Below are 144,179 nucleotides of genomic sequence, written 5' to 3'. Positions count from 1 at the left end.
CACCCTCACAAAAATAGAGATCATCCCATTCAACATCGGAACATCACCATGGAACTCACAAATGAGCTTACTTGGCTGGTGCTGTATGGCTCAAATGAACAATATTGGTAGCCAAGTACCCTATGTAATATATGTGCATTGTGAACTGAGCATGTGGAAAGCCATCTTTACCCAATGACCCAGTTAAATTCTATAGTGGGCCTAGATTGAAGGGAATGATTAATCTCACATCCCAAATATATATGACTGATCATATCAGTATATATGCTTCAATTTTACAAGAATTGTAATGCTAGTGTGAGTAGGAAGCCCGCTGTGCATTATGTACAAGCATAGATCCCCTTTATCACAGAAATATTTGTCACATATAACGATTAGTGGTCATTCATTTGTACCCAAAATACTCTTTATTTTTGTACAAAACAGGCTGGAAGGAGACCGCCAGGGGGCGCCGAGATGTGCTGACGCACCCCAGCCTTCCTCTCCTTGGGGCGCGGTTAATTGGGAGTTGAGCACCCCCAAATTCCCAATCGAGGAAGCTGTCCCCCCCTCCCCCCGAGACATTGTGTGAACCCCCCCGTAGACCTTTGGGGCGAAATCCCGACCTCTGGAGGCGGCGTGGAGGGGGGAAACCGCCCTGGGGGCTCCTGGCGGGGCTGAGTGAGCAGCGGATCCCATTGGCTGCTCCACGGCAGTGCGGCCTCTTCGGCGGTGGGGGAGGGGCAAGGAGGCTGCCCGTGGAGTGTGAGCTCTGCCTCCTAGCGGAGCTCTCAACCAGAGTGCGGCGGAATACATTGCCCATCACCAGGCTGGAGCTGTGGAACCCCCGGGATAGAGCGGGAGGAATCGTGTACCTGGCGGAGTTGAGTACCTGGCGATCCCAGGGGTCCTGCCTGCGGACGCGAGTCTCTCTGGAGCAGGTGTGGGTCTCCCTGGCCGGCTCCTCAGTGAAGTGCGTGCTCTCTGGGTTACTCAGGCCGGATCTGGAAGAATCCGCACAGGAGCCGCGTGTCCACTGCGGCAGCGACTTCTGGATCTGACTACCCTACCCTACGGTGAGAAGGCACGCTGACATCAGGGCTGCACTTCGGCGTCCCCAGCTCGGGCGGAAGGGCTTCCTGTTTACGCTTGGCGCCCGCACTCGATTTCTGTCCTGCTGCCCGGGGGTCTGCTGGAGGGAGCACGCTGTGAGGCTTGGCAGCGCTAGTCCCTGGGTTCTGGGGCACCCGCTGTGGTTGGTGTTGTGGAGCTGTGACTCTGCTCAATTGTTGATGGACTGTTGCCGCCTCTGCAAATATACACTCCCAGTGACATAAAAATGTCTCGCCTTGGCTAAGGCAGATCTACTTTGGCAGTAGAGCTGGAACGAGGGCTGGGCAACCGGGGTGTGACTCTGCTACTGGCTGGACGAGAGCAGTTGGGTGAAGGGGTTGGGGGATAGCCCTGGGGCCGGACTGTAGCAGGGGTGCTGCTGAATAGCCCCACAATATTGTCTCAGCCCTTCTGCAGTAGGGGGGTGAACTGGGCTTTGAGGGGCTTGCCCCAGACCCCATGAATGTGTGGTGAGGGTCCCTGGGCTGTCATCATAGCCCTCACCTGGCGGCTCCCTTTGAGGCCTCTGCGTCTGGGCTGACCCTCTTCGTGTTGGTACAGATTTCCTATTGAGTGACATATTAGAGGGTCCAGCCTGAGATCAGGAGAGTGGTGTAAGTCCATGAGCTGGTCAGAAACCTTGGAGAAGTTTCACCTTTTACCCCCCGACCCGCCACCCCACTCTGCAATGGCATCCTCTGCTCACCCGGAAGTGGCGGACGCTAATTCTGTCACCAAGGACATGACCGCCCTCCTGCAGGAAATTCGGGGCTTCAGAGCGGATATTGCAATGCGGCTGGACATGCTTGATAAAAAGGTTGTCACTATTGATGACAGGGTCCAAGCATTGGAAGCTAACACGACCTCGATGGACATCCTGGAGGCTCAGTTCGACTCGCGTCTGGCGGAGCTAGAGAGAAGAGGAGAAGTGTGCCCTGAAAATTGACGATTTGGAGAATAGGGAGCGCTGATGCAACCTACGATTTCTGGGCCTTCCGGAACATGAGGGGGAATCGCAGTTGGACATTGCCAGGGCTGTTAAGGCAGATTTGAGGTTGCTCTTTGATGACTCCAACACGAATGAACCAACTATCGATAGGGCGCACAGGGCTGGCACGTCTAGCAAAGGCCCTAGGTCGATTCTTGTGCGGGTCCACTATTTTTCAGAGAAAAGTAAAAGTCTTGAGTTGGCACGCAGAAAGGGCCCAGTGGAGTGGGAGGGGGCAAGGGTCTCTGTGTACCAGGACCTTTCCGCCTTCACTTTTGCAAGACATCAGCTGTGCTCTTCACTAACAAAAATGTTGCAAGCTAAAGGTGTGCGGTATCGGTGGGGGTACCCTTTCTCACTTTCTTTTGAGCTGGAGGGCTACAAGTGTGCAGTGGTTACTGAGGAGGATATCCGCAGGATGTCTGGCGAGCTTCTGGGTGACCCGACCATGGAAATTTCAGACCAGAATCGAGAGCGAGCCCCGTCCAGCCCTGCGGGATCCGGGGCTTCCAAGGAGAAATGGAAAGTCATAGGAAGTTCAGGAGGGTAGCCCCGGCTTCGCCAGGCTCCACTAATGTTTGAAGTTCATGTCTGACTCTTGTACTTGAGTTCATAAATGCCTTTAGAGGGGTGTGGGATCTTTTTTCAACTGTTTCTGACTGGTTGTCTTTGGGGTGCCCATGGAGGCTCCCATGGGGGATGCTGTCGATGGCTTCTTGACTGAATAGACCCCTTGGTCTGACGTTGGTTTCGGGAGGGGGTCTTGCTGATGCTTCTGAAGAATCTAAGTGCCCGGAGGGGGGAGACACTGGTGGCCTTGCCAAGTGGCAAGACGGAGTCGCTTGGTACTCAGGCATTCTGGGGATGGGATGGGGTGTTGGGGGTTTTTCATAATAGTTCGGTTTTAGCTATTCCAAGAGTTCTGGGATCAGTTGGAGTCTTGAGGGGCTCCGCGGGCTGGTATGAGGCTTTGAAACCACGTGGGAACAACGTCACTGAGAGCTCCCTGTTGGGGATTGTGAGCTTTAATACTCTCTTTGATGGATGATACACTTCAGTATTTGACGGTGGGGTCTCTAAATGTGCGAGGTCTGAACTCCCCCACTAAAAGGTTGTTAGTGGTGAAGGAATTCTCGAGGCTTCAGCTTCATTTCTTATTCTTACAAGAAACTCACTGTGCAGGGGCAAAGAACCAAAATGTAGGGTTAATTCTGTACAGCATGTATGTTCCTCTCCCTTCGCAACCAGAAAACGTGGGGTCGCCCTCTTGGTCTCTCCCAAAGCTCACTTTAAGCTGAAGGCCCAAAAGACCGACCCGGAGGGTCGATGTATTATGGTCAAAGGGGAGGTGAGGGGCAGGCTGTTCACCTCGGTGGTCACCTCGGTTGGTATATACACCCCAAACGAGGGGCAAGATAGCTTTTGGGAGGGGATGAAGGGGAAAATGATGGCGTTCACAGAAGGCATTCTTTTGGTGGGAGGGGACTTCAATATGGTCCTTTGCCCTGAAAGGGACCGGAAATCGTCCATAGCCTGCCCTAACTGGCGGTCTCAGAAAAAACTGGCAATCGCCTTCCAAGAGATTAATGGGGAACTAGGCCTGTGGGATACAGGTGCTCCAGAACAGGGATCCGTATTTTACTTATTATTCTAAACAGCATGCAGCATTCTCCCGCATTGATTACATCTTATTAGATACTTCCCTTACGGATGAGGTCTCAGAATCTGGGGTAGAAGTCATTCCGTGGTCGGACCATGATTTGGTTAAGATTAAAATTGGTATCCCCCCTCCTCTGGCTGGGTCCCAGTAGCGGTGTAACAACTTCCTGTTGCAGGATAAAGAAGTGAGACAAACGCTTTTAACCGCCATCAAAGATTATTTCCCAAATAATGACAATGGGGAGGTGGGTGTCATGGGGGTTTGGGACGCATTCAAGGCCACTATTAGGGGCACCCTCATTTAGGTGGGATCGAGGAAGAAGAGGGAAAGGGAACGGGAGGAGAAGCTCCTGAGAGAAAAGATTGCCGCTATTCAACCGGGGGAAAAATTGAAGACGCAGATGTTTCCGGGTAAATGGGAAGAGCTGCAGCAGCTGCGATCTAGACTGGCAGCTCTACTTGTAGGACAGACGGAAAGAAAGCTATCCTTTTTGAAACAGAAATATATGGAAAGAGGGGAAAAAGCAGATATGATACCGGCTTGGAAGCTTTGGGAACTTAGGAACAGTAGGAGAGTTAACTCAATACGCACTCCCGAGGGAGGGATGATCCTAAGGGACGGAGAGATAATTGAGCAATTTAGGCTATATTATGAGCACCTATACTCTTCGGAATATACAGGGGATGGGGCTGATGTTGACTGCTTCTTGGAGTCCCTACCCATTCCTGGTCTCCTTCCCGACAAATCAGACCTGCTTGAAGTATCTATCACTCCTCAAGAAATAATAGACACCATTTCCTCCCATTCGTCCCTAGTGGGGATCAGGTTGGTTTTATCCCTAGTCGTCAGGGGTCGGATAATGTGCAGAAGACCCTGGATCTCATGCATGAGGTTTCGAGGCAAGACGTGGAGGGTTACCTTATCTCGTTGGACTCAGAAAAGGCCTTTGACTGAGTCTAATGGCCTTATATGGGTAAGGTTCTCTGCAAAATGGGTTTGGGAGACAACTTTTTGGCACTGTACAACGGCCCTTTGACGCAGATATTGGTCAATGGGTGCACCTCATCATATATGACTTTATCCAGAGGCACCCGTCAGGGGTGCCCCTTGTCGCCTCTTATATGCCCTGGCGATGGAGCCCCTGGCCATTGCGATCAGAGGTGATCGGGAGATCGCTGGGGTTAGGTGCGGCGATTGTGTCTTCAAACTTTCGTTGTTTGCGGACGACATCTTGGCCTATCTCACGCACCTTCAGGTTTCCCTCCCCCGGTTGTTAGACCTCATAGGCCGCTTTGGCTCCTTATCGGGGCTTAAGGTGAATGCTTCCAAATTGTGCATAATGCTGATGGATACTAGGGATGGGGTACTTGAAGGGAGAACCGAAATACAGGGCATGAGAATAGAATGGGATGCCACTCCATATTTGGGCGTTGTTATCCCCAGGAAAATAACTCAACTCTTTCAAGTTAATTTTCCCACAATCTTGACCAAGATTAGTAGGGACCTTATACACTGGGCTCCTCTTACCCTCTCTTGGTTTGGGCGTATGGTCACGGTGAAAATGAACATCTTGCCTCGAATACTCTATCTGTTCTCGGCTCTCCCTGTTGTGATTCCGGAGGCCTTTTTTGAGGTTCTGCAATCTCGCATTCACAAGTTTATTTGGAACGGTAAAAAAAAAGGAATCAAAATAGCGACTTTAACCTTACCCAAGTCTTATGGTGGCTTTAGCCTCCCCGATTTTAGGCTGTACCATAAGGCAGCCAAGCTTCGAGTGATGTTGAAGCACATGAGAAATGAGTTGGGGACGTATTGGTCTTATATCGAGGACATCCACTCTCACCCGAAGAAAATCAGGGACCTGCTGTGGGCCCCTCCAAAATCTCTTCCAGCTCATCTCAAGTGTCATCCTACTCTTGCGGCTTTTTGGGGATCCTGGAAACAGGATAAGGCCAATAAGCAGCTTTCCTCTTGGCCTTCTCCCCTATCGTCCCTCTGGGCTCCCCCTTTCAGTCTGGGTTCTAAGGGCTTCTGCGACACCCAGGCGTGGTTTGATGGGTGTGATGCTGGAAATGCATCTGAGAGACAGGGCCTCTGAATCCTTGTCCTTTTTCTGTTTCTACCGTGTGTTCTGTCATGTTTTCTGCCCAGGAGTCCATGTGGGACTCCTGGCAGTGCAGCTCTCTCTTTTGGTTTGGTGAACAGACCCATGGGATACCCTTATGGCACCCATGGGTAGGGGTACAACCCTGTGCCCCTAGGGTATGTTTTTGGGCACCTGTGGGTGGCCCACAGAGCAGGGTATGGGCTGGTGGCAGCTCCATGCTGAATCTGCCAGGTGCTCTGAGTGTCCTTCATTTTGGGACACCCAGGCCCTGCCATTGGGATCAGTTGATTCCTGATAGAAACAAGATGGCCCCTGTGGCCTCTTGCTTTCTATTGCCTGTTGTCTTGTTTTTCCCAAAGTCCTGGGAAGCCCTGACTCTGTCCCTTCCCCCTGACTGGCTGTTGGGTGGAAGTTCCATATATGGTGTTGTTGTGAAGGCCCAGCTAGACTGACTGGAGCCTTCCCATTGACTGTATGTTGTGGGTACCTCCTGTGGGTGGGACCTGGGTGAATGGAGTGGGTGACCAATATGCACTCCTTGTTGTGGTTGTCTGGTTTCTGGCATGTGAGACAAAGACTGAGACAGCCCGGCCCGAAACTGGCCTGAATGCAGTGTGTAGTGTTGAATGGCTGGGTACTTGTCCCAATCCACATTCCTTGTTGTGAGTGTCTGAAAGGGAGGAGTGTGGCCTGAATGCACTGTGTGCCTGATTGGCTGACTGACTGCATGAATGCCCTGCAGTATGATTGGCTGCTGAGTGTGTGCCAGCAGCGTGGATGAGAGAGAGGATAGTATATCTGGGGACTTCGCACCACTGGAAAAGTGTTCAGAAGGGACCTTTGGTTGAGAAGCGACCATTGTGCTCCTAAAGCAGCCAGGGAGCTGAGTCTCCACTCTACGAGTAACTGGAACTGCTGATCCTCGACGTCCAGCTGGAAGAAGAAGACTTGCTGTGGCATTTGCTCCGACCGATCCGAAGGCTGACGAATTCGTCGAGGGCTGACCCGAGAGAGGACCTGGTAAGGCGCCCTCTTCCCGTGCTCCGAGGGACCATCGAGCACCGCTCCATCTTCGCCGAAGCGCCCTGGAAGACAGATCCTCGAAAGGCTGTCGACCCGAGACGGGACCGCCGAGGAGATCGAAGTGAAGCACCCGGACATCGACGCCGTCGAAGTCCATTGCCGTCGACCAGGGTTTGCAGGTTTGTGGAACCGCTGGAGGCCCGTCGAAGTTGTGTTGCCCAGCCGTGGGAACCACTTGACGCCGTGCCGCCGACGACCGGAGCCGTCCGCTCCTTTGCCTAAGAACATCCAATCGAAGGACTCTCTCGACCGCTTCGTCGACCTCTTATCCTGCCGGAGAAAGTCGAGGACGACCAACGCGCCGAGGAGAAACCTGCCGGTGGGTTTCCCACCACCCGACGACCTCAAAGACTCGGACGACTCGACGCCCTTGCTGGGCTCCCGTCTCTACAATCTTTGCGGTCCAGAACTATTGTCATCGAGGTGCCCCGCACACCTCCGCCTTGCAGGACGCCGACGCCCCGACGCCGACGAGCACCGCTCGGACGAAGCTGCCGCCTCTTCGACATCGTTCTACCTCGTTTGTCGACGGATGTTCGACGCCCCGTGCCTCCCGCTTGAAAGGGAAGGCATTCAAGAAGGGCCGTCGATTCCCCGTCGCCGAACAGCGAGTCCCTCGGCGTTTGTCGACGCCTTTTCGAGGAACTCGACTCCACCAGGTACATTGGGGGGGTAAAAACATTATAGGGGAAAATAAGACTTGCAGAGCAATATATGGACTGGGCTTGTGCTATATCTTTCTTTACAGGTTGCCCAGGTGGGGGGATCTCCACACAGAACTGTGCCTAGTGGTAGGGGTCAGTATTCTGCCTATTGCTCAACCATCTTATTTTCTCTCCTCTCTCTATTGCTGGTTTCACTCCATTGGTCTGTGTGATATTGTACAGTATTGTTCATGCACTTCAATGAGATCTAGGGTGGTACCACTTTAGAATTGTAAATATTTGTCATTGTAGATTTTGCCAGAGTACAAAGTGAGTTATCATGATGAATGTACATAACCTTAACTTTTGATTATATAAAGACTGTGTTCTAACCAATACACAGTGTGGATATTCCTTTGTGGGGGCTTGGGGATACACTGTACTTAAGAACCAGCCTGCATCACCTCCTGAGAAGCTAGGCCTTGATTGCTCGACCATTGCTACCGAATAGAGAATCTTGGCTGGGGTCTCCTGTGCCTCCCCTCCACCATATAGGGAGCGGAAGTACAGACACCCCCCACCGGTCGTTAAGATCCGTTCTCTCACAATGGGGCCTTAGAGAGAGCAGCTCAATTCTTCCATCAGGGTTCTTTTATTGAATATGATCAACTGTCTGAGGCATTGGGAATCAACTCGCTCTCCGTCTGAGTATTTACACCTGAAAGGCATTCTGACACACTCTCGGTGGGTATCCGACTTGACCCGTCCTCTCTCCCTCTTTGAAAATGTTCTAGTTCAATCCCCGTACAGGCAGGGTTCCCTTTCCAAGATTTACAATTTATTGGTCACGGTGGACTTGAAAGTTAGGCAGCCCTTTAAACAGATTTGGGAAGGGAGACTGGGTATGGCTTTGGAGGACACAACATGGAGGGCAATTTTCAAAACCATTTCTCTGGGGCGCTATACACCTCGGCCATGGAACACAGCTTTGAGGTCCTCCACTCTTGGCATCGCCCCCCGGTTTCTCTGTCCAAAATGTTCAAAAAGGTATCCCCACTGTGCCCTAGGATGTGCTCACAATGCAGCACTTGGTATCATATGTCGTGGGAATGTCCTGTGATTCAAGTGTACTGTTCTGAACTGCTTAGCTGGATCAAAGATATTGCGGGCTCTTGTCCGTCCCTACTCCCTCTGGAAATCCTTTTGGGCATCCCCATGCCAGGCGCCGAGATGAATGGTTTCCCGAAAGTTGTGGGGGCAATGTTGAGAGCGGGGAGACTGGCATTGGTGGAAAAATGGAAAAGCCCCTCACCCTTTCGAAAGCAGAATGGCTTCAGAAGTTGAATGCTATCTTCATCTACAAGAAGCTGTCGGCCATAACTAATGACTCCTTGTCTTCCTTTGTCCAGGAATGGACGGTTGTCCTTATAAATGAGGAATGCGGTTCTATGAGACTGTGACTTTTGGACGCTAGAGGTTTCAGTGATTCGCTCTGTACTGCCTCATGGTGGCCTCGAGTTGACTGGACGCTTTGGAGGGTGTCAATCCTCACTATGTCAACCTGTTTGAATGGTTCTAGCTTGGTCTTTTTTGCTCTTCCCACAGTTTCTGTTCTAATAGCCTGTAATCTTCCGGATCTTGGTGTGTTTTAGTGCAGGGGGGTTGGAGGGGAGGGAGGGCTACAGTTTGTTAAAAAATAATGTTAACATTTTTTGCTTCTCTGTGAATGCTCTAGTGCCAAGGAAAGCCTTGGCACCTGTTTGTATATTGAAATGTTAATAAAAACAAAGTTTTAAAAAAAACAGGCTGGAAAACTCACTGGTGATATTTGGGTATGCTGTTTTTTGCCATCCATCTACAGATGGAGGGTTATTGTGAAGTCTGGCGCATTTGTGGATGAGGTGAGAGCACAAGGCATGGAGAGAGGGGGGCAACATTTGGGGAGTCACTCTGGGACCATGTTCATGTTGGTTGGGAAGGGCCCAGGTCATATTTGGTATTGATTAGTTGGGGAGGTTTCATGGCATGGAAGATAAGGGAACTCATTAATGGTACTTAAGTTGATGTGGGGCATATTGAGATGTAGAATGCAACTGGTGGCAACACAAAAGAGAGGATAAACCACCTACTTTATGTACTGGAAAACCTAGTATTAATGCCTGTGTGTGTCCAAGAACAGGGATAAACGTGGTCTTGTGTATACAGAGGTGATGTGCCGCCTATTTAAGGAAGGACAGGGAGAAGAGCTTTCCCTGTTCTGATCTTAGTTCATCCATTACATGTATATGGTTTTGAAATGAACAAAAGAAAAAAACATGTTTTTCATTATGTTGTGCTCAAAAATGGTGGTACAAGCTTGGTTTGCTATAGCTTTACTTTAACCGTTTTTGACCCAAGAAAATGTAAAAAAAAGGAGTTAGTTCAGTGACCATTTTACCGCTTATACCCACTCCCGAGTATTAAAATAAGAAATGGCAGGGACTGGGCCGGGAGGATTGGTCAGGGGCAACGAGTTTGTCTTGGAAGCAAGATCTTGAAAGCAATACAACACATAGCAATACGGGTTTGAATCCTGGTTTTGCCCTTAAAAACTGGTCTCTGGTATTAAGTGTGTAATAAAAGAACAATTATAATAATAGTATTTGTTTATTCCTAAAAGGTTTCACCCTCCCCTCCTCCCCCGTATAAGGCATTCAAGATACATCCCATTCTGTTATCTAGCAGTTTCAGCGGAATTGTTTGGTTTTATACCACCTTCATCAGGACAGAGGGTCACTGGTCATTACCGAACCCCGATGATTTGTCGGACATTTTTGGATCACAACTCTAGTTTCGTACCGCGCTTGGTATTATCAGTGCAGTTGTATAGCTTTCTGCCTGCACAAAATTTAGTAAAGGCTTGACCCAATCAGAAAAAGAACGTCGGGAGGCGATTTCCCATGTATGCTGGTAGTCTATGCGCAATGCTCATTATGATTGGCCGTTTCAAAGCTCTTAAAGTCTTTGGCCGACCCGAGCTCCACAGACCGTTCTCTCTGCAGTGCTCCCACGATTCGACTTTCCTTCATGCAACTGGTGCCCATCCATTGTATTGCCAAGGCAAGTGCAGTGACAGCGAAAACATTCAGCTATACACACAGCATGTTAAGGGATTGAAAATGGAGGCCCGGAGATGGAGTGTAGAGGAAGGACTGGATGCAGGCATGATAAATAAGAACTTGATGTTGCATTCACAAGGATGATGCATCCACTTTGCCGGCGATTAGTCGGCAGGTACCAAAGTGAAACATTAAGTGCACAAGCTTGGGGTGGGGCTCAGTGTTGCATGTCACCCATTCTGGGGGACATGGTAGCTCCCAGTGTTTGCGTCATGGTCACATGGGGTAACCATGTGACCAAGTAAATAAAAAGATCCTACCCTGACTCCTGTGCTTCTTTGGGTGCACCATGCTGGTGTGGTGCAACCGGCCGAGGGCCAAGCCTCGTGGCCCGGCATTCGGACAGTGCCCCTACTGGGCAACGCCATCCTCTCTGTGACTGTCCCTTCCATGAAAACATGGCTTGTCCACCGGCCTCGGCCTGGGTGCCCCCAGAGCCGAGGGGGGTGCTAGCTGGGTGTCCCCAGCAAGCGTGACCTGCTCCGGTGATCCGGGACTAGCGGGGTGATCCCTGCTCATTGTTTGCTGCGTGAGCGCAGCCCAACTGTCCATGTCGGGTGATCCCGACATCATCTGTGGCCCGCTCCGGTGGTCCGGGAGCGGGCCACAAAACTCAGTTTAGTCTGAGGCTCTGGTTCATTAGGCACACTCCCTAAAAAGTTAAGGTTTAGGAGGTCCTGGAGATGGGCTCGTCTGTGTTCATTGGCAGGTTCAAAAAGGAAACACTAATGTTTGTATAGATGTCATATCTAGAATGTAGACAGTGCTGTTGGTTTGCGATATGGGTGGGGGAAGGTGGGGTCCAACCCGATGTATTGCTAGGTTAGGAGACAATTTTTGTAAGGACGTGTTAAAGACAGTTAAATGGAGAGAAGGAATTATCAGCAATGTCCTTGAGCGGTGAGTATGGCGGAGGACCTGAAAGGTGCAGGAGAATAAAGGCGGCATAAATGAGAGGCACCCAGGAAGATGGATAGGGAACCATGTGGTGTGGAAAAGTGGAGCAGGAGGAAAGGTTTAGCCACAAGTCCTAATGGCAAAATGGTGGACGAGAGACATCGTTTTGAGAGGTCACAGCCGGTAAAGGACCGTGAGCAGCGCAGGAAATAGGCGGAACAAGACGTAGCGCTGCCCTGTCCCCATACCCAGGGGCACTCACAGATCTGCTCTGAAGCCGTGTTATCGCACGGACGTGCAAACCGGGCTTCCGAACGAGCTGGCGACTTCCAGAAGACTCTGCAGCACAGATGAGTCTTCTGAAAGCAGTCTACTTGCTGAAGCGCAGGTTGCTTGTGCGTGTGATAACCCCTGAAGCCGAGTTATCATATGCACAAGCAACATGCGGTTAACTAAATCCAGAAACCTCCAAAGCAACACATACTTGTTGCAGCTGTCGAAACTGGTATATATGTCCTGCAATGTAAGACATTTTTTTCATAGGGTGAGCTGTGACCAATCAAAACTGCCTAGCCCAACTTTCATTTTTTGCTCAAAAGGGTTTCTTACTGAATCACTATGAGACATGTTTCACATTTAAAATAGTGGCCATTTTTATGTTCCCATATTAATCTTTGCTTTCATACAAATCACCAGGATTGGGTTCTATGAAGAGATACTGTACTGCGACCTGGCCTGGACTCTTGCTCCCTTATATTATAGACTTATACTGAGGTAAAAATATTAAACTTTTCTTGTAATTTTATACTGGTGGGTTTGTTTAAACTTTCTGTAAATAAAAGCGAGGGTGTTCAGTTTGTTGACGGCTCTGCGCATGCGCTTCCCAATAGCCGAGTACGCCATCACACGTGTATCCGTTTCCCTCGCCCAACCGCCCTGCTGTTGTTTCCCGCTAGCGCTTCTCATGCATCATCACACGGGAACCTTCTCCAAACACTCCGACATGTTTGCCAAGAAACATAACCGATGCACATCTGTAAAGTATCGCGGCCCCGGCGCGCAGCCAAAGGGGCACCGCTGTCAGAAGTATTTCTCACCCGCTAAATGAGTGCAGGCCGCCGAACAAAGGGACTCCCGCCGCCTGTCATGTCGGAACACGTGCTGCAGGCACCGGCGGAGAGCTCCTCACAGGCCGCCATTAATACCTGTCCGGCTGCCGCTTGAGAAGGCTCCGAGCGACGCCGCCGCCCGCCCTCGGTTCACTTCACGCAGCTGCGCGTTCCAGAAGAGTCGAGAAGCTTCCAGCTGCGGGCAGGTCACAGGGAGAGTCTAAAGACAGGCGGGGCCAAATGGCGGGCCTCCATCCATGCAGAGCTCAAAAAACATTAAACAAAAAAAATCCCCCTGGCCTGTCAGGAGCTTTAATGTATTAATCAATTGTGTGTGAACAGAAACATTAGATCCTATTTCACCCTAGCTTGAGAATTCCAATGCTCTTTACCTCATTGGAAATTCCATGTAAAACGTTAGTGTTGCTTCCACTAAGTCCTGTTGCTTGTATGCGCGTTTTACTGCTAGGTGAAACAAATATTTCATTGCTTTTTCTTCTTAGAACTAGTTATTGTTTGCTGTTTACGGCTTCAATGTGCATGTAATATCTCTACTTAGGGTGGCCAACTGTCCCGGATTTTGCGGGATTGTCCCGCAATTAGGGACTCTGTCTCGCGGTTTGCAGAGTGCTGTGCGGGACACAGGTTGTCCCGACTTGCGTCGGGACAAGCTGCCTCCCGCACAGCCACTTTGCAAACTGAAGTGGCCATTTACACAGCACGGCGCTGCCGCCTGCTGCTTTCTTTCTCCAGTGGCACTGCAGCCCTGGCTCCTTTTGAGCCTGCAGGTCAAGCTTAACGCTCCGACACCTGGCTTAATTCCAATGCTAATGCTTTGTTCCTGGGGTCGTGAGGGTCATGTTTGCAGTTAAAAAACGTGAACATCACCTCCCAAGGACAAACCATTTGCATTTAAATCGAGCCAGGAATTAAGAGCCATTAAAAAAATTTAAATTAAAAAAGGGGCGGGCCAAACGTGAATGACGTGACGTCCTCACTGCCTTATGGGCAAGTGTCTCGGGACAGACTAACAAAGAGTTGGCCACCCTATCTCTACTTGTACACCTCATTACCTTCCATCCCCCTCTCACCACAATCTTTACATCATTGAGGGGTCTGTCCCTGGACACCCTTTTCCTTAGCCTACCCCCACCCACATTCTGTTTGTTTCATGCTTACCCGAACAGCTGCTGCATGTCTGTTGCCAGTAGCAGAAGGAACCTGGATCCTGGCGTGATGCCGTTGTGGATACCATTGAATGTGGGTAATGGGAGCAGGGGTCCTCCAGGGAGGCAATGCTGTTGAGGGCCCAGTAGTTCCCTAGTGCTCATTGGTAGCAAAACAGGGGAACGCTGTTGTGGCCCATCCAAAGCCACTTCACCTATAGAGGCCAGGGGCTGCAGGCTCTCCTATGGTAGGATAGCAACCCCTGACCCCGGTCTGAAGACCGCACAGTTGTGGTTCTAAAAGAAGGGAAACGGTATACAGCACCATACACAGTGTGTGGGAGTAGCAGACGCACACATGCACGAAAGGCGCACATTTACAGACACACACAGTTTTGTAAAGTTATGCATTGCTATGACAACCAGGTACAAACCAGAGTCAGCTATCCTGGTCCGCATCCAGGTATATAATCAGGCTGAATGGAGGGCTTGCATGATTGACACAATGGAGGGAAGAAAGTGTACACAAAAACGAAAGCACATTGAGCCTGCCTCCTCATGCCGCTCCCCTCAAGGGCGAAGGCACCACAGACATACACACTCTAGGAGACATATGTCAGGGGAGGAAGTGTGTCTGGTATGGAGATCAGTGGCTGAGGCCATACACACAGTCCTGTCCAATATCAATGTGGCACAACCCGGCCAGGGTACATAAGAGATTTACATCTTGGAGGAACAGGAAGGGGATAATAATACAAATGTCCAGGAGAAGGACCAGATCCCAGTCAGTTAGGCAAAACAAGCTGTGGCCATATTGTCAAGCAAATATATAAAAAAGAAGACCTGAACATAATATTAGGCCACATGAGGTCTAATCTTTCCAGCCCCATAATTGACTACGGAGAAAAATTGGTTTAAACAATTTAAAGGGACTCCCAGTATGGCTTTTTCCCTTTATGAGAATATTGAGCAACTATTATTGAAAGAATGGAAGGATACTGAGAAACCATCTTTTCCATTGTATCCTTATAAACTGTTCCTCCTGGAAGAGGTCTATGGTAAAAGCAGTGTGTTCTAAGACAGGCAGGTGACGTAGAGGTTTGGTGACCATGGTGAGGAAGCAACATTCTACTATGGCTGCTCGATGGTTTCTATATAAACCAGTCTCTTTAGCAGTGACGCGCCTCACAAATCCCCCCCTTTAAGGAACAAAATGGAACAGTTATAAATATGTATGCCCCCCCCCCAAATTCAAGCAAGTTGGTACGCTTAAGGAGGAATTTTTCTTCCCCAAGGGTCGGCTTAATATTGAGGCTGATGATTTATTACTGATTGGTGATTTTCGTGCCGAGTTAGGTCAGAATAGGGAGTCTCACAAGATAAACTATGGGTGGAAGATGTGGGATTCCCAAGAGAGGAGTCATTGGCGGCCACTCGGGGATGGGCCATTTAATGGACTCATTTATGGCTAAATACCTCCTGGGGGAACTCAATGGTAGTAGATGTGTGAGGGATATACCCCCAAACTCCTCATTTAAAGCGGGTCTGAAGAGATTTTTAACAGACTACTCCTTAGTTGATTGCTTTTCTTCACACAAGGTGAAGTGGTTTGAAATTCTAGATCACCCGGAAAGAGATCATAACCCACTGCTGCTAAAATGGCAGTTGGGGGTGCCCCCTTCTCCTGAGTGCCGCATGTCAGAAAACCTGACCCAGCATTATCCAATTCGAAGAATTGAGAACACTGAGATAACAGCCGTGCTCCAAGACGGGAAATCACTCTCTCTGCATAGTAATGTTTTGGGGACCAAGTTTCACCTTGAAGGGGTCAACCTTTGCTTTTACAGTCCCATGTTCAGAATATTGTCCCTTGTGTCTCATACGATAATGGCATCAAACCAGACCCTAGTAGAGTGAATGCACCATGGTTCAATGCCATCTGTAGACAGGCAAAGAGGAATCTCCAGCGGGCGTCTCTGGGAGCGCGCTCTTCGCCTGGTCAGCTTTGCTTGTTTAAGAAAGCCTACAGAAGGCTTTTTAAATCAAAAAAAGAGTCAATTTACTGAAATGCATTGGGATCGTTTGGATAGGACTGTCCATGAAAACCATTCAAAAAGATTCTTGAAGATGGTGGAGAAAGGTTTTGAGGGAGTGCATGAGTGTGCTGTGGGGTAAATCTCTTCTGATCGCTGGATCTCACATTTTCAAGAGATTCTTTGTGCTGCAGAGGCAGAGGTGCAAGTCGGCTTCGTAAGCAGAAGTGAGGTTTATTGTGAGGCATGTTTTAATTGGGAAGAAATTGAGGCACAAGTAAGAAGCCTTAAGAAATGTAAAGCAGCTGGCCCAGATGGTTTAAGAACAGAAGTTTTAAGTGCATCGGTGGACTGGTGGGTTCCAGTCCTCCTTCGGGTTTTTAATTCAATCACTAATACCTTTTTGTGTTACCATATTTGTGGAAATAAAGTTTAATAGTTCATCTTTTTAAAAAGTGTAATGCCTCTGACCCCCACTGTTATCAGCCAATTGCTCTTCTGGACGTTTCTAATAAGATCTTTGCTGGTTGTTTGGCCTTGCCTTTTGGAAGAGTGGGATATTAGATAATGTTATCCTCCCGGATACACAAGTAGGCTTTTGTACTAAACTAGTGTACAGGTCTGTGTACACGGGTCAAAGTGCAGGTTTTCATTAACAGTGTAAGACCACTATAGATCCTACGCCTAAACCTCCCTCAAGCGGTGACAACAGGCCAAGGTATGCGGATTGGACCACTGTATATCTTAAGGCAACAGCTCCCTCTAACAAAGCATTCTGTGCGTTCGGGCAGTCTCTACTGTGCATGACAGATTTGGACAAACATATATCTGGCCTTTTATTAAATAGTAAGATAAGATATGATGGTGGAAAAATATACTAGAAGGAGGAAGAACTGCCGTTTGTGGCTTTCCTGGACCTCATGAAAGGCCTTTAACTCAGTAAGTCATAATCTCTTGTGGGAAAAGCTTAGAAGGATTGGGGTTCCACCTAGGCTCCTCCAATTAATTACTCTGCTTTATGAGGATACCTCAGCTAGAGTCAGGTGTGCTGCTTACCATAAATGCTCAAGAAATGTAATGATTAATGTTGGGGTAATGTTCGCACCCTTTTATTTTCTTTATTTCTTTATGATTTTAACCCTCATGCAGCATCTAATGGTTTGATTCCTCCTCTTTTAAATTGTGTGGAATTGAGCGCTTTATTATACGCTGATGAAACAGTGCTCTTGGACCTAACACCTGGTGGGTTTCAGCGCAATCTAGTGTATTCTTATAATTATTTCTCGGAGCATGGGATCAAACTGAATCTCCTTAAAACTAAGGTACTTATGTTTGGTAAAGGTAAACAATCATTTAAATTGGTACTGAATAACTTGCCCAATGAGGTGGTGGATGAATACAAATCCATGGGCTTGGTGTTCTCCAAAAGGGGAGGCTGGAGAGGTCACATAATCACGCTGGCTAAGCACACAACCATGAGTCTAAGAGGGCATCTCCGTTTCTATTATCATTTTGGTGGGAAATGTTTGGACAGATGTTTGCAGGTCTTCGGGTCGAAAATTAACGCAGCAATCCTCTATGCAGAGGTCTGGGGCCAGCTCCTGGTGGGTGCTTGGGTACACTGTTGAACTCTACTCTGCGGAGGATTACAGATATTACTTTTAGAGCCCCAGAGAATGCTTTAAGATATGAGTTGGGGCACGTTAGTTTATCCCTGCAAGCTCAGCAAAGGTTTTTTAAATTCTTTATGAATGCCAATTGAATGCCCCTTTAAACCCAAATATTATGATTGCATTGGGAGACTATATGCATAATGTTGGTAAAGATCCTAAGTGTTGGTACAATAGTGGAATCAGGCTATTGAAAGGATGGAGGCTGGGGGACGTAATGGCGTTGGGTGATTTAACTTGCAGCCAGCGCAGGTCTCTCCTTAAAGAGAGCTGCAGAGCTGGAGCTTGATGCTTTCCAGGTCAGAAATATGAAATTACCCTTGCTGAAATATTATGCCCCCATAGCCAAACAGGCTAGCTCTGCTCCTGTTATAACTAAGATTAAAGCTGCCGACTGTCGCAGAAATATCCTAATGGCCAGGCTAAATGTGCTTTCGCTTAGAACAACACCACAGTTGGGTCTGGAAAAGGTTTGACGTGTGATTTGGGGTGCAGCGAAGATATTTTTAGAAAAAATGAAAATGAAGCAGTTGAACATGTCACCCAGTGCAATACATCCCAATCATCCACAATATTGCCTTGTTCACAGTGCAGTTTAGCACCAGTGGAGCCAAAAAATGCAATGCATCACCGCATTCTTCATTTGTGAGTTTGTGACACTGGTGCAGTTGCCCTAATTTGGCCCCTTGCCGATAATGATCAGAAAGGCCAGAAGGGGGGACTCAAATAGGCACCGGGACTTAAAATGCCTTTTCAAACACAATGAACGATTTATCGATAGCAACATTTACTTCATGGAACACCGAATAATGTTCAGTTTGTGCACTTTGGATGCCAGTGGCGCGTTTGAATAGTTGATCTGTATAATTCACCAATACATATAATAATGTATACCTTAATTCATAGCAACTAGATTTTAGTTTGGGGAAATTGCGTGTTTAATGTTGCTTTATCATGCACACTGTGCATGTGAAATTGGTCAATACTGCCGACAGCACGTTGCACTAACACTAAGTGATGAAACATGCCCACGGTAGCCTACAAAAGAGACCCCCGTTTCCCTGTTGGACCAGGCCTTTGGACATTACCTTATTGACATTTGGGACAGTTGAGTCTGTGGGCAGAGGTGAGGAGGAGCAGGCGTTGCTAAAGGGGGGATTGATTGAGGGGGCTATAACCCCACTCTTTTGCCTCTGGCATTTTTTGCCACTCTTTTGCCTCTGGGGTTGCCGGAATGCTGGAACCACTACACCTACCATAACAAGTGTTTTCCAACTTTAAAGCATTATACTTTCTCAACCCATGTGTGCCCTTCCCCATCCATCTCACTACTAGCCTGTGCCAGCAGTTGCTCATGCAGCGCCAAACATGTGACATGAAGCAGCAGCAGTGTGATGGGCTGGTGGTGGACCGATCTAGGTCTAGCACTGAACTGGTGCGGTCGGCTTGCCGGTGCCGCGCTTGGTATTATGGGGCCAATATTTTTTGGGGACTGGCACTTATTTTTTTTACAAATTAAGCACTGCATGTGTCCATCGTCAGGGCTTATAGGCACTGATTGTTAATCATCTAACATCATCTTATCACAGTTTCCACATTTCTCTGTTGCATAGTCATTCACATCATAATCAAAAAGGTTATTTCAATATAGACCATTGAGCGTACCATTGTCGATAGTGTCAAAATTATGTAATTACACATACCAGAACACAGTGGTAGTCCATGGATGTATTTTCAAAACAAAGATAGAGAAGAAACCAAAATCAATACCATTTCTTAAAAATGTTACTGCTTATTTATAATAGATATCATGTTCATACCTGTGATACTGTGCAATCACTGAACTGTACCACTGTCCTAAATAAATCCAGGAAAATGACTCAGTAATGATGTTCATTTTGCATAACATTCAATTTCAGAACACGTCTGTTGCTGGGCAAAACCTTAGTTAGCTTACCTAAGTGTAGATCTATGTGGCTGTTCAATCTGTGAAAATTACAAAATGTCCTTATTAGTGTTGCCATCCTATATCTGACTACCTGTTAGCCTCTTTGCTAATGTGCACTTACTTCAATAATCTTCGGCTCCTTGCTTCCGATTAACTGCTCAGTGCCGGCACTGTTGAGTGCATTTTTGTAAAGCTGATCACTAACGCGCATGTACGCTTGATCCCACGCTTTCACTCGGTCGCGGTCTCTGTCAGTTACTACCTTGTGATATTACTATTCTTTCCAAGTACCTAAAAGATTGTAAAGCCACTTAATGTTCCTATATTCCTATTATACTTGATCGTTTATGCACATGTAGTTATGACCACAAAATATCTATGCGCATGCGTGCGGGATTAGTGTTATGTTGTTGTAATTACTTTCGTACGCGCACACGTTTTCACATGATAGTGTCTCTACTCGAGTGAAAGCGCGTGATCAAGGCGCGCATGCGCGTTAGTGATCAGTGTTACAAAACTGCACTCAACAGTGCCGGCAGCTTCTTTGAGCAGGTAATCGGAAGCAAGGAGCGGAAGATTATTGAGGTAAGCGCGCATTAGCAAAGAGGCTAACAGGTAGTCAGATATAGGATGGCAACACTAATAAGGACATTTTGTAATTTTCACAGATTGAACAGCCACATAGATCTACACTTAGGTAAGCTAACTAAGGTTTTGCCAAGCAACAAACGTGTTCTGAAATTTAATGTTATGCAAAATGAACATCATTACTGAGTCATTTTCCTAACTTTATTTAGGACAGTGGTACAGTTCAGTGATTGCACAGTATCACAGGTATGAACATGATATCTATTATAAATAAGCAGTAACATTTTTAAGAAATGGTATTGATTTTGAATTCTTCTCTATCTTTGTTTTGAAAATCCATCCATGGACTACCACTGTGTTCTTGTACGTGTAATTACATAATTTTGACACTATCGACGATGGTACGCTATTTACATGTGCAATGGTCTATATTGAAATACCCTTTTTTGTTTATGATGTGAATGACTATGGAACAGAGAAATGTGGAAACTGTGATAAGATGATGTTAGATGATTAACAATCAGTGCCTATAAACCCTGACGATGGAGACATGTCCGAAATGCATTGGCAATGATAAAAATTGGGCACTGACATGTCAGGCAACAAATAAATAAGCTAAGACACTGGAGTGGCATAATATATACCACGCTCCACTTTGATTTAATTTTTTTTATAAACTTAATCAACAGTGTTTTGAAAGCAATAAAATGCGACGAACATAAATTGACCAGAGGAAGTTACTTTCCTTTTCTTTCCCGCTCCTTCCCCAGGTCACAGAGGCTTTTCTGACCCTCAGTGCACCTGGGGACTCCGTGCTAAATTCTGTGTTTGTAAATGATGGCTTGAAAAGTACTCAATTAAAGCCATCTTTTATAAATCTTTGCCAACACCAAAACTTTATAAAAGATGGCTTGAATTGTGTACTTTTCAAGCTTTCTCTTATAAACATAGAAATGTTTAAAAAGATGGCTTGAAAAGTTCCCAAACCATAAGGTATGCACACAAATGTATAAATGTTATATATTTGTGTGCGTACCTTACTTTGTTTTTTGTACTTTTTGAAGTACACAAACCATAGTCTGATATAATATGATAGGTTATTTATAACACGCTTAATAACGAGAGGTTTCTAAGCATGGACCCGGTGATCGAACCTGTGTGGCTCTGTGTCGTCTTGCTTCCAAGGCGAGCATGTTGACGCTGAGCTATCCTCCCGAGAAATGTAAGCATTTATATAGTTATGTGCGTACCTTACTATGTTTTGTGTACTTTTCAAGCCATCATGTATAAACATAGAAATATTTTACGTACTTCTATGTTTATAAAAAATGGCTTGCATGGTACACAAACCATAGTGAGGTATGCATACAAATATATAAATGCTTACATGCATTTATATATTTGTTTGCATACCTTACTATGGTTTGTGTGCTATTTTAGGCCATGCCCATCCCACAAGCAAAACCCCCAAATGAGGGCGTGTCAAAAAGGAAATTATATCGTGCCTCCTATTGCAATAAATATATGTATATTGGCCTATGCCAAGCTGCTCGAAAGTCGCTTGCGAAACAATCTGTGTTGCAAGGTCCTGACCTTAAAATCAATGTAAGCTGCCATTTTAGGGGCATCCGCCATTTTAGGATTCGCTTTGTAAAAGTCACCCTGTGAGTTAAAATGGTGGACGATGTCATTCCAAAATACAACATGGCTGTCTTGACCTCTGTACATAGCTAATATGTAACTTGCCTGCAGGCCACTTGTTGAGGTCATGAACTGAGACCTTTTCCTTCGTTGGCTTGTGTGTAAGGGATTACTTGTGTAAAGAAACTAAGCCACCAGTATATTATAAAAACAATGTATCCAAATACTGAACATAGAACACTTGTTTAACCACATTGTATTAATGTTTAAGAAGACTAGCATGGAAAAATCCCGGATCACACAGTTATTGCATAGGCTTGTTGATACATGTATTAAAGGCAAACCAGTTATATGCGGTTGTTCGAGACTTGGCACGAACCCTAAATCGGTGATGTATTAAGTGGAATATTAACCCGAAGTGGGGCTGGACATCGTGCCCACCAAGTGTATAAAAAGCTAATGCATTCTAATGTACAAGGTCTCTCACTGAACACATTGAACCACGCTGGAGTTCGTTGTGTTGTACTGAGGGCCGAAAGCTATCCGATTTTGCTCTGTTTTTGTAACTGGATTCAGTATAAAATAAAGTACTCTGTATGTTCCTTTGTAACCCTTGTTCGGTGTATTTCCTTTTGGGGTACTCAGCCTCGATATTTTGATTTTGTTTTCACAGTTGGCACCCGAATAGGGACCCTCAAGATTGATGCCTGATTGTTGAAGGTTGACGCAGGCTATCGGACGGGGATCGGACGGTGTGACAAAAAGGGGCCCCACTGAACGAGACGCGACACCTCAGCAGCGCTGCACAACCCGATTCCTGGACGATTAGCTTGTGGTCTGAGACGGCATCTTGACGAGGGTCCACTTATCGAGGCGGGCAGATTTGCCAAAATCACCATACACGAGGTAAGATTAGTTAGGTAAGATTCTTTGAAATCCGATGGGACCTCCTTAGGTTTGTTCAGGTGAGTCGTGACCCGACTCTTAATTCAACCCTGAAAATTTGAATTTGGCGCATTGTATCTGCAGACACAATTATTGACCAAGTAACACCAATAATTTGATATGCCTGGGAAATTGTCTACCTGCTTCAGGGCATTGTTCCACAGCGATAGACAATCTTTGGAATTTAGCCGTCCGGCACCACAGGAGGGGTCGCCGGCATGTACTATGTATTGTAAGCATGGCATTGGAAGTATAGTATTTAATGATATTTTGCACAGACAAACCAGACATGCCTCCGAACTTCAGTGGCCAATCAATGGTAGTTTCGAAATCCCTCGTATTGAGTATTTAGAGTCAATGCTATTAATGCTCAGAGAGACAAAGGTTCACCTCACTGATGAGGCCCAACAAGGCTGAAACACGTGTATGGGGTTGCTTTTGGTACTCTTGTTCAGAGAGGAATTGCCATAGCATTTCGGTGCTGGACTGCCCATGTGGGCCGGACAAAGACCGATATGCAAATGGATATTTCCCCTCTGTGAAAGGTACAGTGAGCAAAAAGCATGTGCTGCAAACTCTCATCTCAGAACAGGTTATCATGCCATGTTCTTTCTGGAGAGAAGCGCCTGCTACCTTTTTTGAACTATTAAAGAAAAAGGCTAGACCTGCAGCATTTGATGTTTTGCATGATTGGAACAAAGAAGCGTTGCAACAACTTAAAAGTAGAGAGAAGCATGTGCGCCGTCATAAGACGAAAGCCGAAAAAGCATTATTGTATGACCAAGATAAACATTCGGAATCGACTACAAATATGGACAGGGCTTTCTCACTTGGAATTAAAAAAATATTTCCGTCCAAAGACCTCCATGCTTCCGATGAATTTATAGATAAATTGTTAAATGAACGAAGGCCTGGTGCCTCTGCGCCACCTCCGTACGTTCCTCTTTCTGCTGCCTTGCCTCTTCCTCCTGTTATTCCTGCTCTACCTGCTGTTGTTCCTGTTGTTCCTGCTCCTCCTAATGTTCCCCTTCCTCCAGCTCCTCCACCTCTTCTTATCGTGCCATTTACAGTACCTCCATTAAATTTGCCCGCTCCCTCTCTTCCAAGTGGTTCTGAGCCGCTTCTAATCGATCGAGGTGCAGGGTCAAAGGTTGTCACTCGCAATACTGTACCACCGGAGAAGAAATGTGAGTTAATTGCATGGGCTAAGCATTGTATGGAGAAGGATGATCAAGCTAGAGTTTTTGCCACACATTGTAATATGGATAATTTTCCTGAGAAAAATGCTTTTTATTGAAGGTTTAGGGATTCAGTTATGTGTAATGTGGGGAAAATTAAATAATGCAGATCTCCCGCAAAGGTTAAGGGATCTAAATACTTTAGCATTTTCTAGAGACACTGTGGAGAAGGTAAATGAGCATGTCGAGAGGTTATTTGGGTATAGAAAGGAGTTAGAAAAGTTGCAGAATGAGGATGACGGGGAGGAAAGTATGTATGTACAAAAAGGTTCCTTCTTTGTCGTAAATCGATATCTGAGGAATCACGAATTTGTACGAAGGAGGCACTTAGGTGGATTTCGGATATGTCGATAACTCCAGTTGAAGTATATAACACGTATAGTTAGTATACGCCAGAAATGCAGAGGAAAGTGATACAGGTAATGATAGAGTACCTACAGGATGATTGTGTAAAAAGAAAAATTAGTTGTCCCACAGAGTTATTGAGTATTTACAAGAGAGCTTTTTCACTTGGCACTTCTTCGACTGCTTTAGCGCTCGATTTAGCTCTGTTGCTTAGTAAGCATTCGGAGTCACCTACTTCTCAGTTGCCTATGAGAGAGGTTCCTCTAACATTTGTCCCGAAGGTTGAGATTGCAGCCGATGCTGCACAGGGTATAGTTGCTGTGAACATTCCTGCACATTATGTATCGCAGTTCGTTCACGTCCCGTTCTCAAGACAGGAAGTGAATACTATTAGGCAATCTATTCCTGATATTAGGAAAAATCCGACAGGATTCTATAAAGAAATAGGGCCTCATTACACGGTAGGCAGTAAGGGTTTACCGGTACCAGTAAGGGCACCGGTACCGGTAAACCCTTACCGCCTTACTATGAGTTCCTTTTGTGGGACCCGACCTTAACGGCTGGTTTTACCAGCCATTAAAGTAGGGTGCCGCAAAGGGACCTCGGTGCTAATTACGGTACCGCAATTTGCGGTACCGTAATTAGCACCTTCCCCATTCCCATTATGCCCTATGGGGGCAAAAAATGGGAATGGGGAAGGGCCTTGGTGAATGGGGAATTACCGCCCCCACTCACCTTGGAGTAGGGCGGTAATTCCGCCATCCACCAAGGCGGACACGGTAAAATACCGGCGGGAACCATGGCGTTAATAGCACCATGGTTACCGCCTACCGTGTAATGAGGCCCATAGAGTCTGTTTTGCAATCCTCAGTATTCACCTTAGGCGATATTGATTTGTTATTCCCTGTACTCCTGCCCGTAGATTTGTGGAAAAAAGTTAGAACTATAGACAATGTGGCAGGGTTGGGAGATACATGGGTGAATATAACTAGACTCGTTGGAGAAAGGCCAGCTGATGAAAGACCGCCTCAGGTGATACTAACTTTGTCTGATAGAATTATTGCAAAACTAAAAACTATAATTCCAGAAAAAAGAATTATATGGGACAAACTTAAGGCCTGTGTCCAAGGAAAGTCTGAGGCTGCTACCGAGTTCTTTAATCGGTTCAAACAGGTATTCTCGGATTTCAGTGGACAAGACCTAGGCACAGAGTCTGGGAAAAGGTTGTTCATGGACAAATTTGTGCGTGGATTGCTGCCTGACATCCAGTCACAAATGATGTCTTCCGAGAGCGCTTGGCAGGCGAAATCACAATCAGAAGTACTGCACATGGCTCAGTACTACGAGAACCGTGTCAATAATGAAAAAGATAGGGTTGAAAAACGAAAAGGCAATTTGAAAACTAAAGTGCTATTGCAGCAAATTGTTTGAGGCCCCAGAGGGGGTAGTTCTCAGGTTAGAGGTCAGTATGTCCCGCAGGGCAATGTGCCCTTGGGTCCTGTGAACACTAACCAGTGCGCTTATTGTTGTCGAGAGGGTCATTCGTGAGCACAATGCTCCGTCCTTCAACAAAGGTCAAATAATACATTTGGAAATATGGGTAGGCGATCCAGAGGTCGCCCGGGTGTAGAGGGCCCGGGTAGAGGTCAGTTTGCACAGGACCCTCAGCAACCTTTCTCGCAGGATAATCAGATTTCAAGTGTGGACACCAGGAACATATTTGATCATCCTTCCGCTGCATATTTATCTGAAGAGCTTCCTTTTGAATATATTCTGTTTCGTTAGGATTGCCCGAAGCAGGGTTTGGAACCTACACCCATTTCTGTCAATCAGAAAGGTCCCTACGTTGAAATGATGGTGGGAAGTAGGAGACATCAGTTTTTGATAGACACTGGAGCACAGAAGTGTTCCATTGATCCTTCACGGTTTCCAAACATTCCACTGTCAGGGCAAACCAATGTTTCTGTAGGGTTTTCTGGCACACCAGTTGTTTGTACCTATTTCTTTGGGTCCCTTTACGGACCACTGTCCATTTCTGTTGACTTCAAATTATGGGGAGAACTTGCTGGGGTTGAATCTGTTAAAAGAATTAAATGCAGTGATTTATTGCTCTTCTGATGAAGTGCGCTTAACGATTTCACCACAGCAATCTTCTATCTCGCAATTCATGACTAGACCTTTGCCGCCAGAATTCATGAATGTGCCAGAGAGCTTATGGGCTGTTGACCACAATGATGTCGGTGTTTTACAGATTGAACCGGTTAAGATAGTTTTGAAGCATGGAATTGAGCTGCCACGCATTCCCCAGTATAAGATTTCAGTTGAGGGCGAGCAAGCTTTGAAATGCATTGTTTCCGATTTTGTGCATCGAGTGGTGATTGAAGAAATTTCAGGAAGTTTGTGTAACAGTCCGATTTTACCCATGTACAAGAAAGGCAATAATGCAATTCCATTCCGTTTCATAATCGATTAACGTGCCATTAATAAAGTCGTGGCTCCACAATTTCCAATTGTGCCTGATGTAACGACAATCCTAACCATGATTCCAGCTACAGCTACTTACTTTAGTGTGGTGGATCTAAAGAATGCTTTCTTTAGTATTCCTATACACAAGGATAGTAGATATTTGTTCGCGTTCACCTTAGGGGGACACTCGTTCACATTTACTCGTGCACCTCAAGGGTGCACAGAGAGTCCTAGCATTTATAGTAGGGCTTTGAACGAACAACTTGATAACCTTGAATTGCCCTCTCCCTGTACTTTGCTTCAGTACATTGATGATTTGCTTTTAGCTGCTGACTCAGAGTGCCTGTAAGGAGGGCACTGTGTTATTGCTTATCCATCTAGCTAAGCATAGTCACAAAGCTTTGCTTAAAAAATGTCAATATTTTTGCCAGGAGGTCGCCTATTTAGGCTATCTCCTGTCAAAGGAGGGCAGAAGATTGACACCTGAAAGAATAAAACACATTTCTGGCATGTCTGTCCCAAATACACAGAAGGAAGTTAGAGCCTTGATAGGTATGGCTTCTTACTTTAGGTTGTGGATCCCAAATTTTTCACTAGTTATCAAACCGATGTTGGCTTTGACGAAGAAGGGCATTTCTTCGCCATTGCCATGGAACACGGAACACCAGCAATCTTTTGACTTGCTTAAGACTGCATTATGCTCTGCACCAGTTTTGGGCAAACCAAACTATGAAAAGGCCTTTGTGTTGTTTGTGCATGAATGTGATGGATGTGCTTTGGCTGTATTAACGCAGGAACATGGAGGGAAGAATAGGCCGTGTGGTTACTTTTCTTCCGCCCTTGATTCTGTAGCATGCGCTTTGCCAAGATTTTTGCGAGCTGTGGCTGCTGCGTCTGTAAAACAGAGTGAGGGAATGGTCCTAGGCCATGATCTAACCCTGATTGTGCCTCACTCTGTAGATGTTCTACTGAACCGAACTCAAACGCAACACCTCACTTCTGCACGGTTGACAAGATATGAATTGATCTTGTTTGCTCCTCACATTCAAATTAAGAGGTGTTGTGTTCTTAATCCGGCTGAACTCCTACCTTTCCCGCAAGATACTACTTGCGGCGATGAAGTGCCACATGATTGATTGTATACAACCGAACAAGAGACAAAGTGTAGAATTGATTTGAAAGATACTCCTTTGGATAACCTGCAAGGAGAGCTGTTTTGTGATGGCTTCTGCTTCAAACTTCCGGGTGGTACATCCACAGCTGCTTATGCGATCAAAACATTAAGCACGGTTGTGTAAACTAAGAGAATCACGCATAATTCTGCGCAGGCCGCAGAGATTATAGCATTAACCCGAGCTTGTGAACTTTCCCAAGGGCTTGCAGTACGTATATATACTGATAGTCAGTATGCCTTTGGGGTGGTTCACAACTTTGGTAGACTTTGGTCAGAGAGAGGGTTCCACATGGCTCCCTAATAGTACAACTACTCTCCGCGTGTGCGCTCCCTACTCAGTTAGCAGTTATGAAATGTGCAGCACATCGAAAGATTACAGATGATATAGGGAAAGGGAATGCTTTCGCTGATCAGATAGCTAGATAAACTGCTACCGATCGCCTTACGGAGAAGTATGTTTCAAGGGAGTCTGTAAATGCTTATGCAATGGATGAGGGTGTTGGGTCTGTACGGGATATCCAAGCTGATGCCACGTTAGAAGAATCCAAAAGATGGGCTGAAGGCTTGGGAAAACTTGGTGATGACGGGTGTTGGGTAGATATGGCGGAAGGGAAATGGCTACTCCCTGACACGTATATAATGATGATGGTCATCATGGCCCATGGTCCTACGCATGTATGTGCCCAGAAGATGACAAAAATGTTAGAGAAAGTTTGGGTGAATGACAAAATTTCGAAAATTGCCCAGCGCTACGTCCAGGATTGCATGATTTGCCTACAACACAATGTGGGAAAGGGGACAGAAACTCCAAGGGAAATGTTTTGGGCCACCCTCTGTCCCCTTTGAAGTGATCCACTTTGACTTTATTGAAATGGAACACTGTGATAATAAAAAATATGTGCTGGTGGTTATCTGCGCTTTTAGTAAATGGGTTGAGGCTTTCCCTGTTAAAGATGCTACAGCCAGGACTACTGCAAAAATCATGTTAAGGGAACACTTCCCGCGGTTCGGGCTACCAAGAGTTATCTGGTCGGACAATGGTCCACATTTTGTCGCTGCTGTAATTCTACAGATATGTACGGCATTACGAATTGACAAACGGTTCCATTCGGCCAGACATGCTCAGAGCGCCGGACTAGTAGAAAGACACAACGGTATCATTAGGAACAAGCTCGCTAAGACGTGTGCCGGCATAAAACTAAAATGGGCAGACGCCTTACCAATCGTGTTGTTATCCATGCATACAACCCCTCAAACTAAGACTGGGCTCTCTCCATTTGAGGTGGTAATGGGGAGACCTGCCAATATTTGGAACCATCGTAAGTGCAATTCATTGAGAAATGTTGAAAATGTATTACTTTCAGATTATTGTAGCCAGTTGACTAAAAACCTGTATATGATTTATCACCAGGTACGAGAAGCTTAACCTGTGCGATACGAGGGCCCGGCCACAGTATACGACCTGAAAGCTGGGTGCTCATCAAGATCTTTGACCGCTCCTCTTGCCTTGCGCCTCACTGGCGTGGGCCGTTCCAAGACCTGTTGGTCACCCAGACAGCGGTGCGGGTCGCTGGGCGAAATAACTGGATCCATGCGTCCCACGTCAAGAAATTCCTCACCTTTTGCCACACATTACAGAACAGAACCCCTCGCTAACACTGCAACCAACGATCCCAAAGCAGTAAGTAGCACAGAGAGTTTGTCGGAGAATCTCTCTGAGCCCGTGAGGCCTGGGGAAGCTGCCATTTTGTCTCCACACTCTCCAAAAGTTTTGCATCTGGAAACTGCTATTTCAAATTCGGCATCTTCACTTGTTTCCGACACGTTGCTTCCAACAGGAAGTGACGACATATTGTTTCCGGACCAATCAGTACCGGGAAAAGTAAGGTACAACCTGCGTCCAAGAAGATAGATTTACGGCACGGTTTTCCTGTGCATCTGATAGACTTACGGCACGGTTCGTCTGTGCATTTGAAGAAGAAAAGGATCATCGAGGGCTTGTTTTTGCCCAAATTTGAGAAAGGGGATTCTGTTGGCTAGGGTTGTGGAAGGACTAAGAAGTCGCTCGACCAGGAGGTCGCCAGCAACGAACATTGTGGTATCCGTCTGAAGACTACAATGCCTGCTACCGCTACCGCTCGTATGGGACTTGTAAAAATGGGGGTGACCAACCGGGACGATGGACAAAATGCCTGGGCCCCGAAAATGTATTGCTGCATTTTTATAATGATATTTGGGTTTTTAATAGTCGCTGCCTTAGGATTGTGGTACCTTGAGGAAACTCATTCATTCTTTAGAACTTTTGTTGCCTACTGAAAGTACACCTATTGTTCCTACTGTTTATCATGAATGCTACGCATGCCATTTTTAATAAATCTAACTGGTGGGTCTGCTCACATTTACCGCAACACGGGGATAAGGGGCTAGGTTGGTATATTCATCCTTTACCTTTGAAAACTGCTTGCTATGCTTCTCTTAGAGCACTGTTCTTTGGCCGGTGGAATGATAGCATCTCAGGGAACTTTGATGGCACCAATTTGAATAGTTTTGAGAAACATGTTTTAACTCCCCTGGGATGATCACTTTTCACAAACAGGAGTAAACCGAATGTTGATTCTAATAGGCCTTCTGATAAACCGTCTCGTCCTTTCCAATCTTTGATTTCCTTTAAAATTGATCCAATAGGCAATAAGGATGCCATGCCTCCTTCTTACACTGTTAATCATAGCCCCGATTCAGTCTCCTTCTGCATACAGAGCAATGGAACTCAGTCAATGGGAAATTTTCTAGGTTGTGCCAACGTTGCAAATTTGACTGGGGAAAACAGACCTTTGTATGTAGGCGAACCTGTCTACTTTGTCTGTGGTAATGTAGCATTCCCATGGTTGCCCAGGGATTGCCAGGGAACCTGTTATTTAGGGATCATGTTACCTGGGGTGTTTATAGCTAGTACAAGAGAAGTTTCAAAGGCTCGTCCACGGCGGGACGAGAATGGTGACACCCCAGCACAAATCTTGGGAGATATAGCAAAATCAGTTGTGCCATTTTGGGGGCAGATAGCGAATTCGGAAGACATTATAAAGCTAGCGAGAGTACTGGAGAGAACCATCAACCGGACCACGGACATACTCTATAATATGACGTTAGAACAAAAGGCGATAAGACTAGTAGCACTTCAAAACCGAATGGCATTAGATGTCATTCTGGCTGAGCATGGTGGAGTGTGTAAATTAGTGGGGTCCGCTTGCTGTGTTTTTGTATCAGATTCCTCCCCAACTATCTTCAAGGCAATACAGAATCTGCACGTCCTTAGTTCCGAAGTGCATGTTCCCTAGGGGAAACTGGGATCTTAGCGCTTGGTTCTGGGACTTCTTGCGATCTTGGGGTTGGAAGGTACTTTCGGTCTTGCTGATTATTTTTGGAATCCTGTTGTTTCTTTGTTGCTGTATTCAGTGTTTACCTGGTATGTGTCAGATGCTAGGGGGATGTTGCGCACAAGCGATAGGTTCGATAGGACATAAAGTGTATGCCCCGGACAAAAATGCAAAAGAATATGTGTTGAAAGAAATTTTAGCAAATGACCTAATGGCAATAGATATTTCTAACAGTGATTCAGGGTGCATGGATGATGATGCATGGAGTTATTTGCAAGGAGATCCAAAGTAGTTCTAGCACTTGGCATAGGCCAAAAGGAGGGTTTGTCAAAAAGGAAATTATATCGGGCCTCCTATTGCAATAAATATATGTATATTGGCCTATGCCAAGCTGCTCGAAAGTCGCTTGCGAAAGAATCCGTGTTGCAAGGTCCTGACCTTAAAATCAATGTAAGCTGCCATTTTAGGGTCATCCGCCATTTTAGGATTCACTATGTAAAAGTCACCCTGTGAGTTAAAATGGTGGACGATGTCATTCCAAAATACAACATGGCTGTTTTGACCTCTGTACATAGCTAATATGTAACTTGCCTGCAGGCCACTTGTTGAGGTCATGAACTGAGACCTTGTCCTTCGTTGGCTTGTGTGTAAGGGATTACTCGTGTAAAGAAACTAAGCCACGAGTATATTATAAAAACAATGTATCCAAATACTGAACATAGAACACTTGTTTAACCGCATTGTATTAATGTTTAAGAAGACTAGCATGGAAAAATCCCAGATCATACAGTTATTGCATAGGCTTGTTGATACATGTATTAAAGGCAAACCAGTTATATGCGGTTGTTCGAGACTTGGCACGAACCCTAGATCGGTGATGTATTAAGTGGAATATTAACCTGAAGTGGGGCTGGACATTGTTCCCACCAAGTGTATAAAAAGCGAATGCATTCTAATGTACAAGGTCTCTCACTGAACACATTGAACCATGCTGGAGTTTGTTGTGTTGTACTGAGGACCGATAGCTATCCGATTTTGCTCTGTTTTTGTAACTGGATTCAGTATAAAATAAAGTACTTTGTATGTTCCTTTGTAACCCGTGTTCGGTGTATTTCCTTTTGGGGTACTTAGCCTTGATATTTTGATTTTGTTTTCACAGGCGCCCCCTCAATTTCTTGCCCCACTTAAAGCACTGCAAATATATAACATTTATATATTTGTGTGCACACCTTATGGTTTGCGTATTTTTCAAGCCATCTTTTTTAAACATTTCTATGTTTATAAAAGATAGCTTGAAAAGTACACAATTCAAGCCATCTTTTATAAAGTTTTGGTGTCAACAAAGCTTTATAAAAGATGGCTTGAAAAGTACACAATTCAAGCCATCTTTTACAAACACAGAAATTAGCACAGAGTCCCCAGGTTCGCCAAGGGTCAAAGACCCCTCCGTGACCTGGGGAGGGCGTTATAAACAAAAGGACAGTAACTTCCTCTGGTGACCCGTCGCGCGAGGGATCACCAGAGGAATTTACAGTGACTGACAGATGTGCCAGCCTGACTTAATGGCAGGCGCATCTCCTGTTGCAGTTGCGGACGCGGCGGGATAATGTGTCCTGCCAATGTCATGCTGGGACCGGTGGGCGGGGGCTCGGCAGGGCCCTGGCTCAGCCCCACTTATTGGAGACTGCCGGAGCCCACCCCTGGCTGGCCCAGGCCCACTTCAAGCACTGCTCCCCTCCTCTCAGAAGAGACTCTAACGCGACTGCACCTGGCGGTATGGAGGTTGAGCGGCAAGGGCTCTAGCTCTTAGGGATGTCCCAAGCAATGCTACTGCAGTCCAGGAATCCCGCCAACTGGCGACACTTGAATCTTACAGTCAGCTTCCTTTACGACATGGTACTTGGCTAAAGAGTTGCACCTAGTCTTAGTGAACCTGTGGCTAATAATGGATTTCTTAAAAAAGGGCTTTGATCTGGGATTGGCTCAGCGACTCCCAATTCTGAATTGTCGGCGAGTCAGGATTTCCAAGAGCCATCAGCAGGTCTGGGAGACAGGCATCCATTTGTGAACAGGATGCTCAAGGGTTTTCACCTTAAGACACCGCAAAAGCGTCCGACGGTTCCTCAATGGGCTTTACCTCTGGTACTGCGACAGTTCGAGGTCGTACAGGACATAGTTACTGACACGGAAAGGGGCATTTCTATTGCCCATTACATCTCCATTGTGTTTGGGGGGTGCGACCTGGAAGCTCTGCTAGTCCCCAGGGATGGACTGGCCTATGGGGAACTCTGGAGATTTCCCGGTAGGCCTCTGCACCCTGGGCCTCTTTTGTGTGGCAACCTATTTTATTTCCAAATGTTCTCATAGGAAAAGGGTTGGCCTTGCTGAAAATGTGTAGTATGGGGCCACTTTGAACATGAGGAGTATACGGCACCAAGTTTTTTTTTGAAAACTGATATTTAGTTGTTTTTTAAATTTGAATTTTATAAGAGGCGTTATTGGACTTGAAGAGCATTACAACTGGTGCACATCGCTAGTGGAATACGTGTATTCCATTCACGTCTTTGTGGCTGTGGCCCTTTGGACAGTTTAGTGTTACCTGTAGCTGGTCCACCATCCTATCCAACAGCATTTGCTTTGCTCTTTGGACGTTTAGGCATGCACACCTATAATGGAAAACGTGAAACTACAGGTCCCAGAATGCAAAGAGCTCTTGGATAAAATTCCAACCTTCATAACTGTGCGTCTGGTCACAGGGAATTGTTAGCCACTCACTCTGCCTTTTTAAAAGAGGGACTTCCTGCCTTCGATGGAATCTCCGTTAGTCTATTTTTGAGTGACTAATATGCCAAAGAGGAACAATACTGAATCTTTTACTCTCGTTTAAAACGGCAGTAAAGAATAACCAAAAGAGCTACCAATAGCTTGAGTTTCAAGTCTTGCAGCAGGCACTGGGTCTGACATTATCTGCCTGCTGTGGAATGCAAACAAAACAACTGCTGTCCAAGAGATAGCCCTCCGGGGAGGGGATGGGGGCGGAGGCTGTCAGAGATAAGGCGCGTCCCGATAAAGCATTGTCCCAATAAAGCTTCCCCGTGCCAGGGAGGCCCCCAGCCGCGCTCCCGTCTGGGACTGCTAGATAACAACCCTAGGGGGCCTCCACAATGACCCACTTCACCGTAACAGGCATGGTCCCTCCCTAAAACTCCCTACCCCCACAGCCAAGACCCTCCTCTCCCCTCTTAAGCAATGCAGTGTCTAATCCGAGCCATTTCTCCTTCTAAACAGCCTCTCTCTCCTTCTACTAATCCAGGCCAAATGTTTTATTGTTGGCAGCGCCGCTTGAATCTTGGGCCTGATCCAGGAAGCGCTTTTCTGGCCACAATGAGTGACGTAACGCTCCTAAATATATCGCCTCGTTCTCTTTAACATGGAAACTGAACACGGCTGCGGCGCTGCTAGTATTAACGTTTCACTCGTGTTGCCATCACACATTACATAACTTTTGAGCTCAATAGAAGGGATCATACCATACCTGCCCACATTCCAAAACGGAAAAACCCGGAGATCTACTTCACGGCTGGGGTGGTATGTCATATCATCAGCAGCGCAGAGGGCTGCTGGCGGACACCAGGTCTTGAGTGGGGGCAGGGCGAACCCTACATCCATGACCATGCAAAGCCCTGCCACCTTGCTGGCTGTAGGGTCCCACAGCACCATGGCCTGCAGGCCCGTGCTCACACAGTGTGGGCCCACAGCATACTTTGTAACACGAGAAATTAGGGCACAACACAACTGTTGGGGGGGCTGCTCCGGGTCACCGGGCAGCCCCATACTCAGGTCGGGGGACACCCAACGGGACATACTGGTGCGGCGATCACGCCGCAGACTCATGGGTGGGGGTCACCCCACCCGCTCCGGACCACCGGAGCGCCACACGTGGCCGGGGGCACCCGCGCACAGTGGCCCCGGCTCTGGGGGCACCCAGGCCGGGGTCGCCACCCTAGCCATGCTCACATGGCAGGGGAGACACACAGGGACGGCGTTGCCCGGCAGGGGCACCGTCCTCGAGCTGGGCCCCGTCCTTGGGCCCAGCTACTACGGTGCAGCACCAGCATGGTACTGGCAAAAGAACGACACCAGAGCCTCAAGATGGAGTGACTGAGGAGCCGGAAGCGGCTCGCTTCTTTTATTATGTTGGTCACGTGGCTACTGGCACCGTATTACGTTTTCCCCCGACAAGGTCATTTTCAGCACAGAATCTTCACGGAGGCGTCGGTGATAGTGTCCGCCATCTTAACGATGCAGCAGGCCAGGTTGAGTCCTCACTGGTGTTCGCTGCGAACAGCCCCACCAGAGTCACATAAAGAGAGACTGGCAAAGCAGCACCTGGGAAGGCCAAGGGGCCACATCGGCCAAGTCCATAGTCTGGAGCGCCTGTGATGATCCACTGGCACCTTAGGAGCAGGCCCGTCATTCCACTTCTTCTCCCCTGTGGGCAGGTTCAGAGTCCAAAAAGGGGGGGAGGTACCAGCCTAACCGCACTGGGGAATTCCCACACACTCCTTTCCCTTTCACCCGGGGCAGCTGGCAGGGCGACACTGGTGACAGGATGATGGGTTGCTCCCCTGAGAGACGCCAACGCCCGACTCTGGGTGGTGGTACCTTCTGTGGGCCTGCCCGGCCCTGGCAGCCCGGGGCAGCCTGCACCCCTCCTCAGCGTGGCCCCATTGGCTGGTCTTGAGTTGAGGGCGCACAAGCACTCCCTTGGGGAGCCGCTACCCTGTGGCTGGGCGATAACTGCAGCCTCTTCCGGGTGGGATGTGCGGCCCTCTCTGCCTGGTGGGAATGGGGACCTTACATGCTCATCCCTCTTGGTGGGCTTAGCGGGAATGCCCTTCTCACCCTGCGCTTCCCTTTGTTGATCGCTGGGGCACAGGCCGGTGCTCCGTGGGCCACACTGAGTGCAGGCCCTCACATCTGCCCCCTACTGCCATGGGGGAGGCAGGGTACGGTGGCGTTCCTGGGTTCTTCGCCCACCTCTCCTTGTTTTGGGGCTGGGACCCTCCTGGCCCCCTTGATGGATGCTGGTGGGTTGGATGCCTGCTGTGTGGCAGGGTACCGAGGTGCTGTCTCCCCCTGTCATGCAGCGTGTTATTATTATTATTTTTTTCTTTACACCACCGCGGGCCCGGGTTGTTTGGGGCACACCCCTTTCGGTTGTCCTGCCGGGCGTCAACAGCTTCCTTATTACAGGCCCGATGGGGGTGGGGGCAACAACGTTGCAGTGGGTGGGGGAGGGACAGCTCCCCTCCTCTTTTCTTTTTTCTTCCATCGTGCTTTTTTTTTTTGACAGCTCCAAACTGGAGCGATTCTCCTCAGGCAAAGGGGGGCAGCCGCAGATGCCACCTATATGGCTGTTCCTGTGGGGGAGGGGCCGCTCCACTATGCGGCGGCTGGAGGCCACTGGACATCTTCGTGCGGCCTCGGCCGCCAGCATTTCTACTACCGAAGGGAGGGGTGGGTGCCAGGTCCACCCCCTCCTCGCGGCATCTCCATGAATCGCGGCTGAGGCCGTGGACAGTCCTCTCTGTTCTTTGGGAGGGGCCCGCCTCCGCCAAACGGGATGCTCCGTCCGCTACACCGGAGCCTTTCTCACCTCACGGGGTGGGGGAGGGCGGGGCCCCCAAACAGTGGTGCTTGCAGGCATGCGGGGGAAAACTGCACCTCCCCCCCTTCACGTCACTGCATCCGAGGCCGCAGGGCACTTTTTCCTCCCCCTCGCAGCCGCTCCTCCTCACGCGGCAACATTTCCTGCGGCCGACGCTGCAGATCACACCTCCCCCACACGGCTGGGGGCAGCGGCTCCAACGGTCTCCCCTCTGCAGGCCACGTTGGGGTCGGGCCCGCAATCCTTTGTTTGTTTGGGCGATGTTCGCCGCTCCTCCCCACCGCGGCTCGCGGGTGGGGGGGCAGAGCCTCCCTTGCGGCCGACGCCGCGGACACTCACTACTCTCTGCAGTTCTTCTTTCGGGCACGCAAGGCCCATTTCCTCGTCGCCATTGTTGGGGGGGCTGCTCCGAATCACCGGGCAGCCCCATACTCAGGTCGGGGGACACCCGACAGGACACACTGGTGCAGCGATCACGCCGCGGACTCATGGGTGGGGGTCACCCCACCCACTCCGAGCCACCGGAGTGCCACACGTGGCCAGGGGCACCCGGCGCACAGCGGCCCCGGCTCTGGGGGCACCCAGGCCGGGGTTGCCACCCTAGCCATGCTCACATGGCAGGGGAGACACACAGGGACGGCGTTGCCCGGCAGGGGCACCATCCGGACGGTGTTGCACAGCAGGGGCACCGTCCTCGAGCTGTGCCCCGTCCTTGGGCCCAGCTACTATGGTGCAGCACCAGCATGGTGCTGGCAAAAGAACGACACCGGAGCCTCAAGATGGAGTGACTGACGAGCCGGAAGTGGCTCGCTTCTTTTATTATGTTGGTCATATGGCTACTGCCACGTGACCCACTACAACATCCTGGGAGCTACCATGCTCCCAGGAGGGGTCACCATGCAACAACAACTGCAGTGTGATTTGGTTACAGCCTAAAAATTTCTGATTTCCAAAATCAGGGACAGTTAACACGTCACCATATCCTTTGCTGTCTTCCTCCACAGCCTTGTTACTACTGTTGTCTTCAACAGTATCTCTCCTTTCTTTTAAAACATACTTCGGCCCTCAACCACAGTGGTTTTATCCAAAAAACAGGTTGTTGTCTTCCCCTGTGTTTTGGGAAATCAGACATTTTTAGGCTGTAACCAAATCACACTGCAGTTGTGTTGTGCCCTAATTTCCCTTGTTACAAAGTATACAGAGTAAGGGCATTTCCCTGCCAACTCGCACCCTGCCCCCCCAGTTTGGTGAACTCCCAGTACAGGCCTAAATGAGAGACGGACCAGTCATTCCTCTTTGGAGTCTGCAGCCGTTCTGGTGATTTTTGAATCGAAGAAATAAATGCATAGAATTGCGCTTCATTTTGAAAATGAAGAAAAATGCATTTATTAGTGTTCGTAGCCTCAGCAATTTACAGCACCTCGTCTCCAAGGTACATTCCACGGAATTGTACTTTTTGCCCACCTATAAATGGTCACAAGGACCAAAAGGTCTAAAAATGCTACCACCAAAGGTTCGAACACCAAAAGTTCGGAACTTTGGTGGTAGCATTGCAGGTAAGTAAAATAAATAAATAAATAAATAAATAAATAAATAAAGCCTGCGGGGGTGCTGCGGGTGTGTCTCCCGCAACCCCCGCTCACTATACTGTGTGATATAGTGAGCGGGGTGTTGCGGGGGACACCCCGCAGCACACCTGAAAAAAAATAATAAAAAAAGAAAAAAAAACAGGGGCTGCGGGGGTGTCTCCTGCAACACTTCACAGTATAGGGAGCGGGGATTGCGGGGGACAGCCCTGCAGCCCCCATAGTATGTACGTATGTTTGCATGGGAAAGGTGCAAACTTTTGGTAATTTGCACCTTTCTCATGCGAACAATCTGGCCGTGGCAAAATCAGCCCCGGTCGGATCACTTAAAACCGCATTCCACCCATGTTGCTGGGCCCACACCGGCCTCTATCATCATGGCCGCCGCCTTTGTCTGCTGTGAGGTTCGCTTCTCCTGCCCTTCGCCAGCCTGCCTGTGATTGGTGCTTGGCCTCTTCTTCTACACCAATCTGGCGAGCTGGCAGGCGAATGCCAACCCGCTCCAAGGCCCGCGAGGTAAGGCCCCTGTCTACTCCCTGTCCACTACCGGGACACGAAAGGGCGAGACACCACAGGTCGGTTCATATCCAGACTCTGACCTGCCTATTTGAATCTTGTATCTATGTTGGATGCTGATGCCACCATTCAAGATGGGGCTGTGCATCATGTCTGTGCCACATATTTTGACCTTCTGCATTGTATGCTGATGCTGCCTTTCTAAAGAGGGCCAGGCAAACCGTATGTCTTTGCTAGCACTTCTGTAACTAAGATTTCTCAAAAGCACTTATGTAACTAATTAAGCCTTCTTAACAGCGCCACAATGCCCGAGGGCAGTTGTGCGCTTTACAAATGCAAAATAAAAAAATAAAATAAATGAATGATTCCCTCCTCCCGTTACAGAACGACATTAATTGGGCCACTTCAGAATTATGATATGATAGATTATTTATAATGCGCTTAATACCCAGAGGTTTCTAAGCGCACACCCGGGGATTGGACCTGTGGTGCTCCGTGTCGTCTTGTTTCCAAGGCGAGCATGTTGCCCCTGAGCTATCCTCCTGAGAATATTGTATTGTAGAGAATTGTAGGATCGACAACAAGTAGGATAGGCCACTGCTACACACATGGGGGTCACATAGTTATAGACATAAAACACATTTCAACACACTCTAAACATAACCTGCGGGTGAGTCGCAGTTGGCGAACCGCCAGTGGAATGTTGGCAGTGCGACCAAATGTAAAAAACCCTTTATTAACCGGGGGTCAGTGGGATTCCCACTACTGAATGACGCCATTGCTAGCTGCAGGCACAATTTAGAGCATGCCTCCAAACTTACGGGAATACAGCTTCACATCCATTTAACTGGGACTAACTGCAGGCTCACAGCATCTAAACACATGTCTACTGAGACTTCTCTGAGCACTTGCAGGACTCCAGGAGACCAGTCCACTTTGCTACAGTGTCCGTTTAGCATTGTCATTTCCACGGGTCCAGGTCCGCTGTTGTTAAAGTTCAAAGGCCAGTAAATCCGCACGTGTGGCACCAGGGGCCACATCGGCTTAATCTCTTGATGTTGGGGTAGGCAGCGAGACGCAGGCAGCAGGGCGTACAAGCTGCACCACATGATGTTAACAGGGCAGGGGTGTCAGTATGTTATTCGCTCCCCTCTCCTTGGCTGTGCCCCCCCAGGCAGGAGTATCTCTTCACTGTAGCGGGACAGGAGGGCGCACAAGCACTCATACTGAGCTGCAACCCTCTTTTGCTCCTAGCACTTCTTCTGGGTGGTGGGCTTGAGGTCTGCGTTGGCCAGATACAGATGACAGGGTGTGACAGGGTGTCTGGGCCACTTCTCCTCCACCAGGCAGGAGTCACTGCTGCTGATGGGGCCGCGGCAGTCTTGGCCAGTCCCCATCGTCCATTCTTCCAGGCAGGGCAATAGGTCCGATGATGTGCCAGCTCACGGGTGGCAAGAATCGCACCCAGGGCCACCTCGGCCTGGTCCATTGATGGCGGACCAGGCAGGGCGCACACCAGTTGCAGGACGATGAAGCCACTCGCACAGTTCTCTCACCCAGGCAAAAGGATGGGCAGGAAGCTGCCATTAGCTGAGGGCATGCACCAGTGATAGTGTGACACTGGGGGCAGAGTGTTGCTGGTGGCAGGGTGTTAGGGACACTTCTTTATTCAGCCCCCCCAAGTCCGGAGTGGTTGGCATTGCACTGCCAGCAGTAGAGGGTGCACACCAGTGGCTGGGCGTCACTGGGTGCCACTTGAAGTTTATTCCTCTCCTCCAGGCAGATGCATGGGCAGGAAGCTGCCCGTAGCAAAGGCTGCACACCTTTACTCGCAGGAGCATGGGCAGGATGCTGGCAATAGCAAAGGGTGCACACCTTTCCTCTCCCGAAGGCAGGGGCTGTTGGTTACACCCTGCTAGCATTGGATGGTTCACAGACACTCCCACTGAGCTGAACCTTCCATGTTGCCCACACATCCCCCAGTTTTTGTAGGGGGGATGCTTGCTGGCCTGGAGCACTTTACTTCCCATCTGACTCCCACACCCAGCACTTTCAAGTCCCCCACCGTTGGGCTCTGGAATCATCACTAGGCAGGGGCCTTTTTGTTGATCTTCATAGCGCCGACATGCAGCGCTTTATCTTTCACTGCCACATTGGCCCGGGATCTTGTTTGCTGGAGGGGAGCAGGAGTCTTTTCCCTGTCGGCTCCAATGTGGAGCATCTTAAAGATTCACTGCCTGGGGTCCCGGGTTGGTAATAAGGAGCACACTCTATGTAGCTCCGATCACGGAGCATAGAACACTTACCGCCTTTCATGGCCTGGATCCTTGAGAGAAGGTACACGCTGTTTCATTCAGCTCCGACGTGTTGCACACTCTATTCTCACCGCCGGGCAGCCCGCGCGCAATGTTTACCTAGCGGGGCTTGTCCTCCCGATCTCTGGCACTGAGCTACTGATTTCTTCTGGCGGTTGGCCGGTCTCGTTGCAGCTCAGACCGCCGGCACAGCATAGTGCTGCAAGTATCGTTGGTGCAAGCGGGCAGCATCTGTGCATTGTTCTCCATCGCTCTGAAATGGAGCAGATACCGCCAGTGGCCCAGTCTTGTTGCAGCTGGGGCTGCTGGCACAGCAGAGTGCTGCCCGCATCATTGGTGGACGCGGGCAGCCTCTGTGCACTGCTTTCACTGCTCGGCCTGGGACACCACCTTGTTTTAAATGCCAGGTCCGGGGGCGGCAGCGGGCCGTGCACTCATCTCCTCATTGCTTCCCCTGAGGCAGCATAACGCTCTCCAAAAGTGGGAGGTCCTTGTGTTCTTGCGGATGCGGCTGCTCCCTTTTCTTTTCATTTCCCATGGCGGCGGATGCCGCAGGGGCTGCAAGCCGACATTCCCCATGGCCGCACGAGCACCCTCTTCACGGAGGGCCGTGGCCAGGAAGGGTCCACCAGCAGGGCCCTGGCAACCCCTTCCTTTTGGGGCAACTGGTGCTGCACCCACCTTGTATCAAGTGGCAGTAGCCGTCCCAACCACTTCCTCTCTTCTAGCGGCAGATGCCGCAGGCAGGCTGTGGGCTGACTCCCACCCTGGCTGCACAAGCACCATCCTCTCAGAGGGCCACAGCCAGAGGGGGTCGCCGGCAGGGCTCCAAGTGTTACATCCGCCTTACATCTCGCTACGCGGTGACGTAAGGCATCGATAATAAAAGCCCCGCCCCTGCTCCGCGTGGGCAGTTCCGGGGCAGGACAGCAACACATGTGTGTCCGTGTCTTCACTGCTCCCGCTGGAGCTGCGCAGCAGGGCCTTGGAGCCCAAGGCCCTTATCTCCGATCTCCCGCCGACGCATCGGCCGGGAGATAGGACACAACACTGGCGACAAGGAAAGCGATCAGAACGGCACACGCGAGGCTGCCGCCCAGTATACAAAGCCCTTGGCGTGGGCAACATTTTTGGAACCACGGTGAGGGGACCCAAACACCCACCTAAAGAAAAAAAAACATTTTTTTTTCATATTCTCCTCCAATCATCCGAAGCAACCCACGAAGCACACGCTTGGATGGCAACTGATTTGTCCACAACTGCGGCTACAAATCCAGCACTGGAAGGCCTAACACCAACCGGCAGACATCTTGGGGCCCAACAGCCGGTAGAAGAAGGAAGAAGAAGCCTCGTGCCCAACACCTGGACACACGACAGGGAAGCCAAAAGGTTTCGCCCACAACATACCAAGGTGAGGGAGCACTGCCACGAGTGCGCACTGACAGACGCCAGATCCATGAAATATGGCAACAGGCACGTCCACTCCCAGGCCCGGCACACCCTCTAGAATGGTCGCTAACCTGTCACCGTCCACGCTGCAAGCACGCCCGCAAGGAGGGACAACCATTGCACTCAGCCCTTTTGATCCATACACCGACCCATCATCGGTTGGCCCACGATGGCAGCTGTGGATACAAAAATTCGAGATGCCGATGGATTGCAAAGACATTACCACGTCAAGGAAAATGAGGTTGCACCTCCTACTGAATGTCGGGGATGAGGTTCTATGCATTTTCAATTCGCTGGCGATCACGGACGGCCTCGACGTATACCAACAAATGAAGGACGCTTCGATGAGCCACTTCATGCCTCAACTCAATCCAGACTATGAAACATTTATATTCTGCACCACCATTCAGATGGAGGACGAGACACTGGATGCCTATCACACCAGGCTCTGGAAACTCGCGATCTCATGTGACTTCACTGACATTGAAAAGGAGATCCGACGCCAGTTCATAAATGGGATACTCAGAGAAGCTAAGGAGGATGGTGCTAAGCGAAAAAGGCATATCCCTGACCAGAATCCTGGAACTTGGCGCCAGAGGGAGTTGGCACATGCCAGGGTGGCACACATGGGCACGACCCTGCAGAAACTCCAGCCGGCACTTACTAGGCTGGTGGAAACAGCACGCACCCCAGATGGCAACAGAGAATCCCAGGACCCACAGAATGTGAGTGGTGCGGAGGACCTCACCACGGACGACGCAACTGCCCGGCCCAAGGCACTACATGCGGTGCATGGGGCAGAAAAGACCACTACGCAAAAGAATGCAGGTCGTCGGGGATGCAACAACAACCCCAAACACCCCAGGACAAATCTTCGGGAAAGAAAAAGAAACAGGCCAGCGCTCGCCGCGTCGAGACTGCCAATTCGTCGACCAAGGAGGAAGGGGACGATGTGACACACACCCAGCAAGAAGCCGCGAACGACCAATGGAAAAAAAGGAAAGAAAGTGTACCTGGTTTCAACACTAAACTACGGAGACACAACACCCAAAAGGAAACTGTGAAGGCGAAAATGGCAAGTAGCAATCTAAGGACAAGACACGCAAATGACCATAGACACCGGGGCGTCCGTTAACGTCAGGCCACTGACCGCGTTCAGAAAACTACGGCCCCAACCTGTCCTGAAAACAATGGACACGCTACTGTTTGCGTATGGGTGCAAAACTCCACTGCCTATAGTAGGCAGATGCTGAACCACACTCAGCAAGGGTGATAAATCACTGCAGTCCAAAATCTACGTAGTGAACGCAGGGATAGAGTGTCTTCTGAGCGGAGACGCGGCAGAAGACCTGGGAGTCATAAGTTTCATATGTGAAGTGACCGAGTCACAAGACATCGACAGCATTCTCAGGAAGTACCCGAACCTCCTCAAGGGGATTGGATGCCTCAAAGGAAAGTCAATGAAGCTGCATATCGATGAGTCCGTCCAACCGCGAGCCGCGCGACACTGAATAACGCCGTTCCACATACGAAACCAGGTGGAAAAGGAGCTCCGGGCAATTGAGAAAGCGGGCATCATCGAGGAAGTGACCGGGCCAACACCGTGGGTGTCACCCATGGTCGACACTAAGAAGCCCAAACAACCCGGGAAAGTGAGAATATGCATTGACATGCGCCTCCCTAGCGCAGCGATAAAGTGGGAGCATCACATCACCCCGACCCTCGATGAAATAGTAGCAGACCTCACAGGATCCAAAATATTCTCGAAGGTCGACCTCAACGCCGGATATCACCAACTGAAACTTCACCGTGATTCCAGGTACATCACAACGTTCTCCACTCACATAGGCCTACGCAGATACAAGCGGCTCAGCTTCGGAATCTCCTCTGCTGCCAAAGTGTTTCAGAAAACTATCCAAGAGGTGATACGCAGCATTCCGGGGGTACTAAACGTCAGTGATGACATTCTCATACATGTAGAGAACAAGGAAGAACACGTACAACGGCTCCACATGCTAATCAGCAGGCTAGAGAGTGCAGGCCTGACAATTCACAAGGACAAGTGCAAGTTCCCAAAGGGAGAGATCTCCTTCTTTGGGTACACTTTCAACAACGCATGCATTTCGGCAGACCCCCAGAAAGTAGCGGACATCCAGGCTGCCTCACCCCCACCACACCAACGGAGGTTCGCAGTTTCCTAGGAATGGCAACCTACTGCGGAAGGTTCATCCCCAACCTGGCCACACTATCAGAACCCCTACGAAAAGGCAAGCACGAAATGGGTTTGGGGGCCTACCTGCCAAGAAGCGTTCAAACAAATCAAGGCATTACTCTTGGTAGACAACACCATGGCTTAGGCTTATTACGACCCTGCACTTTCGACTGAACTGTATGTTGACACCAGCCCTGTGGGTCTGGGAGCCATCCTCATACAGGTGGCCAACACAGGAGAGTCAATGCCGATCACATATGCATCCCGTGCCCTGACACCGACGGAGCAACGGTAATCCCACATTGAAAAGGAAGCAATCGCAGTGCCGTGGGGCTGCCGCCACTTCCATCTATACCTGTACGGCCGAAAGGTCAAGGCCTATACGGACCATAAACCACTATTCCCCATCTTCACCGGCTCTTCATCACACACCCCAGCCAGGATCGTAGAGTGGCTGCTACACTTACAACAGTATGATTTTGAGTTAGCATATCAGCCAGGCAGTGGAAACCCAGCGGACTTCCTGTCGATACACCCAAGTGCGGCCACACCGGTGGAAATACACGTGGCGGAAGAAACGGAGGAACACATTTGCCAGGTGATCCACACAATGAAGCCAAGAGCCATTGGAATTGTAGAGGCCACGCAAAACGACCCATGCTGTGATCTGGTGAAAGACACGATCATCTCGGGGGAATGGAAGTCTTTCCTGCGGAACATCCACAATAGAACAGCTGAAGCAAAAGAATTCCTCACTGGCATCTTCACAGTAACACAAGACCTATCCATCACAGAGAAAGGGCTCATCCTAAGAGGGACCCGAATCATCATCCCCGCAAGCATGCAGGACAGAGTCGTGGCGTTGGTGCAAGAAGGTCACCAGGGGATGGTAAGAACCAAGGCCCTGATCAGACACAGTGTTTGGTTCCCACATATCGATGAAAAAGTGGAGCAGCTAATCACCACCTGCCTCCTATGCCAAATAACGGGGGCGCCGCCCAATCCCGAGCCCATTCTATCAGCAGAGCGAGGGTCCTCTAGATGGAACGCCATCAGCATAGACTTCTGCAAGATACAGGAGGGCACATACCTATTGGTGGCGATCGATGACCACTCCAGGTACCCCGAGGTCGAAATCGTCAACTCCACGGCATCAGAGGCGGTCATACCCACAATGGAGAAAATGTTCGCAACTCATGGCCTTCCAAGGAGGATTCGGAGTGACAACGGTCCACCATTCCAAGGAGAGGAATTCAAGAAATACCTCACAGAACTCAACATCCACTACCACCACATAATGCCTAGACGGCTGCAGGCCAACGGCGACGTTGAACGATTCATGCGAACAATAAACAAAGTCTTGCGCCTGTCGCGTGTCAACGCAAGCCCCTGGAGAGTGGAATTACAGAGTAACACCCCACAGCACAACGGGGATACCGCCGGCGGACATAATGTATGGAACCATCATGAACTCATCCATCCCACACCACCCGAGCAGGAACACAGACACGTTTGACAGGGCACGCACTGAACTAAGAAGGACCGTGGCAAACGAACACATGAGCAACAAAAGGAACGCCAAGAGGTCCCACCACCGAGTCGGGACCAGGTGGTAATGATGAGAAACCCATCAAAGTCGAAATTAGACACCCAATTCGACGCCGTCCCATGGACGATAACCCATAGGCACGGGACCATGATAACAGCCAAGAGAGGACAAAGACAGGTAACAAGAAACAGGTCTTGGTTCAAGGCAGTACCAAAAGATCTATGGACGGACGGCGAGCCGCAACCTGATGAAGAAGAGGACCCGCAAATGGGGGAGGAACATGACCAGCCGGAAGGCGAAATTAACATGGACGACAGAGTGGAAGAACTGCCGAATGAACCAGAGTTGGGTGAGCCGAACGATGAAGGTGAGCAACCCGATGGGAGTCACGGGATTGCACCCAGGGGTGAACAGTATGGTCTAAGAACTGCGCCCCGGCCCCCAGCCAGACTCAGGGACTATGAGTGGTAGAAGACCAGCCGAGAGACTACCAAACCCACTGGCTAGAACAGTTGCCCAAGTAATGTTTGTTTGTTAATATTTTGTTTAAAATAAAGGAGGAATGTTACATCCGCCTTACGTCCCGCTACGCGGTGACGTAACGCATCGATATTAAAAGCCCCGCTCCGTGTGGGCAGTTCCGGGGAAGGACAGCAACATACGTGTCTCCGTGTCTTCACTGCTCCCGCTGGAGCTGCGCAGCGGGGAATTGCAGCCCAAGGCCCTTATCTCCGATCTCCCGCTGACGCCTCGGCCGGGAGATAGGACACAACACCCAGCATGCTCTCCCCTCGCCTCTCCTCATTCGTGGCGATGGATGTAGCGGGCTGCATTTTTCCCCCAGCGGGGGACAACTCCCTCCATCCCTCCTTCAACAACAAAAAAAACTCAGAAGAAAAAAAAAAACTCAGGAGCAGCTGGGACAGGGAGCCCCACAGAGGTTCTTCCTCATCGCCATTGTTGTAAGGGGGGCCTGCTATGGGCATCTAGCATGCCCCAGGGGGCCAGTCTTTAGTGGGGGCTGGGTGGGGCATGCCCATTACCATGCGCACCTCTGCCACCTTGCTGCCTCGCGGGTCCCATGGCATCATGGCCTGCAGGCCTGTGCTCACACGGTGTGGGCCTGCAGGGGTAAATGAGAGGCAGACCAGTCATTCCTCTTTGTGAGTCTGCAGCCATTCTGGTGCACGTGCCTGCAGGGGCTCCTTTTATTAGCTAAAGGGAAATACACATGGGAGGGACATATTCCCTTAAAGGGGCAACACAAACAGCAAGGTCACGCCCACACGTTCGCAAGGGGGTAGTGATTAAGTTTTGCTCACACTGCTTCCACTTCCTGCCCAAAGAATCAGCCATTGCTTATCAATGTCTCCTGCTAAATGGCTGCAACGTAATAGCCACATTTCTCTCTAACAAAGGGCATCCCTGCGCTCGGAGGAGCAAGACGAACGAAGGACGAGGGAGACAAAACGGATGGCTCTCTTGGAAACCCACGCTTATTTTAGCAGCCATCATCTTACTGTGCCAAGTCTTTCTTTGTGGCCTAATACTTTTAGCAATTATCAGAGTGACAGTCATTTTCTTAAATCACTCTTCTTGATAAGGGATGGACACAGGAGCGTAATTCATTTCAGGTGGCAAGGCCAGCAGCTCTGAATGCGGCCGCCTCACTCACATTCACCAGGCACTCCAGCTTCTGAAACGCAATTGTTTAGCAGTATACAGAGTACCGCACAGAACTACGGGCAGCGGAGCGACAGGGGGAGGGATGGTGCTTGGAGCATGGGCGTAGGACATGGGGGCAATGGGGGGGACAAATCCCCCCCACAATTTTGAGTGGAGGGCATATAATAGCTTTTATCCCCCCCAGAATGTGTGTCTATAGCGCCTTCACTTCAATGCCACGTGTGTGTGTTGTATTCCTGCGGGAGGGTTGAATTGGCCCCTCAGCCTCTCGGCCAGTGGCTGGGCCACAATCGTGCCTGGGGAGTAGGGGCTGGTTTCTGCCCACGCCTGGGTCTGTCTGGAATAAAAAAAAAAAACAAGATTTGAAAAAAAACAACTATTTAGCAGATGAACTTAACTGGTCTGCTGTTAAATCTCAGTTACCAGTTTAATGGTATCCACTACAGAATAATTGCTCATTTCACTATAGCCGATATGATAGCTCAGTGGGTTGAGCGCTCATTGTGGAGATGTGTGTGTGATCTGCAGGTTCGAATCCCAGCAAGGCCATCTCAGCCTTTCATCCTTTGTAGGTCGATAAATGAGTACCAACACAGGTTGGGTGATATTGTATGCATATTTGTTCTATAAAAAAGAGCTTAAGCGTAAGTGCTATACAATAACATTATCATTTGGCCTTGGACATCTGCTTGCATTCACAGTAATTTGACAATATGGATCTATACACACAGATAGTAATGATACATATGGTGATCCATTCTTGTATGAAATGTATATCACAACCATTTAAATCATAACCATATTTTTCGAAGGGTACTTAAGAACAATGCTATTTGATGGCACTTCCTGTTTTGTCAAGGGGTGAAAGGTTGTGTTTCATTGCTTCCCGGGATGTCACTTTGGGGTGGTGTCAAATGACATCACTTCTGGTGATGTCATCAGAGGTCAAGGGTCGTGAGGCGAGGGGTGGAATACTTTTTTGAGGCGAGGGGGAGGCCACTTTTCTTTTGGTTTCCGGGCCTATTTCTTTTCCCAGTCTGACCCTGTCCTGCGGTGCCATAAAACACCTCACTGGGTTCACGACCAGAACTCCCTCGCCCGCAGTGACAGAGCACGCTGGGTGTTCTCCCTGCTGCCCAGTACACACAGTGCCAGAGCCCACACACATTTTCATCCGGTGTCTTTGTCACTGCTGTAGTTCTGGGCTGTGGCGAGGAAGTGGGGTGCATTGCTGACTGCCCCCGCTCACAATTGCTCTATCATCCTTGCTCACATGCAGTGGCAGACCACACCATATTTTTAGAACTGCATTCAGTGTCCCAACAAAACCCACCTTTCTTTCCACAATGCATGCAGTGCCAGCACACGCACCATATAACGTTCTTCCCCCGAATCCATGCATTGTTAGATCACCCGCACTCCCCAACATAATGCATGCAACGGCTAAAGAAAGCACCCCCAGAACACAAGCACCCTAGCTCCCTTTAACACTTGAATGCAGTGACGAAACACAGCCCATCTATTTCACTGCAGCCCCCACTACACGCACTGTGTGAAGACACACCCTTTCTCTCCCCCATCAAGCTCATGTAATGCCAGAACACACACCCATCCGACTCCTTTCACCCTAATGCGGCAATGCCCCATTGCCGGACCTGCCTCCTCCCTTCACCCCTTGGCCACAATGCATGCACTGCCACACAAGGGGCCTCACCCACCGCTCCCCGCTGTATGCAGTGCCACTGCGGCACCCGTGTGCCCTCCACCTCCCTTCCACTGCAGTGGTGCTACCCTTGGCCCTCCCTGGGCGCTCCATCGCCTCTGCATGGAGAGCTGCGCATGCCACTGCCACGAATGCCCCCACTCCCTCAGCCGGTCAATGCCAGGGTGTGCGCTTTTGTTGCCAGGCTGCTGTGTCCCCGTTGCTGTCCCTTCTTGGCCACATCAGTCATCATGCCGAAACTCTGTGTTGCCTCCTGTGAGATATCTTTGGAAGCATTTTGATAACAAATTATTCACCTTGAAAGATGAGCCTAGTCCCAAAAGACAAAAATGTTCCCCTCGTGGCGATATTGTAGAGCTTTTCTATATTTCTGGCACTATACAATACTCAGATAGTCCAATATTTGGTGAACCAGCCTACGCTGCCTCGTACAGACGGGGGCGATACATGGCCAGGAGAGAGAAGGGGGGAGGGGATAATGGAACTGCAGCACAGCACTGGTATTGAAATGCGTGCATTTCTTATGCTGTCATTGTAAGGCAGAGCTTGGGGAGTAGAGGCAGTCACATATCAGGTCAGGTAGGTCGGGGGAGTCCATGTATCTTTCTGCAGGCAGTAAAAGAAAAACTGATTTGTAATATTCCAGAAGTATTATAGATGCTGGTACTTCCCAGACTGTGCTAGGGCTGGGGCAGTTACATGTTGGGTGTGCCTACATAACCTTCTATCCTTCTGACGGCCATCAAATGTCTGCCACGGAATTGTGTAATGTATGAATGCATGGGTTTGATAAAGCATAAACCTATGTGGAAAGCAGCCCATGTACATAGGCGATGCACCCAGGTGGCCATTATTAAACAGAGGTCCCTCTTAAAGACCAGTAGAGAAGAGGAGGAGTCAATCACATGTCACATGTGCCCAACGTAGCCCTTTATCTCGCTTAGAACAGTAAAATGAGAGACATTGATATGGGGAAGATTAACATGTGCAGGCTTCTTACAAGGTAGTACTTAAGGCCATTCTCAAATGGTGCCGACTAGAATGGCTTCATTGCACCCCTGACAAACTGGTCAAAATATAATAAATAATTCTCCAAAATGTGTTTACGCAAAGCACAAAATGCAAGCACCACACCTCTCACATCACATCTCATGGCACCCTCCTTGGGATCAGCTTCACCCTCACGAAAAGCCAAAGGTTTTTCATAATCTAGAAAGGGGTGGGTGGACTAGTAATCCCTCATTACCACCAGAATATATGTGATCTAATTTGCTTTTGACAGGATCACCACTACCAACATCTGAATTTGGCTATCTTGAAGGGAAAGGTGGTTTAGCAGGCCCTGGAACACCAGGCAAGTATCTGCAGCGTGTAAAATACAATGCCAGCTTTCAAAAGTTAAAAGTAGACTGTCTGCAACTTCTGCTGCGGTGCCCGGCGCCTGCTCACAATGAACATTCCCAGACCGGGGAACAAACTGCACAAGCCCTGCCTGCGCAGTGCGCTGCTGCGCAGCCTCAGCCTTCGTTTTTCCAGAATGAAGGAGAAGCCAGGCAGCGATCCGTGCTCCAGTGACTCTGGGACAGCGTGTGTTATCGAGGTAGACAGAGTGAGACAGACTACGAGTCCAACTGCGACTCAACCTCCACCTGAGACCTCGGCTACCGTAAGGTAAGTGGCGTGGCCCCCCTATCCCAGGTGCAGGGCAGCATGGGAAGGATGTATCAAAGGAGATGTGCCACTGCCAACGTCAGATATACAGTTTCTAAACACGTGCGGCGCATTGCAAAACTGATGGTAATCCTGGCCTCTTAATGTTTCGTGATGAAACTTTAAGAGGCCAGGATTCTGTGATCAGTTTGCAATGCACTGCGCGTGTTTAGAAACTGTATATCTGACATTGGCACACTTTCATGAATTGAAAAACCTGAGGCCCTGCCGCCCTCAGATTTTTCAGTTCATGAAAGGGTGTCCCTGTCAAAGAGGAACATCACATTGGAACAGCTCTTTGTTTGTTCCTTACTGTTGGGCAGCCAGGGCTCACATTTAAGCTCCAAGCATTGGCCAACACGGGCTAGCAGGCCGCACAACCAAAATATGAAGGCCATTTGCCGATACAGCGGAGGATCAAGGGTGCACAATGGGAGCTGGTATTTGTTAAGATGGATTTCTAAACTCTGACCTGGTGGGCAGATGTTCAGGAGGCCAACCTAGTTTCTTGGAACAGGGTAACCTTCTGGACAAGCCAGACCAATCAAGGTAGCCTGGCGGCGGTCAAGACTAGGTCTCAGGAGTGGTCAGGGTTTACTGAAAGACCTCAATGAGCACACAGAGAAAAGGACACTTACAAATCACTCCCAGTCAGGTGTAGATATATAAAAAATACATATACATGTATTTCAAGGCCTTTGAGTTTCAAACACACAATCAAATCACAGTAATACTATTTAGACCAACACAATACTATCAAAATACATATATACAAGACCAATGGGGTGTAAAGGGTTAAAACACAAAATAGGTCCACAACCTAAAGGGGAAAGAAACAGGCAGGGCAAATAGTCTTTAGCCCCCTTCTACATCCAACACAATCCTAACTAAGAGGCAGTCCGATCCCTAAGAAGAGAGGAGCCTAATGCTCAAAAGTACAGGCAATGCAAGCGCATGCAGTAGTTCCAATGGGCAAAACGGGGTCTCTTCAGGGGTCTCTAGCAGCTCAGGAAGGTGGGTGAGGCGATGAAGAATAGGTTCCCACTATTCGAGGAGGGTCTCCACTTGAGGGCAGAGTTGATTCCAAGAGTTGGGAAGGCCCCCAGGAGCCACTAGTGTGTTAAAATCGATAGAGGTGCTAGGGGCCACTAGTTAGGGTTGCGATTACTCCCTGACCCCCGGTGCACTCCGGACCAAACTTCGGCAGTCGAGTCCACTTCTGTTGAAGGTTCAAGTGCTGCAATTTGGCGGCTCTGCGGCTTTCAGCGACGAAGATACAGCGATGATTCCCAAATGTGACAGTGGTGATTTTGCCGCTCCTGATGGATGGATAAGGCCAGTTTCACTGGAGCAGGCTTCAGGGGCAAGAGGGGCACAAATGCAGCACACCTGCAAAGATCGTCACCCCGCCTGCAGCCGGTTCCACTTAACCTTTCATAAATTCAGTACTCTTCAAATGAGGGTAATAACACCTGCTATTACATTGCCTAGAAGCTAAAAGCATCTAGCATGAAGCGCTATGACCAAAGTTTTATTATATTCCATAAAACAAACTATTACTAGCCCAGACCTGAACTTTGTCCCTGCCAAAAATAAACCATTTATTGGTGCCCATCCTGCGCATCTCTCAAAAGAAATCAAGTGCTAATCTTCTGTAGGTCTTGGCTGAGCTTCACCCTATTTTATTTAGCCTGGCTGTTTCTGTCAGCATACTTGAGTGGTTGCAGCGCAATCAGATTTTCGGGGTAGAGCCTCAGCAGTATGTGGATTTAGTGACTTCTGTGTCCGTCCCCCCTTCCAAATGTCCATGCTCCCGACTATTTCTTAAGAGTTAATGCTTGCAGGTATCAATGGGCCCTTTCAGGTCATGGATCTGGCATGCCTGTTCCAGCTTATTCTGAGAAGCTATATGAAGTGGTTGGTCATGTAAGGTGTGCAAGAGACAATCTGTGAAATGTAAGGCAGGATAGTGGGGGTGCTCTGAAGACTGAAGAGAAAGTGCTGAGTAAGTGTACAGATGAGAGTTGTGTGGGGTGCTGGCCATGGGGGAATGAAAAGGGAGGGACTGGGGTGCAGTAGCGTGTGGGACTACAAAGTGAAAAAGGGTAGAAAGTGTGCAGAGGACAGAAAAAGAGAGGAGCAAGGGAGGGGAGAGATGGGAACAAGAACAGAGTGCAGATGAAAGATAGGGATGGTTTGCAGCACAGGGTGACCAGTGTGTGCTGGGGAGTGGGGGGTCCAGGAAAGACCAGAACACAGGGAGAGTGGTGTGGGATGTTTTTACCCATGCATCCAAGCCCTACCATAAAACTGTGCAGCACTGGCATGGAAAACATCATGATGGCCAGAACTCACCAGAGAGTGCACAGGGAAAACATTAAGAATAGGCTGCAACCCATTTTTGCCTATGTTGTGAGCACAGGAGGGCACCGCCTAAAACCACCATTGGGCTACACACACAGTAGCCTGAAACCATTGGGAATGGCAATGCTGATTGCCAAAAGCAACCCAGAACTGTGGGGAATTCATTTTCTTAATGTCAAAAATGGATGCAGTACCGGTGCTCACCACTAACAGAAAGCCGGCATTTTAAAACCACCAGACGTTTGTGTAAAACTGAACCAATGAATCGAAACCAGGCCAAGGAAAGACTTGCTAAGAGGTGGATACAATGTAAAACTATATTCTGAAATGACTTGAAGGAAGTAATTATGTAATGTATATATAAAAAATAGCTGCATGTAAGTTGGATTTGAATGTAGAAAACTGGGAACTAAAGTGACATTTAGCTGAATTCTGCCTGACAACTACCCCGACAGGAGTTGAACTGGCTCAACAACTCTTCCCAGGCCTGGCTGCATCCTGCTGGCCCCACCAAAAGGAGATCACATGGCCCTGTTGATTGAAAGGGGAGTGGCCCCTGGGGACTACATGGAACTGAACAATGGGCCTTCTTTGGCTCAGGCAAATGTTATATTGGGGGGGCGTAAAGTGGCTTCCTCTTGGGAGAAACTGGGTGGGGAAGTGCCTGTGAGAGCCACCTGAGCTTGGGGAAGTGGATAAACCAGTTATTCCCCCCTGTGATGTGGGAAGCCACACCCCTTTTTGACCAGGGCATAATTTTAAAAAGATAGATAACTCATAGTGCGGACTGGTCAAAATTATATAAATAATACCATTATTCTTGTGATTTTTCGGTGCACATTTTAAGAGGTGTTAGGACCCTGTGGTATGTTCTTGGGGATAGTAGCGGAAAAAAGGTTGTTACTCCAAATGTATGCATGTTAAAAATCTGACACTTTATCATCTGAAACCCATATCCCTGGTGCACATTTGTGTAAAATCTGGAAAGGTTTAGAGATCGTTATCTGGATGAAAAGGGGAGAATTCTGTCATCAGTGGACACAACATAGTACAAAGACAGGGATCGGATGGTTTGGTGCTACAGTAAATATGTTAACTGGACCTATAATATGAGAAAAATGGTACATAGATACATATGTATTTGGATCAGAAATAGATTTCTGTACAATTTGACAAGGGGAGGTTCCTCTGACCATAAAACCTACAGCATCACTCTGACACTCCATTTCTTCCCCCCAATCAAAGGAGAGAGGAAAGCTTGGCCAATGATAAGTGAGAGGGGCAGGCTTAGCTAGACCCAGGCACACACCCATTTTCAAAACACATAAAAAGGGCCACTGAAACCCAGGTAGGGGATTCACTTTCCACTTTCTTGCGGGACGCTTTGCCGGGAGACTCCAGACTTCAAATCCATCAACCTCCAGAGACCAGAGATCCAGAGAGACCAGAGATCCAGAGACCAGAGATCCAGAGAGACCAGAGATCCAGAGAGACCAGAGATCCAGAGAGACCAGAGATCCAGAGAGACCAGAACTGTGCAGTGCTGAGAGCAGAACCAGAGACCAGACCGCTGTTCAGAACCACCCGCCGGAAGTCCCGTCCAACCTGACCAGACCTTGACGGCTCATTTCAAAAATATAGTGCGAGTACTCACTGTGCAAAACCAATTTCTTAGTTTAAAATAATCTAATCCAACTATTTTAGCCTATTAGAACTGCCTCCTAGAATCGTGTCATTCTGTCATCTTTAAAACTGAAAACTGTCATCTGTCATTCTGAGCTTTAAAATTTCAAATCCGAAAAACTACTTTCACAAAATCGTCCGTATCTCCGGAACCGTTTGTGCTAGGAACGAGATTTAACTTTCATCTTAAAGCTAAGATTCTAGGCTTTCCAACTTCCTACTCCTTATAGTGCCTCCGTAATTACGCTCGACGCGCTTTGACATTTTGCACAATTTCAGCCACGTGTAAAAATCAGCAGCTTCTTGCTTTCCTTTGCTAAAATTCGTTTTAACCTGCTGGTTACACATAGAGCATTGCTAAAGTGAGCCTGAACTAATATTAACTAGATACCACCCACCCTGAACCTCTAGAGGGAATTAAAAGCATTTTAGCACATTTCCCACTTCATTGTCATCACATTCAAAGCATTTTGGGCCTGTGTTTCAAACCTCTACCTGTTTTCCTCTAAGCTTGCTGGGGGGAACTGCATTTCGTATTGCATTTTGTTGGGATTCTTGAAGACTGTGTGCTCTCCTTCCATTTCTTACATTGCATAGGGGGGGGAGTGAATTGTCAAGGAAAAGTGATTACATTGTCTTTTGTTGAAGCCATATCAAGTTATTTTCTGTACTGCATATCATTCATCATTGCGTTTCCTTGAACCATATAAATCATTCTTTCCCACCTTATTCTTCTGTTCCTATTCATAAGTTACCTCTTGCTGATTACTGCTCATATTCACAAGTGTAATATCCATTATCAATTTATTTATAGAAGTGTGATATATATATATATATTTATATATATATTATTTACATTTTCAAATAAACCATTTAATTTGCAAAACAAACCTACTTCTTGGCTCAGTGGGGTCAGGGGGATTCTAAGAGGGGGGTGTTATACAAGGGTTGTCATCCAGAGTACTGAACTGGACATAAAATACATCAATAAGGGTTTTACTCAGCATCCCAGACTAGGCATTGACTTAGCTGTAGTGTTGATTGAATATCGCTTACAAAGTGGGGGCTCGGACCCGGGATATTCAGGGTTAGATTTACCACTTGTGCAGATTAATAAAGTGTGCCAACTGACCAGATACACATATCCGGTTAGATCACCACACTGTTTTACACTGTGAAAGCACCCCTCAAAGGAACGCTCTAAGGAAACGGTCTGTTTTGCAAAATAAAATACTAACTTCTGTAAGTCAGGAGGGAGATCAATCTCCAGCATGACGACCGTGGTAGATATGAAAATAGCGAGGGAGCACCCCTTACATAAGCTATTTGTGAGAGGTGAGTGGACTCATCAGGACCAGGCGGTCTGGTGGCAGGCAATCGCGCAACAGGTCACTGAAACAGGGTCAGATACATGGAGAGATCAGGGTCCCCTACATGTGGTCCTGAGCGAACTATATATGGCCCCTAAGGCAAAAGATGAACACAATAAGATTGCCAGGATAGCGGCATATTTGTATATATATATGGAAGTCATGCAGGACAAATGTGCTGAAGGCCAAGATCTGGTAAATAGGCAACAGATGGCGTTAGAAAAGGCCCAATCTGACCTGGTCTCTTCTGAGCAGAGGCTGCACGGGAGCCAGGAGTCAGAAAATGACAGCAGACAGTACATCACTAAAATAAAGGAGGATATGGATAGGCTGCAACAGGAAAAGGCTGACCATGATACCAGATTTCTGGCCTTGCAGAAGGAGTACCAAGAAGGTTTGGACTCCCTTCTGCAGAGCCAGAAAAAGCTGGAGCAACAACTGGACTTCAACAGGGCATGCACAGAGCAGGTAGCCACCCTGCAAATTCGATTAGACACAGAGAAAGAGAAAAGCAATAAATTGATTCTGAAAGACCTGGATACCCAGGCAGAGTTTGATCAGGAGCGCCAGAAAGCTGGTGCATTCCAAAGGAAAAGGGACAACCTGGCGGCACAGATGCAGGCTCTTTTCAGGAAAGGGATACCTTAGGCCAGGAAGTCTGCCACTTAAAAAGGAAAATGGAAGAAAATCACCTGGCCCTCCAGGGACTGGGTGACCTCCAAAAAGAACACCAGAACTTGTTAGAGCACACCAGGAGGGTGGAGGATGCTCTGGCAAGAAAGGAGCAGGCCAATAGGGACACAGCGCAGGAGGCAACCCTCCTGCAGCAAAGACTGGCCCAGTACTCCAGGACCAATCAGGAGGCACAGAGAGAAAATGAGGCTCCCTGCCAGCACAATGATAGGCTCCAGCAACAGGTAGCGATGCAGGAGAGACTGATAGAGTCTAGTAAGGCCTTAACTGAGGAACTGAAAGCGCAGGCTCTTGCATTGCAACAGGGAGCAGGGGCGGATAGAGATGAGGTTCGCTGGGAAAGAGAAACTGCTGAGCATAACCTCAGGAACCCTAGTGCCAGAGGCCTTCACCTCTACCAGTCCCTGGACTCTGCCACCCCCATGTTCTCTGGCGCACATGCGCACGGGGCCACAGGGATGGCAGATTACTATCCAGCTAAAAGTATGGGGCTCATAGGCCAGTACCACCCAGGAATGGAGGGGCGGGCATCCGGGTATGGGCACCCAAGCACAGTGCAATTTAGTGGGGAACCCCAGGAGAGTAGGCCCACTAAGGGCATCCTGAAAACCTCTGCCCAGTTAGGTCAGTGGGGGGGATACCCATCAAATCCTGGTAGCAAGGAGGTATCTGAAGACTCCTCTGAGCATCACAGGACACAGGAGACCAGGTCCCCACATTCTGCCAGCCATTCCCAGGCTCGCAGAATCCGGGAAAACCTAGAAGCTCAGACGGGCACCTCTGGGAGCAGCGCTTCTGAGTCGGAGGATGAATGGACCAGGGTTATCAGGAACAAAAAGGCCAATAAGGCAAAAAGGGCCTTGCTTAAGGACCCATTGAAACAAATAAAGGCAATAAGGAGTGTCATCACGTCTTATCATAAGAACGCCAAGTATTCTGTTTGGGAATACTTGGAGCTCTATGAGCAAATGATGGAGACTTTCCATTTGAAGGACAGCCAAAGCTGTATTCAATATGTAAAGTGGACCTTCTCACCAGAATACTCCAGTTTCTTTGCAGGGCTGGAGGATCAAAACCATTCAAGGTGGTCCACATACAGGGCGGCCATCTTGAAACATTTTTCTGTGCACAGAAATCCTCAAGAGGCTCGCAAGAAGCCTACAATTTGCAATGTGGGGAGGATCAGGCCCCACAAGAGTTTGTGCAAGAATTAAAGCGTGCTTTTGCGCAGACCAATAGAAAGGTGCGCACGGATAGCAGAGAATTTATCAATACGTTTTTCCATGCCTTACCCAAATACATAATGACCCAGCTCGTGAGAGATTTTCATGAGAAAAGATCTTTAGACTGGGTCATTGAACAGGCTACCCGGATCTATGAGGTGCAGAAGCCCATCGAAAATAAAAATAATGCGCAGAAAAACCCCAAAACCAACAGCACCCCTGCTGCTGCTAAGGTGGCAGAGGTAAAGGTTGCCCCCGTTTTAGATTTGGAGATGGGGGGCCTAAAAACCTACCTGCACCTGATAATGCCAAGCCCAGAAGGCCCTCGGGCCAGTCACAGACAGGGAGCCAAGGAGGTAGTCCCACAAATGGGGTCACTCACTCCCCTGATTATGTCAGTCCCCACTACAAGGGAAACCGACCCATCCTGGGTTATGTGTGGACTCCTCCAGCCCAAGGGGGGGGGGGATCCAGCCAAGCACCTAACCCAGGGAATTTCCCTCCCAACTTCCCACAGGAGGGCAGAAATTCTCCAAATCCTGGGCAGAACTTTTTCCCCAGGTATCCACCCAATTTCCAACCCCAAAACCTTCCATCCTTCTTTCCCCAATTCCCTGAGCCCAGACAACCTAATCCGGGAGAGGGGAGGCCAAGGGTGGAGAGGTACCCAAATCTTCCCAATCCGTGGTATTACCAGAGAAGGGATAGCTACCCTTCCCGGGATCAGCCCAGGGGAGAAAATAGAGCCCCGTATCAGCCTGAGCGGGTTTCACAACTTGAGCGCCAGGTCCAAAATATGGCACGGGATCTGGGTCACATAGTGAGGGCTCAACAGAACCCTCAGATGAGCATGCCACCGCAGAATGCCCCAAACTCTGGGTCTGGTGCTCCAGAACAATGACGGGGAAGCACCCCGATAACCCACCGGTTCCCAGGGAGGAGGCACAAGGGGAAGGGGGGTGTAAAGCCTTGGAGGAAGCTTCCTTCCCAACTTGTAAACAGCCCCTGGAAAACCAGGAACCGGAAACAAAATCTCCTGCCCCTGAAAGCCTGCCTCCCAAGGATCAGAGGGGTGGTAGGAGTAACAAAGGACCCAAACAGACCCACTTTGTGGAGGAGGTACAGGTCTTCCAATTTGAGGGAGAGGGATCCTCAGAAGATCCTGGGAAAAGGATCTTCTCCTTCAGAGATGGGGGAACTCCTCCCAAGGAAAAATGGGTCCCAAGGGATGCGAATTCAGACTGGGGAGATGTGGAGACTGAGCTACCGCCGCCCATCATCTCATCCCGGAACCGACAATTCCAAAATACCATGGGTCAAACCCATCCTGATGACTGCCTCCAAAAAGGGGGGGGCGGACCAGAACCCGAAACCATTTCCAGTTGCCAACTTTTTCTTTCAGATTCCCCAGGCTCTTCACAGAATTCTGCCCAAATCTCTTCGCTAGCAATGTCCAAAACCAGAAAGTTAGCCCACCAGTTGTCCAAAAATGTGCATTATCTGTGCCCCCTTGAGGAGAAGGAGGGAAGATATTATGCCCCGGTACAAGTACAGGGGCAGGGTACAATTTCGGCACTGGTGGACACTGGATCCCAAGCTACCCTTCTGTCCAAAAGGGCCTTTGATGAACTAAATGCAGGAAGTGGGGAGAATTACCGTATTCCTCTCACCTCTCTTCTTGGACAACTGCAGAACTTTGACGGGAAGGAAATTCCTGTCGAGGTGACTGCAGATTTGGACATCAAAATTGGGCGACACAAGGTGAATCACCCGGTCATAGTAGTGACTCCAGAGGGCACCCCTTGTTTACTAGGGAATGACCTCCTGAGAAGGTTGTCACCCCTAATAGATTGCGTAAACAAGGTCCTCTGGACCCAGACTAGCCGACCAATAAAATTAAAACAGAGTGTCAACCATGTTAGTTTAAACGGCACCTGCCACATGGTTGAACAAAAATCTGACCAAGTAGAATTTCACTTCCAGAACAACCAAATTCCAGATGTGACAGTAATAGCAGTAGGACAACAGACTGGTGATGGGGGGTCCTCTCTATTTCTGAAAATCAACCTTCCTTCCAGTTTAAAGTGGTATTCCACACTGGAAGGAAACACTCTGAAATGTTATAATAATCCACAATCAGACACTCCCACTCCTATAGTCCAGAAAGAGGTGAAATCAGTTCAGAGCCTGGCTGATATTCAGCAAATTGGAGAGCAGTTGTTCATCCCTGTTCAGTTGAATGATGGGAAGGACTCTGTTCTTGCCCGAGTGTGTGTGAACAACGGTAAGAGCTTCATCAGCGAAGCCATGTTCCGCCAACTCCCAAAAGATCCAGCCATTCCCACATTCAAACTGATAGACAAATGGGAAATGGACCTGGAAGCACCCAATTCGAAACATCTCCTGGCAAGAAGGTGTATGCTCAAAATCTCCATTGGCAACAAGAGCATAGTCCATAATTGTTGGGTCGTGCGAGATGTCAATACCGCCTTTTACTTAGGCAGTGAGATTCTCAATCGCTTCGCCATTAGTTTGGACCTAATAAACTTCAAAGCTTGGTCCCGATTAGCGGATAATCCCATGGGCTTTGAGGATCCAGAAAAAGCATTTAGGTCAGCTCAATTGCTACCTTATGCAGTTGAAATTCAGATTAAAGAGGAAGTCACCATCCCAGAAAGGACCCGACAATTCTCCCTGGAAGTGAAAGTTAAAAGAGGACAAAAATTGAAAAACCCTGATGCTTACATACATCTAAATGCTTCTCTCCAACAGCAAGGGTTGGGGGTAAACCCAACTCCATTAGTCAACATAGAACATGACACCATTCCAATAGAGGTGGATAACAGCGACTTAAAGAGTATTACTCTAGCCGCAGGCACCATTATTGGAATGGCGGTTGATGACCGACATTTTTCCTTTGATCTAGGAAATGAACTGTTAGGACCAATCCCCAAGGACTGTTTTGACAGTGACAGTGATGACAACACAACACCAGACAGGATTTTCACCCGGCATGTGGGGAACTTCCTGGTGTACACTTCCTGCCCTTATGGTAAGGAAGATGTGACTTGTGACTTCAGGAGGGATGAGGTGATTTTTCAGGTCCATGAAGGCTGCCTTTCCCATCTGAGGCCTCCAGTCCAAATCAGCACTCTGACCAGGGACTTCTCCACCCAGCTGGAGGAGGCCGCTGAGATAGCCAAGCCAGAAGTCTTTCCAGGCTTCAGGCAGATGGTGGAAGAAAGAGTCAACCTAGCTGATGCCTGTGTGACTCTGGAACAGAAGCAAAAGTTGAAAAAGTTTTCTTGGATTTCCAAGATCTCTTTGCGGTAGACTCATATGACTGTGGTTGCGCCGACATCCACACAACAACAATTCCCACGGACCCTGGAATGACTCCAGTGTTTGTGAAGCAATATCGCTTGCCTCTCGCATCCATGGAGTCCCTTACTGAAATAATTGAGAACCTTGAGTCCCGGGGAATAATCCGTCCAGTACATAGCACCTTCAATAATCCGGTGCTGGGAATATTGAAGCCAAACGGCCAGTGGAGACTCTGTGCCGACCTTAGGGAGCTCAACAAACAGGTCCATACTTCCCGATGGCCTCTGCCCTACATTGACCAAGGGCTGGCCCAGATTCAGGGATCACAGCTATTCACAGCAATAGACCTGACCAATGTATACTGGACCGTGCCGGTCAGTAGGGAGGACCGATACAAACTGGCTTTTACCTTTGGGGGCCAGCAGTACACATGGACCCGGACTCCCTTCGGATACCTCAACTCCGGCAATGAGTTCAACATTTTCCTACATAAGGCCATGCCCGACCTGGGTGCGAGGGGTAACCTGGCTTATGTAGATTATGTCCTCATCAAAAGTTTATCTGTGGAGGAACACATAGCGGAGATCCATTATGTTATGACGCAGTTGAGGGCCGGCGGAGAAAAACCTTCCTTCCAGAAAGCACAGTGGTGTAGAACCCGTGTTAATTTCTTGGGGCATGAGATTACTCCTCAGGGTCTCTGTCCCCAAGAAAAGAAAGTGGAAGCACTTCAGAAACTGAAGGATCCCACAACTCTCCGGGAACTAAGGAGCCTCCTTGGACTGACTAATTACAGCAGAAAGTTCATTGAGGGCTACGCAGAGATCACTAGACCCCTGATTCATCTCCTGAAGGGGGGGTCAAGTGGGAATGGGGTTCAGAACAATCCGAGGCAGTAAGACAACTCAAGGGAAGCCTCTCACAAGCGCCTTGCCTAGCTTACCCTGTCAGAAACAAGGAGTTCTTCCTGGAGACAGGGTTCTCTAATACGTGCTTGACAGCAGTATTATACCAAAAGCATGACAAGGTCAATAAAGTAATCTCCTATGCGAGGAAAACTTTATCCTCTGTGGAGGAAAAATTCAACGATTGTGAGAAGGCACTCCTGGCAACGGTGTGGGCATTGAAGAATTACCGCCCGTTTATCCAGGGGGAACACATCATAGTGGAGACTCCACACCAGCCTCTGCAATACCTCCAAAGTGACAGAATCCGGGCCGGAAATGTGAGTAATTCCCGAATTACTTCCTGGATTCTGTCAATGCAAGGCTTTCCTGTGGAGGTCAGATATGGCCAAAACAAGAAGAGTCCCCTCGCGCAAGGTCTGGCTGACTTGCATGATTGTGCCAGAGAAAACTGTCTCGAGGACGAAAGTCTAAAAATCAAGGACAACATGGAGGCATACCTCAATTCCCCACACAAAGTCTTTGAAGAGGACAAGTGTGAGGGAATGGCCATTGTCTATGTGGATGGATGCTCTTGCCATGTTGACAACCACGGGGAGAAAGAACTGGTGACCGGCGTAGGGAATGCATGGGTGAAGGAGTTTCCTGAACCCTCCGCTGGGTACAAAATTGGTCCCCGAAGTAGTCAGGTGGCAGAGTTGATGGCTGTGCATCAGGCCATCCTCACCGCTGTCCAACATCAACTCCACGAACTGGTCATAATCACAGACTCGGATTATGTACGGAACGGGTTCGTGGAGCACCTGGTTAATTGGAAAAACAGAGGCATGTTATGTGCTAATAACAAACCCTTGAAACATGGGAAGTTAATCCAAAACATTGATGATCTGGTCACCTCGAATGGGATGACCATCTACTGGAAAAAGATCAAGGGTCATTCCAAAGTAGAGGGAACAGACAAAACTGGAAATGACTTAGCTGATCAGCTGGCCAAAACCGGGGCCATCCAAGGGGATCTAATAGAGATAGAGTCCCTGTTGGGGGAAATCCAGGTCACTGCTATCACTAGGTCCCAGACAAATTCTCACAATGATCTTTCAACTGCCCAATGGAGTAAGGAGACCCCTGATGCCGATTTAATCACGGCTCAAAAGGGGGATCCAATAATTGGTAAGTTTTACCAACACATTGAGGACCCTGAGAACTTTCCCATAACGGATACCGATTACATTGGGAAAGAGGACCTAAGAGTGTTGATGAAACGTCCAAAAAGGTTCCGAATCCAAGGCAGTTTGTTGGTAAGGAAATCCCAAGCTGGCCATGATCAGTGGGTGGTCCCTACCTCATTCTGAAGCCTGATGTTAAGTCACGCCCATGATGCGGCCACCGCCGGTCATAGGGGGTTTCACACAACACTGGAAATCTTAAGAGAGGTTGCTTGAAGGGGTGTCTTGTGTGTGCACAATTTCAGCCCTCATCCCTCACACACCGTGTGCCTCTCCAAAAGAGGGGGATGACACTGCCATGGTCAGATTTGCGAATCGACTTTGTAGGCCCTGTAATTCGCTCGTTTAGAGGAAACAAGTACATGTTGACCGTTACATGCTTGTTTACCAAGTGGGTGGAATGTCTCCCGGCCCCAAACTGCAAGGCAGAAACAGCAGCTGCCCTGATGATTAACCACATCTTTTCCCGTTTTGGTCTACCTCAAAGGATTGAGTCAGACAGGGGTAGCCACTTCACCAGTGAAGTAATGACAAAGATGTGGGAGTTACTGGGGGTCAAAAGGAAGTTACATATTGCTTACCGGCCAGCTTCCTCTGGGGCAGTAGAACGCTACAACCGAACCATTGTGAGCATCTTAAAAAAGTTTGTGGCAGATTCTGGGCCAAGTTGGGATATCCAATTACCTCTGGTCCTAATGGCCATCAGATCTACCCCTTCATCTGCAACTAAAATGTCACCATTTGAGTTGATGACTGGACGCAAGATGGTGCTTCCTCAGCATTTGCTCTGCAGGACCCAAGAGCAGACACTGATAAATGCCTCCACAACTCATGAGTATGTGGAGAATTTAAGGAAACACCTTCAGCATGCTTTTGCCTAAGCTCAGCGGAATCTTGAAAGATCAGCTGATAGCATGAAAACCCACTATGACCTGAAGACCACCAGGAAGGAATATACTGTGGGGGACTGGGTCTATCTATACAATTTCCAAAGGAACCAGGCCAAACGGCGAACATTTTACCTACATGGAAGGGACCCTTTGAAATTATAGACAAGATCTCCCCTGTTGTCTACAAAATCTGCATCCCCAAAGGTAATTTGGCGGAAGGGGAAGATAAGTTGGTCCATATTAATCAGCTGAAGTGTTGCCATCCCAGGCACACTCTGCAACAACTGGAGGAATCCACTGGAATCCCAGAGGGGGCCGCTCCAGAGTAATTCAGTTCCAACCCTAAAATATTCCACATATAGCATATAAAATTCTGTGATTCTTGTATATATATATATATGCTCTTGTCTCCTAATTTAAAAAAGAAAATGAATATGTTCATATCTTCTGATTTATAAAATGTATATGTTCGCCACACCATTAATAGTGGTGGAAAAATGTCTAGGAATGTGTATTGCCGCTTTGCTTTATCATCCTAGGAGAGATGAAACCATGGAGACTGACCACGGAAGGCGACCTGGGGACCGGGAGCGAAGATCCGAGGGGCCCGGGGTACCGCCCATTCCCCCCATCAAGACCAGCAAGGAGAACTGATTGATCGACTGGAGGGAGGAAAAGATGCTGAACTGTGCCATCTACGGAATTGGAAGAAGAGGAGGCAAACATCCCAGATCTTGCGAGTTCCATCAGTGAAAGATCAGAATGGCCATCGCAAGAGGGGGGGCTTGTGGGATGTTTTTACCCATGCATCCAAGCCCTACCATAAAACTGTGCAGTACTGGCATGGAAAACATCATGATGGCCAGAACTCCCCAGAGAGTGCACAGGGAAAACATGAAGAATACGCTGCCACCCCTATGTTGTGAGCACAGGAGGGCACCGCCTAAAACCACCATTGGGCTACACACACAGTAGCCTGAAACCATTGGGAATGGCAATGCTGATTGCCAAAAGCAACCCAGAACTGTGGGGAATTCATTTTCTTAATGTCAAAAATGGATGCAGTACCGGTGCTCACCACTATCAGAAAGCCGGCGTTTTAAAAACACCAGACTTTTGTGTAAAACTGAACCAATGAACCGAAACCAGGCCAAGGAAAGACTTGCTAAGAGGTGGATACAATGTAAAACTATATTCTGAAATGACTTGAAGGAAGTAATTATTTAATGTATATATAAAAAATAGCTGCATGTAAGTTGGATTTGAATGTAGAAAACTGGGAACTAAAGTGATATTTAGCTGAATTCTGCCTGACAACTACCCCAGACAGGAGTTGAACTGGCTCAACAACTCTTCCCAGGCCTGGCTGCATCCTGCTGTCCCCAAAAAAAGGAGATCACATGGCCCTGTTGATTGAAAGGGGAGTGGCCACTGGGGACTACAGGGAACTGAACAATGGGCCTTCTTTGGCTCAGGCAAATGTTATATTGGGGGGGCCGTATAGTGGCTTCCTCTTGGGAGAAACTGGGAGGGGCAGTGCCTGTGAGAGCCAGCTGAGCTTGGGGGAAGTGGATAAACCAGTTATTCCACCCTGTGATGTGGGAAGCCACACCCCTTTTTGACCAGGGCATAATTTTAAAAAGATAGATAACTCATAGTGCGGACTGGTCAAAATTATATAAATAATACCATTATTCTTGTGATTTTTCGGTGCACATTTTAAGAGGTGTTAGGACCCTGTGGTATGTTCTTGGGGATAGCAGCGGAAAAAAGGTTGTTACCCCAAATGTATGCATGTTAAAAATCTGACACTTTATCATCTGAAACCCATATCCCTGGTGCACATTTGTGTAAAATCTGGAAAGGTTTAGAGGTCGTTATCTGGATGAAAAGGAGAGAATTCTGTCATCAGTGGACACGACATCGTACAAAGACAGGGATCGGATGGTTTGGTGCTACAGAAAACATGTTAACTGGACCTATAATATGAGAAAAATGGTACATAGATAAATATGTATTTGGATCAGAAATAGATTTGTGTACAATTTGACAAGGGGAGGTTCCTCTGACCATAAAACCTACAGCATCACTCTGACACTCCATTTCTTCCACCCAATCAAGGGAGAGAGGAAAGCTTGGCCAATGATAAGTGAGAGGGGCAGGCTTAGCTAGGCCCAGGCACACACCCATTTTCAAAACACATAAAAAGGGCCACTGAAACCCAGGTAGGGGATTCACTTTCCACTTTCTTGCGGGACGCTTTGCCGGGAGACTCCAGACTTCAAATCCATCAACCTCCAGAGACCAGAGATCCAGAGAGACCAGAGATCCAGAGACCAGAGATCCAGAGAGACCAGAGATCCAGAGAGACCAGAGATCCAGAGAGACCAGAGATCCAGAGAGACCAGAACTGTGCAGTGCTGAGAGCAGAACCAGAGACCAGACCGCTGGAAGTCCCGTCCAACCTGACCAGACCTTGACGGCTCATTTCAAAAATATAGTGCGAGTACTCACTGTGCAAAACCAATTTCTTAGTTTAAAATAATCTAATCCAACTATTTTAGCCTATTAGAACTGCCTCCTAGAATTGTGTCATTCTGTCATCTTTAAAACTGAAAACTGTCATCTGTCATTCTGAGCTTTAAAATTTCAAATCTGAAAAAGTACTTTCACAAAATCGTCCGTATCTCCGGAACCGTTTGTGCTAGGAACGAGATTTAACTTTCATCTTAAAGCTAAGATTCCTGGCTTTCCGACGGACCTAGAACCGACTTCTTACTTTTTATAGTGCCTCCGTAATTACGCTCAACGTGCGCGAGTAAATTTGCAGCGATTTGACATTTTGCACAATTTCAGCCACGTGTAAAAATCAGCAGCTTCTTGCTTTCCTTTGCTAAAATTCGTTTTAACCTGCTGGTTACACATAGAGCATTGCTAAAGTGAGCCTGAACTAATATAAACTAGATATCACCCACCCTGAACCTCTAGAGGGAATTAAAAGCATTTTAGCACACTTCTCACTTCATTGTCATCACATTCAAAGCATTTTGGGCCTGTGTTTCAAACCTCTACCTGTTTTCCTCTAAGCTTGCTGGGGGGGAACTGCATTTCGTATTGCATTTTGTTGGGATTCTTGAAGACTGTGTGCTCTCCTTCCATTTCTTACATTGCATAGGGGGAGGGGGGGTGAATTGTCAAGGAAAAGTGATTACATTGTCTTTTGTTGAAGCCATATCAAGTTATTTTCTGTACTGCATTTCATTCATCATTGCGTTTCCTTGAACCATATAAAGCATTCTTTCCCACCTTATTCTTCTGTTCCTATTCATAAGTTACCTCTTGCTGATTACTGCTCATATTCACAAGTGTAATATCCATTATCAATTTATTTATAGAAGTGTGATATATATATATTGTTTACATTTTCTAATAAACCTTTTAATTTGCAAAACAAACCTACTTCTTGGCTCAGTGGGGTCAGGGGGATTCTAAGAGGGGGGTGTTATACAAGCGTTGTCATCCAGAGTACTGAACTGGACATAAAAATACATCAATAAGGGTTTTCCTCAGCATCCCAGACTAGGCATTGACTTAGCTGTAATGTTGATTGAATATCACTTACAGTGGTTTAGGGCAGAAATGGCATAGGAGATGCTTTGGGTTTTGCAAATGAGAGAGAAGTACAGACAAGTGAGAAAGTGCAGTGTGTCAGAGGAGTGACCTGGTGTGAGGTGCAAGGAAGGGACATGGGAGAAATGGGTGAACAACAGACAAGAATGTGGAGTGGAGAAGTGTACAGAGGGGAGATTTGTACAAGGAAGAATGGTGGCTCGCCTCATTTTCCCAGATAAAGGGATGCAGTCACGAATGCGTCTTCTTCTAACGCTTGATCCATGCTCACGACGCCTGCACGAGGACGATTAGAAGTCATTTGTTGAAATAATTACAGATATATACACTACACCATATCTGTTTGTGCATTGATTGGGCCTGATAATAGACACAGTGGCCCCCCTTCTCCCAGTTGCAGGCCGGCATGGGGATGATTTATTAGAGGGAATGTGGGAGCCCGGGCTCGGCACTCTCCCACTGCCCCAGTGTCATCTGCACCCCTGTCTGGTTCCTCTCCAGGAAGAGACAGTGACAGCAGGCTGTTCCTGCATCAACTCCCCTTTCACTTAATCCTACCCTCAGCCTAGGTCTGAAGTCAGGACTAACCTTAAATGAGGTATATATTCATCTCTGTCCTGTCCTGTAGTGGGAGCTGGTGCCAGGTTGCGTGGCATCTTGCCTTGCGACACAGCATCATGTTATTTGGGCTATCTCAGCAACCTTCATGGGTTTTTGGTGGATGGATGCCACGCAGGCCGCAGACTCATTTTATGTCATAACCTATTCCTTTAAAAAAACACTAGAATGATCTATAAAGGGCACGTAAAGTGCCAGTTCTGGTTTAGATAAAGCCACGGTCTTAGGGATGCTTACTACAAAGCCCTGTGTAGTTAATAACTTAATTGGAGTTGGGAACATACTACTGGTATAATACAAATGTCTTACCCAGGGATGCCTTCAGCCACTCTATTAGCACTATGCATTTCCTTCACTGAAGTCCTGCTAAAAACCAGCAATGGCAAGCATTTGCTTGTGTATATGTTTTGAGCATTTGCCAGGCACTTCTATTAAATGTCCAGGTACTTGCACCATTTTGCAGCTGCCACCATCAGTGGGTACCTAATACCACTATGGCGGTGCTTGGCAAGTGCCTTTTCCATGCCTACATCAAAGCCCAAATGGTTGGCGTTGCCAACGCTTGTTTTAAAATAGGGATGCAACTGCATTTTTGGTACCCACCACCAGCTGAATAATGAGTTGTAGACAGGTTTTAGTAGAGGTCACCATAAGCCATCTGGGTGACCCAGAAAAAAATAAAGCAGAGCCTTGAGATTCACAACAGCACTTGTTCCGCTATCCATGTAAATCCAGTGAATACCCTGGTGCCGAGGTATGGTTGCAGCCCATACACTGCTGTAAAAGGGCACACCCGTGTTCCATCATTGAGGGTTCAAGTGGAATAGGATAGGAAGGGTTGGCGAAACTCCATAAAGCATCTGCACTTAAAGCGCAGGTGGGAGTATTATAACATATCTCTCTAAAGGTCCATTTCTGGGAGGAATTTATACTCTGAACTGCTTTTCTTTTTCTTAATTTTCTTCTGTTTTCTTTTCTTCTTTTCTCTTGTTTTATACAGTGATGAAATATGTAATTTAATATGTTGTGAAAAGTCGAGTTCTTTGACTAAAACACAATAAATAAATAAAAAAAAGTGTCCTCTGTCCCCCCAGATTTTATGGGTCTCCTACGCCCCTGGCTAGAAGACATGAGCAGACGACGCTGAAAAACCCAGAGACTCCATGCTCTTCCCCGGGGAAGAACGTAAAAACCGTGAGTCTCCGGGCTAAACCCGGAGGTTAGGCAGGTGTCCACTGTTGTTGTGTGATAATCTTTAGCCATGCGCAGCAGAGAGCTTATATATTTGTGTGGCTGAGGTTTTCTTGAATAGCGCTGAATGGCCACCTCTGGCTGATACAAAGTTCTGCAAGGTAAGAGAAGACAGGGGTGGAGAGAAGGGAGTGGGGGAGTAGGAGAAGGTGTCAGTTGAAAGAGTAATTCGGAGGGGGGAAGGATGCCTGACAGTGAAAACAAACACGCGTTGGCAATATCAGAGCATGTCAAATGTCTGTGCGGATTTGTTGGGAGTTGTCTGTGTGCTGCACTTAGATGGATTTTTTGGGGGTTACGATAAGCGTCACACTTGTCAGTATCATGGGGTAGGACATGCGTCACCCTTAAATGGATTTTGGGGATAGGAAATGTGTTGCACCTAGATAGTTTTCTTTTTCTTGGAGTTGAAATGTGTCGCACTTGGATAGATCTCCGGGGGTAGGTAATATGTTGCACTTAGCTATAGTTTTGGGGGTGGCATATGTGTCACCCCTAGATTGATTGTTGGGAGTGGGAAGTGTGTTATAGTTGGATGGATTTGGGAAGAAGTACTTCTGGGGGTAGGAAATGTGTAGTGCTCAGATGTGCAGCTGGGGCTTGGAAATGTAAAGCTCAGTGACCGGTTTCTCTGAACTAAAGCTGCCAAAAGCACATCAAAGATATCTTGCTCTTCTCCCTCTCAATCCCACTGACAACCCCTATCACTCCTTCCATTGTAGATCTGCCAAAGTGCCAAGAGACCATGCAAGAAGCAGCAGTGCATGGTACAAGGCCAGATAACATAACTATATAATACCTATACACATGCCAAACCTGTTGTCATTGCCAATGCTTTCTTTTGACAGGACTTCAGTGAAGGACAGGTATACTGCTTATAAATCAAGTGGCTGAAGACACATTTGGTTAAGATGTTTTTATTACACCAGTAGCACATGTAAAGCTCCAGTTAAGCTATTAAGTTACGGAAGACTTTTTATAGTTAATCTGGCGGGCACTTTGAGCATGAAGTTTGATGTTACTGATTGATAAAGCTAGCTCAAAGAGCTCTCAGGAGGGTGTGTCTTGGGCGGGCAGGTGCAGGAAGTGGGATGGAATGGTCATAGGGTTTAGCATGGCCATGGGCAGTCAGTGGATGTGTAAATAACCAAACAACTGCAACCTTTTTGTCCCTATTCATATCCTATCCCTCCATAGCTGTACTTATGCAATAGTTTTGTTTTAAAGGAGGCGCTTTAATCAATATGTATGTCTTCATTTCTCAAATTGAAAACGGCAAAAACGAATATTTTCTGAAAAAAAGGTGTGCGGTCTTGAAAAAGTAGCACTTTAAAGTTGCTCTGAGAGTATACACCCACAGCCCCTCCTGCCTCTGGGAGGGGGGAGAAGGCCTCAATCACGGGTGTGCAATCTCCCCTTGCATTTCCCTAATCAAATGCCCTCTGGGTTGAACCCAATTTTTAGATCACCCCCATATATAAAACAAGCCCTATGTCGCTCATGGAAGCCACACCCTTTCAAGTGCTTTCTATGGTCCATGTGCCAGGAAGTGCGGCAATAGCATTAAAGGCTCTTTCTGCTCTTCAGCCTTCTCTGCCTGTCCGTGCTACCCAGCACAGAAACTCACTTCATGTGTAGGAGTGTCACCAACCTTTTTATGGGCTGCCCCCATGGCTTAGTGCTGTACCATTACACCACACCCACCACCGACAACAGCTTCTGTCTTGTAGGCTCTTCATGGGGGGCCCTCTAAGGGGAATCCACCCACAGTGAACACCCTTTCTTTTCAACACTTCAGCGCTATTAATGTTCACAATCAGTCACTACACACAGGAGCTGCCTCAAGATTTGCTTACTTAAGCGCTGTGCAGAGAACATATTTAGTGCCATGTTAGTCTAGCTTTAAATCATATAAAATCCAAGTTTTGAAACCTTTTATTGGACTAACTAAAAATATTATGCTGAGATGGTAAAATGCATAAGCTTTCAAAGTCTCCATAGGCTTCTTCAGGGGTTGGACACACAATAAAATGGGCAAGGGAGAACACACAGGCCTGGATGTATATTTTACATAGAAAAAAAATCTTTCACTTTAACCTCTTCTCCCTGCAGGAAAAGGTATGCAAGGAATGCAGTCCTTAATGACCCCTTCATCGGCAAGGCTATAAAATTGGAGCTAAGGACCAGATACATACTCACACCCACTGGAAAACATCACTCAACTCCAGTGCTGGGAAATTATGTATATTTCTTTGAAGAACAGGGCTGTCAATTTCGATGAGAAACGACTTACAATAACACTTTACAGACTCCGGAGCCATTCCCTGGAAGGGTGCCTGTCCAATAGTACAAAGATGAGAACTAGTGGAGAGCGAGTTTATGAGGATGTGAACGAAATGGGACGCAGGCCAGGGACAAAACAAAAAATACATTTTTAAGCAGGGCCACATTATTTGCCCTATGCTTTGAATATATTGTGTCCCAACATGGAACCACAAACAGTCTAATAAGTGGCACCGAGTATTAAAAGGACATTAATGGTATTGCAGAGAAATTCCAAAATGTAATTTCAGATGGACAATTAGCTAAACATTGCATTGCTTCAACCAGCCTCCAGTTTTATCAAAGACAGTTTTTCTCTAAATCTGGCCTCCACTCCCAAACAATTGCCTGCAGCTATTGCAATACACACACCATCCTAAGAATGGCACACCACAAACATCTTTGAAACAAAAACATTGTCAGAGGCCAGTGCTTGTTTTTGCAGCCTCCATGCGGTGCAAAGGCCTTACAGTAGATCGACCAGAGCTACTTATGCCTACTGGGCTGCATACGATGGAACCAATACAGAAATGTTCAAGGCTTACATGTTGCCATGTACACCAACACCTAGGCCATCACGTCGCCCCTCGCGCCACCTGACTCGCTAGACGGCACCCACCCCTTTCTTCCCCGCCTCTGTGCCCCTCTGTACCCCACCCCTTGCTTTATATCTGTTCTGTTACCAGAGAAAAACGCTCCATTATGCATCTATAATGTTGTACACCTCTGTAAAGCCATCCGTTATGTGTCTGTATTGGTGTATACCTCTGTAAAGTGCTCTGTTGCTTCTCAAAGCTAGGTCCACGCTCAATAAATACCATGATAATAATAATAATAATATAATGTACAACTTTATTCCAGTGTTCCCTAGGCTCAACAGTAACTTAATGGCTTGCAAACAAAATGACAAGTACAGAAAGGCCCACTGTTAGTGGATGGTGTCTCTTACACAAAAATGGGTACCAACAATTTGAGCTTAAACATTAAAGGTTGTAATTTTTGGTGCCTTTGATCTCACAAATTTAGGGTTATGAAACTTTGTGTCCAACAGCTTTATGGGAGAGGGGTAATGGCATGTTGATGTTGTTGCCTTGTTAGTCCCCAGATGAAAGTTGATTGTGTGTCATAAATCCTATGTCTATGTCCAGAACACCATTTCTTAGGTTACACATCTTCAGGTACGTGAGCTACGACGTTCTGATACACGACAGGGATGTCATGTATGAAGTGTTGACCAACTGGTGTTTCTATTTAGCCATACTTTCATGTTGTTCCTGGAAGTGTCCCCTACACATTTTCCTAGTAGGCATTTCTTGCATTGGATGAGTGTAAAGACCGGTAGGGGGTGTCTGTACTTCCGCTCTCTATATGGTAGAGGAGAGGCACAGCAGACCCCAGCCAAGATTCTCTATTACGGTAGCAATGGACGAGCAATCAAGGCCTAGCTCCTCAGGAGGTGATGCGGGCTGGTTCTTAAGTACAGTGTAGTCCCCAAACCCCCACAAAGGAATGTCCACACACTGTATTACTGAAAACAAAGTCTTTATATAATTAATATTCAAAAAGTTTGTTCACGATCACAATAACGTACTTTGTACTTGGAAGTCAATAATGATAAATATATACACGTCTAGAGTGGTACCACTAATGTTATCAAATCTCATTAAAGTGCATCAACTGTACGGTTAAAATGTCACACAGATCAATAACGAGTAAACCAGCAATAGAGATAGGCAGGAACGTAAGATGGTTGAAACAATAGGCAGAATGCTGACCCCTACCACTAGGCACAGTTCTGTGTGGAGATCCCCCCCACCTGGGCAACCTGTAAATAAAGATATATAGTACAAGCCCAGTCCATATATTGTCCGATAGTCTTACTTCTTCCTGTTAAGGTTTAACCCCCCCCCAATGTACCTGGTGGAGTAGAGTTCTCCGACGATGCACCGACCGATCATTCTTGAGTGCCTCCCTTCCAGACGGGAGCCACGGATCGTCGTGGGGTGTCGGGGAACTTGGTGTTCGGTGTCGGGAATCGACGGCCCTTCTTGAGTGCCCTCCCTTTAAGGCAGGAGTCACGGGTCATCGAACATCCGACGGTGAACAGGGTGAACTATGGCAAGGAAGTGGCAGCTTTGTTTCTAGCGGTGCTCGTCGATGACAGAGCGTTGGAGTCCTGCAAGGAAGAGGCGTGCGGGGCACCTCGAAGACAATGGTTCTGGACTGCAAAGAGATGATGAACTGTGGCCCAGCAAGGGCGTCGAGTCGTCGGCGTCTCTGCGGTCTGTAGGTGGCAGGAAACCCACCGGTGGATACTCCTTGGCGCGTCGATGGTCGGGCCTTCTCGAGCGGGAGACAAGCGGGTGACGATGCAGACGAGGGTGTCCGATGATCAATGAAAGTTCTTAGGCAAACGGGAGCACGGCGGCTCCGGTCGGCGACTGCGGTCGGCGACAGTGGCGGATAACAGTCCGGGTGCTTCTCCTTGGAGTTCTGCAGCAGTCCCCGTATCAGGTCGGCAGCCTGTCGTAGGTCTGTCTACCAGGGAGCGTTGGCAAAGATCAGCTGTGCACGATGGTCCCTCGTAGCTCGGGAAGAGGGCGCTTTACCAGGTCCTCTCTGGGTCAGTCCTTGGAGGCACAACAGCTTCCAGATTGTGAAGGAGAGCAACAGCAATTCTTCTCGTCCAGCAGGGCTTCAAGGTCAAGCGTCAGTTAATCCAGTTACTCGTCGTAGTGGACTTCAGCTTCTGAACACGATTCCTAGCAGTGAGAGGTCCCCAGATATACTGTTGATCTCCCATTCATTCCTCTGGGTCACACCCAAGCATCCAATCACGACTACAGTCATTCATGCAGGCAGGCAGCCAATCAGGCACACGAGATATTCAGGCCATTCACTTCTCTCCAGACACTCACAACAAGTTATGTGTATTGGGACAAGTACCGAGCCATTCAACACTCCAAGCTGGATTCATACCGGTCTCGGGCAGGGTTGTCTCAGTCATTGTGTCAACCACCAGATACTAGGCACCCACAACACAGAATGCATATTCGTCACACACTCTATTCACCCCGGTCCCACCCACAGGAGGTACCCACAACATACATCACCGGGAAGGATCCTGCTAGTCTGGCCGGGCCTTCACAACAACACCATATATGGCAGTTCCATCCAACAGCCAGTCAGGGGGAAGGGACAGAGTCAGGGCTTCCCAGGACTTTGGGAAAACAAGGTAATGGGTAATAGAAAGCAAGAGGCCACCGGGGCCATCTTGTTTTCCATCAGGAATCAACGGATCCCAATGGCAGGGCCGGGGTATCCCAAAATGGAGGATGCTCCGCGCACCTGTCAAATTCAGCATGGAGCTGCCACCAGCCCATATCCTGCTCTGTGGGCCACCCACAGGTGCCCAAAACATACACTAGGGGCACACGGTTGTACCCCCAACCATGGGTGCCATAAGGGTAACCCACAGGTCCGTTCACCAAACCAAAAGAAAGAGAGCTGCACCGCCAGGAGTCCCACATGAACTCCTGCGCGGAAAAAACACGACAGACCACATGATAAAAAGCAGTAAAGGACAAGGATACGGAGGCCCTGTCCCTCCGATGCATTTCCAGCATCACAATGAGGTGTACAACATTGCACAATTTTCAGCTGTGTGTCCTTTGTATATGTTATACTTGGTTCTGTGAAGTTGTTAGCGCTGATCCGATGCAGATGTGTTGGCAGGTTTTGCATCTCCTAAACATTACATAAGAACATTTGCGGGCCTATTTGTTTGTGATGTGGTAGAAATATGCTTCTGGTGAGGGATCGTGCTAGATTTTCTTGGTGGCTTGTATGCAATGAAAGGGGTTTCCTTGCAAATGTCCCTCAGCCCCTTATCACTGTTAAATATCGATTGTAGGTCTTTAATCATTCTAGTCAGTTCTCTTAGTCTTTGATGATACGTGTCTGGCTGAGTGACCCTTGTGCAAGAAGTTGTGCAAACTGTGGCAACTTGATTGTCCCTTGTCTTCCTGTTTAATCATAGATGGTATTGGATGACCTGGTAGTAGATAATAGGTTGTTATGTGTAACTTGAATGGAAACTTGTTCTGTGCGTGTATTTGTTCCTCTCTGTGACTTTCCTCAATACACCTCTTTCTAGGTGGCCATTCCTTGCAACAGAAATCCTGGTAACTAGGAACTGTATGCTCTTTTTGGAGTATTTTATGGGTAAATCAGTGCAGTCGGGGAGGCCATGTATGGATTCATAGATATGTTTAACAGAATTTTCACCAGTTTCCAAATCAAGAAAATATCATCAATGTATTGCATGTATGTTAGTGATTTCTGGGATTGTTGTCATAGAAACAGCTTCTCAAAGTCTGCCATGAAAAGGTTACTACACTCTCAGGCACCATTTCTGTGCCAAAAGTCATGCCAGTCTTTTGTAGGCACCGTCTTCCATTGAGTCAGAAATAGTTTTGGGAAAGTATGACCCTGATGAAGAGATCTGCGATGGCTCTGATAGGGCTGGTCATGTTTTGCAGCACTCTCCGGCATGTGGCTTTTTCATCTTCCTGTGGAAGGTTGGAATAAAGTGAGGTGACATCCAACCTGACTTGGAATGCATCCAGTGGTACAGGTTCTGCCTCTTGAATCTTCCTGAGAAGAAAGTTTTGTGTCCTATATAAAGCTTTTTCTGTCCCTTTAAGTGTTGGGTCTGCAACCTTTGGCTCTTCAGATGTTTTGGGCTAATACTACCATTATCCTTCACCATTGACAATGCTGGTTAGGATAGTCGGAGGTTGTAGTCCAAAGGACCTGGAGAGCCAAATGTTACAGACCCCTGCTGTAGGCTCTGTAGGCCAAGATCCCGCATCTTGTTGAAACTTAGCCCTCTGTAAATGTCTGGGTTTCCTTTAATGTTGCACTCTCCTTCTGGATAGTTTACTGAAGAAGGAATTTATTTTATTGAACTAATGGTAGTTTTTTTTGCTTCAAACTCATCTTTTTTGTAGCTGCTTCAGAAAGCCAAGAGGAGATATAAAGATAAAGAGGGGAGGATGTAGATGGCAATAATATGTGAGATGGGAACTTTAATAGTTCCATATAATGTCTCATTCCAGGTCCTGGTTCTTATATATTAGAGCAGGAGGAGTTGGTGATAGAAAGCAGTTTTTAGCTCCTTCCAGCATCTTGGCTGGCACTCTGGTACTATCAAAGCTGTGCACAATTGGTTCTGTGCAGCTGGTCCTCCTACACCCAGTGATTTGCCCCTCAAGTGTTATTGATAGTGTTGTAAGGGTTGAGATCCAGCGCTGCCAAGGGGGCGGCGCACATACCAGTTATGCAAGTAATGTGGTGACGTAAGACATGACGTGGTAGGTGACATCTGGAACTGTGACATCACTGCACAGGATGCAGGTCGTATAGATAACATTTGTTAAGATACAGGTGCTGGCGCAGCGTGGGAAAACACACGGGGGAACAGAAAGGTGTGTGTACATCTTGCTGATGCAGTGCGAGTATATCGATGGTTGGGGTGGGGTCGCAGGTTTTTCTATGGGATAATGTGGTAGGGGGCTGTTTGAGCAATATGCAAACATTAGAGAAGCCATGTCTTGTAGACCCTGGTTAGGAAAGCATTTTGTAGCTCATAATAAAGGGCTGCAGGCTGTTGTGAAAGCAATGGTCAATTCTTGAATATTCAGCAGAAACAGTGCACGGAAATGTTACAAGACTGAAGTTTGCCAGGAGAACGCAGCCCTACCAAAGTCTCTCCATTAGATCCTTTCAAAGCCACCGAGCTAGGCACTTGGGTGCCCGAGAAGAATTGGCAGGGAAAAAGGAATCAAATACAGCTAATTGATATGATATGACATGATATGGCATTTGTAACGCGCCTATACACAAGTGTTTCAAGACGTGTCGAGGCAAGTGTGTGGGAGGAAAGGTCATGTTCGACCCCCCTTACCCTTCATTCCCTTCCCCATATGCACTCTATACTCGCCCCACGGCTGACTACGCTTCTCTGGCCAAAGGTGCCAGGCAGCCTTGGTTTGACACGAGGGTGCAGCACCTGTAAGAGGGCTGGGATCTGACTCCATTTTGTAATGAACCCCCACTCCATTTTGTATGTGCCCGCGCAGGCCTCATAGCAAAGCCAGCTTGCAGGCCTGCAGCTCTCCCATGGAGCCGCGCACAGTTAGCCAGCTACTCCCCCCATCTCCTCCCCTCTGGTGTCCATGCAGCTGCCCTGTTCTCACGGAACACTGGGCACGAACGGCTACAAACTTAACACTGTATCTCTCGCCTTCCGCCTTTCATAACTGCCCTGCAAATGACTGGGCTAGAGCCTGGTCCTGGAAAAAACCATTAGTCTCCACAAATCTGCCTCAACACTCGCAGACCCTGCCCATAAGACATACGACCCACACAACCCGTAACCTCACACCCTTTTGATGTGGCAGATGCATGCCCCACGACTTTGTGCCACCCAGCTTCACACACAATGTTAATCTCACCGAGACAATAAATTCCCTTCTATGTTAACATGTGATGAGGCCGTCCCTATGAGATGTAACAGAACAATCGATAAATGACACACCAAACTAATTGAAATGAATATATTTCAACCCATATGCTCTTGTTCTAGCATTTATTTATTTATTTATTTATTTTATTTCTTCATTTGTATAGCGCTAGAGCCCGCAGGCATCAGAGCACGTTCCAAAAAGACAGGACGTGTAGTTACAGAAAACGGGACAATGTGTGGACACATATAAGGTCGTTTCATAGGGTACTAAGAGTAGTCGTCTAGTCAAGGTTTATTTGAATAGTAAGTAAGGTTTTTAACTTCTTTCTGAAGTGTATATAGTTGGTTTCCAGCTTCAAGGACACAGGCAGTTCATTCCATTTGTGGATGCTTTTGCTCGGGAATGCCTTGCCCAAGCCGTTTAGCTTTTTAGCTGGGGTAGTCTGGAGAAGACCTTTGTTAGAGGATCTTAGGCTTCTGGTTTGTTCATGCCACTTGAACTGTTTTTTCAAGTACGCTGGGGCTTTGCCATATAGGCATCGGTGGTCCATAGCGAGGGACTTGAAGATAATTCTCTCTTCCATGGCCAGCCAGTGTAGGTCTTTTCTATCGCTTCTAATGTGTTCCCTTCTTGACCTGCCCGTGATTGTCCTAATAGCATTGTTCTGAATTACCTGGCATTGCTTCAGGCATTTATTATTTGCTCCCAGGAGCAATGAGTTGCCATAGTCGAGTCTAGACAGTATTGTTGCTCTGGCTATGGTGATGCTATTCTTCTGATCAAGCAGGGGTCTGATTTCTTTCAGAAGTTTTTGATGGTATTGGCAGTTCCTTTTTAAGTATGCTGTATGGGCCTCTGCTCCTAGTGAAGCTTGTAGGTAGACTCTCAATGTCTTCACTTTCCCGGATATTGGAATTTGGGCATTTTTAATGCTGAATGCGGAGTATGATGGATTTAGTTTTTTTCTGGCATGTGCGGATCCAAAGATCATTAGCTCCGTTTTGGTACCGTTAAGGCACATCCAGTTGTCCTTCATCCAGCCTTCGATGATGTTATATATGGTTGTTAATTTTTCACTGTCTTGATTATAGTCTCTGCTAAGCTCGAAGACCAATTGAGTATCGTCAGCGAAGTTAGTGAAGAATATTCCCATTTGAGTCAGCAAAGTGCATAGGCATTGCATATCCAGATTAAGCAGTAGGGGAGAGAAGCTAGCTCCCTGCGGTACTCCACAATCCACTGGTTTAGTGTTGGAGGCCTTGTTTCCCCAGACCATCCTAGATTGCCTGTCTTCTAGAAAGGATTAATAGTAATATGTACACTCGCAAAATGTGTTAAGATGCCAGGAGGCTCATGTGTGTGATATAAAAGGTGCGGCCTATGGAGCCAATGTACAAAGAGCAATTCTGTAGCACAGTGACCTTGGTATATATGAAGATGTAGCCCACGATGTAATCAAAAACTCCTGTTTTCTTGTTATAAATGAAGTCACAGACGACATGCTCAAACCCCATCCCAATGGTTTACTTATAATTCCATTAACAGAGCTGGGCCAAACTTGAAGAGTCAAAAGGGCCTTCTCTCCCGTCTCCAGCAACGCCGCGCATGACGAGCGCACAGCCCCCACCTTTTTCCTCCTTATGATAGTGCGCCAGCCAAAGGCCCATGTCTCACTGATGCCTTAATGCAACAAATGTATCCTTTCATCCTTCCATGGGGTCCGCACAGTGTCCACCCCCTTTCCCCCTGACACAAGATGACCCCCATACCTTTCCCCCTCTCAGGGACACAAGACAAATGTATGTATACATAACATGCAAATATATATGATTCTCCCGCCAACTGTCATTATGTCAATGGTTTTATGAGTGTCTTTTATAGCATACTTTGAAGTAGTGTTTAGATTAGAGGGTTAGTGTCAATCACTTTATCCGGAGCCACATAACCTTCACCTCTAACTGACCAGCCCGGCTGAGGCACGTGATGTCTGCCTTCCCGCCAAGCAACTATCCAATCATCTGGAGGTGGCGCCTACACGGCTATACTGGATCTGTGACTCTTCCAATGAAATGTAACTTCTGTAGCTTATAGAATGTTGTCATTTATGATGCTGTAACCCTTTTTAAAGTAATGTTGGGCAGAGCGCTCTCGGAGTGTGCAGAGTCCTCTGCTTGCCCTATTTTGGTTTAGATAAACTTTACCTTTAACTTCACCCGCACTTGGTCTCATTCCCTCCTGGGATGTGTCCATTATTGACTCTCATTGGGGAGTTTGAATTGTATTTTGGGGGACTGCTCAGCTTCACAAGGAAGGGAGAACAGAGGGAGAACAGAGACAACAATCTTACTAGGCCAAGTGACATTGAGATTGCGCAAGTGCAGGGGAGGGAGGAAGGGAAAAGTGCCAGGGGAAAGGGGAGGGGGGCAGTGCTGTACATGGGATCAAAACAAGAAGTGCAACCAGCAGGTGGCAGGTGCAAGGGTAAGTGCAGACAGTATGTGTCCAAAAGTGCAGCTAGGGGGACTGTAGGGTCACAGATACAGACCCAAGTGCAAGGGTTGCCGGGAGGCAGTGCAGGTGTGTAAGGGACCTGGGCCCGAAATCAGAGGGCAGCCAGGTGGCCAGTGCAGTATCAGACAGGAAATAAGGAGTGGAGAGGAAGAGAGAAGGCAGAAGCAAAGAGGAAAGTCTTGAGGTGCTTCCGGAACCAGAGATGATTCTCCTCAAGTTTCAGAGCAGCAGAGAAGCTTTTCCAGAGCGATGCCCCAGCCGAAGAAAGAGATCTACCACCAACTTGTTGCTTGGAGAAGCGACTGACCCTGAGGGAGTTGGAGGTGGAGGAGCGAAGAGCTTGAGTAGGAAGGTATTTACGAAGAGAGAGTTGTAGGTATTGAGGACCCAGGCCCCAGCAGGCCTTGTGGACAATGCAGAGGGTCTTGGACGTAATCCTTGCAGCCACTGGGAGCCAATGCAAAGCTTTCAGTGCTGGAGAGATATGATCCCTGGGCTTGAGGCCAAGGACATGTCTTGCAGTCCTGTTCTGGATGAGTTGCAAAGGGCGGAGAGTAGAAGCAGGGAGCTTTAGAAAGAGGCTGTCGCAGTAGTCAAGCCTAGAGAGAACTAGATCTCTAGAGACAGTGAGCTTCTGGGGGAAGGAGTGGAAAGGAGGAATACCTCTGAGGAGGTGCAGTTGGTAGTTTGACTTCTTAGAGATGTCAGATATGTGAGGTGAAAAAGAGAGTGTGGAGTCGAAGATGACCCCGAGGTTCTTAGCCTCACAGGTGGGAGCAGGAAGAGGGCCAAGGGAGGCCAGCCAGAGAGTGACAGGAAAGGAGGGTGCAGGTTTGCCGATGAAGAGAATCTCCTTCTTATTGGCATTAAGACAGACATTGTTGGCGGCACACCATTCCTGGATAGCAGACAGACATTCAGAGATGATAGAAGGAGAAGAGGTGGCAGAGGGGAGCTTGAAAACGAGCTGAGTGTCATCCCCATACAGTGGTCGAAGTGTATGAAAAGAAGTAGTGGAACTATGTTCCCTGCTGGCCTGCCAACAAACCCCATCACAACAGCCCCTCCGACACACAATCCAAACCCCCAAACAAACACACCTGCTCTTTATGGGAATGTTCAGTGCAGTGCACTGAAGTGCAAGCTTCAACTTCTTCCTACACTTTTAGTTTAAAACGAAACCATTCCAGAACGGTTTCTTATTAAAATAAAAGTATAGGAACAGTGAAGCTTAAAAATAAAAAGCATAGGAGCACTGCTCCCTACCGCTCCCGCCCACTTCGACCTCTGTCCGCATAGCCCTGAAAGTTGGAGCAGAGAGCGGCATTGCGGTGGGTGAGAGGTGCAGCCAGGGAGAGAGGTTAGGCCCATTGGGAACACCACAGGTAGAGAGTGAGATAGAGCAAAGGAAGGACCCAAGTTGGACCTGGGCGGATCGATCAGAGAGGAATGAGGTCAGCCAGGCCAGGGCCTGATCGGTGATACCCAGGTTATCGAGGATAGGATTGAGCAGGAAGGCATGGTTTACCGTGTGAAAGGTAAAAGAGATATCGAGTAAGATGAGGACATAGGGGAGCTCAGAATCAAGGTTAGGGAGAAGGTCTTCACAGACGTTCAAGAGAGGAGTTTCTGTGCTTCTGGCTGCTCTGAAGCCAGACTGATGGTCATGGAGACAATGCATGATTAAAATATATTTATGGTGTTGGTCAAGTTTTTAGAGACATGCCTGGCAATGAGGAGTGAGACGGGAGCTTGGGGGCTAGAGCAGTGCGGTAGGAGTTTTGTGGGGCATGATACAGGGAGCCAATCAGCGGAGAGAGGCTTTGGTGTTCCTAGGGTGAAACATTGTACAGTGTCTTCGCTGTTGTCCGCGGGGTACATCATTGGTCAGATTCGTTGAGAAGGTCTTGCCCCATGCCATCTCACGATGCCATGTCCAAACAGTACGGAGCAGGCTATCGTTTTGTATGGTGGGCAGTGCCAACCAATGGCAAACAAGTGTTTTTTGACTAATCAGCACAATCACGTAATTGCGGGGCAGAGTGGGAAGGTTTGTGACGTCGCATGGAGTGTTAATGTGATTTTGTTCCCAAATATTTTTTATCCTATAAGGTATGGCTCAATATAGGGGTCTGATGTATTTTCACCAATCAGTTCATGTGACCTGTCTGAAAATGTTTAACTGTAGCTGCAGTGGGCGGCATCAACCTCATTTTGTTCAATTCAGTTCAACGGGGCTTTCCAAACTGTATCTCCCAGCTGTGTGGGTCCAATGAATGTGCGCTACTTCTTGCTCGGTGTACACTCCTTTTTCATTACTTTTTCTTTCCTGGGATTACTTATTGGCGGAGGTCCCTGGTATAATAAAATTATGCCATGTTGATCTTTCCTTCCACAGAAAACAATTCCCTAGATGGGTTTTAATAGGGTGTTAGTTTCCACAGGTATTTGGGGCCCTAACCGCAGTGGGAGTCATACCCAAAGTGTCACATTCCTGCACTGGCTCCACCGGGAACCAGTGTAAGAATTTGAGAGTGGGGGTAAGGTTTACACCAAGGATACATCTGGTTGCGTGATTTTCTGCAACCATTTGCAGCCGTTTGTACCGTTTCATAGAAACACCTATGTTAACCCTATTATAACAGTCTTGGAGTGGCAGTGCTACCAATCAACCAAAAGCCACTTGCAGTCCATGACTGGGTATGGGCGTAATTTCACTATGCGGGCGCAGTTGGTGACGTGCAGCCTTAATCAGGGTGTTCACTTGCGTTAGGAAATAAAATGATGCATAAAAAAAACCTATGAGATTTCTGGCCTTACCTGTTTTGGGCAGGTGCCAAGTAACGCCAGCAGTGTAAAGGTAGTGGGTGTGAGTTCACGCTGACAAATAGAGGTTTCTCTGCAGAATATTCAATGCACATATTTTTCAGTGTAGGTTTTTCATTTAAATGAAATTCACCAACGGTATGTAAATGAAATTCACTGACGGTATGTAAATGAAAAAAACATAGTTAATAAGTTTAGGGGGGGATAATTGTTAGGGAGAATTCTCACACAAGTGCTAAATTCCCTCTTCCTTAGAGCCCTCCAGCTCTTTTGCTATATTTTGGGGCTTTGAACTTTTAATTTTCAATGTGTTTTACTTTTGTGTTCTTTGGTTATGGAGTTTTAAAACAACTCCATAGGCATCATCTTTTTCTGTATGTCACACAGCACCTTCAGTGCAGTGGCACAGGGATGTCTTTCAGACTTCCCAAGGTTTAAATACCTTCTCTGGGACTGACTACCGTCTTCCAGAGCATGTAAAGTTAAATTGACTTTACTAGCCTCTTTAAATTTGCAGACCCAGCACACGCTATCTTCCGATAGAGTGCTGGAGGGGATGCCTAGCTTCCCCTGAGTCAAAACACTAATGTAACAGTCAAATGTTACCCTTTCATACTTTAAATGGCTGGTGGCAACGGTTTAGATCAAACTACCATGATTTATCCCTACCGTTAACAACGGTAGCTAAAAAATCAGTAAAAACAGACTCCGGTTGACTTTTTTCGACATTTCTTTTAGGAAAGGTCCTTCTTGTGTTTGTCTCTGCGCGCCAAACCAGGTTTGGTCCCTTTGTTTGTTGGCCTTTGGCGAGCTTCAGTGTTGAAGCCCTCCTCTGGCGCCTGAGTGTCTGGGATGGACAGGATGTGAGGGAGGTGCCCGAAACTCCCTGTGCTTAGTCTCCTAGGAGACCTGAATGCACTCTGGCGTGATTGGCTGGCTGACTGTCCGGCAAGGACAGCCACCCAGCTGTGTGAGTGACAGCCAGGCTGTAATGAATGGGGGAAAACTGTTTAAAAGCAGGTATCTGGGACTTGGAAAGCAGAGTCGACCACTGGAACAAAAGAACTGAAGACGAGCTGAAGGAAGTGGACTGCTGCAACTCCTGGATGACCGGTGAAGCCATGCTGCAGGTCCGAATTGCATGAAACTCCATCGACAGAGAAGCTCTTCAACGTTTACTTCTTCCCTTGAGTTTGTTGGGAACAACCAACTCGCAAGCCACCTGGACACCGTCCCCATCCTGGTCGAATTTTCTTCAGAGTGCTGTTGAAAACCGGATAGCCAGGGGGAAGGAATCCAGCTCGTGGACTTTAAGGCACTCACACCTTAAACCAAGGTTTTGCTAAGCTTTTGGCCTCATCCCTGGGCAGTGCAGGAACCTCCCGACGTTCTCCCTCTTGTCCCCACGACTGAAGCTTAGGACCAGCGAGATCTGCTTGAACTGCCAGGACCAACTGCCTCAGCTACAGCTCTTCTTCACTTCTAAGGTACTGTGCAAACGCGGTCCGGAAATCTTTCGGCCACAGTGAAAGTTTGTGAAACTTTCCCAACTTCGAAGGCTTGTCCTTCCCTAAACAATCGTCTAACTTTTCGCCTAGCCAAACTCTTCTAAGATCCGTGGCAAAGACTTAACTGTTTACCACCAGAACTGTGCTATCCAATACAAAGACTCTGAACCATTGACTTTGGCCCGGGCCTATGAACTGAATTGCTGGTTGTAGTTTACTGAAATCCTTTGCCCTGCCTATGCAAGTATTTGTGTTGCTAATTCTTATAACCTTGTCTTTTTACCCCTTTGAAAAGTATCTGAAGTGCCATTTTCCTCCCACTTCAGGGGAGCTGAACTTGTTCAGTAATTTATTGGTTGTGTATTTGTGGTTTATTAGTATATGATATTGAGCTGCTCTTGCTAGTGTAATGTTTTCGAACTGGCTGTGTAAATAAATGTATATTCTTTTACCAAGAAACCTTGAATAAGTGTTTATTTGAATCGCTGTATTTGGTGGCCCTTTGTGTAACTTGTTCTACTGCTCACTTTACTCTTGAGATAAATCTGGCAGTTCAGCCATTGCTACCACTTTACTGTGCAGTACAGGCTTGTACCAAAAGTGAAATTGTACTTACACTTGTAGTCTTAATTGTGTGTAGTGTTCCCAAAGGGTACTGCATATGATTCTGCCTAACAATAATATATTTAGGGGTGGAGTTTTGGAGATTGACAGTGCAGTGTGCAGGGTTTGTTGCACTGAATTAAAAAAAATCTGCAGAAAAAAAATGGTAGTAAAAGAAAAATCGACAGAACAACACATGGAAGCATTGAACATTCGTGCTTCGTTCTTTTGCTTTATCTTAGAATAAGTATCATAGTGATGTATATATTCTAATATGATGCTCACCTCATGGTGTGTCCTCTCCAACTCTTTGAATTGAATTTGTAAGGTCAGTGCGGAAAGCAGTTAATCATCTCTTTGTACATAGTAGTTGTATGTTATGTTATCTTATGTTAAAAGACGTATAAAGCGCACGTTCACCCTAAGGCATCATAGCTGTAGGTGCAGTTTTGCCGGTCAAGCCCCTTTGGAGGAAGATGTGAGGCAAGATACAGCTCCTGTCATGTTCTGCAGTGCAATAATAACCCGCACTCCAGGCTACCCTCACTATCAATGCATAATCCTCCCATTTCCTCACCCTATACCGGCCATACACGCCTTCTGCAGCATCTTCAGGTACATGAGCAGCTTCGGTATGCCCATGAGTCAGTGCACATCTCTGGCCATCATACATGATACCCCAAAATTCCCCATTGGAGAGGCATCTACATCCTGCAAGATCCATCCAGTTTGACTGAAGCAGCACATCTCTCCCACGTGCTTGACAGCTACACAGGAACATACCACAAGAAGTAGCAATGCTGCACGTGATTGGGGCGCACCTTAAGCCCCCCTACACATTCTGCATAGGACACATTGCAGCCATGCGCCCATCCATTGACGCGCCAGAGCTCCCGGTGGCCATCACCAGCGCTGGTCATTGAGCCAGATTTTCCCGGATCCGAGATCCAGCATAAAATCCATGTGCACCCTTGATGTGTTTTACTTAATGCTTTCCATCTTCTTTTGTTGCTGCCAGGATTTGAACCCAGGTCGCCAGAGCCAACGTTGAGAGACTTACCCACTAGACCACTGGAGCACTTGATCAGTGAACATGTGAATATGCTTCTTAGACGGCAGAAAACATGTAGGTACAGCATTGTAGGTTTGAAATGTGTGCACCTTTTAAACTTTGCTTGCAACGTCATAAGAAACGCTCCTCCTTTCTTGAGTTATTTTACAGTTGTTCATCATTTCTTAATCTCCTGAAATACAAATGTTCATTTATGAGGGAGGACGGCTGAGAAAAAAAGTCCTGCGTTCATTTAAACCCTAACTATGGACCCAGCCCTGCTGGTGGTATCCCAGAGTGCATGCCCATTTCCAGCACTGGCCACCACTAATATGCCAGACGTAGCAGATGTGGGATATACAACTGTAAATTAACATAACATCATTTCTGTGACAGCTGGCAGCAAGATAGCAGCCCCGCCGGCTATGCTGCAGGCAGTGTTATCTGCCTTTTAAACATAACTAGGCCCGAAGAAAAACACAACACGTCCTTCGAGCATTCTTTCACTGGCTAAGCACAGGGCATATTTGAGAAGTCTTTTCTTATGATTGCACTCCTTCCAGACTGCTGGCACCAGTAACACGAATTGCATCCCATTGTTTAAATACATCATTAGCAAGAAGCTAACAGTGCAGCATGAGTGCACATATGGGCGAGCTAAACTTTCGAGTGATTAATCACCACAGGTTGCGTGGCCATAATTGATGCATCAAGTGTTGGCGTTAATCTTTCAAAAGCAGTTTCATCTCTGGGGCAATTGAGCGTGCATGGCCCTGCCATTGTGTTTCAAAGTAATGGCTAATCCACAATTAAGCCACATAAATATCTCTCACCTGCATCTTTCTTTGCTTTCTTTCGGCCTTCTGCGAGCTGTGAATCACTTGGTGCAATTAGCGAACCGTGCTGGTCGTGCAATGTCCCAACTACCCATGTAACATTCGAGTCGCACACTAGTCACAATGTCCCAACTACCCATGTAACATCCGAGTCGCATACTAGTCACAAAGTCACAACTACCCATGCCACATTCGAGTCACACACTAGTCACAAAGAGGGTCACATTAACCTGTACATACATTTTTGGGAAGAAAAATCACACCCTTCAATATCTTAATATTGCTGGGTCACTTCAGGGCGGCCAAAGCTATAAAGACCTATGAGTTCAAATGCATGCACATTTTGAATACACCAACAAGGGCTTGAACTGATATCTAGGTTTTATAAGTCCATATCCCAATTAACAGACTCTCACCCTTTCCACCTAAATAGATGTGAGATGTGTGAAGAACGGTATCTGGTCAATCCAACGAACACCAAAGCCTCTAATACCAAACCATCGAATTATATACAACGAAATTCCATTCCATTGAAAAGCTATTTCGTTGTATATAATTCGATGGATCCATCGGAATTAGTGGGGTTAGTGTTGGGGCTTGGGTTAGATTAGGGTTAGGCGTTAGGGTTTGCGCTAGGGTGGGTTAGATTAAGGGTTATATTGGGGTTAGGGTTAAAGTTGGGGGTTAGGGTTGGGGCTAGGGTTAGATTAAGGCTTACATTAGGTTTAGGGTTGGGGCTAGGGTTAGATTAAGGGTTACATTAGGGTTAGGGTTGGGGCTAGGGTTAGTGTTGGGGCTAGGGTTAGATGAAGGGTTACATTAGGGTTAGGTTTGGCGCTAGGGTTAGGGTTGGGGCTAGGGTAGATTAAGAGTTACATTAGGGTTGGGGCTGGGGTTAGGGCTAGGGATAGGGTTGGGGCTAGTGTTAGATTAAGGGTTACATTAGGGTTAGGGTTGGGGCTAGGTTTAATTAAGGGTTACGTCAGGGTTAGGGTTGGGGGGTGGATGTGGGGGTTAGGGTGGTTGGGGGGGATCGCCCACAATATACAAAAAAAAATTAAAACATTATAAGGAGCTGGCCAGTGCCGAAATTTCAGTACTGGACAGCTCCATGTAACGTTTTAAAGTTACAAAAAAAAGCATTGAAATGCTATCGTTTACATGTAACAGTGCATTTCCATTGAAACCAGTCCATTTATATTTTTGATGAACTGGTTTAGATGGAAAGGCACTTTTACATGTAAAAGATAGGCTGTCAATGCTTTGGCATTCAATGCTTTTTATTAGATGCTTTGGTTTGTCGTTGCTTTTTTTTCGATGGAATCACTATAAACCGTGTAGAACAGCATTCATAGCTGACACTTTCTCTCAGTTTTCCCAAAGCTCTTCACTGGAATCTGACTGACACTGCACAAGCCGCATCAGCCTCCCTAAGGCTTTAAGCCAAACTCACTCCAAAGCAGCCATATCAGCTCTCACAAAGCCAGAGCCACCTGAGTGTCCTAGAGGCCTGTGTGGGGCTCTGTCTCATACCATAATACCCGTGCCAGTAATACCGGCTGGTTTTTGCCAGTGCTGTAAATCAGGCCCCCACCGGCAAACGAGATTCCCGCACCAGCAAACCTGTAATGAGGCTCAATGTGTTGCCAATGCCTCATTTCTTCTCGGACTGAGGAAGACCATGAAATATCACAAATGAATGACTTTGTCCATTAAGGCATTTTTGATGAACCCCTTTTCACGTTACCATTGTTACATTGATGCATGCAAGCTGAACTCATATTATAGGGCAGTGATATTCGCCCTATAGATAAGGTGAAAGTTACCATCCATAGGTTTAATAACTTTTGAGCTGTAGCACGGATCAGCATGGTGTTTGAAATTCCTATGTTAGGGGGCGGGCCCGAATGGAAAGTTTTGTGCGCATCAGTCTTACAAGATCTAAAGGGTCAAAAAAAGGGTGTGCTTTTCACTTTTCCACGGGAAAATTCAAATTTTGCTCACGTGCACAGCCCAAACTGCTGGATTGATTTGCACCAAATAAGTCGGGCACGAAGAGTTCAAAGGAAATCTTTTCTTGTTTTGGCACACATCGGTCAAGTGTTCTTTTTTATTTTGCATAGTGCGGTGTGCCCCTCTAGCCAGAATGTTAGTCATATCTCCCATGATGCATTGCTGTTTCCAAGCTTTTTCAGTTCTGAAAGTAGGCCATTACACAATTCGATAATCAAGTTCTGAATCGACATTGAAAACTGCCCTGAAATGATATAAAGGGTGTCAATTAGGGATTTCTGAGTGCAGGGAGCATGTGGACAGGGTGAGAAAGGATGATTGGTGAAGGTGTGGGGCTTGGGGATACCATGTTTTTCTTCTGGGCCTTTTACAGGGCTCGAGAAGCGGCGCAACCGTGTAAAAGAACAAGTAAATACTCATACATTATAATACATTGAGATGTGATCATCAGTATGATTGTTCATTGCAGGGAGATGAGTATTTCAATTAAATTTAGGAATGAAAAAATATTCAAAAAATAGCATTTCCAAATTAAATGAAAATTTGTTTGTGAGTTGTATAAAGGCAATTTAATATCTTGCATTTGCTTATTGAGATCGAGAACTGTGTTATTTAACTTTCTTTTGTGCATATAAAGTATGCCTCATTACAAGTCCGGTGGTAACCCTGCCGGTGCTACCAGTGGGTTGCCACCAGACTTGCATGATTTACGGGCGCCTGGCTTGCCGGTAACACCAGGGGATTACAATCCCAGCGTTCCAGGAAGTAAGGAGCCTGGTAAATTGTGATAGGACTCATGGAATAGGGACCAAGGAATTACCGGCACTGGTGCTTCCGTGAAACTCTGCAGACAGGTGCTGTCCCGCCCGCAGAGTCGTACTGGGCCGGTCCGGCATCAACGGTGCCGGTAGGCTTTCCGGCACAGTTGTGACCGGACCGGCAGAGTCATAATGAGGCCCATTGTATTTTGATTGGGTGAGGTTTTCATGTGACGTGAAGGAAAGTTATTCCAGTGAATGTATTCTTCGGAGCAGTTCTCGAGGTCGGGACTTGTGTGGACGTTGTAAAAGTTGATTTTAGGTTTGTATAACGTTTGATTTGTTTGGAGGAAGGATGTGAGGGGTATAAAGGAGGTACATTAGTGTTGTCAGTTTTGCCAAAGAGGCCATAGGCATGGAGATAAATCAGCACAATTTTGCATGATATCTCGATTCGTTACGCATAACTAATGAAGAGTATACAATGTAAAAAAGGTACTTCTCGAGCCAGTGTTTTGTACGTAGCGGTTCCCAAAGTTGGATTTGTACTTTTTAAAAGTTGCCATTAGGATTGTTTAATGTTTGATTTGTTTGAATCGAGGATGTGAGGAGTATAAAGGAGGTACAGTAGCGTTGTTCGTTTTTGGAAAGCGGCAGTGGGGAAAGAGATACATTTTCAGTATTTCACATGATTTCTCAATTCTTGAGATGTAAGAGTATATAATGTAAAAAAAAGTGACGTTTATTTTCAGAAAGCAAAAGATGTATAAGTAGTAGTTAGAGAACTGTGATTCTCGATTCAGATTGTATATTTGAAGTTGATGGTGTTGCGTTAACTTGGTTATGTTTATATTAAAAAGATTTCAGGAGGACCGAGTAGTGGTGTAGCATAAGGTAAAGGTCAGTTTAAAAATAAATACGTTCGTGCAAGCGGTCGCTAGCCAATCAGGATGCTTGTAACGTGGGTTGTATTCTCTGGTATAATCCTTGTTCTGTTTTTATGTTCTCCATTTAAACACCTACATGGTGCTTGGGGTGTTTATTTAAAAAGAATAATAATAATAATTACCTTGCGTTGAGGCACAGTGCCATGCTGTACTTTTGAAGTCCATTTATCTGTTGCTGGTTTAACAGTCAGAAATAGAGAAAATGGATTTGAGGAAGTAGGGTGTGGTGCCCAAGTGCACTGCAAGGTAAGTTTGTTTTTTTCCTATTAAACAACACTTAAAAATTGCAAGGTGCTACGGGTGTGTAATAAAAAAAAAGAAAAAGACCTTGCGATGTGGTGTTGGGCCGTGCTATGCGTAGTTTCTGAAGTCTGTTTCCCTGTTGATGATGTTACGGTCATCAACAGAGAAAATGGATTTCAGGAACTAGGGAGTAGTGCTGAGGTGCACCGCAAGGTAATTGTGTTTTTTCTAAAATTAAACACCTTAGCGCCTGCATGGTGCTAAAGTTGATCAATAAAAAAATATAATAATGACCTTGCGAAATAATCTGCGGCAGCGGCGGGCTGAGACATTTGGTAACAGTACCGCTGCCTATGTTAAGGGACCATTGTTTCATTTGGGCCTTTAATTTGGGTGGTTGGTGATTACCAGTAGGGTTAGCCCATTACCGTTGTGCTTAATATTATACCCACCTACCCCAACTTAGATCTTTCTTTGAAATTTCATGGTGGTTTTGACAAGAACCGTTGTGGGGTTGAGGAGGGCATGGGAGGGAAGATATAGGAAAGATAGTGGAAAGAACATCATTTTATTAACTATATATATATATATATATATTAATTAACAGTCAGGTAAAAACAAACCTGAAAAGGGAGTAAAAGAAAAGAAAACTAATGTCAATTTCACCCATGCTCCACCCAGGCATCCTCAATTGTCTCAAAAGTTGTTGCATTTAGAGATATTGTCATACGGAAATGTCAGCAAGATGAAAACGCCACCTACTGGAGGTGTTAAACGCTGGGGTGGCAGAGGCGGCACTCCCATCAGTAGCGCCAGGTGAAGTCAATGGGAGAGGTCCAGAAGATGACACAACTGGTGATGATAGACCTGCTTCCTGTGGCATTGCAGATCCGACGGTGTGTTTCAGGGCATCGCAATGAAGGCGGATTGTCTGTTGCCGGAATCTGCTCCTGAAACGTTCATCCACTTGCCACCAGATTTGTATAGGAAACAGTGCCAATGAGCACATTTGGTAGACAGTGTTCACTGTGTGTGCGCCTGAATTCTTCTCCAAAGCACTGAGGAAATACAAGGATTTCTGCAGCACATATGTGTGATTCACGGTCTGCATGTCTATGAACCAATTAGCTCTTGAATTTCATACTCTATGGCCTTCAACGTCAGTTGAATGTTCTACAAGCTTATGTGACAGCAAATGGTCTAAAAATCAATGCCGAGAAATCTAGCATCCTTATTCTTCAATCGGCCAAAGGAAGAAAGTCCAATAAATGGTTGTGAAACCTGAACACTGAAAAACTGACAAGAGTAAATTTGATCACTTATCTTGGAATGTGCGTAAACACTGCTCTAAGAGGTGGCCCTCGTGAAACAATCTTGAGAAGTAAAACAAAGGTGCTGGTATCACAGGCAAGGCTGATTTTAAAAATTCTCAGTCGCACCGTGGTAACATTCTATAGAATGAAGGTGGTACCAATTCTAACTTACAGGGCTGAAGCCATCTTCGTCATTCCACAAGATACATAGCCAGGCTCTGAAGCATGCTCTGGCACAGATTGATGTCACCCTTTCAAGTGAGGAGTTTTTCAATAAGGGCACTGAGATCATGGACAGGCTATGCAACGAACAGGCTCCTCTTCAACACAAAAAAGTCAGGAAGTCTACTAGCCTCTAGTTCTCGCCAGATTTGGCTAAAAAGAGGGGACAATTGAGCTCTTTATAGAAGAAATGGAGAAAAAAAACGTACAGAGATCAACTTAGAACTGGTTAAGAGTAGCCAAAGGGAATATGGAAAGGTGATTTCTGAGGCCAAATCCAAATTCACAATTGAGAAAATTGACAAAGTTATCAATAGGCCAGGGGAATTGTATTCAGTGATCTCCCAGTTAGTGAACCCTAGATGTGCATCCGCAGCGCCAGAATCGTCACAAGCATAAGCGGATGTCTTCAATAACTATTTTTTAAATAAAATAGAGCTGATACAAGGAAAGATCACGGAAATTAAACTGCTACATTTTCAAGAAGATCTAGAGATAACAGAGGTGACCAGCTCAGAATGTACAGAGACTCAATCCGATATAGAGAGGGATGGAGTCCCCGGTGTAGATATTGGGGTGTGTCAGAAGTTATTTGTGTTTACCGAAGTATCTGAGGAGAGGGTGTGCTCCCTGCTCTCTGCTTTGAAGGCAACTAATGATGTACTCATTGCCATTCCCTCCTCTGTAGCTAAACGAATAGCTCCAGATATTACGCCATTTATTACAAAGTTTGTTAACAAATCTCTCTCATCAGGCATAGTTCCACAGATTCTGAAGAAATCTGTGGTCAACCCGTTGTTAAAAAAAAACTAACCTCGACCTCAAGAATTTTCAGAATTATAGACCAGTAGCAGGACTGTCATAGCCATCTAAAATCTTGGAAAAAATGGCAACAGCCCAGCTTCAGGAACATGTGGACTGAGAGAATCTGCTAGATCCGTTACAATCCAGATACCGACCAGGTCTGGAGACAGCGTTGTTGACGGTTTGGGATGACCTGTTGGAAACGGCGGATCAGGGGGACATGTCTTGGTTGGTCACGTTAGACCCGTCTGCCGCTTTCGATACGGTTGACCATGGGATCCTACTGAAACGCCTGAGGGAAGTGTGAGGGGTGGCGGAGCAAGCCCTTCTATGGTTTGAATCTTTTCTCACTAGAAGAGAACAAAGAGTCCGGCTTGGAGATTTTCTGTCAGACTCGGTGATACAAAAATTGAGACCCGCAGGGATCCTCACTCTCCCCACTGCTCTTTAAGCTATATGTCAAATTGCTCATGGACATACTGAGGGAGCACGACATACACTTTCATTCGTATGCAGATGACACTGAGGTGTTCATGAGGATACATAATTCAGAGGAGACATATGAGATAGTGGATAGTGAGAAATCAGCCTGCAGATAAATGGCACAAAGGTAGTATAAAAGTATCCACTGCCACCAGCCATTTAAGTTAGTTAGTGTAACAGAATATTACATGAGAAGTGGGGAAAAGGAGTTACTATGTAACCCCCAGCACTCCACATAGGGTGATGTGTGCTGGATCCACAAAGGAAAAGGTAAGTAAGGCAACATTAAACATTAAGAGAAGTCCAAGGGACTTCCCAGTGGCACTGCACAAAAGGTGCTGTGTGTCACCACGCGAAAAGCAGATGCCTTAGGACTTCACCAGACTCCATTAAATAGTAAGAAGCACAACATCCTAGTCAGAAAAACACACGAGTGAGTGGGGGAAAAAGTCCCACTCACTCAGGAGTAAAAATGTAAAAGCCCCAAGTCTAGCAAAAGAGCTGGGGTCTCTAAGGTTAAAGGGAATTGGCACAGAAATAAAAATTCTCCCTAATACTGTGCAAGAAAGAGAAATGCAACATTTGAAAAGCGTGTTACTGCATATACAGGTTTATTTGTGACACCTATAAATTTAACATCAATTATAGAAGGATCAGCTATTATTCTTTAGCAATATAATCAAAATCACATCTAGAGTGTGGAATACGTACTGTATATCCCATACAGTACATTGCATATGCAATAACTCCCTACTAGACATCTTAATTAATCTTCTTTCGATATATCCTCTGCGTTGATGTTTTTTTTAATTATTTTATTTAATTGCCTTCATATTTTCTTCATGGATTTTACTCATGGATTGCTCACATTTGTGGAGAAGTACAGCCGGTGTTCAGGCTGAAACCTCATGTAAAGCAGCTGTATGTGGTTTTACCACTGTGGAAAGAATGCAGAAAATGCAGTATAAAGATGATGCAAGCTCTCTTGGTAAATAAGTCACAACAATATTACCAAAAGAATATGCCTTGGTTGGGAAAACGTTCAAATGGTGGCTTAGAAGTCTCTAGGCTTTCAAAAGTGGACCCAGGGGGCTGTGTCCTTGCAATAGTATCCTTTTCAGTGTTTACTAGCTTGCTGTTTTCGAACCAGACTTCTTAAAGTTGTGCGAGCAGACCGTGCCATGATCCGAAATGGTGAGTCACAGTGAACCAGTAAGGGAGACGGTATTGAGTTGGGTTCGAGATGAACCTTGTTGTGGTTCGATGTGGTTACCAGGATCCGTTCAACATTCAATCTTTGGTTGATGACATAGATGCTGGTGGTTTAAGGTGCTGTTTTAGATGTGGTGGTTCAAAGTATTCTGCAGCAGCCAGCTTCTTTTTGGAGCCGGAGCAAGCAATGTGCTCAGATGGCATGGTGCAGCAACAAACTGGTTAGCGGAGCAGCAAGAGTAGTTCAATGAGGTTTGAAGAAGTGCCAAAAGCAGCACAATGTGTCCTTGTGGTGTGAAAGTGTTAAAATATGGTAGATGATGGTTCAATGGCAGTTTGTTTCTTCTGGTGCTGTGAGTGCCAATCCAGTGGTTCAGAGACAAGATTGGTCCTTGGTCTCTTCAATCTCTACCCAGGTGAGTCTAGCTACTACGTGCATGAGTCCTTCAACTCTGCTGAAGAGCATGAGTACCAGTGAAGCTGGCAGAGGCAGGCACCTCTTGCTACAACCACAGTTCACCCCTAATGTGCCATAAGGATGGTTTGGGAGCAGAGCTTGCCTTTGGAACACCTGCCTTCACCACTCAACTGGAGGACACAGGAAAGGGCTACTCTCGCAGCAGGGTCCAAACAAAATCTTTCTGAAAGTCCAAAACGAGTCAAGTAAGTAGGGGTTTTTAATAATTAAGTGAGCTACCAGCCACCACACCAAATCCTGAGTAGTGCTTTTATTTACAGATTATCCTGACACCATGCAATAGTTTATCATAATTGTTATGTCTGGGGACAGAGGTAAAGACTTAAATTCCACCTCTGCACTGCTGTGACTTTGCTATCACATCAGCTGTCAAACAGGACACCTGTGACCTATGCACCTTCTCATATGATGCAGCAGAGCACATGTGTCTCTATGCTTTTTGAAAGGGTAATCTGATTAGCAGACCCCCTTTTTTATATGGAATTATCCATTTTCTTTTTCTTTTTTAAAATCTTCAAAGCCAGGACGTTGACATCATTAACAGATGGCAATTCCTCAGAGGAGTCTCAACCATTTTACTCATAGACTTACATTGGGGTCTTCCTTCTCTACTGCTTTATTATCTGGGGCTCCTGGTTGTTCAACTAACCTTTGGATCTCTTCATTGATCTCTGATCTCTACTCGAGTCCTTCCTTGTGTTGTTTGCCAAGAAATCCACACCAATTGGGTAAAAACAGATGTATCTCCACACACGTAAATAGCCCATTGGGCCAAAGTACCGGTCAAGTGGTAACCCTACTGGTGCTACCGGCGGTTGCCGCTGGACTGTAATAATTTATCAGCGCCTGACTTGCCGGTGCCACCGGGCTATTATAAGTCCAGCGACCGGGAAGTCAGACGCCAGTACATTTGTTAATCCCCATTCGCACAGAGTCCTATGCGACTCCATGGGAGTGGGGACATGGGAGCACCGGCACCGTTAGCAACGGTGCCGGTGCTCCCGTGACAAGTGTGCCTATTGTGGCCGCTATGTCCGGCAGGGTTGGACCTGTCGCGCACAACGGCTCTGGCAGGCAGACCTGTAGTTTGCCGTTCCGGGAACAAGGTTGCCAGTGAGCTAACCGGAACCCTTGTTTCCGGACAGGCAACATTATAATGAGGCCCATTGTCTTGGTCCGATTGAGTCATATGCAAATTCTACCTCTCCTGGAACTCCCTCAAAGTGACCATGGATGTACTTATCTGCACCTAGACATTTTCCCTGCTAGTATTCTCAAGTGGTTCAATGCAGTCTGGACCTAGAACTGGAATTTTAGAAGTCATGCTTGGCTCTTCTCACCTTGTGAATGAGTAAATGACACGTAGTTCATTTTGGGGATTCTGTGAATGTTTTCCCCTGAATTGTATTGCAAAGGTAACTGCTTCTAAAATGTATTCTGAATTCTTGGCGGCCTTTGGCTGTGGTTTTAAAATGTGTCCTTTCCTGTATCACTATGTTTAATTGTGATGTGTGCACTGGTAATATTTGTACTACTAGTCTCTGAAAGGTTCTTATTAATGTGGAATGTTTATGTTGGCCGTTATGATTTTTAGACTATTTTTACTGTGTGGTAACATGTCTAGTTCCCTTTGCTGCCTTCCTTTCATGTGTATGCGTTAGGTCCTGACCCCTTGGTGTAGAATCTACCATATGTTATAGGGGTGGGCTGTGCATTTAGGACACTGTGATTAAATGTGCTGGCCGGTGGGAATTCTACCTGCTTTGTTAGATTTTGTGGTTCCCTTTCCCCTCACTCTGTTAATGTATGTTGGTGCCTATATGAGATTGGGGGCCCACATATAGAAACTGGGGTCAGGAAAGTGCTTTTAGATATTAACCATTTTTATAATATGCAATGTATTTTTTAATGCTGTGTATTATGTTTGAAGTACTTATTTAAACAGAGAGATATCTATTTGTGTGATGAAATGAATGTACATATTTTGCACTATATCAGGGTGGTGTATTTTCTGAAGAGAAGTGTTTGGACTAATTGTTCCTTAGTGTCAGACTGCTACCCCTACCTGAGAGTTAAGCCTTGCTACTATGTTCACGTTACTTGAGAAGTTTGTCTTCTCTTATCAGGTTTATTAGCCCTGCATTAAGGTAAGTGGTTGCAGATCCCTCAACAGAGGTTTTTACAAAAACTGGCATAACAACAGGCATGGCTTATATTTACAATTTGACATGCCACTGAGCCAGAGGTGCACACAATTAAAAAGCCACCTAAAACTGTAGGAACTTTGTTCTAGCAGCTGTCAGGAATGCACATGTGACCTTTGGATCTGCCCTGCTGCCACTGTAAGGCAGTTGCTGGAGAGGTCAGGAGAGTGTCAAAGAAAAGGCACATGATTGCACACTGATTTTGGCATGGAGCATTATGAAAAGGGGTCTGATTAGCAGACCTTCCTTTCAAAAACATAATTGCCTGCACCATTTTATTTCTAAAAATCTCAAAAGGTGAGGCTATCCTACCCTCGACAGATGGCACTCTGTCACACTGACACTAGTATTTTAGCAACAGGGCATATGTGGAATGTCTGCCTGTTAGCACCACCACTTTCCTACAGAGAAATCACCTTCACTTTGCATGCCAATACAAATTTTAAAAGCTGAGGATTGTACACCCTCACAGATGGCCTTCTGTTACACTTGCGTGCGTTACAGAGAACATTTCAGGATGTGCACTGGTAGTGTACTGACAACGCCCCAGCATTTGCGTGACATGAGCGCGATACCCTGGTGGGACCGACTTAGGCCGTCATGTCCCTGAATTTGATGAATTTAGTACCCTGAGAAGGGATCTGGCATGAAGCGCTACACATGACAAGGAAAATCATTGAAGAGAATTTTAAACCTCACCTGTAATTCATAAAAATTGAATAAATAACAGTACAGTATTTCTGTAATACAATGTTTGTGCTGTCTTTGATAATTTGATACATTTTGGTCATTATAAAATTATATATTTGAAATAAAGGTGATGCGCAACACACTGTGATATATGTCTCTTCTCTTCTCATACATCTGCCCCTTAACCCAAATCCATTTCATGGATGCCATCTCACCGAAAATACTGCATAGGTGGCTGTCTTCCCCAGTCTAGTTTCCCTAACTTGCTAGCCCCAGAAATGCTGTCCTCTTGGTGGGCTCATACTCCAAAAGCACCATATGCAACTTGTACACCCCTTTGTCGATGCCCCACTAATCCCATCACCTGCCCCTTACTTTTGCCAGGGGTCCAATGCCATTTTGCTAAGTCCTCACCTGTGTATTTAAATGGGGGGATATTCCCCTAACCCACCTCAGCACTTTGACCACCTCTCGCCCCTTCCCCAACACTTAGCTCAGCCTTAGGAAGACTGTTGCACCGTAAGAACCCGGCATCCTCACTGAGTTATTGATACACCCTGCCACTGACTTTGAAGACAGACTTCGAAGTGCGGTGGAGCGATCATTGTGTTTTGTTCAGTGGCTCCTTCTCACAGAGGATGTTGGCTTCCGGCATTCAGAGAATGAGGCTTTGCTGTAGGCAAGTTAACCCACAATGCTTCAACTAAGTCCCCTGTGGATAACAAAACTTCATACAAAATTGGAAGCCAGAAAGTCAAATAGCATCACTAATTGCACTATATTTAAAATATAGCCTCCAGTTGTGAAACCTGAGAAGCATTATTAATCATGCTGGCGGTGTTGTTATGCCCCATGAACATCCCCCACAGGCCTTCTCTGCAATCCTGGTGGCCATATTGGAATATCTTTACTAATGCAATTGCTGATGTGTTTCTATTTTGTTCTGAGGTTTGAATTAACAGAGACCACGTGAATATTCCCTGCCTTTTTATATTACTTAAAGATTGAATTTGATTTTGTTTTGTGTTGGAAGTCATTCACTTACAACCTTTTTTCGCATGGAAATATTCAGATTTCAGAAAGATGGAAGGACCTTCACATTTTAGGCTTGGAACTTTATGATTCCTGATCCCCAAATGTGCACCGGAGCACTGTCCAGAGATCCTTAAAACCGGCCCTTCGTACGGTAGGAGACTCTAGGCCAGATTCTAAAAAAGCAGTGCAAATGAAAGGAGCGCAGAGAATGTGCTACGTTTAGAAATGCGCAAGGTGCCCTATTCTCAAGGGTGACCTGTACATTTTAGGAGGGGCTGGACAGTAGCTCAAAGATGCACTGCCTTGCCGTCTTGGATGAAGCAGTGTCGGGAGCGAGCTCACGATACTAATGAATTAATGGCTCCCATCTACCACTTAAAGGGCCAGTCTCTGTGAAATGCACAGAAAAAAAAAATCCATCCCCGCATACATAGCTCTCAACCATTTGTCTCGCAAAGGCGGGTCAAATCACCCGATTTTGTTTTTGGCGGGTGAGACGCCCATTGGAATGAATGGGCGTGCAGGAGGCTTGGCGGGTGAGTCAGCCCTGTGCAAGGCGGGTGACACCCGCCAAAAGCGGGTGAGTTGAGAGCTATGCGCATAGGGGGTGGAAATGCAAGTGTGACAGCCACGGTTTAAACCGCGACAGTCACACTTAAAGACACATTTATGAAAGGTTCAGAAATGAACCTCTTCATCATTTGTGCCTGCCCCTGTTCCAAATGGTGCTGAGGGATGACCTTAATTCTATGCATTAACAAGCTCATCCCGTTCGTGAATGCGCAAAGGGGTGAACAAGGGCATCTGAATGAGCGCTTCTAAGAACCTTTGTGGAATGGGCTGCTGATGAAATAAAAAATGTGGTGCAATTGATCAGTAGCACTAGTGCCCAAAAAGTTTTGAGACTCTTCGTGTTCATTGCTTTTTTCTTGAAGAGTCTTTATGCCTGGAATTGTTAAGTAATGCAAAGCATAATTGGCCGCAGGCAAGGAATGTGACTCACCGCAGTTTGGCATCCTGAAACGCCATTAATCCCTGCACTCCTGCGGAAAGTGTGTTAAGAAAAAAAAAGTAATGTTGTTGTTTTCCGACAGCAAAACCAAAGCTCTGTAGGCCCCCGCCAGCACTCTGCTTCTTTTAAGGACAGTTTGAAGCCCCTCTTCGCTCTCCATGGCACGGGCTGGAAAATCCCGCCCTTTGACCCCTCGACGCTGCTCAGCTGAAAGCTCCCCCGCGCGACTGCACAGCAACATAAAACCTCTTTTTGTTTCGGGTAATCCTTTATCCAAGCATGGCCGAGGGCTTCCCGGAATGCTTTGTTGAGAGGCAGCTAGTGTTTGGAGCCCGGGACGTGACCGACCGTATCAGCAAAAATGCCTGGCAAGAGCTTCCCCTTGCTTTTTACAGCGCATAGACAATTTTTCAGAAGCAATTAATTAAATGCATGTTTAGAAACACGTGTATTTTTATCTATTGAACGGGAATTCCAATTTAGTATTTTAATTTCAGCATTTTTATCAAGCTATGCTATTTCGCTAAATTGCTGTTCAATTGATGCAAACAAGATGTATATGTATTAAAGAAGGGCATTCAAATTAAATATATGCATATATTTCTCAATACTGCAAATCCACGGTGTGCGGTATGAGGGTACCCCTAATTTCTGAAGTTAGGGGTTGGATGTGATGAACGACGCCAGCCTTTCCTATGCCAAAGGCTGGAAACCGTGCACTGGTCAATTTTCTTTTATATCAGTGACAATGCAGAAATGCTCTCAGTGGCGGCTGGTGAATTTTTCAATTGGAGCCACATAAACATTTCCCACAAATATGCCAGAGCGTAGTGAGGGATCCCAAACCAACCAGAGGAGGGGGACCGGTGGGGTTTTCGCCCATGAAAAGCTTTTGAAAGGGTGTACGACAAAGCACACTTTCTACATACATCTCAACTCACACGCTTTTGGCGGGTGTCACCCGCCCAGAAAGCATCTCTCTCACCCGCCAAGCTCCATACCCTTCCAGGTAAATGAATGGGCTTTCACCCGCAAAAAGCAAAGTCGGGTGTTTTCACCCGCCATGGTGTGACAAAACATTGAGAGCTATGCTTTCTATGAAAAATTGGGTAAAAATCCAGACAGTTTGCAATTGGTTTGGTAGGGTAACTCCAATCCAAAAATACAATAGGTGCAAGATACCAACAGTGCAGAGGAGTATTTTCCAATACACTTTCATGATGACTTTGCCCACAACATATACCAGTATAAAAACGTGTTCACGCTGGCTCTGCCCATACATTTCCATTCTGGCTGCAACAACATATGCCATCATTCCTATAAAAGAACATACTCATGTTTGCTTTGCACACAATGACAGTAATGAGACTGTAAGAAACATTTCCACACTGACTCTTACAATATATGGCATTAACCCCACCTAAGAACATCCTTTTGGCTTTAAAAAAAGTCATGCAACAATAAGAAAACATGTCCAAACTGGCTGAACAATATATGCCAGTCTAGATATGCAATACCACTTATCATGTTTGCTTTACCTTTAAAGCCCTTTAAAAAATGGCATGCCACAGTAAGAAACAGCCAGAGTGACTGCACCAAAATGCCAAACTAGCCACATACTACCACTTAAAATGCTTGCTTTATCATAGATGCCTAGTAAAAAGAAATGTCATGCCAAGGTAAGAAATGGCTAGACTGCCTGCCCCAAAATTGGCAGTCTCGCCAGATAATGTGAAAAAAGAAAAAACTGGGTGAAATTACCCAGTAAATCAGATGCTCTCAGACTGCTCTTAAAAGAAAAAAAGCTGCAGCAAATATTTCAAATTATAAAGTACAGTTCCATTCAGTTGTCCTTTCTGTTGATCAATAGTAAAACCTGTACCCAATATTTTCAATTCTTAGTGCAGAAAGCTATTTAATCAGATAAGTTGAGGCAAACAGCTTCCTTGACGGAAAAAGGCTCATAGCCAATGCATTTCGGAGCCTGGCTCCATCTTCAGAGCTGAGCATTATGTACATAAATGATTCAACAGGAAAGTAATCACAATGTCATCAATCAGATAAATAGAGTACAGTTACCAAATGTAAACAAGAAAAATTATGAAGACATACCAATTGGATTCATGTGTGTATAGTTGTGAATATGAAAAAGAAAAGAAAGTAAAGAACATATGTGAGGTTGTTAATCATGGGGACATAGTCATGGTTAAAGTAAACTAAGAAGGCACAGAGTGTAGGTGTTCATTAGGTCACGGGCTTGTTGTAGGATCTTGTCAGGATGTCTTTCGTTGGTGACCCTGATGGCAAGCCCCACTTGGCCCAGGGCACAGCTGCTTCTCCACACTTTAGGTAGCTACTTGTAGGCCTTGTTATCACAGATCTAGAAGAGTTTTTGAGGTGCCAACCAGGTGTCTGTTGGCTGGCACTCAGGCAAGGGTATCTTCCTCACCCGGCAGGCAATGTAAGGTAGATGGTGGTCTCACAGGGAGAGGATGTCCAATTTGATTCATAGCCAGGGGCGCTCGTGTGATCGAAGCATTATGGACTGGCATCTGGTGGTGGTGGATAAAGGTAGATAAACCTATCAGCAATTAGGCTAAAACATAAAAATCTGTAATCATTAACAATATTTTATGGATATACAAAAGGTAAAAACATACAAAATAGAAAATATACAATAAAAAGACAAGTAGTCTTTGTGACAAAAAAAAAACCTTTCCAAAAAAGGCTTAGTGGTATAATTCAATCATTCCAGGAGAAATCTCTTCCATCTTCCATTTTACATCTATGTGCAGTTGCCTTAAGTTACACAGGAAGTTGGGTTCCGTGATTTCCAGTAAACCCGAGAAAAGCACAGTTAGTCCATCTGGCCCGGGGTTTCCACACTAACGTGCAAGTTCTGCAAGCCGCCAAGCTTTACTCGCTCGTAAACGGCAAAGAAATGTTCTCTTCAGTCCTATCACTATTTTTACCAACCAGGTGGGATGAAAAATAACAGTGAACACAAACAAGGGACAAATCTGCCAAACCTTTGTTGTGTTTCCATCCGTACAACCTGATCTCGGGCCTTCTCGCTGTTTTGCACTCTCCTATTGTCATCCATTAACAGACACAAAAAGTGGACTTAGAAATACTCGCTCTTGATTGTGTTCGCGGACCATCCACAATTAACAACGATTCATTAATAGTCCTTATATTAGCTATATCCACTCGAGGAAAATCTAATAACAGGTAAACCCATCGTTGTACTCAGAATGCAGGCAATTAATATAGAGATACACATTTGGTTAGTAGTTCTGCCCACGTGACCTGTCACCACTGAAAAAGGACTACAAAAACGGAAGTAAATAGTTCTAAAACTACCTTGGCTATTCAGTTTAACCATGCAGAAGAACTAAATTCAGGGCTGAAAAATCTATCTTTTCAGTTGACAAACAAACAGATTATTTCAACTTGTTCCATTCAATGGCTTCATTCAAATCCTTCTCATCACTCTTAGTGAGAAAGATTAATTTCTGTTCTTGCATCAAAAGGATTATATTTTTAACAAAATGGTTACCACCTTGCACTGTCAACAGCACTGTCCATTTGAAGTCCTCACAGCCATGGTTCTTATCCAGAAAATGTTTGAACATGGGTGCTAATAAAATCTTGTTTTTAATGCAACTTTTGTGTTCTATGATTCTTATTTTCACCTTCCTGTTAGTTTTTCCTATATACATAAGTGAACAGGGACAAGTGATCAAATAGACACAAAATTCTGAATTACAATTTGTAAACAACTTTTGTTGCCATGGTTTTTCTGTGCCGATATGGATCTCCATAAACCAGTGAACAAGGAAGGCGCTTTAGATCAATCAACATGCTTGGCCAACTGATGGTAAGGAGTTCTCTGTATTAGAATCAGGAACACTTGTGGTCCCATTATAACAGTTTAACGTTGAAATTAAGACAATAGCAGTTAATCCCAATATGTGTTTTTTTTCAAGAGGCCACCATCTGAGTTTTCTGGTATTATACGAGGCCCTATGAAGGGAATCTGAATGAGACCTGTAGAAGCACATTTTACATTTTTTCAGGTAATAACAAAAATGAGGTTTTAATGCACTAGATGTGTCACTGTCTAACATGTGAGTCTATACTTTTCTGGAGTTCTTAATTTTAACTAAAATATTGTTTGACAGAGTCAAGATAACTTCATCTGAGAACAAGCCATCTCCTGATTAATAGAGGTTTTTGGCATCTATATAAGAACTCCACCCACAAGCAAGAAAAGGTAATTCTTTACCTTTTCTGAGCATACCCTAATTTAAGGGTATAGGAATTTTAGTATTGAATATTTAGTCCTAATATATTTTTTAATTTCTTCTATCAGCAGTTACGCCGATGTTCGAAAGTTAATGGTTCCAATCATGAAGATACATTTGATCTTTTGATGAGGTTTTTAATAGCGTGGCACTACTCCTGAAGAAAGTCCCTGATCTAAAGTTGAGGACTGAAACATGTTGAGTGTTGACAGTTTATTGTTTTTCAGACTGTCAGAATATGAGATTAAAATTTAATACTGAAATCATAAGTTCATTATATGGAAAAGATTTCTCCTGGAATGATTGAATTATACCACTAAGCCTTTTTTGGAAAGGCTTTTTTGTCACAAAGACTACTTGTCTTTTTATTGTATATTTTCTATTTTGTGTGTTTTTACCTTTTGTATATCAATAAAATATTGTTAATGATTATAGATTTTTATGTTTTGGCCTAACTGTTGATAGGTGTATCTACCTTTATCTAGTAACTGTGTCTCCACTTCCCACCAGAAGGTAGAGAGATCACTCAAGAGTGATTAAGGTGGGTTTTCCCCAGTTTAATCGGTATCTGGTGGTGGTGCCTACATCTTCTGCCCTTTCTTCTCTTTCTCACTTGAAGCACACAGGGATGGTGTCCTTGTACCGTACACTTAGAACCATTTTTTCAGGTGTGCACTGAGGTTCCCGGGATGGTGGAGGAGACACTGACAGGTACAAACTAGAGCGGGAGCCATGCCCCAGGATGGGGAGGCATATGGGCACAGAACCAGGAGGTGGTTTGATTGAGTTTGTGGGCTGCCAAATGGCAGATCTGCAGGTGGTCTTTTAATGCAGAAGGGAGGAGCAGAGCAAGTGTGGCTAACTGGCTGACGGCAGACTTTACGGATTGCCTTTGGGGACCCACAGGGAGCAAGAAAACCCAGAAAGAGCAGAGCGTGTGCAGATGAGTCCTTGTCTCTCTGTCCTCCAAGTCCTTTGGAAAGCAGATGAAAAGTTCACTAGATCTAGGGGGGAAGCAGAGATCTCAGAAGAAAGCAAGCTGGAAAGAACTCAAAGCAGGTACATAAAGACAGGACAATGGCATAGTGCAAAAATTAAAGATGAAAGGCAAGGCTGGTATGCTGGAACAGAAAATGTAAAATAAAGTACACTTATGACAGAATGATCTTGGTACACTGTAGCCGTATGATGGTTACATTGAGATACTAAATGACATTCATAAGCGGATCTGCAAATGCAGGACAACCTCCAAACATATTATACTCCAGATCTCGCAAACTCACAAATGCAAAAAAGACAAAATTGAAAAATGTTTGCTTTCAATAGAGATAAAGTTTGAAACCAAATCCAAAATTAAAAAAGAGAACCATATTATCATATAAAATATTTAAAATAAAAATTTTAAAATATTAAACATTCAAAATGCTAAAATTAAAATATAAAATCAAAAGGAAAATCCAAAATTAAAAGAGAAAACATTTTATACTATACAATATCAACATTAAAAATCAAAATATCAAAGTTGAAAATGCCAAAAATGATTCTAAACATATTAAACTAAATACAAAATGTTCACTGTCAAAATACTACAGTCAAACAAAATCAGAGTTGAAGGAACCACGGTCCAAGAACTATCTGATAGACCAAGGTTGTACAACATACGGCCCATGGGCCACAATGCAGCCCTCCGAGCCATTTCATGTGGCCCGCAAGGCTGTACAGACAAAGAAAGGAAATCTCAAAGGACCAAGCCGGCATGGGTTGTGATTTCGATTGGCTGAGAAACAGCCAAGGGAAATACTGTTGCCATGCAAGGTATGTCATAGTAAAAAAAAAAAAGAAAAACTTGCATGGTCACAGTATTTCCATTGGCTGTTTCTCAGCCAATGGAAATCACATATGGGTGGAGTGAAGGTAAGGTATACGTGCCAGAGGCACCACCTTCACACTTCTGTTCCAGCCAGCAGCCCAGCCCCAGCATCACGTCGGTGACCGAGCGAGGCCTGGTAAGTTTTCTTTCCTTTCTGTTTTTATTCTTTTGCAGGCCTGTAAAGACTGGTAGGCGTGTCTGTACTTCCGCTCTCTATATGGTAGAGGAGAGGCACAGAGGACCCCAGCCAAGATTCTCTATTATTGGTAACGTAGTCGAGCAATCAAGGCTTAGCTTCTCAGGAGGTGATGCAGGCTGGTTCTTAAGTACAGTGTAGTCCCCGAACCCCCACAAAGGAATGTCCACACACTGTATTACTGAAAACACAGTCTTTATATAATTAATATTCAAAGGTATGTAGACGGTCACAATAACGCACTTTGTACTCGGAAACCAACAATGATAAATATATACAATTCTGAAGTGGTATCATCAATGTTATCAAATCTCATTAAAGTGCATCAACTGTACGGTTAAAATGTCACACAGATCAATAACGAGGAAAACAGCAATAGAGGTAGTAAGGAACGCAAGATGTTGAAACAATAGGCAGAATGCTGACCCCTATCGGTAGGCACAATTCTGTGTGGAGATCCCTTCACCTGGGCAACCTGTAAATAAAGATATATAGCACAAGCCCAGTCCATATATTGTTCAATAGTCTTATTTCCTCCTACTAAGGTTTTACCCCCCCAATGTACCTGGTGGAGTAGAGTTCTCCGAAGATGCGTCGACCGATCCTTCTTGAGTGACTCCCTTTAAAGCAGAAGCCACGGATCGTCGAGAGGCATTGGTGAACTCGGCGTTCGGTGTCAGGGAATCGACGGCCCTTCTTGAGTGCCCTCCCTTTAAGGCAGGAGTCACGGGTAATCGAACATCCGACGGAGAACAGGTTGAACTACGGCGGTGAAGTGGCAGCTTCGTTCCTAGCAGTGCTCGTCGACGACGGAGCGTTGGCGTCCTGCAAGGAATAGGCGTGCGGGGCACCTCGGTGACGATAGTTCTGGACCGCAAAGAGAGGATGAAGAACTGTGGCCCAGCAATTGCGTCGAGTCGTCAGCGTCTCTGTGGTCTTTAGTTGGCAGGAAACCCACCGGCGGATGCTCCTCGGCGCGTCGACGGCCGGGCCTTCTCCAGCGGGATAAAGTGGGCGACGATGCAGACAAGAGCGTCCGATGATCAATTGAAGTTCTTAGGCAAACGGGAGCACGGCGGCTCCAGTCGGAGACGGCGGACGTCGACAGTGGTGGACAACAGTCCGGGTGCTTCTCTTTGAGATTCCGCGGCAGTCCCCGTCTCGGGTCGGCAGCCTGTCGAAGGTCTGTCTACCAGGGAGCTTTGGCAAAGATCAGCTGGTGCACGATGGTCCCTCGTAGCTCGGGAAGAGGGTGCCTTACCAGGTCCTCTCTGAGTCAGTCCTTGGAGACACAGCAGCTTTCAGATTGTGAAGGAGAGCAACAGCAATTCTTCTCGTCCAGCAGGGCTTTAAGGTCAAGCTTCAGTTACTCCAGTTACTCGTCGTAGTGGACTTCAGCTTCTGAACAATTGCCAGTGGTGAGAGGTCCCCAATTATACTATTCGGTCTCTCATCCACATTGCTAGGTCACACTCAGCAGCCAATCATCCAGAAGGGCATTCATGTAGTCAGTCAGACAATCAGGCATGCAGTGCATTCAGGCGATCCTTCTCCCGCTCAGACACTCACAACAAGGAATGTGGATTGGGACAAGTACCCAGCCATTCAACACTACACACTGCATTCAGGCCAGTTTCGGTCAGGGCTGTCTCAGTCTTTGTCTCTCATGCCAGAAACCAGACAACCACAAAAAAGAAGTGCATATTGGTCACACACTCCATTCACCCAGGTCCCACCCACAGGAGGTACCCACAACATACATCACTGGGAAGGCTCCAGCTAGTCTGGCCGGGCCTTCACAACAACACCATATATGGCAATTCCACCCAACAGCCAGTCAGGGGGAAGGGACAGAGTCAGGGCTTCCCAGGACTTTGGGAAAACAAGGTAATAGGTAATAGAAAGCAAGAGGCCGCAGGGGCCATTTTGTTTTCCATCAGGATTCCAATGGCAGGGCCTGGGTATCCCAAAATGGAGGATACTCAGCGCACCTGTCAAATTCAGCATGGAGCTGCCACCAGCCCATACCCTGCTTTGCGGGCCACCCACAGGTGCCCAAAAACATACACTAGGGGCACAGGGTTGTACCCTCCACCCATGGGTGCCATAAGGGTATCCCACGGGTCCGTTCACCAAACCAAAAGAGAGAGAGCTGCACCGCCAGGAGTCCCACATGAACTCCTGCGCGGAAAACACGACAGAATACATGATAAAAAGCAGTAAAGGACAAGGATACGGAGGCCCTGTCCCTCCGATGCATTTCCAGCATCACAGTCGCCCCCCCACCCAGACTGAGGTGGAGGGTACCTAATCTCCCACGGGATAGACACCCTCATCCAGACGGTCAACATACCTTCTGGAAAGGCCATCTGCATTATCGTGACTCTTCCCTGCTCTGTGCTCTATGGTGAAGTCTAGCCCTTGCAGGCTAATGGACCACCTGAGTAGTTTCGGGTTCTCACCCTTCATCTGTATAAGCCACTTCAGGGGCTTATAATCTGTTTGGACCTTGAAGGTAGACCCCGTAAGGTAGGGCCTAAAATGCTTAAGGCTCCAAACTATACTAAAACATTCCTTTTCAACAGTAGCCCACCTAAGTTCTCTACCCTTGAGTTGTCTACTGATGAACATAATAGGATGTTCTCTCCCTTTGTCATCTAACTGGGACAAGACAGCTCCAATTCCGGTGTCGCAGGCATCCGTCTGGACGATAAAGGGTCGGCTGTAGTCAAGCGCACACAACACAGGTGCCCTACACAGACTGTCTTTCAAGCCATCAAAGGCCCTCTGACAGTCTTCAGTCCAATTAACCTTCCTAGGTTGTTTGGGTGAAGTCAGAGCTGTCAGTGGTGCAGCTATGGTTCCATAGTCCGCCATGAAATTGCGATAATACCCAGTGAGGCCCAAAAAGGCTCTCACCTGGGTTTGAGTAGTGGGAGTCTCCCAGTCCTGTACATCCTGTACCTTACTGGGGAGAGGTTGGATTTGTCCCCTCCTACCTCATGACCAAGATACGTGACTTTCCCCTGAGCTATCTGGCACTTGGTGGCCTTGATAGTGAGGTTAGCCCTTTTCAAGGCCTGCAACACCCTACCCAGATGTGTCAAGTGCTCCTCCCAAGTGGAACTGTAGACGGCAATGTTGTCTAAATAAGCCACACAAAAGGCTTCCAGCCCACTGAGAGCATAATTGACCAATCTCTGGAAGGTGGCATTGGCATTCTTCAATCCAAAAGGCATGACCCTAAACTGGTGTCGAGAACGCCGTCTTTTCCTTGGCATGGTCCGTCAGAGCTATTTGCCAATAGCCTGAGGTGAGGTCAAAGGTGCTCACAAATTTGGCAGCACCTATGGTGTCCACGAGCTCATCAGCCCTGGGCAATGGGTGCGCGTCAGTGCTGGTGACGGAATTGACTCCTCGGTAGTCCACACAGAACCTCCAATCCTTGGTACCTGCCTGGGAACTTGCCTTGGGGACAAGGACCATGGGACTGGACCAGGGACTGGTTGAGGGTTCAATAATACCCAGATCCAACATCTTGGCGACCTCAGCCTGGATGTGGTTCTTAACCGTATCTGACATTCGGTAGCTCCTGCTCTTGACAGGCACGCTGTCACCATTGTCAATCTCGTGCTTACACCACGGTGTAAGGCCTGGCGTCAGCGAAAACAGAGAGGCATACTGCTGGAGCAAAGCCCTGCAGGCCCTCTGCTGCTCGGTTGTCAAATCTGGAGAGAGCTGCACTCCCTCCACTGAGCCATCCTGAGGGTTGCTATGCAGCAAATCAGGAAGAGGCTCACTCTCATCCTCTTCTTGCTCTGAAGCCAGCAAGAGACATGAGACTTCGGCTCGCCTGTGGAAAGGCTTGAGCCTATTAACATGGAATACCTGAGGGGCTACCCCTGGGATTCCCATGTCAACCAGATAATTGACCTCGCCCATCTTGGAGATTATCCTGAAGGGTCCAGTCCATTTATCTGCCAATGCTCGAGGGTTGGTAGGCTCCATCACAAGGACCTCCTGTCCCGGAGTCCAATCCACTTGCGATGCTTTAAGGTCATGCCATTATTTGTACAATTCCTGGCTGGCCCTGAGATTCGCTGTTGCTTGACCCATCATCTGTGTCATCCTCCGTCTGAGGCCTAACACATAGTCCCCCACTTGCTTGGCGGGACCTGGAGGGGTGGCTTCCAAACCTTCTCTGATCAAGGCAAGGGGCCCCCTCACGGGATGTCCAAAGAGTAACTCAAAGGGGCTGAAACCACCACCCTCTTGAGGTACCTCTATGGAAGCAAACAGCAGGCATGGCAGGAGGAGATCCCATTTCCTCCTTAGGGGCTCTTCCAAAGCACCTATCATGCCCTTGAGAGTTTTATTAAATCTCTCAACCAGACCATTGGTCTGAGGGTGGTAAGAGGTGGAGAACTTGTAGGTTACTCCGCACTCTTTCCACATGGTCTTCATGTTGAAGTGGGAGAATGGGATAAAAGACTCCCCCAATCCCCTCGCGCCCCTGGCCTAGAGGATCGCGACCCAGACACCCGCCACAAGATGAATTTGCCTATCTACCAGACGACCAAATACCCTGGTACAGGAACATACGGATGTGCCCACCAGCCTGCCCACCAGCCTGCCCTGCTCAAGTCGACACCTGCGGCATGGATGAACTCGACTGAACCATTCAACAGTAAATAAACACATCATTAGAGATGCCATGACGACCTAGCCAACGGTCAGAATACCCGTGCAACCATGCACACTATACACCCCCACACCAATCCACACGAAGAACATATTCAGTGCTATGACGTAGGTGACGGACACACCCACTGACGCGCATCTTTATTATTTTTCACATAGGTTTTTCAAAATGCAGAAACGCAAGACGCACAAAGCACCCATCTAAAATGCTTGCTGACGCTTCTCCTAACCCATGCATTGTGATGGAAAATGCAACGAAGACATGATACTGCATATGAAGCAATATGATACCGTAACTTAAAGTGCCGTGCACTAAACATCCCCACCTATGCACCAGGCCCAAGTAGGCCGCAAGCAAGAGCCTCCACGAACATCGAACGAACAAGAGTACAATTGCTGTTGACAGCAATTGTACTCTTGTATCTAACATCGAACGAACAAGAGTACAATTGCTGACCCTGCAGAATGAGCCCAGCGAGAACTGACAGCCAAGGGGGTAATGTTGCAACTCGCATGCCACAAGCCGAAGCCAAGGTCACACCTGCAAACTAAGCCAGACACACAGTGGAAAATACAACATTAAATGTGCAGAATTTTGCCTCAACCACAGTCTCTCCTCACGTGACCAAGCCGAACCTGACAGGGTGCCAGACCCAGGAGGGAGAAGTCGCCTAGGTCCCACGTTTGAGACACAGGCTGCAACAATGAAATGACCCAATGGACACCTACAGCGGTGGGAATAGTCTGCTCTCAGGCATATGAGCAAATCCACGCATTGTCTGCATAAACACATAGTTACATATTGTTGCAAATAACAGGTACACCGCGAGCTGGGAACAACGATGGTCCCAGGCTGGAGGCCTCGCGAGTGGACCAATCAGAACATGGGGCACTCATCACTGACGCCATTAACATTAGCCAATCATCAGGGGTCTTCATGTAACAATTTTCATGTATCTAATAGAAGGGACAACCCAAGTATACCACCTGACTGACCCTTAACCACTAACAGCGTTCTCTACACATATGCTATACTAACCCTACCACTCGAGGAACCAATCCAGAGTTGCGATAGGTTTTTTGCTAACTTTCCGAGGTGACGCAAGTAGCACGTCATACTGAGGCAAAAAGGGGCCTGCGAGCCCCACGAATTTCAAGAGTCAGGACGGACGTGTACGATCCTAGACCCATCCCTGCCGTTGTTCAATAAACAGCAGAACCACCTTGCTTCTTGTGTGTGTCTCATACTCATTTTTGGGATACGCGGGAGGAGTTGGGGCCTCCCAGCCCGGAGGTCCGCGGACGGCCCAGCCGACCCCGGAAGAATTCCCCCTGACAAGTTGGAGGCACTGCTGAGATCTGTTTAAGATCCGCATTTTTATTTTTCCGAGTGCTCTCGTTGCGAGGAGGCCCGGCGGCGCGGCCCCCTCTGCTCCCTTTTTGAGGACTACAGGACCATCGCGGAACTGCGAGAAGACCGGACAGCGCAATCCGGAGATTGGCCTTCGGGAGCCGAGGTGGCGAGCCGCTTGGAGGGGTGCACGCAGTCGAGCGGCCCCGCATCAAGAGAACTTGGTGAGTATGCCACGCCCAACAAGCAATGTGAAATTGTGAGGGAGGGGGGAGTAATAGAATACGGGCAGGTGGGAGGTGTTATACAGGTGCGCGGCAAAGGTTTGATAAATTAGTGTTGACGGTGAAGTGAATAGCAGCTGGACAAGTGTGAGAGCAGTCCGCTACGTTACGAAGAAGGAGGGGGCGGAGCACGAAAACATCACGTGCGGCCGCTCGTAGACACTGATTGGCCTAGGTCGCGACCACCTGTAAGGGTGTGTGTGTGTGTGTGCGGTTTCCTACGAATTGGTGATTATTGATCAATGAGTAGATGAGGATCCCTATTGATCGAGCAGAAAACTCGATAGATAGATGACGTTTCCCTGTAGGCGGTAGCTAGCTGGTTGCCTAATACGGAAGATAATTGGCTGGTTAAGCCCTCCTGTCGAGGGGCGTATCACACGCGAGGCGACGCAGCGTGCGCAGTCTGATTATATTGTTGATTACCTTGTTCCAGGCGTGACAAGAGGACAGCTGTGGGGTTAACGGGGGTAGATTGCAAACTTATTTCAAACTTCTAAAAACATGTAAAGAACTTACCGGTAGTTTTGGAAGAGGTCGGTGACGTCACCAGTAGGGCTTTCATAGGATATCTCGAGCACAAGGCATTGTTGGAGAGTGGTGGGGAAGAGAATAATGGTAAGGGAGTGGAGACGGAGATAAACGGTAACGATTAGATCGGGGCAAGGTGAAGAGAGGGACGTGGCCACGCACGGAGAACGCCGGCCACGACAAGTGAAGAAAGAGGAGGAGGGGTGAACTAAAGTGGGACGGCTGTATAAGTACGTCACACAGGGCACGCAGCCGCAGGGGGCTACGTGCGCCTCGGCCGTAGGGGGCCGTAACGGTGTTAGGGGAAGGAAGAAAAGAGAGAAAAGAATATATAAATGCAAATGCTATATTTTACTATTTTCTTTTAGCGGACAATCGCAAGTCCCCAAAATTACGGGGCCAGGTAAAACATCTGAAATTGTATAGCGTTCATTATTAGCAAAATAACCGCTACCATATAGAGGGAGGATAGCAACTAAGTGCTACTATGTCATACGGGACAGGATCGGGAGGGTGGGGGAACAAGCTCACTACCCCGTTACAGCATATATGTAAAACACTGTCACCCCATAGGGAGAAACTGATCAAATACAGCATAGAATGGACACAGGGGACGGACAACAAAATGACGACACCATGGCCGCCTAATGGCAGTTTCGACCCATACATCCAACACTCACTATTAACCCATCTACATAACACATACAAGGGGAAGAAGTTGACACACCACGTGGAGGTGTTTAACTTATTGAGAATGTTCCAGGGGTCCCGACCAGGACCAAACGGAATGTTCACTGTGGGGGAAACAAAGGAGGAGAAGAAGATTAAGGAGGAAGAAGAGGATGGGGAAAAAGAGAGTGAAGGCACACAGTGCACGGGGAACGGACAAGAGGGAGGAGAAAAGAGTAGCAACCTAAACGTAAAAGAAATAAAAAAGGAACAGGGCGACGACATGCCCCTAGCGAAGGTAGTGAAAAAAGAGGAAGGGGGGTTATATCCTTTAACTGAACTACGAGAAATAGTGAGAGAACAATTAAGGGCGGCTGAGGGGTACTCGAACCCGGCATACAGCCCACCACCATATACAGCTACAGGTGGCTACATGGGAGGGGAGCAGACAAGTACGGCGGGGTCAACTTACACGAAGATGCCCGCAGGGGAGGGGAAGACTAGCGAAGAACAAATTGCAGCAATAGGACATGATGAGTGGGTAGCTGCGCAGGTATTATTAAAATTACGAGGTTCATTAACAGGAGAAGAGAAGGAGGTAGTAAGGAAAATGGACGAGGATAATGAGAGAAAGAGCGAGATGAAAGGGGAAGGGGGGAAAAGAAAAGAGGAAGAGCTGTTACGAGAAAAAGAAGAGATTTTGGAGGAACAATTAGCAGAATTAAGGAATGAGCAAAATGCCCTGATCAAGCAGCTTGAGAGGGAGGAAAGAGAGAGAGCACGGGAAAGGAAAGAAAGTAAGAATGAGTTGGAAAAAATGAGGGAACGAACTGAAGAGCGAAAGAGAGAAGCTGAAAGTGTAAAGGCAGTAGCGGAAAGGGTATCCCGAGCAGCACAGCGCGACAAGAAAAGAGAGGAAGAAGAGAAAGAAAAAGAAATGGAAATATGGAAGAGGAAAATACTATCAGAAACGACCAGGAAATACGAAGAAGGGAGGATGATAGAAAGCATATTAGAGCGGGAAAGAGAGAGATGGGAAAGGAAGAGAAAAGAGGAAAGGATATTGGAAAAGATGAGTAGTGAAGTAATGGAGGAATTAATTAAGAAAAGAGAGGAAATAGGTAGAGAGATAGTGGAGAAAAAAGAAGGGGAAAGAGAAGATAGGAGAGGGGAGAGTGAAGTAAGGAGATATGTACGCAGAGACACAGAAGTAGCAACAACATCAGCACAAAGGGGAGAAATTGGTAAAGAGGAACCGGGAGGAACGGATTTAATAGACTTAAAAACAGTAACGATTAGGGGGAAAAAGACAGATTGGGGGTTGTCGCTCCTGGATGACTTTTGTAGCGAGGAAGAAGAAGGAGTGGAGAAGGAAGGAAGAAATAGGGAAAGGGAAAGCTTAGATAAATTGTACATCACCCGGACTAACAGGGAATCACCATGGGCCTGCAGAAGAAAGGAAGAAGTGGGGGGAAGTGAGAGGGAAGAGCAAGGAGTGGCGGGAAGGCACACACGTGCAGCTACACCCTCATCATCCCGTCCAACATGCTCCACCACCCCACACTCATCCGGTGCAACATGCCCACCTACACCCGCATCCGCCCCTCACGAACACACACCCTTCGCAGGCAGGCTTAGAGATCTCCCTGGACGCAGGCAGGAAGAACGAATACACACGCCCGCATTAAATAAAGGAAGTGATAAAAGAAGGGGAAGAGATAGAGGAGAAACAGTTACAAGCAGGGGAAATATGGGCACAACAGACGATGTAGACGACACGGAAGAAGAGGAGGGGTACACAGACTCGACTCTGGGGAACCCAGGGGGTCAGACAGGACACAACCTAATGCCACTTTTGGAGAGGGGAGGGGTTAGACCACAATACGTCCCTTGGAAGCATGCAGACAAGGAAAATATAACGTGCAGGCTCCCATCATTAAGTGGAGGTGCAGGGAAATGGATATATGAAATGGAAAAACACACCGCAGGACAGAAACTGGCAGTAGGAGATGTAAAGGGCCTCCTAATATCAATATTGGGGGATCCAGCAGATGACATCTGGAAGAGAGCAGGCTTCCCCGGGGTCACAATAACAAACACATCACACGACAGGGCGCCATTCGCAAACTGCAGACATGCATTATGGCAAGCGCTGAGGGTACAATACCCAGACACATCAGACATAGGAGCGATTACATCACGCAAGATGCGTGAGAACGAAGATCCTGTTGATTATATCCAGGAAATTCAAGAGAAGTGGCGTATGGAAACTAGAGAGCAACGGGACAAAACACCAGCAATATTCTATCATATACTAATACAAGGGCTCCCAGAAGCAGTGCAGAAACAATTGAAGAAAGTAGTGGGGATGGAAGCAAAAGCATGGCCAGAAATACAACTGACGATAGTACATCATTGTAGAACATGGCAAGAGAAGATGAAACAAAAGGAAGAGGATAGAAAAGCGGAAGAGGCTAAATTGGTACAGAAAAAACTTACTAAATACACGATGGAGGGTGCACTAATAACTACACCTACAACAATGACACCAAACCCCACGCAAGTAGTAGCTGCACAAGATCCCTCCCAAATACAATCACCACAGATTGTAGCACAACATCTGCCAGCACCCCCACCATACACGACTAACATGGGAGGAGGATACTCAACACCAGGAGCTGGATATTATAATTACAACAGGGGAAGGGGAGGAATGATGAGGGGGAGGGGATACGGCTATAACACGCAACAGCAAGGGGGAGGATTCAGAAGTTTCTACCCCACTGGGCAACCAGTATACCAGGACAATTCAGGGAGTTTCCCATGGCAGACCAGGGAACCGCCGGTATGTTGGATTTGTGGATTATTGGGACACATGTCACGCACATGTAGAATGAGACCCGGCACACCAGCATGGGGTGAACAGGGACAGCAAGGGCCTACAAGTGAACAGCAGGGCCACCAACAACAGCAGACACTGCAACCGGGAAATGTGCAGCAACAACTAGTAACACAACAACAGCCACAGACATATTCACTACCGCAACAACAGGTAGCGATAACACAACAACCTCAAGTTCAGCAAGTACAGCAACCCGCTCAAATTCAAGACCATAAAATAACCTCTACCAATACACAGCTACAGCAAACACAACTGGGCAGGGTGACGGTCCTGGGGCACAACCCTTACACAGGAAGTGGTCAATCATTATACCCACAATAGGACAGCCCACAGACGGCCTTGGTGTGTCCCATCCTGTCGGTAACACCTAATAATGCGGAGGAACCACGCACAGAGGTAACGATAGGTGACAAAAAATTATCATTCCTTGTTGACACCGGGACAACCCGGTCTTGCATAAGGGAAGGTAAATTTAAGATGTCAGGTGAGGCCATGAACACCCAAGGATTCTCTGGGGCTATGGGGTTGGTTCCCTTTACTGATAACATCCCCTTATCGATAGGGTATTATGACATGTCCGTCCCGTTTTTATATTCAAGGGACTCACCAGTAAACATACTTGGGAGAGACATAATGAGCAGGTTGAATATGACAATCCCCTTCATGGAGGACGGCATAATTTGTTCCACTCCTGGAATAAACATGCTCACTGCACGACAAATTATGCAAGCGTACTGTGGACAGACAGTGATTAGGGCTGAGCCAGTAGATGGCAAACTGTTCCAGTACGGAACAGACATGGCATTCGCATGGATGCCAGGAATAGAAGGAAAGATCTGGAGGAGGCCAACAGCCTATTTGTTTAGACCAGAAACACCCGCCAATGAACCAGAAGGAAAGGTGATTTCAGTGAGCATGGAGAGCATTATAGCGACTGCTGATTACATCGCAGTACATGCCCAAGACAGGGAAGGAAGAGCATGGAGGGCAGTGATAGCACTAGCTGAGGGATGCAGGCTCACCCAGGTGTCAGACGAGGAGCTCTTTTCAGAAGAAAAGGAAGAGGGTGAAATGGTATTTATGATGAGTGTAGATATATGGCTAAGAGTGACATACAAACAAGTGGCACAGAAAATTGCAATGGCACTTGAAGCACCCACATCCACCCCAGTTCCCTTTTTTGAGGAGGATATGGCAAAAGTTCCAACATCATTGTGGACTACTAGTCCCTATGACGTGGGGTGTATAAAAAGTATCGGGGGAGTAAGAATAAAATTGAAAAAAGGTGCAATACTCCCTAGGGTGAAGCAATACCCACTATCAAAAGAGGCAGATGAGGGCATATATGAAACAATAACGGACCTTATAAATAATGGCATATTGGTACCATCAGAATCACCATGCAACACAGCCGTATATCCAGTGCGCAAAGCTAAAGGAGGGTCTTGGCGTTTCATCCAGGACCTCAGGCCCTTGAACAACATAGTGGAAGCAAAATACCCCATAGCAGCAAACCCGGCCACAATATTGTGTGGAATTCCAGCAGAGGCATCATGATTTACAGTGATTGACCTCACAAATGCCTTTTTCTCAATACCCCTGCATCCAGACTCACAAGATCTGACAAGCTTCACATACAGAAACACAAAATGGAAACACACCAGATTACCACAAGGGTACTGCGAGTCACCCTCAATTTTCAACAGAGTAATACAGATGGACTTGGGAAACATTGAATTGGAAAGTACAGTGTTGCAATATGTTGACGACATAATAATTTGCAGCACAAGCGAAAAAAGATGCAGGGAGGACTCATTGAAGATGCTGACAATATTGGCTGAAAAGGGTTACAAGGTAGACAAAGAAAAGTTACAGTACTGTCAGGAACAGGTATTATACATTGGTCAGCTGATATCCCAACACGGAAGAAAGATTGCACCACAAAGAGCACAGGCTATATCAAAAACGCCATTGCCACAAACAGTGAGGGAGCTGCAGCAGTTCCTGGGATTGTCCAACTACTGTAGAGCAAGGTTTTTGATTACAGCTCATACATAGGACCCCTACTTGAAGCATTGAGAGAAGCTAACAAAGGGGAGAAAAAATTGGGGTGGACAATGGAAATGAAAGAGGCCTTTGATGAATTGAAAGTCGCAATATCAACTGCTCCGGTACTGGCCACCCCAGATTATGAACGACAATTCTTTATATTTTCACATTGCGACTCAGCAGTAATGAAAGCAGTGTTGGCTCAAAAAACAAGCATGGGATACAAGCCAGTAGCATTTTACAGCGGTCACTTGGATCCTGTTATGTTAGGTCATTTCCCTTGCGAACAAGGTCTCGCCGCAGCTGCCTTCGCGGTAGAGAAATCATCCTCTATTACAATGGGGTGCCCAACCACACTATTTGTGGAGCATGCACTATTTGCAATATTGAACAAGCCTAAGTCCACACTAACCACGCAGAGGGCGTCAGGTTATGAGATCATCTTAACTAGACCAGAATTATCCATTGTTAGATGCAGCACAGTTAATCCTGCAAGGTTTATAGCGGAAGTTATTGAGGAAGGCGACTATGCTCATGATTGTACGCAGACTACTGAAATGTACTCATGCACTAGAAAAGTTGAAGAGGATACGCTAAATGGAGGAGAGCTCTTGTTCATTGATGGGTCATCAACAATAGACCAGAGTGATGGGATAAGGAGAACTGGGGCAGCAGTTGTAAAAATGACAGAGGAATTGGTGTGTGTGGCGGTGAAATGTGTACAATTACCACAACATTACTCTGCTCAAGCAGCAGAATTGGTTGCACTGATCTTGCCGTTGAAGGAAAGCTTTGACAAAAGAGTAACTATATATTCTGATAGCGCATATTTCACGTCTACTGTCCACTTGGATTGACAAAATGGAGGAGAAGAGGGTTTAGGAGAGCTGACGGCACCCCGGTGCAACACGCTCTCTTATTAGCTGAATTAATTGAAGTAATAAATGATCCCCAAGAACCAGCCTTGGTTAAATGTATCGCACACACTAATGGAGAAGATCATATCTCAAAAGGAAATGCAGCAGCAGACGCACATGCGAAGTATGCTGCTTATTTTGGTGAGATATGGAACCCCCCAGAGTCAGAGAGAGGGAGAGGGAGGGGGATAGCTAAAGAGATGTTGATGAGAGAAGGGTACACTCATCTCCCAGCCACACAGATAATGGAGTTACAAGCGGCTGCACCAATGGCAGAAAAAGAAATATGGGTAAAAAGAGGATGTACAATGTCGCCAACTGACGCACTATGGCGTCAGGGTAACACTGGAAAGATGGTAATGCCATTGGCACTATTGAACACCGCCCTGAGCCAACTCCACCACCCAGCTCATACAGGCAAGGAAGTTATTGCAGCACGAATTAGGGAAGATTGGTTCTGCCCCGAGTTAAATTCCCATGTGACATATTTTATCAGCAATTGTCTCACATATCAACAGTTTACGGCCGGTCACACACTGCAAGTGATAAAAGGTACTATACCCCGGCCAGAGGGACCCTTCCTGCACATCCATATTGATTACGTTGATATGATCAATGTATGTCAAGGAAATAGGTATATGATTGTAGTGGTATGCCCATTCTCCAGGTGGATTGAGGCAGGACCCTGCTCACATCCAGATGCGTTCAGAGCAGCTAAATTTCTAGTGAGGGAGGTTTTCCCCAGGTGGCGAGTGTGCAAGGTACTGCGGTCAGATAACGGCCCGCATTTCGCTAATGAAATGTTCCAGCACATCACATCCTTACTGAACATCAAGCATAAATTTGCGTGTGCATATCACCCGCAGGCCAATGGTATATGCGAACGCCTGAATGGCCTACTGAAGGAGGCAATTGCAAAGATACAGCAAACAACAAAGAAGAGTTGGTTGTATTGCCTTCCGCTAGCTCTATTTGAGCTGAGGAATAGACCAGGCTCTGACCACCACCTCACTCCTCACGAGGTGGTGACCGGACGTCAAATGCGCCTTCCTCTAACGCCAACATCAAGAGCATTCACAGACTATGAAAACACTGCAACTGTTCTTGGTGATGAAATGTACCAATATGTGTCTTCTTTGATTACTAGTGTAGTGTTTGTGTCTCAACAGCTCGAGCGCACGCGGGGCGGGTCTAAGAGTTATCAACAAGACGACGCGGACAAAGAATTGGAAAAGGAAAAACTGTGCAAAATTGCTAAAGGTGACCACGTGCTACTCCGCAATTTCAATCGAAAGTGGAACAGCCCACGCTTCACTGGTCCCCACCTGGTAGAGGAGGTATCTACGAGAGCAGTAAAATTGCAGGATAAGCGTGCTTGGAATCACCTACACGATGTGAAGATCTGCAAACTCCAGACCCGCCCTAGCGTCACCGACAGGGCCATTGGAAGAGCAGCGACAGCGTCACCTACGGAGAAAGAGACGTCTACCACAGCTGACGACCTCAGTGTCTCCATACCCTGCCACCCCACAGAATCCCCAGAGACAAGTACTGAAATAGAAACTGGTAATTCCCATACCGCCCATCCCATGGTCACACGATCAAAGAGTAAAGAGACTTCCGCCAGTTGAGCCCCAAACCCTCTGCCCACAAACCCCCTACCCACTACAGCCACCACTCAATTGAAGGACATTGTTTTGCACATATACACATGTAAACACTTGTATGTTTTCTTTTTCTTTGTCGCACATGCAGGTACCGTGTATTATTGTATTGCTAAAAAAAAAAAAAAAGATAACTAACAACGTACACTGCCCAGGAGTAGATGCTACCCTCAGACGATAATTACCCTGAAGCCCTATCACACCAATTTGTATATCACATAAAAAGGCCAAAGTACCTAAAAAGAAGGAGGGTACGTGTTTACTACACCGCATTTATCTTGGCCATAGAACAATCATTGCCCCATCTTCACCAACACTTACCTGCCCTAAGAGACAGATCGGTTAGATTGGCGTGGGAACAGCTCTTCGCCTGGGCACTGAACGGCTACTTGATAGGGAGGGCTTGATAACAACAACTAACAATAATAACAAGCGTATTGAGAATTTTCAGGCGGGCAACTTTAACGTCGCAAGAATAAGCTGCCGGACTGCAGCAAGGTAAGAGCAAATGCCGGTGAGACTAGCTTTTGTAATAAAGATGATAGGGGTTTTGATGATCACTGGTTTTTTGGCTGCCTCTGTATGGCAGAAAAGTTATGCTATCAATATTTTGGCTGCACCCAAACCTAATGTACCCCCACCCACGGCTGCAACAGGTGTTACGTCAGGTGGTACTAGCAAACCTCCACATAAGGGAAATAGAGTTAAACGCAGCACATACTCAGATAATAAAGGCATTGATAATTACATAACAGATTCAGCACACGTCTCGAACAACATGTGGTACCAGCACATGACCCAAATAGGTAAGCAGACAACAGAAGACAGCTGCTATGTCTGCTCATTGATCCCATACGCCATGAGCGCTTCTCGAACATTCGTTGCCACAGAAATAGATGAAAAGACAGCACGATGTATAATATACCTGGCACTATTCCAAACGAGAGGGAGATTTCAAGGGACGGTGGTGAGTCTGGTGTGGAAAACGCGAGACACATATCCATACGAAAACAACTTCCTCAAGTCTTATTTGAGTTACCACAAGAGCAGTTTGCATGCTGATGCATTCAGATACATGACAAGTGGTCCTGAAAAGGGAGAAACGAAGAAAGTAACACTGCAATACCTACCATGTGACTGGTACGCCACTGAAGTTCCTGGTACACAAGGATGTTGGGAAAGACCACTGGTAACAATAACAGGGAAGGTGTACATGAACAACAAATGGGACATCGGAGTGGTTGGCAGCAACATGGTAACAAGAGAAAATATTACCACTATTGATGAACACAACAACAGATGTTGGACGATTTGGGGCAAGTACGTACCCATGCTGACGTGGATGGAGAAGGATGAAGACCCAATGAGCATACTGCCGCTGTCTGCACCTAAGCTATGCTACCAACATAGAGGAGAAGTGGACGTGGGATACAACACCAACTGTGCCAGCGTGTTAGAGCTACCAGAGGGGGGAGCAGGAACAGCAGAATTGATGGACCACTACTGGGCCTGCGGAAACAAGGCATACCACAAACTGCCCCCTCTGTGGAACGGTATATACACAATGGTACACATTAATGTACCATCACTAGTGGTGTCCCAGAAACATGTGAACATGGCGAACTTCCATAAAATGGATGAAGGAAACAAGAGGAAGAAGAGATCTGTACAATATGAGAGGGGGTCAGACAAGGAAAACAACAACAACAATAATGTCCTAAATAGAAAAAAGAGACAAGGAGAACCTCTGACAGGAAATTACCTATGGGGAAGGTCGGAAACAGCACTCAGTTCAATCCCACCAGAACACAGATTATTCAGCAGAGCAGCAATGTTTTTCTCGTCAAAATACATCCGGGACTACAAGCTTACGCAAACGCAAAATGGCTCCAGATAACACGATGGGAGCTGATGATGACAATTAATTCTACAGTAAATGGATTCAACGCAATAAAAGAGGAACTGCGAGCTGTAAGGATGGTAGCACTACAGAACAGATACGTATTAGATCTCCTTACAGCAATGGAAGGAGGAGTTTGTGCAAAGATAGGACAATCATGCTGCACATTCCTGCTAACGATGCTGACAATGGTACACTCACTGAAGCAGTATCGCAACTGGCCCAGATGCACTCCAAAATGATGGAAGAAAGTAAAGGAGCGAAGAAGGATGACAGCTGGTTTTCATTGTTATGGTCATGGATGCCATCATGGCTTTCGGACGGACTGAAGATTATAGTTGGATGTATAATACTGGCTGGAGCTGCACTGATCATAATAAGGTTCTGGAAAGCCCGGAAAGCACGCACTACAGACTAAATGATCGAAATGGTTGGTATGCACCCCTTGATGCCGACTGATGATGGCCAGCACACAGACACAATAATAAAAGAAAGAGAAAAACTGTGCAAACAGATCATCGCCAACCACCTGGACCCGCCATCCGTGAAGCTCGAAAACCCAAGAAACCCGACGAGCTACATCTGGAAATGGGTATACTGCACACCTGGAGGAAGCTGTGTGTATATGTATTGGTCATTTGAAGACCATGTCAACCACTATGGACACCTGGGAGGAGTAACTAAAATATGGAGAGTAAGAGGAGATAAGGAAAAAGATACGTTTGTGGTCGACAAGTCGACCAGAGGGGGGACTGAAGTGGGAGAATGGGACAAAAGACTCCCCCCAATCCCCTCGCGCCCCTGGCCTAGAGGATCGCGACCAAGACACCCGCCACAAGATGAATTTGCCTATCTACCAGACGACCAAATACCCTGGTACAGGAACATACGGATGTGCCCACCAGCCTGCCCACCAGCCTGCCCTGCTCAAGCCGACACCTGCGGCATGGATGAACTCGACTGAACCATTCAACAGTAAACATCGTTAGAGATGCCATGACGACCTAGCCAACGGTCAGAATACCCGTGCAACCATGCACACTATACACCCCCACACCAATCCACACGAAGAACATATTCAGTGCTATGACGTAGGTGACGGACACACCCACTGACGCGCATCTTTATTATTTTTCACATAGGTTTTTCAAAATGCAGAAACGCAAGACGCACAAAGCACCCATCTAAAATGCTTGCTGACGCTTCTCCTAACCCATGCATTGTGATGGAAAATGCAACGAAGACATGATACTGCATATGAAGCAATATGATACCGTAACTTAAAGTGCCGTGCACTAAACATCCCCGCCTATGCACCAGGCCCAAGTAGGCCGCAAGCAAGAGCCTCCACGAACATCGAACGAACAAGAGTACAATTACTGACCCTGCAGAATGAGCCCAGCGAGAACTGACAGCCAAGGGGGCAATGTTGCAACTCGCATGCCACAAGCCGAAGCCAAGGTCACACCTGCAAACTAAGCCAGACACACAGTGGAAAATACAACATTAAATGTGCAGAATTTTGCCTCAACCACGGTCTCTCCTCACGTGACCAAGCCGAACCTGACAGGGTGCCAGACCCAGGAGGGAGAAGTCGCCTAGCTCCCACGTTTGAGACACAGGCTGCAACAATGAAATGACCCAATGGACACCTACAGCGGTGGGAATAGTCTGCTCTCAGGCATATGAGCAAATCCACGCATTGTCTGCATAAACACGTAGTTACATATTGTTGCAAATAACAGGTACACCGCGAGCTGGGAACAACGACGGTCCCAGGCTGGGGGGCTCGCAAGTGGACCAATCAGAACATGGGGCACTCATAACTGACGCCATTAACATTAGCCAATCATCAGGGGTCTTCGTGTAACAATTTTCATGTATCTAATAGAAGGGACAACCCAAGTATACCACCTGACTGACCCTTAACCACTAACAGCGTTCTCTATACATATGCTATACTAACCCTACCACTCGAGGAACCAATCCAGAGTGGCGATAGGTTTTTTACTAACTTTTCCAGGTGACGCAAGTAGCGCATCATACTGAGGCAAAAAGGGGCCTGCGAGCCCCACGAATTTCGAGAGTCAGGACGGACGCGTACGATCCTAGACCCATCCCTGCCGTTGTTCAATAAACAGCAGAACCACCTTGCTTCTTGTGTGTGTCTCATACTCATTTTTGGGATACGCGGGAGGAGTTGGGGCCTCCCAGCCCGGAGGTCCACGGACGGCCCAGCCGACCCCGGGAGAATTCCCCCCGACAATGTAACTAGACATGAAGTTGGATACTCTGTCAGAGACAACCTCCTTGGGGAATCCAACACGGGTGAACATGCCCGGGAGAGCCCTGGCAACCACCTTGGCAGTTACAGTCCGAAGGGGTATAACCTCAGGGTACCTGGTGGCATGATCTACCAAAACCAGGATGAACCGATGTCCACCTGACGTGGGAGGGTCAAGGGGACCGACAATGTCGATGCCCACCCTCTCAAATGGTGTGCCAACCACTGCCAATGGCTGCAGTGGGGCAATGACACTGCCTCCAGTCTTGTCAGACAACTGACAAGTTGGGCAGGTCCTGCAGTGGGACTCCACTTCTACTCCCATCCGAGGCCAGTAGAAGTGGGCAGAGAGACTCTGCTTGGTCTTCTTGGTACCAAGATGACCAGCCAAGGGCACCCCATGCGCCAACTGCAGTAGGAAGGGCCTGTAAACCTGGGGTACCACCAACCTCTTGAGGGCACCAGGTTCAGGCTTAGTGGGCTCACTAACAAGGAGCTCACCCTCCCAATAAATCCGGAATGTCCTAGGCACTTCTCCTTGTGCCTGGGACAGGGCCTGTTTCCTCAGACCCTCGAGAGAGTGACACTCTCTCTGTCCTTTACAGAAGTCTGCCCGGGAGGGTCCCCCTTCAGCTAACAAGCATTGAAGATCGGGATGATCCTCCGGGTTGAGAACCTCTCCCACAGGAGAGTCTTCTGGCTCTTCTCCCACAGGAGTTGAGACGGGGTTTACCACTGGACCCAGCCCGTCCGGAGCATGGATCCCAATGGGTGCTGTAGGAACAGCAGGAAGAGAAGGAGCTCCCTCCACAGAGGTGGCCTTCTTGCTCTTCCTTCGTCTTGCCTTGGGCCGCGCCTTCGGCTCGGGTACCTGACTCACAGCCAGACCCGGGGTCACCTGTGACCTAGTGACCGCAGCCGCAGTCATGGGAAGACCATCCGCGATCAATCCCAACTCTACTAGATCGTTACCTAACAGAATGTTAGCAGGGACATTGTCCTGAACCAGGACAGGAAGCTTTGCTGTCTTGTCTCCAATTACGAGTGTGACTAAGGCTACAGGCGATAATTTGGGAGGCCCACCAGCTAACCTGGTGGTTCTCAGAGGAGCACCTACATAGTCCTCTGGCTTGAGCAGGGTCCTGTCCACCACTGTCATGCTCGCCCCAGTGTCTCTCAAACCAGTAGAAGGCTGGCCATTCAGGAGGATACTTCTCAAAAATCTACAGGTGTTCTGTGGGATAGTCGCAAGTACTTCCACGTACTGGTCCCAGGCGCCAAGGGACACTAAGGAAATCTCTACGGGAGCACCAAATGTGATCCCTGTAGAGGAGGGGAGGACAGTGGCCCCCACTTCAGACATGGGGTAAGGGTAGGTTAGGCTGACAGCCTGTACTCCAAGTGCCTTAACTTTACACTTGGAGTCACCCCTCTTGTGATCCAGAGCCCCACAGTCCCACCAAATGCTGGGAGTGCGGGGTACGGTACTGGAACCACTGGGAGCCTGCTTTGCAGCAGGTGGACCACTACTCTTATTCCCACCCACAGATGACTTATCCCCACTAGATTGTTGGGTCTTCGGAGAGGAGGTTTTACGTTTACTCGACTGTGACTGCTTTTGGGACTCCTCAGCTTTCTGAGAGGCCCCCTTTTTTTTGTCCTTGTCCTTCCCACTGGAGTCCTTAGGGGACACCCAGTGGGAGACCCACTTGTCAGCCAGCCTAGCCAGCTTAAAGGGATCCAAAACGTTCTGGTCAGCAACATACTGATGCAGCTCCGGTGAACAGGCTTCAGACAAATGCTCAAAAAACAACAGGTGGGACAATTCAACAAAAGTTTTCACCTTGTAACCATCAATCCACCCCATCATGTTCATGTGCGCAGCACTTACCCAGTCAACCCAAGACACATTCTCTCTTTTCTTAAAATCCCTGAACCTTTTAAGGTATTGGGTAGGTGTTTTGCCAAACTTGGCAATCAAAGCAGATTTCATACACTCATACTGACCACTGTCTTCCACACTCAGCTTCAGAATACAGTCATACCCAGTCTGAGGCACTCTGCTTAGCAAACACTTAGCCCAATCTCTTTTGTCAACATCATGAATTGCACAAGCCATTTCAAACGCTTCAATCCATTGGAGGATATCAGAACTCTCCACAAACACACCAACCAAATCTTTCATGAATTTAGTTGCTGGGGACCTGACACTCTCACTGGGTTTCGCTGAAGTCTCCACTCTAGCTTTCTCTAGCTGGATTCTCTGACATTCAGTGTCCTGGTCCTTGAGTTCAAGGTCCTTATTTTTGAGCTCAAGATCCCTATTCTTGAGCTCCACTTGTTGAGCCAACTCCTCTTCTTAAACTCAGCATCTATTTCCAACTTGAGATATTCAAAGGCCAATTTCATCCTTAATAACTCAAGCTCCAAGAAATTGCTGGGGTTCGGAACAGAGGCAGCAGGAATGGTGGCATTCCCAGAAACAGATTCAGAAGAAACCCCAGGGGAAGAGTCCTCATTGGTTGCATTCCAACCCTCATCAAGAGTTTCACCATCAGTCTGGTAGTCCACCAGGGCAGCTATCAGCTCAGCCCTAGACTTATCCACAAAGTCTAACTCCCTGGCTTCACAAGCACTCTGGAGAGCCTCTAAGCTCATCCTAGTCAATTTACCATTTGCAATAGACTCCATTGCTTGTAGTGCAGTTATTTTGTACACACCCAAACCTTAATTTAATAAAGTGCAGATATTTTGTAAGTGGCACGGTTATACACTGATTCTTAAAACCATAATCATCCCACCGCTGCCACCAGTGTAAAGACTGGTAGGGGGTGTCTGTACTTCCGCTCTCTATATTGTAGAGGAGAGGCACAGAGGACCCCAGCCAAGATTCTCTATTATTGGTAACGTAGTCGAGCAATCAAGGCTTAGCTTCTCAGGAGGTGATGCAGTCTGGTTCTTAAGTACAGTGTAGTCCCCGAACCCCCACAAAGGAATGTCCACACACTGTATTACTGAAAACACAGTCTTTATATAATTAATATTCAAAGGTATTCAAAGGTATGTACACGATCACAATAACGCACTTTGTACTCGGAAATGAACAATGATAAATATATACAATTCTAAAGTGGTACCACCAATGTTATTAAATCTCATTAAAGTGCATCAACTGTACGGTTAAAATGTCACACAGATCAATAACGAGGAAACCAGCAATAGAGGTAGGAAGGAACGCAAGATGGTTGAAATAATAGGCAGAATGCTGACCCCTATCGGTAGGCACAATTCTGTCTGGAGATCCCCCCACCTGGGCAACCTGTTAATAAAGATACATAGCACAAGCCCAGTCCATATATTGTTCAATAGTCTTATTTCCTCCTACTAAGGTTTTACCCCCCCCAATGTACCTGGTGGAGATGCGCCGACCGATCCTTCTTGAGTGACTCCCTTTAAAGCAGGAGCCACGGATCGTCGAGAGGCGTTGAGGAACTCAGCGTTTGGTGTCGGGGAATCGACGGCCCTTCTTGAGTGCCCTCCCTTTAAGGCAAGAGTCACGGGTCGTCGAACGTCCGACGGAGAACAGGTTGAACTACGGCGGTGAAGTGGCAGCTTCGGTCCTAGCGGTGCTCGTCGACGACGGAGCGTTGGCGTCCTGCAAGGAAGAGGCGTGCGGGGCACCTCAGTGACAATAGTTCTGGACCGCAAAGAGAGGATGAAGAACTGTTGCCCAGCAAGGGCGTCGAGTCGTCGTCGTCTCTGTGGTCTTTATGTGGCGGGAAACCCACAGGCGGATGCTCCTCGGCGCGTTGACGGTCGGGCCTTCTCCAGCGGGATAAAGCGGGCGACGATGCAGACGAGAGCGTCCGATGATCAATTGAAGTTCTTAGGCAAACAGGAGCACGGCGGCTCTGGTCGGCGATGGCAGTCGTCGACAGTGGCGGACAACAGTCCGGGTGCTTCTCTTTGAGATTCAGCGGCAGTCCCTGTCTCGGGTCGGCAGCCTGTCGAAGGTCTGTCTACCAGGGAGCTTTGGCAAAGATCAGCTGGTGCACGATGGTCCCTCGTAGCTCGGGAAGAGGGCGCCTTACCATGTCCTCTCTGAATCAGTCCTTGGAGACACAGCAGATTTCAGATTGTGAAGGAGAGCAACAGCAATTCTTCTCGTCCAGCAGGGCTTCAAGGTCAAGCTTCAGTTACTCCAGTTACTCGTCGTAGTGGACTTCAGCTTCTGAACAATTTCCAGTTGTGAGAGGTCCCCAGATATACTATTCGGTCTCTCATCCACACTGCTAGGTCACACTCAGCAGCCAATAATCCAGAAGGGCATTCATGCAGTCAGTCAGCCAATCAGGCACGCAGTGCATTCAGGCCATCCTTCTCCCACTCAGACACTCACAACAAGGAATGTGGATCGGGACAAGTACCCAGCCAGTCAACACTACACACTGCATTCAGGCCAGTTTCGATCAGGGCTGTCTCAGTCTTTATCTCTCATGCCAGAAACCAGACAACCACAAAAAAGAAGTGCATATTGGTCACACACTCCATTCAACCAGGTCCCACCACCAGGAGTTACCTACAACATACATCACCAGGAAGGCTCCAGCTAGTCTGGCCGGGCCTTCACAATAACACCATATATGGCACTTCCACCCAACAGCCAGTCAGGGGGAAGGGACACAGTCAGGGCTTCCCAGGACTTTGGGAAAACAAGGGAATAGGTAATAGAAAGCAAGAGGCCGCAGGGGCCATTTTGTTTTCCATCAGGAATCAACTGATTCCAATGGTAGGGCCTGGGTATCCCAAAATGGAGGATACTCAGCGCACCTGTCAAATTCAGCATGGAGGTGCCACCAGCCCATACCCTGCTCTGCGGGCCACCCACAGGTGCTCAAAAACATACACTAGGGGCACAGGGTTGTACCCCCCACCCATGGGTGCCATAAGGGTATCCCACGGGTCCGTTCACCAAACCAAAAGAGAGAGAGCGGCACCGCCAGGAGTCCCACATGAACTCCTGCGCGGAAAACACGACTGAACACACGATAAAAAGCAGTAAAGGACAAGGATACGGAGGCCCTGTCCCTCCGATGCATTTCCAGCATCACAAGGCCACAGCCCAGTTTATTTATTTATTTGTTCAATGTGTGTCGGGTCCGTGGACACGATTAATTAATTTATTTCTGCAATGTTGGGCCCGACCAACATTGCGGAAATAAATAAATTAATCGGGTCCACGGACCCGACAAACATTGAACAGATAAATAAATAAACCGGGCCGTGCGTGGTGGAGCACTGTTACTGCCTCTGGTGCCCCCTGGAAGGGGTCACCAGAGGCAGTTACAGGCCCGTTTTTTGTTTTGCCACACTGTTTGTCGGGTCCGTGGACCCAAATTCTGGTTTATTTATTTATTTGTTAGATGTTTGTCGGGACCATGGACCCGGAAATAAATAAATTAATCGGGTCCACAGACCCAACAAACATGGAATAAATAAATAAATAAACTGGGCCGTGCATGGCTGGTCACTGTTACTGCCTCTGGTGCCCCCTGTAAGGGGACACCAGAGGCAGTTACATGCCCGGTTTCTGTTTTGCCACAATGTTTATTTATTTATTTGTTTGATGTTTGTCGGGTCCTTGGACCTGATTAATTTATTCATTTATTTCTGCAACATTGCAGAAATAAATAAAATAATTGGGTCTGCAGATCCGACAAACATAGCCAATATGATAGCTCAGTGGGTTGAGCGTCCAATGCTGCGCTGTGTGTGTGATCTGCATGTTCGAATCCCAGCCAGGCCATCTCAGCCTTTCATCCTTCTTAGGTCGACAAATGAGTACCAACACAGGTTGTGGGATATTGTATGCATATTTGTTCTATAAAAAAGAGCTTTGGTGTAAGTGCTATAGTTATACAATAACATATAATTTGGCCTTGGACGTCTGCTGCCACTCATAGTAATCTGACAATATGGATCTATACCCAGATATATTATTGAAACATATGGTGATCCATTCTTGTAGGAAATGTGTTCACTGTTTGTCGGGTCCGTAGACCCGATTAATTTATTTATTTCTGCAATGTGGGGTCCCACCAATATTGCAGAAATAAATAAATTAATCTGGTCCACAGACCCGATGATAGCTCAGTGGGTTGAGAGCCCAATGCTGCGCTGTGTGTGTGATCTGCATGTTCGAATCCCAGCCAGGCCATCTGAACCTTTCATCCTTCTTAAGTCGATAAATGAGTACCAACACAGGTTGAGGGATATTGTATGCATATTTTTTCAATAAAAAAGAGCTTTAGTGTAAGTGCTATATACAATAACATTATCATTTGGTCTTGGACGTCTGCTGCCACTCATCGTAATTTGACAATATGGATCTATACCCAAAGACATTATTGATACATATGGTGATCCATTCTTGTAGGAATGTGTTCAATATTTGTCAGGTCCGTGGACCCGAGTAATTTTATTTCTGGGCCAAGGACTGTTACTGCCTCTCGTGCCCCCTGGACCAGTCACCTATGATATATTGCTACAGAGGCATATTTTGGCACAACCAGCATGCCAATGTGTTACATCAGTGACAGTGCTGTCTTACACTGTGGACACATAGATCATTAAAATGTGTTGTGTTCTACAATGTTCTTGTCTGCTGTTGGTGACATAGAATGTACATGTTCCCCTTTAGAACTGATTGTAAACTTATGGCTTTTTGGTCATTTTTCCTGCTGTAAAATGCACCATTTTCAGCCCCATATTTGGAAAAAAATATTGGTGGGCGAACCCCCCCCAAACCCTCCTTAGATCGTTATAGCTCCCTCGCTACGCTCGGTCGCCCCCACTCTTTCTGAAAAATATCAACACGTACACACTGGTGGAAGAAATCACAAGAAACTAACCTTTGATCACTGTCCCTGGCACCAAAAGCTATCTTTTGGACTGCATGGCTATCACTGCCAATGATGCTATTGTGTCAAAAGTCACACACCATCGATTTTGAATATACTGCTTTGGGTGAGGGTGTTGACTTTTGGCTCGCCGGCCCACCTGGTGAAAAAAAGTTCATGCTTCGGCCCCACATTCAAAAAGATTGGACAAGCCTGTGATAGACTGTTCCCATACAGGTAGGGTTTCTGAGCAGGGCGGAGGGAAGATTTTGGGGGGAAATAGTGCATGCTCTGGAGTGCAGTGTCCCAGCTCTCCGTCCTGCGCTAAATGTAATCTTGGCTGGCCTGGCACAAGTTGTCCCTCACTGACCTGGCTGTAGATCTGTCTAGTAAGGTATGGTGTTTGAAAATAACCTGTTCACAGAGGGAGGAGCTGCAGCTGGCAGTGGCATTGTTCTTCCCATCATGATCTCAAATGGAGAGAGTGCAGCAAAGCAGCTGGACATACCTCTCATGTACTTGACGGCAAGGGGCAACATGTCTGGCCAACTTAGTCCTGTCTGTGCACACACATTTACCAGTTTGTATTTCCCCATTCTTCCTTTCTCTTTTCCCAAAGCTTTGTGTTCTATTTCGTCCCTAGGGTAGCCTGCAGTGTGTGTAGCAATAGTTTCGGTTTTGCTACAGTATTTTATACAGGAGAACTGAGGAGAATGGACAAGGGACACAGAACATGCAACAGTGAACAGACAAGAGGTTAGGGTTGCAGAAACAGGGTCAATTAGAGTGCTGTAGTGGGCCAGAGGACACAGTGCACCACAATGATACAGACACCTTAGATGGGATGTCCTCTATTCCTACAGCTGTGACAGTCCGGCCGACAATGGGGCATCCAGGTACTCCCCCAGCCTCAGTGTGCTGAAGGTGGCTCCTGAATCCACCAGCATCCTGGCATGTTTGTCACCTACCTGTACTGTCACATAGAGGCCACTGGATGGGAAGGGGATGGTTAGGGCGAGCAGTTGGAGTGCCAGGGGTACTTCATCTGAGTCAAGTTCCCATCAGCTTGAGGGATCTGGAAGGGACTCTGGCCTGAATGCTTGGGCCAGGGTTGCAAGGCGGTGCCAGAAGAGGCACCCTGGCTGTTCATACTACTGGCTGGTTGATGAGAGGCATTGCTCTGGAATCTGGCCTGTGGTTGTCCAGATTGGGGTGCTGGTCCAGAACCAGCATTGCGATCTGTGAGTCTAGGCTGAGAGGGGAGCTGAAAGGGACCAGGCGTGCCTGGTGCAGGGAGCTGCGATTTTCTCCGAGCAGAAAGGACTGTGCCCTTGTTCTGCTGATGCTGAATTTGCTGGGGGCAGTTGGACTTCCACTGGCCCCATTATTTACAATAGGAGCACTGGTCCTGATGCATGTGATGAACTAACTGGGATGGGCACCGGGCTGGGGTTGGATACTGGCTTGGAACATGCACCTAGTGTTCTGATTGCCCCAGTACTGGGGATTAAGAGAGGGCAACTGGGAGCGGTGAAGAATTCCTAGTCTTCTTCTTCCACTAAATTTGTGCTGTCCTCTAGAAGCCCCATATTGGCCCCATAGGGTGACAGTATAGGGGCTGATGCAGCAGTGGTGTACACCCAAGGGGCAGGAACTGAAAAGGGAGCAGAATAGCTGGGAGGGGGTACAAGGGCCGAAGAATCTAGGACATCCTCTATGGCAGAAGGGGTCACTGGGGGCAACACTGGGAACAGATGGTGGTCACACCGATAACTGGGGTAATTTCTCATGTTCTCTATATTAGGCTGTTCAGGCCTCCTCTCTAGGGTCACTTGTTGTTCCAGCCACTTCTTCCTCGCCACAGACACACTCTGCGGGGACAACAATGTGTAGGCCTCACACTGCCTAACTAGTGAGTTCCCTTTCTCTCTGTTAAGAACCTCATGCACTGCAGCTAGGTGAGTCTCATCAAAGGAACCGTCTAGGGGCCAGACCAGTAGGCTTGGTCTGTTTATGCCATACTGGCATCCATCTGACAATGTCTGTGTCATGCACTCTAGCCATGAGTGCCACAGGGGAATTAGAAGCAATTCTCTCTCCCTGGCTTGCAGAATTTCCCATTCTGACAGACAAAAAGATGTTGTAAACACACTAAGATGACTTCACAAATACTAAATCACTACAAGGTGAAGGTCAGCACCACTGAGCCCTACTATCAAAGTCTGTCAACCAGGGTTACTCTAGCACACTCACAATCACTCACAGGCACTCAAAGATGCACACTCAGAGGTGCTCAACTAAGGATGGGGTTGGATGAGAAACTGTTGCAGGACAGGGGGCTCAGTAAGGCAAAGCTACTAGTCCACTTCCAAAAGGAGTGTCAAGTACAATTCCCAGGCATCCTTGGAAAACTACTCAGATTCAGGCAGGCAGGTCACACAGGCACTCCGCACAAAAGCATTCTGTGAAAAACCAGAGGGTGTTTCACTGCCTAGACCCCAGGGATCCCTTACTCAGATGGACAGGGCACAGCCATCGCGTTTGGATCCAGACCGTGGGGTTGGACAAGTGCGGGAGGATCACTTGGGTGAGGGGACCTTGGGGAGTGGGGGAGGAACGTCCGATGGTGAGACGTGATATCCCCCCTTTCCAAATACCGCTGTCCCATCCTATTTCATAGGATATTCCAACTTTCCAAATACCACCTCTTTTCTACACAAACACTGGCCAAGGAAGAGGAGGTCTGAGGTTGAAAGGAGTACCACCCATGCAGTACATTGGACATGTCCCACTAATAAGATCAAGCAGGGTCAGGCACTTGAACTTAATTACAAAAACCTGGCACCAATTAGCCCTCCCCACATGGTTAAAAGGTGGAACACTGAGACACACTCTGAGCAAGGCGATGCACAAGAAGGAGCAGTTTGTCCAGGCGGCGGTGAACCAGGCAGAGCAGAGCGACAGGCTGAGGGACGGAACCAAGATACGTAGAAACGTTGGATACCCTGGCGAGAGATCGTTTTCTCCGAAGGGCCTTGAACGTTGCCCAAGAAAGCCCAGCTGGAGAGAAGAGACAAACCTCTTTTGTGTTTCAAGCATACCAGCCACCCTCTCAGGTGAACGGCAGAGTTGGGGAGGTGCAGTGGTAGTTGTGGTATCAGCCTTCACTTCAGGATCAAAGCCGCAAAAGACGAAAATGAATTAACACAGCCAGTGAGTTGATCAAAGCAATGAAAGTCTTGTCTGTGTTAAATGAAACTTGACGGCAACAGTATCCGACGAATGACGGTTGCACATGTGCTGATAAGACATTAGAGAAAGCAAAGCGTTGTAAAGAACTGTACATTAAAGATACAAAGTAACAGAGTTGTACGGTGAAAGAAGATTGCCCAAATAAAAGTCTCTGTGAAATGTCTGATGCCGTAGAAGCAGCAGGAAGAGAAAGAAACTGAGATGCAAGGTTTGAACTGTTAGGTTTGATCCCGGCAGAAGGAAACCTGGATGTGAGAGATATCTTTCAACTTTAATAAGTACTGTGCTCAAAACTGCATTTACCAAGAGGCTTTGGTGTAGGAGAGAAAAGTGACGTTTGAGGAAAGAAGGTTGAAGTGGTCATGGTGAGGTAAAATCAAAAGCCTTGCAGTTTCGAAAGTCTTTGACACTGGAAGGAAAGTGAAAGGAGGCTTGAGCTCGACGGAGGGAAGCCTATGAAAGTGTGATTGAAGCTTGGGGAAGGGAACCCCACAAATTGTGATTGAAATGAGTGAGCCCGGCGGAAGGAAACCTGTACTGAATTGGGGTAACCAGAAGGAAACAAACTTTTGTTGAACTGTATTGACTGTTCGTGGAAGGCCAAGTGGGCCCTAGTCCACGAAACTAACTGCATCCATGTGTTCGAAGCCAGAGTGTGTCGCAAAGTCCAAGTGTGCCACCTTACCCTGTGCTACAAAACAAGTCTGACTAGGACTGTATTTACCTTTTTTGTTTGATGGTCGAGCATGCTCCCATCCTAGTTATAGAGCAAGATAGGGGTTTTCCAAACCCTTTTTAACCATTAACAAAGGTTTTGAAACATGCAGCTCTTGTGTCAGTGTCTACTTGTGATACCATGCCTCCCTCACAGATCCAAGCAAAGATGATCTCTAGAGGGCCACTCTCTCATGCTCCTAAAGAAATACACGGCTTCCATGATCAGGATATGGATACAATACAAAAATGAGTAAGTGGGTGCGGTATGGCTCTCTACTAGCCTTGTTCACTCCTAGCGACCCAGACAAGCAAAATTAAGAGCACCAAGTGTATACTCCAGAGAGGTATCTATGGGTGGTCTTACCATAAAGATGCCATGTCACCCCTGGGTGAGGACACCACCAATCCAGACAAGCAAACTGAAGGAAATCAGGGCACACTCCACAATGGTATCTACAGAAGAACTTACAATTAAGATGCCACCTCACCACTCTTTGTACGCAGATTCAGGCAGACTAGTAAACTGAATTAAGTGACAGGTAGTGCACTCTACTCTAGAACGAGGCTCTAGGTAGACCAGTCCCTAAGGTGAGCAATGAGCCGTAGCTACCCTTGTTTACCCTCCAGTATGAAAGGTGAGTTTGTTACAGGGTAGGTAACTCCCCTCTCCTGAGGAACTGTCAGTTTTAAAACTGAAAACCGGATAAAATTAGAGGTTGAGATCTGTATGCTATCGCTAGTTGGGTACATTATCCAGAAAGGTACACCCTAGAATTTGCCAGTACAATTGTGTGATGTTGTGTAGGATTGCAGATCATCCTCTGACAGTGGCAGCATGCCAGCACATTTCCACTGTGGGTGGGGAACTAGGTTGACTGGATGGTTACGCTGATCTACTCTCAGTGTTACCACCCTCCTCAGAAACTAGGAGCACTCGACTCAAGCTACAATCTGGCAAGCTCAGTGCACATGACTGATGATTCGGTTTTTACCTTACCTTGCTACTGGATCCGGCAGCCACGCACAGGTACAGCAGGCAGCTCTCAGGGCAGGAACTCATCTTCTCTGGGACTGGACTGTAGAAAAGAGGGGGAAAAGGTAGAATCCACGTAGATAGAAATGGCTGTTGCCGACGGCTGGCAGAAAATAGACACAGGGGAGGAGTTTAGGCCGCAGAACAGGGGTGGTGAGTTTAGTCAGAGAAGGTGAAGACTTTAAGGTGCACTTCAGGTAATCAGGACCTAGACCTGGTTCTGGATCCGAGTCACAGGCACCAAAAAACTATGGAAGTGTGAGGCAGGCCAACATGGGGAAGGCTGTGAGGCAGACCCCAGACAAGGTCACAGTTTTGGACCAGGGAGTCAAGAGACCCAGTGGGGGTGTGTTGTGCACACAGACAGACAGGGTGTCCCCTCTGGAAATAACAGGTAGGCTACACTGAAACGTGGGAACACAATGAAGGCACCAAAGTCTTTGGAGAAACCAGTAACCATTTTATTACAGGAAGAGGAGTAAATACATTGCCAGCAGGATAGATTAGACACACTGGACTAGCCAGTCACACCCAGTGGCATGGAACCCGGATGCAGGAACCCTTGGATGCATGGGGGAAACAATCCCAAGACAGAGGGCATTGGAGATAGGAGCTACTAGAGACAATGAGGGGCAAAACGAGAGAAAGAAAGGGAGAGAGAAAGAAAGGCAGATAGAGAAACAGAGTGAAAGAAAGGTAGAGAACAGAGAGGCACAGAGAGAGACACACAGGGAGAGAGACACAACACAGGGAGAGGGAGACAGGTAGAGGGAGACAGGCACAGACAGACACAGATAGAGAGGGAGACAGGCAAAGAGACACAGTGAGAGGGAACGGGTGCAGAGACACAGATAGAGAGGGAGACAGGCAAAGAGACACAGTGAGAGGGAACGGGTGCAGAGAAACAGGGAGAGGGACACACACAGAGCCATAGGGAGAGAGAGACAGGGGGGGGGCAAGGTAGAGAGGCCAAGAGCCCTACTGGTGGAAAAGTAGAGCAGGTTGAGGAGGAAAGGGAGGGGAAGGCTGGAGAGGGAAGACAAGGGTACCTGTTGAAGGGTCCTCCTGAGCTCTGCTGCCCAACCATCAGCACACCGCCACCAGCAATAACCCACTCCAAAGCCATGCTCGGGACACAGATCACGGCAGGATCTCACACACACACACTCTAGGGGGACAATGTCAATTATGGGCAATGTCCAGTGTGCCAGAGAAAACAAGCAACTATAGGGATTATAAGTAAAAGTACAAAATGCAGTGATTGTGAAATGTTGGAATCAAGTACAGTGAAGAGTTAAATGCAGTAGTTAAATACAAGACAAAATACACACACGTGGGAACATGCAAGTACTTGACAGAAATAAACAGCGAGCATAAACAGCGCAGAAATTGTAGTCTGAGGCAAATATACAGTCATATGAGTGCAAGATGGAAATTACATTTGGGAAACATGAAACATGAAAGTCACGCACAGCCATTTCCACACACCTGCATGGCAGGAATGCAGGAATCACTGTGAATGTTTCCCAGACATCAACTGGAAATATTGTGGGCTACAAGTCAAAACGCTTGAAAGGATCACGGTATCCAGTTAATATGTCTAAAAAAAAATTCGAATGACGTCTAAAAAAAATTTCGAATGACAAAAATGTCGAAAAAATGTTACCGATTTTTTTTTTCTTCGGATTCATTATTTTTAATTTACATGTTTTTTGTTTGTTTCACGAGTCAAAAAAAGGGTTAAAAAAATAAAAGCAGGGGTTTGGGGGAGGAACCCCCTCATTTCAAACCAAAAATAACAAAAAAAAGACATTCTAAATTTTTTTTTAGGTAACATTTTTGCAACATTTTTGCATTCGAAATGATGTCATTCGAAATAATCACTCTGAACCAAGGATCACGACTTACAGTGTGAGCAGGAAACCTTGGTTACTTCTGATTCTCTGTGTCCATTACCTTGGGTTATTGCTGTAAATAATGCAGAAACATAGTGCTTCATGTCCACCCACATCGTATTCTAACCTGTATTGTTATTGCATATTACTATCAACGTCCCTCTTCCTCGTCCCAGTACATTCTTATGAGGTACCAAACTCCACGACGGGAAACCTTTTTCTTTTACCACTGCGCCCATCCTTCCAGGAGTATAAGACTCATTCTATATGCCCTAGTCATTTTTTTCCCACCCTCACGGGCAGTGTAACAAGATGTCCCAGTTTTGCCAGTACTGTCTCTATATTGCAGGTGTCTGGAACCTTTGGCTTGCCAGATGTTTTGGGCTACAAATCCCGTCAGCCCTAGCTAGACCAGTTAATGGTGTGAGATTATGTGAGTCATAGTCTAAAACATAATAATAATAGCCCTAGCTAGCACAGTTACTGGTGTGAGATTATGTGAGTCATATTCTAAAACATCTGGAGGGCACTACACTGTGATATTGGGTATATCTCCATTGTGAGACCTATTGTGACAGATTACTGTGGAGAAGCCTCCTAGCACCCGTGCTAGGCGAGGGGTCCTGCTTCAGTGGAATGGAGATATAGAGGCCGCATGGAACCCCACAATTATCCGACATAAAGAAGACTCAAAGTGGTTCCAGGATGGAGCAGAGCAGTGGAAAGAGTCTTTAGCAATGGGTGTATGCGAGAGACTCTGATGTGGGTGGCGCTAATGAGGATCAAGCAATGAATGGCGGGGATCAGTTTATTTTGCTGATGACATTGCAGGTGGTTATCTTAGTATCTTAGTATGGGAGGATGGCCTGGTTGTACGTGTGTGCTTGCGCAAAAAAGTGTGCAAAATAAAAGAGAACCAGGAATAAGATACAATGTGGTGTTTCCAGCAGAACTCTGACAGTGTATAGTGACCTACTGGCAAATTAATTGTACCATTATAAGCAGATCGCTGGTCACTGGTTTTAGGCATCAGTACAGCTCAGTACAGCTTCCCAGGGGACAGAGCTTTAGATTACCTTCCCCACAGATAGCTCACTGAGTTACATGCTTGTTGCATAGATCCGTTTTTGCACTGCAGGTCACATGTCCCTGAAGGGCCAGCTCAGTTTTTATTATTCTGGGATCGGTACATTGTGTGGCCAAAAAATGGCTAGAATTCACCCTTGTGCAGTGAAGCAGGGCAGCAAGTACTATTTACTATTCACATCCAGGGAAGGTACGCTCAGCATAATCAGGTGGCTGGAAATGCAGACGAGAACTGGCAGTGTACCACTTCATTTTACCAGCTACCCGAGGCCTTCCCTTGGGTGCTGCTCATTGTTTTCGGCACTCTGGCCGCGCCCTGCCCTTCCCCTCTCCCAGATGTCCCCTGCCCCAGTCCTGCAAGTCACCTACAACACTCCCACCCTCACACTTACTTGCGGGTCTCCATCCAGTGTCTGCTTCTTCCCGTCTGCGGTCGGCCATCTTGTTTTTCTTTTTTTTATGGGAGATTGAGCACACACAATATATGCACATCCAGATTCCCATAAAAATCACCCTGTTATCAGCGGGTGTACTGGATCGGTAATGGCCCTGATCCCTTGTCGGTTACCAGCCCGGTACTCTCCTTGAAACAGGGGTGATTGATATATTATCATTTGCATCTACTTTTTGCCTTTGTACCGTATTATTCAGATCAAAGTGGATTGTGAGAGAACATTAGTCACTTACCAAGTGAAACTGCCAGCCCCATAATGCACCCGTTGCTGGTGGCATCCCAGTCCATTAGGTCAAGCATGTTCCTGCTTAAAGATTCATCCTATTTATGATGTTATTATAAATGACGAATCAGGCCCGAACCTGAAGAGGTTATAGAGCGACCCTTGCCAATTGTGGAATATTAGGGACCATTACATTATTTGCAGAGAGGTAATTGCATAGGTACTGGTACCAGGTGTTGTGTCCTCTCTCCACAACATTGCATATGCAAGAAGACTAACAGCCTCAAACACTGTTTTAAAAAAATATGTGTTCCTCCTGTTTTGGCTACAGTAAGCCAATCATAGGGTGTGTGCTATGCTTACAGCATGCATCTGAAACCTAGGGACGTCATTTAGGGGTCACCAGAGGTTGCGACTGCGACCTCTGTGGTCTCCCTTGCGACCCCTTTGGTCTCCCTTGCGACCTCTGTGGAC

Source organism: Ambystoma mexicanum, chromosome 12 (assembly GCF_040938575.1).
Source record: "Ambystoma mexicanum isolate Mex_15411 chromosome 12, UKY_AmexF1_1, whole genome shotgun sequence".
NCBI classification, from domain to species: domain Eukaryota; kingdom Metazoa; phylum Chordata; class Amphibia; order Caudata; family Ambystomatidae; genus Ambystoma; species Ambystoma mexicanum.
Note: the sequence above shows the minus strand (reverse complement) of the source record.